Source organism: Oryx dammah, unplaced genomic scaffold, assembly GCF_014754425.2.
Source record: "Oryx dammah isolate SB20612 unplaced genomic scaffold, SCBI_Odam_1.1 HiC_scaffold_29, whole genome shotgun sequence".
In the NCBI taxonomy this organism is placed as follows: domain Eukaryota; kingdom Metazoa; phylum Chordata; class Mammalia; order Artiodactyla; family Bovidae; genus Oryx; species Oryx dammah.
This window is the reverse complement of record NW_024070213.1, coordinates 13,507,414-13,644,177: the sequence shown is the minus strand read 5'-3', so window position 1 is coordinate 13,644,177 and position 136,764 is coordinate 13,507,414. Positions and strand designations below refer to the sequence as shown.

At 51.7% G+C, this 136,764-nt stretch overlaps 2 protein-coding genes across 3 annotated transcripts in view; one reads left to right on the top strand and one right to left on the bottom strand.

The window, feature by feature from the left end:
• The window catches only part of CRACR2A (calcium release activated channel regulator 2A), a 119,166-nt gene extending 112,264 nt beyond the window's left edge, over positions 1 to 6,902 (top strand). The window contains exon 18 of the mRNA XM_040233744.1: positions 845 to 6,902. Coding sequence (XP_040089678.1) covers positions 845 to 929 — 85 coding nt within the window. The 3' untranslated portion in view covers positions 930 to 6,902. The remainder of the gene's footprint in view (positions 1 to 844) is intronic.
• A 14,292-nt stretch (positions 6,903 to 21,194) lies between these two features.
• PRMT8 (protein arginine methyltransferase 8) lies at positions 21,195 to 91,207 on the bottom strand. 2 transcript variants are annotated; one of them, XM_040233742.1, is made up of 10 exons: positions 90,880 to 91,207; positions 61,520 to 61,705; positions 53,311 to 53,466; positions 50,709 to 50,772; positions 44,559 to 44,701; positions 43,913 to 44,000; positions 35,345 to 35,460; positions 29,254 to 29,404; positions 22,804 to 22,925; positions 21,195 to 22,037 (listed from the first exon to the last, which is right to left on the bottom strand). In XM_040233742.1, exons 1-10 carry the CDS (start codon positions 91,102 to 91,104, stop codon positions 21,954 to 21,956), a joined length of 1,335 nt encoding a protein of 444 aa, XP_040089676.1. In that variant the 5' UTR covers positions 91,105 to 91,207; the 3' UTR covers positions 21,195 to 21,953. The 2 variants fall into 2 exon arrangements, with proteins under 2 accessions (XP_040089676.1, XP_040089677.1); XM_040233743.1 differs by having other exon boundaries at positions 29,254 to 29,341.
• Between the last annotated feature and the right edge of the window lie 45,557 nt (positions 91,208 to 136,764).

Genomic DNA, 136,764 nt, shown 5'->3' with positions numbered 1-136,764 from the left:
CCATCTGTCCCTCCCTCCATCCATCCATCCATCCATTTGTCCATCCATCCATCTCCATCCATCAACCCACCCAGCAGATATTGATTAGTGCTTATGTCATGCTGAGCATTCATTCTGCAGCATCTAAAAGATATATTTTTAAAAAATAATTAAGAACACAGAACAACTTATTTGGTGCACTGGAGACATTGTGGAGTTATGGAAGACCTAGGGATTTATGGGGAACACTCTAGACTTTTCTCTGCCACTGATTCCCAGGGCAAGTTGCCCTGCCTCCCAGGGTTTTGCCTCCAACATGGGAACATCCATCCTACCTTCTCTGCTTTTATGTGAAAATTGGTAGAGATGCTTCTGGTGAAAGTTCTTGGAGAATATAAGGCAGGGATAAGATCCCTGACACTGTTTTTGATCCTTCACCTCTTATAGTTAATCTGGAGCTCTGGCCACATGGGAAGCCCCTCCATAAAGTTAATAACCAATAAATATAATATTTGAGCCTCTGCTGGGTGCTGGGTACTATGATAAGCTTCAGAGACAGAGACAAAGATACAATCTCTGTCATCAGAGTCTCACTCTCTGCTGAGAAGCATTCATGGGACTGGAACAGAGGAAGGACCCAAATGCTACCAGGGGCACTTACATTATCCAGAGCATCAGGGGAGGCTGCCTGGAGGAGGTGTTGTGAAGGATCCATACTGATTACAACTCTAGCTTCTCAAATCTCAGTTGTGCACCTGTGCCCGGCCCAGGGGAGACTTGGAACATTGTCTCTGATGCTCTTGGGAGGCTGGGTCCGTCCCAGCGGCTCCTCTGCTGCTCATCCTCCACCTTCCCCCTCCCCCAGGATCCTCAAGGAGCAAGAAGACACAGTGAGGGAAGACACCATTCAGGTTGACCGCCCTGCCAAGAAGAAAGCCTGCTGTGGCTGACATGGGCCTCCTCAGGACACCTGAGGCCATGGGGCCGCCCTGCCTCCTGCACAGGGGCTCCTGCCCGGATGCCCACCAAGTCCCGCTGGACCTTAGTCTCCATCGGCAGTGGGCCCCCCACCACTGTGGAAGGAAGGTGCAACCCCGAGGAGAGCTGCTCTCTGGACGTCTCGGGGTCTTTCCCTCTCTTTTCTGTCTGAACCCAGGTGTCACTTCCATTCTTCTTTCTCCCCCAGCTTGGTTTCCTGGGGAAACAGACAGATGGGCTTTTCCAGAAAAGCCACCCTGTGCCTTCTCCACCACCCTTCTCCCCACCCTGCCCTTAGGAGCCTGGCACTGAGGTTGCCATGGCAACTGTGCAGGGCAGACTGGCAGCTTCCTGTAGGTCAAAGACATGGGACTGGGCAATGCTGGGCGATCAGTCCAGCCTCGGAGCCTGTTCTCTGGATGCCAGTGGACACCCTTGGCATGTGCTTCATTGGTCTTGAGGTGCCCATGGGTGCTGAGTCCATCAAACTGAGATACCTGCTTCCTGTTCCACCCTCACCCTGGGGGGACCTGCACCTTCCCCAACTTCAGGGCCCCTCCTTTCTCAGCAGCTGCCTGGCCTCTGTGTTTATCCCTGTGGGTTCTTTGGAGCTGCGCCTTACAAAAGCCACAGCCTTCCTCCCCACCGCCCACCTGCTCCCCCGACTCCACAGGGTGGACAGTGGGTGATAAATGTACGCTGGGGTCAGGGAGTGGGCTGACCAACTGCTTAACTTTGGCGAGGAGATGAAAAGAAAACCTGGGCAACAAGACCAGCTGCTGCTAAACAGAGCGACCATGTCCGAGGGTATCAGTAAGGTACATAGAGCCGTGTAAAGCCAGTTTCTGAGTGTTTCTCAAAATAGCTCTTCAAGAATTGTACCTGATGATTACTGGGGTAGATTGACAGGCAGGCAGGGAGACCCAACTCGGGTCTGTAGTTACTGACTTCATTTTATTTTACTTTTCTAGAAAGCTATATTTTTTCAAGTGTGGCTGTGATGTTGACATTTGGGGGGTTCTGAGCAGTGAGCAAAGGGTAGCTGCCGGCTTCGGCACCCCTGTGACAGCCCCTGGACAGGACACTTGGACGAAGGACACTGATCTGGGCTGGCGTGTGGTCCGGTCCTCTGGGTTCTGAAGTCCCAGCCCTTGGCAGCGCTCCAGCATCACTGACTAGCATCTGAGGCTGGCAAGGGCACTCTCGCCCTGACTGGAAGCTTGGAAGCAAAGATCATAAACATCACTGCCGCTGACCATTCTAGGGCTAGACCCTGGCCCCACGTAGGAAAGTGGGTGATGTCCACATGTCCACATGCAGGAAGGGAGGGGACAGAAAGAGTCTGCAAGCCACCAAGAAGATGATTCAAGAAAGCTGCACACAGCCAGCTGGGCAGGGTAGGGGGCAGTCACTGGCCAAGAGCTCCCAAGGGTGTGCCTATGGCCTCCTGCCCAGATCGGCCAGAGGGTCAGAGACCACAAGCCACAGGCAAGTGCCAGCTTCCTTTGTTCAGGCTTTCTCCCTTATCCGCCCCCCCTCCCCCGGAGGGTGGGTGACAAGGGCCAGCACTGAGTGCCAGGAGGCACCCAGGATCTTGGGCAGTCCAGCTCCCTCCTGGGCCCCCGTGGCATCAGTAATGTACGGGTTTTGGGGGGCTCTTCCTGCTCAGAGGGCTTGTGTTCCTCATCTGATGGGCTCTGGCCCCCAGCCCCAGTGTGGAGGGACTCACAGGAGGTCCTTGCCTTAGAGAGGGGGCTGCCAGTGTCTCACTAGTGAGATGCTCACCAGCAGTGTCTGCATGTGTGTGTGTCTGTGTGTCTGTGTGTGCGCATTTATCCACAGCCCCTCATCCCTAGCTTGGGTTTCGAGTAGGATGGGATGACCCTAGTGCCTGGCCTTTCAGCTCGTGGAGTGAATCCTCACCAGTCCTCAAGGATCCAGGCAGAGAGAGGGGCAGGAAGGTGGTCAGGCCTCTGCGGCTCCCTTCTCCACGCCCACCTGAGAAAACATGATGTACGGGGACTTTGTAGAGACTCTGGGAACGTCCGTGCCCCCGGATCTCAGTTGCCCCTTCCCTGCTATTCCTTTAAAGCCACACTGTTGGACACCAGCCCGGCCCAGAGCCGAGCACAGGGCATCAGCAAAGCCTCCCAGCTCTAGCCCCTTGCGGCAGGAATAACCCTGAGCAAGTCACTTAAGCAGGTTTCCTGTGTCTGTGGACAGGAGGTTTCCACGTGGACCTCTGGGAACACTTTGGGTACCCTGGGAGGCAGTGCATGTGAAGTGACTGGAACACTTAGGTGCTGACAAGTAGGGGCTATTGTCATTCTCAGGGCTGAGCTTCTGCCCAGAACACTTGCCTCGCTTCGGTTTCAGATTCAGCACCAGCCAACACTACTAAGCATCTTCCCGTCACTGGACGCCTCCCAGACACCACCTTGTCTTTGTTTCTGCTTGTCCGGCTCTTTGCTCGACTCTGAGCTTGTGTCTGGTGTGACCTCCCGGCCCTGCCCGTCTTTGTCCTGTGGGCTTCCTGGTTTTCCACTCAGACGGCGTCCCGCCACCTTCCCTCTCTGCCATGGTGCTCCCAGTGCTTACCCAGGGATGCCCTGTGCTTGTCACCATCCCTGGCCCCGCGCTGGCCGCTCCCATTCTGACTGCTTGGGCCTCTCCCGGGTCTGCTGCTGCCTCTGGCCACGAACTCTGGCACCAAACCAACACCCTGGTGGCTTTGCTCCTTGTCCAGCACTCATTTCCCCTTTGGGGTCTCTTCAGTTCCTCCTGGCTCTCTCCCACCTCTCCTCTGCCCTGTACGGCTCTTTCCCCAGTGTTCATACCTCTGCCCGATCTTGGACGCCCCTCCACCCTCCCCTCGCCCAGGTCTGCTCCAGGCCACACCTCCATCATAGACGGCTCAACCCTTTGTTTCTGTCACTAGCAGGCCCTACTCCAAAGGATCTTAAACCAGTTTCAGCTAAGGTGTTCATGCCAGTGGTGTTCAGGGCCATATTTGTATTTTAACAGAGAACTCTAAGAAAGGCATACTTTAACCCGAAGGAGTAAATCCCTAGTGGTAGACTATTAAGCCCCATAATGGGTTATGGGGTCAAATATTTAAGACAGAGCTGCTTCTCCTATACTCCTCCTAAAGATCACAGTTCTTCATGTACTTTCGGGCTCTAAGTTCCTGAATGCTTATAGTTGTTTTGTCTTCCTGACGGTTTGACCTGCTATCATCATAAAACGTGCTTCTTTGTCTTTGATCACAGTTTTTGCCTTAGAGACTGTTTTGTCTGATGTTAGTGTGGCCACTCCGGCCCTTTTGGTTGATACATCTCCTGAATGGCATATCTTCTCTGTCCTTTTACCTTCAACCTATTTGTGTCCTTGAATCTAAAGTGGGTCTCTCGTAGACAGCATGTAGATGGAGTCCTGTTTTCTTTTCTTCCAATCTCTGCCTTTTAATTGGAGTGTTTAATCTGTTTATATTTAATGTGATGGGTAAAGTATGATTTATGTCAGCCACTTTGCTATTTCTGTATTTCACGTGTCTTTTTTGTTCCTATATTTCTCCACTACGGCCTTCTTTTGTGTTAGTTATTTTCTAGTGTACCACTGTAATTCTCTCGTAATTTTATTGACAAAGTGTAATTTATTTGTTTTCTTGGTGGTTGCCCCGACGGTCACCATTAATATCTCAGTTTGTTACAGTTTGGATTAATAATGACTTAATCCCAATCGTATAAAACATTTATTCCTATATAATTCCATTCCACCCTCCTTTTTGTTGTTATTATTATAAATTACATCTTTATACATTGTATGCCCGTCAACATGGATTTTTATTTATTGTTTTATGCAGTTGCCTTTTAAGTCCGAAAAAAGGAGTTACAAATGAAAAGTGTGTTTATATCGTCTTTACTGCTGTCATTCCTTTCACCAGTGCTTGTTATTTCTTCATGTTGATTGAAGTTGCTATTTAGTGCCCTTTATTTCTGCGGTAGTTCTTGTAGGGCAAGTGTGCTAGAGACATATTCTCAATTTTGTTTATCCAGAAATGTCTGATTTATCCTTCACTTTTAAAAGATGGTTTGGCCAGATATAGAACCTTTGCTCGGCTGGCGGGGTTTCTTCCCCACCAGAACTTTGACAGTACCATCCCGCTGTCCCTGGCCACCATGTTTCTGATGAGAGGCCAGCTGTTCATCTTATTAAGGATCATTTGCATGTGATGAGTTGCTTCTTCCTTGCTGCTTTCAAAGCTCTTTGTCTTTCAATAGTTTGATTCTTATGGGTCTAGCAATAGACCCCTTTGAGTTTATCCTACTTGCAGTTGGGCTGGGTTTCTTGAATGTAGAAATCAATGGCTTTCAGCAAATTTGGGGAGTTTGGGGTTATTATTTCTTTAAGTAGTCTTTCTGCCCCTCTACCCCTCTGCCTTCCTTCTAGGACCCTGTTATACATATATTGGCATGCTTAATGGTATCTCACAGGTTTCTGAGGCTCTGTTCATTTTTCTTTATTTTTTTAAAGTTGTGTTCCTAGGACTGGATAATCTCAATTGCCTTTTCTTCAAGCCCACTAATTCTTTCTTCTGCCTGTTCAGATATGCTATCAGGACCCTCTAGTGAATTTTTCACTGTACTTTTAGTGAATTTTATTATTGTCCTCATCAACTTCACTTCTGTTTGCTTCTTCTTTTATAATTTATGTCTCTTTATTGATACTCTCTATTTGGTGAGGTATTATTCTCATGCTTCCCTTTAGTTATTTAGACATGGTTTCCTGTAGGTCTTTGAACATATTTTAGATAGCTGGTTTACAGTTTCAAAGACATCACAGTGGTAGCCATCTGCCCTGTGCACAGATCGAGCTCTGCTTGCCATCTCCTGCTGCCTTCCTTGCACTTCACCCAACATAACCAGGACTCTGGTCTCATTCCTTAGCCCCACCCTGAACCTCCTGCACAGGGTCTTTTTTCTCTTCTGGATTGGAGGAGGACCTTAACATCAGAAGTTGTTTGGATCTGAGAAGCCCTCCCCTCCACCTGGAGCTTCTGGCCACCCTGCTGGACATGAGCTGCTCAAGGACGTGTCCAGTTCCTTGGGGAAGTGAAGAGAGACCAGGGATTCTCAGATAGTTGTCCCCTTCCTGCCAGGAATCCAGACATTCCACAAAGCTTCACTCACAAGGGACAGGTGTGGGAAGACTGCAAATCAGAAGCTTATTTAAAAAGTAGTTTAATAACTTCAAAATTGTGAAATCATAGTACATAAGCATACAAAACCCAAGACGTAAGCGGCCTGTTGCTGACAGTCCCCAGGTGTCCTGCCATCTTGCCTTCCCATAGTCTGGGGAACAGAAAGTGGTTCTTCAAATTCCAACCAACTCAGCCAAAATGCATAGTTATGAGCTATTCCCTCTCTCCTCATCCTGGGGTGTGTGTTGGGGAGGAAATGGTGATGTTGGCAGGATATGGGAGCTTTCTAAACCTCCCCACTTCCTATTAATGTTTCTATTAATAGACATACTGATCCTCAGCCGTGGCAATAACAAAGAACATCATAACTCCACCCTTCACACAATGCAGGGCAGCCACTTAATCTAAGTGTCCTACATAGGAAGAACCTCCTGGAAGTGATGGGGTTTGGGAAGCCATATGGTGCTCGGCAGAGGACCTAAAGTCAAGGTGGAAACTGAGCAGTGTTGGAATAGGCTGGGCTGCTTACCATCCCTGGGCAGGACTGTGTCAGGGTCAAGGACTGGCCCCCTCAGGGGGCTGGACTTCATCAGGGCTTTGGCACTGATTCAGAAGTGGTCCTTGCAGGTTCTTGTCACAGCACCAGGAAAGTCCACTGCCCAAAGTATAAGGACTCCTAGGACCAGTGAGGCCTGTGCAGTTATAATGAATTATGACTGGATCCATCTGACCTATAACAATAAATGATATATGTAAAAACAGTGCACTGCTAATCACAAATGCCCAAAGAACATGGACAGAGAGAATGGAATCTCTTTTGACTCAAAAAGAATTAAAACGTGGTACTCAAGGGGACTCATAATGAGTTTGGATCATGTGACTGTGGAACTGGGTACATGGAGCATGAGGTCAAGGGCAGAAGATGGAGGTGCTGGTGCAACATTTGGCCAAGGGTTGCCAGGCTGCTCTGTAAAATTACTGAGTGGTGTTTATTTATACAGAGTAAGGGCACAAACATCCATCTCTGTGGCCTCATGTTGGGTACACTGGCCAGCAGCTTTTGCCTAAAGACCCAGCTGAGAGCACAGCATCACGAGCACCTGGTGGGCACTCGGCTGGTCACCTAGACCCTTGTGGCCTGGAAGACCCATGGGGTGTGCCTGCTGGTTCCAATGAGGAGCTGCTTCCAGCTTTAAAACAAAGTGTCCAGGAGCGTTCCAGCTGCCGAGGTCTGATTGCCTTTCAGACTCTGTGCGGCCCATCAGAGCGTCCCTCTCATTGCCCTGAGCTGCCCCGGCTCCCGCTGGTAGTCATCCATGACCCACAGGCAGCTTGACAGCTCAATTTGACTTGGGCTTCGTGCCTCTGAGCATTAAAAGATGCTTCCCTGCTGGCTCTCTTCTTTCCTTGTGTGGAACCAGCCACCTTCACCCAAGTGGTCCCCTCCCAAATACTTTCTCTAAAGACCTGTGTAGAGTGCGGACCTGCAGATGTGTGTGTGGCCATGGGCAGAATCTGGACCCACTTGCTGCCCTGAGCCCCAGCTTCCCAGGCTGTAAAAGAGTTCTCTCTGCCCAGCTACACTCACTGGGCATGGATGGGGCAAAAGAGAACTCTTGGGGACAGTGCTTAGTCAACCAAAAAGTTCCAGGCAAATGTTATTAATTATTACCTCTGTTTATCGTGAAGAGATCAGAACAAAACAAAATAGGAAAGAGAGAAATCTCACATGCCTGGGTAACTGGGAGAAGCTGGGGTCTCGGGTAAGAGCATTTCCTGTGTCTCTGGGCAAATAGAAAAAGGAAACCCTGCGTTTCTCCAAGCTGGAGATTCTGTCTAAGACCAGAATGCTCTGTGTCTTCCGGCCCTCCGTGGAAGGTGGACGGGAGGCGGAATCCAGACTCCAGGCTCCGCCCACCATACTGTCTGCAGGGCTCAGCCTCAGTCCCTTTTGTATTTACTAGAAACTGGCATGCAACAGACACTGGTTGGGTGGATGGGTGGATTTAAGATTTTAGATATTAATACCACACTCCAGATAGAACCATCTGCACCGGCATGGTTTATACAACACTTGCACTCTGTGATGAGGCCCAAGTTCTGGCCTTGGAGGGTAGGGAAGGATGGCCGCATGTACTGCTGTGGATGTGCTGATCAATGCTTCAGGATTGTACATTTGAAGAGGGTTAAAATTGTAAATGTACACTATGTATATTTTCCTGCGACACATTTTTTGAACAACCTCTTTCACAAACGCTTATGTTCCATGAATGGGTGAAATCTTGGTTCTCTCCAGTGCCAACCACCACGGCTCTAAGACACACGATGTTTGTCTCAGGCTGTGTCGGGAGATGGGGGATTGGGAGAGGGAAGAAGCTTGCCGACAGCCCTTGAGTGTCAGGGCCCCAAGGGGAAGAAAGACCTAGAAACGCTGGATGTATATTAGCATGTTGTAAAAACACCATGACAACAATCCCAGCTCCCCTCCCCCAAGGACCTGGAGCCAGTCCCACCCCAGCCCACTCTGCCAGCCTTGTTGCCCTTGCCCACCCGTGCACACCCTTCTTTTTAGGAGTAGACTTCTCCCCCTGGAGATAGCTCCTGGGATAAGGGGACTTCCATACCCCAAATCCCAACGGTAGGCATAGCCTGGCCACAAAATAGGGGCCAGAGTTTGTTGAATGACAGGAAAAATGAATGGCAAGGTCTTTTTTGTCTTTCCTGGAATTTCATCACATCAGGAACTATGCATTCTTACAGCAGGAAATATGTTCATTTAGCACCAAGAAATATTTTGGCTTTGCAGAGATTTATAGGGTAAATTTTGAGATTCCTTGATGGTGGCTCAGATGGTAAAGAATCCGCCTGCAATGCAGGAGACCTGGGTTCAATCCCTGGATTGGGAAGATTCCCTGGAGAAGAGAATGAGTACCCACTCCAGTATTCTTGCCTGGAGAATCCCATGGACAGAGGAGCCTGGTGGGCTACAGTCTATGCATTCTCAAAGAGTCAGACATGACTGAGTGACTAACGCTTTCACTTTCATGGGGTACTTTTTTGGTAGGGAAACTAGGAACTGGCACAGAAGGACTGGAGGGGGGTAGGGAGCTGAGAACTGTGTTCAGAGGTGAGGGGCTGACTTCGGCATCATACACAGAGAACCAGGTTAGAACCAGTCAGCACAGAGCATGGAGCTGTGACTCATCCCAGGGAAGTTTATCCCAGTGACTGCTGTCCAGCAGAGGAACAGGCTGCCTCATGAGGTAGTGAACCCTCCAACATGAGAGGCATTCAAGATATGTTGAGGTCTGCTCTTAGGAGTGCAGGTGAGAAACTAGATACCCTGAATTACTAGGCTCCTACCTCCACCCCCATCAACCCCAAGGGTCTGGGATTCTTTTGAGCTGAGATTGAAGTGAAAGTTTGTAGGATAAGGTGTAACAAGGGCTTCCCTGATAGCTCAGTTGGTAAAGAATCCACCTGCAATGCAGGAGACCCTGGTTCGATTCCTGGGTTGGGAAGATCTGCTAGAGAAGGGATAGGCTACCCACCCTAGTATTTTGGGGCTTCCCTTGTGGCTCAGCTGGTAAAGAATCCACCTGCAATGTGGGAGACCTGGGTTCGATCCCTGGGTTGGGAAGATCCCCTGGAGAAGGGAAAGTCTACCCACTCCAGTATTCTGGCCTTGAGAATTCCTTGGACTGTACAGTCCATGAGGTTGCAAAGAGTCACACAAGACTGAGCGACTCACTTTAAGGTGCAACAGGGGTCAGGATGGGTTAAGCCAGGAGGCTTCCCTGGACCAGAAGAGTGTAGGTCCAAATTATGTCTCTATTTCTGTTTCCTGCCAACCTTCCCCTCGCCCTCGGTGCATGTCCCCCTCCCTCAGTCCGCGGGGAGAGCACCTGCCTAAAAGCGCCACCGATTCATGTTCCTACAGCTTCCTCGGCAGCACAGGGAGAGGCTCTGGGCCCTCGCCAGCATCCTGCCAGCCCCTCCACTGTGGCAAATGAAATCACCAGCTTCACACTGCAGATCTATTTAAACCAGCCTTTCATGTCTGATGGATTTAAAAATATGCTAGAAGTCAGCATCTTGAACACAAGAAACACAAACAGGCAGATGAGGCTGCATTTTCCTTCCTCGGTGCCCACCCCATCCTCTTTCTTTCCTTTCCCCCTCTCCTGCCCCCTCCCAGAGCAGTTTTCATTCATGAGGCCCATCTCCCCTCCCTCCGCTTCGCTCAGTGGCTCTGAAGTCTGCAGCCTGAGAGTGGCTGAGTGCCCTAGGAGTCTGGGTTTCCTCCTCAGTGCATAGGTGGTAAGAGAGAGCACCCCACAGGTGGGCTGCCCTCACTCCCAGCTCACTCCCTGCCTGGCCGGGCAGACCCCAGAGCAGGACTCACCAAGGCCCTGCCTGTCACAGACAAGGAGCCTGCAGCCCACTGCCCTGGTGATCACAGCCAGCCTTACTGTCTGGTGCCTTCAAAGCCCCCAAGCTCCCAGTAAGGGCCCCATGAGCCCCTCACAGGATGCTGTCACAGCAGGGGCCCCAGTCATTCCCCAGATAATTCTGGGGCTTCAGCCCACTGTGGTTGAGCTAACCCAATTTTCTCCTGCCGTAATTTAAGCCATATTCTGTCTAATCCCTGAACATCATTTCTTTGAGGCTTGATAAGAGGCCCTGCAGCAGGTCCTCCACCTGCAGGCAGGCTGCCAGGATTGCAGGGATTGCAGAGGTCAAATCTGGAGAGACACTTTTCCGGAAATGGCCCACCCACCGCTCCGCCCCGGCTGCACCAGGAAGGCCAGGCTTCCAACTCCACATTCTCAGTCTCGGAGGCCCATGGAATCTCCTGGGGGATTTGTCTTTATTTTTACTATTTATTTTTGTTTATTCTTCTTTTAATTGGCTTATTTGGCTTGCCATTAAAAAAAATAATTTAAAAATAATATTTAAAACAGTATCATCGTGTTTCTTTGGCCAGGGCAGGCTATTGTTTGGTATCTGTCTAGTATTTTAAAGTTCTTGTTTCATTTTGTTACTTTACCTGTCATAACTGGTGGATTATTTCTTTCAGCATACTTGGTTGGTAAGTACTAAGAAGAAAATAATACCAGTGCTTGTCCCAGTCCCCTCACGAAAAGTTCTAATTTAATTAGAAGTTAAAAGTTCTTTTGTTTTTTAATGTGTTTAATATTACCATTATCAGCAACAGTAACAGTGGTGTGGAGTAATAGAAAGTGAAAAACCCACCTGTGTGTGACCTAGTCTTAGATCTGCCTCTCTGTCTCCATCTTCCACGCTCTTTCTTGCCTCCACCTCCGTCTGGATTCCTCCAGAGAATTTCAAAGCTTTCCTCTGTCCACACAGCAGGTCGTGAGTGAAGCAGCTGCCTGACAGTGTTCTGAGACCTCCCCAGAAATGCAGAGCCTCTAATCACCGGACCTGGACGGTCAGTGTGGGTGAGCCCTACGCCTGGGGGCGTGGAGGGAGGGGCTCAAGTGCTACAGTCCTTCATCCTGTGCCTGTGGGTCTACAGCACACGCGGACACACTCACACTCACACACACACACACACACACACTCACATACACACAGTCTCTTTTTCACACACACATACTCACACATATACACATAAACACATACTCATATACACTCTCATACACATACACACACACACACATAGACACACACACTCACACAGTCTCACACACACACTCATATACACACATACACACACTCGCACACACATAGACACACACACACATATAGTCACACACACATTCTCATACATATACACACATACACACACATTCACACACAAACACACTGGCACACACATAGGCACACAGGCACACACATACACACTCACACACACACACGAATCCACACATTCCACCCATTCTGATTTCATCCCTGGCTCCCTTCCCAACTATCCTACCCCGATGGTGGGGACAAAGAACGTTCCGGCCCTTTCTGCGAACACAGACGTTGCAGCCATAAAGCCATCAGCCGCTGCTGCTGCTCTCAGCTGAGGGGATTCAGGATGGAGAAAAACAGGATCCTGGCCCCAGGTAGCTGAGGTGCAGAAAACCCCCAGCCACCTGGTGCCTTGGAGTTCACGGGTCTCTCCTGTGACACCCTCTGTGAACCACTTCCTTTCTGTTGAAGTGTGAGGACCTCCTCCAGAGTGCGGCTGGGGCTCATCCAAACCAGGACCTTACGTCTGGGCCAGATTGCTGTGTGGACGTGAGCACGTCTATGGTCGTCTCTCCCAGGCCTCCCCTGATCCCGGACCCCTGTCCAGCCCTGCTGCCCTCTGGGCTGCCCTCGCCTTCTGCAGAAGCCCGACACTCCAAAGGCCACTCATTAGGAAGTGTGGGAGTGATGCCTGAATAGGAATCTGATTGGAGAGAATAAGTATGGGATGGCGTCATCAATTCACTGGATGTGAGTTTGAGCACTCTGGGAGATGGTGAAGGACAGGGATGCCTGGCGTGCTGCAGTCCAAAGGGACATGACTGAGCGATTGAACAACGACAACAACAACAAAAGCAGAGCTAACACCCTGCTGGATGCGAGTGGCCCAGCCCTGGCCAGCCAGCAGCCGAATCCTTAATTCCATTTCCTCTCGGTTATTAAAATGATTTTCCATGAGATAGTCCCAGCTAAGCAGAATTGCAGACTAATAATGGAGCTGAGCGCCTGGAGGAACCTGGCAACCTGGCTATCCCTTCCCCATCTGCTGTGCGCTGGCAAAGTCGTGGGATGTTGTTGTGCTATAATCCTGGTGGGAACTTCTTTCCTCCCCAAGCCTTTATTTCTCACCCTGACCCCTGATCTCCCAGCAGCCAATCTACTCTCCCCTCTAAAAAGTCTGGAGCAGAACCTCCTTGGATAGCTCTGGGCCCGGAATTTTCCTGGTGGTCCAGTGGTTTTAAGACTTCGCCTTCCAATGCAAGGGGTGCAGGTTTGATCCCTTGTCGGGGACTTAAGATCCCACATGTCTCCTGGCCAAAAAAAAAACGAAACAAAACAAAACAGAAGCAATACTGCAGCAAATTCAAAAATGACTTAAAACAAAAAAATCTCTGAGCCCAGGGCCACAAAGTAAGAGGCATAGAGCTGCAGAATCAGCTATCACAGCTTCTCCAGCTGGGTGGATGCCTGGAGACTGTTCTAGGCCGACACCTTCATTCATAAGTGAGAACCCAGAAGCCTAGGGGGATGGTGCTGACCTCAAGGCCATGTGTCAGGCAGCTGCCAAGAGCAGGAAGAGGGGCTTGCTCCTGACAGGAGCATCGCAGTCATAAGTCTTCATCAGTTCATTTGGCAAATATTCCTGAACACCTGGAAGACTTTGGTGGGCGTGGTCTATACCTGGCACTGAACATAAACACGGATGAGAGGCAGAACCTGTCCTCCAGGAGACCACCGTTGAAGGAGACACGAGACCAGACACTGAAAATACAGCAGGTCCCACACCTGGGCACGTGGAGACACGGGGAGCCAGACGGGCTCAGCCAGGCCGTGTGTCCCAGCCCTGGAGGGGCTCAAGTGGACCCAGGGGTCAGAGCCACAGTCGTAACCACAGTCATGACAGTAAACCCATGCCTACCCACCGCATCCCCGTCACGGCTCCCACTTACCTCCATCAACGTCCCTGCGGAAGGGGAAAGGTTATAGCCAGTTTGTGAGTAGAGGAAATTGAGGCAGGGAAGCTGCAGGTCACGCAGCCAGGAGGTTGTGGGGAAACTGGGGGTTGAACCTGGAGCTCCAGCCCAGAGCCCACACTCCACTGTGCTCCAGGCTCCTCCCCTCTCAGGGGACCTTGGGTCCTCTGTGATGACCCCCCGGGAGCCTCCCACCACCACGGGCTCCAGGTCTGCAGGTGGCCCCAGTCCTGAGTCCTATTGAACAGCCTGGGGTCCTCCAAGCCCTGGCCCTGCTCTGACCTCCTACTCGTCTCTAATATGTGCATCTCCAGGCCAGCTGTCAGAGTCACTTCCAGGCAACAGAGGATGGTGGGCCTTGGCCACTTGGCCCCTAGAAGCAGCACTCTGACCCACTGTGTGCAGAGGCTCAGCTTGGAGGGGCTTCTCCCTCCCAGGGGCTCCTGCACGCTCTTGTCCGGGGCCCTCATTTCTGAGAACGGAGAGCTACCGTCTCACCATGTGGGATGTGTTCCTGGGCCAGCTCACAACAGTCTGGGACAGAGGTGTGATCATCATGGCATTTCACAGAGGAAGGGTCCACCCTGGAGACAGCAGTTCTGGTAACTCACTGCAGCGCTCAACATTGGCCGGAGACGCTGGGCTGCAGCGCCAGTTCTGTTTACTCCAAGGCTGGCTGGAGTTCATCCATGACTGCGAAGCTGAGCGGGAGCCTGAGAAGCCTGTGTCTTTGGCTTCAAGCTCCATCCAGCTGAGCTAACCAACCATGGCCAGAAAGCAATCGTCATAATGTCAGAAAGCCATTACGACCTACAGAGCCGCTGAAAGAAGCTTCGAGAGTCCTTTCTGTGAGTGGAAAGTGATGCTGGGTGTCATGGTCCCCTGGAAACAGCTGCAGAACAATCCCAGAGCACACATCAGCCTGGCTCAGACCCTTCACACCCTCCCGCCTCCCAGACAATTACATCCTCCGAGCTGTCTGTGTGGGGAGAACAGTGCGACGTGACACCAGAAAGCAGGATGCAGACAATTTCAGAGCTGCACAGGTCGCCCCTCTGAGGTTCCCTGCTGGGGAGCGGGCAGTCCTGTGAGGCAGCCGTCTGTCCCCCTGCCACTTCCCACCACAGCATCCAGAGAAGCCTCCCCTCCACCCCCTGCCCGGGGCTCCTAGGGGTGCTTCTGCCAGGCGTACTCACGGGTACCTTTTCTGTAGCTGATTTTCCGAACTAGGCAATAAGTGAAGTCTATTGCCATTTTGCAGGGAAAGCAGCTGCCAAATTGAGCTCATTAGCTTCAGAGCACGTGTGGCCTGCAAACCTTATCCTGTCACTTTCCTGACTAAAGTCCCAGTGCTTTCTCACTGACTGAGGAAAACATCTCTCTGACCTGGACATGGGCTCTGGACCGTGGACTCTGGCTGCATCCCAGGCCTCCCTTCTCCCTGCTCCCCCAGTCTCAGCTTTTCCCTTGTCTCTCCTTTTCAAACGAGCCTCCTTCTCTGGACGCCTTTGGGTGGGGCCTCAGCAAGTGTCACTTCTGCCACCCACATCCTCTACCTTATCATCCCCTCCTCATCTGCTTTTTCTAGTTTCCATTTCAAGTCGTGTCTTCAGAGAGGCTCTTGATCTCTTAAAACTCTCTACTCCCTCGTAGCATGTATCACTCTTGTGGAGAGTCTCCTCCTGGCGTCTGCTCCACAGGAGGGACCGACAAAAGTTGATGGAACGAGAACGTTGGAAGAGACTCCTCGCATAGCTCTCCTGGGTCCAACTGAGATGGACTGGAGCCACTGTGTTTAGAATGGCCCAGCACCCTTGCCTGACCTGGAAGCCACGGCCAGCCTTCCAAGGTCACAGGCACGAGTGTATCTCCCTCCCCACCCCACCCCTCAGGCAGGACTTCCGCATTTGGAGATCACACAGGACTCATTGGAAAAGACCCTGCTGCTGGGAAGGATTGAGGGCAGGAGGGGAAGGGGGCGACAGAGGATGAGATGGTTGGATGGCATCACCGACAAGTTTGAGGAAACTTCGGGAGATAGCGAAGGACAGAGGAGACTGGTGTGCTGCAGTCCACAGGGTTGCAAAGAGTCAGACACAACTGAGTGACTGAACAACCACAAAAGGATTCCTAGGTCATGCCTTCCCCCTGCACGGGTGTTCTCCTGGAAAGCTCCCTCCAGCCCTGGGCACAGGGAAGGACCCTCCTGTTGTGTACGCCTGACTCACCACGTCATAGTGGCAAGTGCTTCTGTCACAGTAATGATGATTTAAGACAGTGGGGGACTGGGCTGGTTATTTCCTGTTCAGTGTAGCCAGACAGCTCTGGAGCGTTTCTCTGGCTGTTATGCCGTCAAGAAAGGGTGGTCGGGTCTCACTAGTCCCCACCTCCTCCCTTTTGCTGGTCCCCAGAAAGTTAGAGGCACTTTTGAGCCTCTAACTCTGGCCATCAAAGAGAGTGGTACCCCATTACACCAACTTGATGTATTCTTTGTTGTTATTGTTCAGTCGCTAAGTTGTGTCCGATTCTGCCACCCCATGAACTGCAGCACACCAGGCCTTCCCTGTCCTTAACTGTCTCTCCTGCAGTTTGCTCAAACTCATGTCCATTGAGTCTGTGATGCCCCCCAACCATCTAACCCTCTGTCGCCCCCTTCTCCTCCTGCCCTCAATCTGTCCCAGCATCAGGGTCTTTTCCAATGAGTCAGCTCTTTGCATCAGGTGGCCAAAGTATTGAAGCTTCAGCATCAGCCCTTCCAATGAATATTCAGGACCAATTTCCTTTAGAATTGACTGATTTGATCTCCTCACCATCCAAAGGACTCTCAAGTGTCTTCTCTAGCACCACAGTTCGAAAGCATCACTTCTTTGTCTCTCAGCCTTCTTTATGGTCCAACTCTCACATCCGTACAATGACTCTCAAACTGTACAATGACGCTTTGCCTAGACGGACCTTTATTGGCAAAGTAATGTCTCTGCTTTTTAATACGTTGTCTAGGTTTATCATAGCTTTTACTCCAAGGAGCAAGTGTCTTAATTTCATGGCTACTGTCACTGTCTCCAGTGATTTTGGAGCCCTCCCATAGAATCTTATATTATTAACCCAAACCAAATATGACTTTTCCTGGGGGAAGCAGTGTGTGTTGAATTCCAAGGTGAAATGGACGCTGCAGGTTTCCACCGCTCTTCTCCATGCAAACCAAGCCCTAGGCCAGGTGGGTCTCCAGGAGGTTCTTGGAAATGCAGGTAGAGAGCCAGAAGCGGGGGCCTGCAAACAGCACCCCAGGCAGGGCTGTGACACCTCAGGGGCAGAGTAGCATTTAGCTCTAATGGAAGGCCATGCATGTCTTGATGCCAGGTAGTCACTACCTACTGGGGAGCTGGGAGATGAACATCAAGATAAGATTGCAGCAAGACACATGTGAAGCCTTTAACGAGCTAATGAGCACAGTCACCATGCAGGCCACTCCCGCCCAGGGCTTCTGGCAAGAGTCTACGTGTGTGTCGCCTGCAGGGCTGTCCTGCTCCTTGGGCCTAAGCCCATAGCCCCGGGATCTGGCCAGCTGCTGACCATGGATGGCAGTGCCTACTGCTCCCCGGGGACCTTCAGAGGCCCACAGGCTTCAGGCGCTGGCACCCAGCCATGCTTCTCAGTCTCAGGGCTGGAATGCAGGCAAAAATGTTATTACTATAGCAACCATAACTGGAATGTCCATCGTACTTTCAGTTTCCAGATGTGTTTTCCAGTTCTTTCAGTTGATTTCCTTGGAGTCTCGGGGAGGTGCAGTGCCTGGCCCAGACACATACTTAGCAAGCAGCAGCGCCAGGGTTTGACTGGGTGGTTTGGCTCCAAACCTCTGTCACGTGGAAAAGTTGTCCAAGGATGGATGCTTGCCTTCGGAGCAGGGGTCCGCAGGGGCCTGGGTCCTTGACCCGGCATCCTAGGGGCCTCTTCTGCCCCGTGGACTCTGGCTGCCCTTGAAGCCAAGATGTTGGTTGCAGCCTAGAGATTGGTAAATATCCTTTTCACTTCCGTGGTGAGACATGATCTCTTGATAGAATACAAGAGGAGCCCAGGCCTCCTCTGAACGTGACAGCCTGGGCTCCCATTGGGGTTTGCAGAAGCAGGCAAATTCAGCGTGATCTCTTTCTGGACCAGCTCAGGAGGCAGCCTGCCTCAAAGCAACCTGGACACAGCTCGCATCACCTGCTGAGGGGTCAAGACTGTGGGAGTCACGGAGAGGGGCTGTGCTTAGGGAGAGTGGCTGAGGGACCCTGTCTCTTTTCAGAAAGGAGCACCTAGAGACTGACCAGCAGGTGGTGTGGACTGGAAGCCCTGAGGGCAGGGATGGGGTTGTGGACTCTGCTCTGTTGCCAGCATCTGGCTGAGCCTGGAGCCCGTGCCTTTTCCAATACATGTTTCTTTCAGCTAAATTTCAGATCACTCAACAAGTTGTGTCTGGGTCTCACCTGAACGTAGGCTGGTTGCTTCCAATGGGACGGGGGCACAGCAGCCTGGGTGCCTCTGGATAGGGGGCCGGCATGTCCACTGTGGTCAGACCGCCCAGCCTCAGGAAGCCAGGCTTATCCCAGTGGTCTCAGGACCACAGGTGAGGGGTCTGGGCCCAACACACCCGAGAGTCTAAGGTGAGGTAGGAGGCTTCACAGGTGGGGCTGCACTCAGAAACCAAGGCATGTGGGCAGGTGCTATTCAAGATGCCAGGTAGGGAGCAGGGATTCAGAAAAAAACAGTCTTTAGGAAGGGAATTCAAGAAACCAGGCTGGGGACCCTCCATGCCGTAGAGAAGTTGGAGAGAACAAGATAGAGCCCAACCCTGTGTGGGACCTGAGATTTAATAATAGGAGATAGGGCTTCCCTGGTGGTGCAGTGGTTAAGAATCTGCCTGCCAATGCAAGGGACACAGGTTCCATCCTTGGTCCAGGAAGATCCCACATGCTGAGGGGCAATTAAACCCATGAGCCTCTACTACTGAGCCTGTGTGACTGCAGCAAGAGGAACCACTGCAATGAGAAGCCCGTGCACCGTGACTAGAGTAGTCCTGACTCCCCAGCTAGAGGAAGCCCACGCGGGGCCATGAAGACCCAGCGCAGTCAACAGGAAATGAATAATAAATAGTTTTTTTAAAAGATAGGAGATAAAGCAGAGCAGAAACCCAAGGATCTGAATTGGTCAGAAGGCTAGGGACAGACTCATGACCGGGGGACTGCCAGGAGGCACGGCGATGGGCTGGAGTCAGCTATCGGTTGGTTGGGTACTAAGTGTGGTGCCCAGAGGAGAGGAAGGCTGCAGAGACAGGACGAAGGGGAGATGGGCATCTCCTGAGGGGCACAGATAGAAGGGACAGGAGCCTGGAGCCCTTGAGTCGCGCTGGGGCACATACTGAGAGTCAAGCCGATTTGCAGTCACCGTGTGGACTCCACCTGCAACCCCACTCTGTCCAGGGTACATATGGGCAGAAAGAGAAAGGTCTCTGCCCTTGGAGCTTGTGGTCCAGCGGGGAACCCGGACCTCAGTGGACCTCAGAGCAAGCAGCGAGGGGCCCGTGTACAAGCAAGCCCAAATCAGACCAGAAAAGGGGCATCGCAGCTGCAGGCCTGGGGAGAAGTGGGGTGGGGATGGAATGGGGAAGTTCCCCAGAGAGGGAGGAGAGAGACACGGAGAAAGTCACTACTGGGTTTTGTAGTCTCAAAAGAATGGAAGAAAAAAGGAAGGTAGGAATGAAGGAAGGGAAGGTGGGAGAGAGAGAAGAAGGAAGGAAAACAAGGAAGAAGGAAAGAGAGAGGGAGGCACAGTTGGGGAAAACAGGTTTGACAAGTGAAGCGGTCTCCGCACAATCCCCAAGGTCAAGCTGAGACTTCATCCCCTACAGAATGTACTCAGAACGGACATTGCTTGTTTCCCACTGAGTCAGGGGAGATGGCAGTCCCACTGCAGCGCTCCCGCGGGCAGGAGGGAGGGGGCTGCTGTGGACGTGCTCCTCCATGTCCCCCAGGCTTCTCTCTTGGAGCCCCAAGAGCTGAGGCAGCAGGCGCTGAAGACCCAGGGCCCAGGGAGGCCTCTGGGGTGCCCACTTCTCGGCTGGTGCCTGGAGAGGCCGGAAAGACCGCCGGTTCTTTGCTCAGCGTGGGCCTCCTTTCCAGGCCTCCAGGGATGTCAGGGATGCCTGCAGCCCCCAGAGGCCTGGAGCTCCTGGAAGTGCATCCTCCTTGCTGGCTCTCGGCGGCCATGGAGGATTTGACCCCATGGACCATGGATGGAATTCTCCAAAGCTGGATGGACAGGATTGCCTACTCCCATACTCCCACCACAGTGGGTTCCCCTCGAGTACCCCCTGGGGGACCCCATCCCTGGTCCCTCCTTGACCCCCTTCCTTCTTCTAACACTCTTACTGTTGTCCTCGAGTTAAGTTTCTCTATTTTTCTTGTCCAAAACAGATGATGAAAACATTCCATGACTTGCATGCATGGTATTTGCCTCTAGTTATAAGGAGAGGCCTCCCCAGCTGGAAGGGCAGAGGACTGAGCACAGGGTGGGTGTGGGGGGGGGCCGGGGGGTGCAGAGGGCACCTGAGCAGGCCTGGAGATGGGGTGGCTCCTCCATGACCCCTCTCCTCTCCAATCCCCTGCCCTGGAGCCCAGAGGCTCAGCTACCAAAGTGGAGGGGTGAGGGGGGCCCTGTGCTCAACCCCCAGGGCTTTGGGGAAGACAACATGTACGCAGAAGCTCTAGTGGTAAAGAACCTGCCTATCAATGCAGGAGACATAAGAGACACGGGTTCGGTCCCTGGGTCGGGAAGATCCCCAAAATAGGAAATGGCAACTCTCTCCAGTGTTCTTGCCTGGAGAATCCCATGGACAGAGGAGCCTGGCGGGCTACAGTCCATGGAGTCACAAAGAGTCAGACACGACTGAGCAACTTAGCACACACACAGTGGAAGGGCAGGCCCACTGCCTCTGGAATCAGTGGTCATTTTCCTGGGCACTGCCATCCAGAAACCCCAGCCCAGAATCAAGAGCTCAGCTGGCACCTCCTGACTCCTCTGGACCCTCCCAACCTTTCTTGCCACTGACCTTGGTCCCTCTCCAGGCTACATCTGGCCTCCCATTCGAGAGCGCTCGATATTAGCCCATGTCCCCTTACCCCCACTCCAGAAACCTCCTCCCATCCCCGAGGGTCACAGGGGAGATGCCCTCAGACAGGTCCTAGCTTCATGGCTCCCTCACCAAGCAGCCGCCTTCCTTTTGAGAGCAGCACCATTGGATCTTCTGTCCCACTGTGGCCTCTGACCTCCTCCCGCACCAACCCCCACGCCCCCAGAGCACGAGGAATGCAGCCGCCCCATCCCTTCACTCTCATGTGCATTTATTGAGCGCCCACGGAGTGCGTGGTCCTATGCCCAGGGTTCGGAGCCACAGTCTAGTCAAAAGGAGACCGGAGCTAATACAGAGAACGTTTCATAGCTGGGAAGGGCTATGGGACGGGAGAGAACTAATCACAAAACAAATTTCTATTGGAAAGCAACAGAATCTCCTCTGAGAGTAATATATATTCTATGCACGCACACACACACACACGCACACACACTCCTGTGATGAACACGGACGTCACCCGCTTGACTGTATCTGCACACACATACAGGTGCGCGGGGTTAAGAAACTAACCGGGATGCTGTCCGCGCACGCGCACCGCCGCACGCACGTAGAGTCTGGCTTATGCTATCAAAGACACTAGTCTCCAGGTTCTAGAGAAGCAATCTGACCTAGATGCCTGCAGCATGCAAAACTTGAGGATCCGAGAGTCACGGTTAAGGAGGACGATGGGGACACGCGTGGACTCCTCCATTGGGGCCCGGCTGCCGCGCTGGCCGTGCTCAAGGTCGGGAAAATAGAGCCTCTGAGAAGGGCCCCCCGGAGCAGAGCCGAGGGGCTGGGGGCCCTTGGTCCAGGGGCAGGGCCCTCGGGAGGCCGGCAGAGTTCACCAGTCTCGAGGGCACTCCAGGATGATCGTGTCGTCCTGCAAACAGGGTCCCTGGTGGCCGAGCTGCAGATGGAGGCGAGTTTCCGGGCTGGCTCGCTCGCTCTCTGCAGCCTCCCACGTGTGCTAACGCATTTTGTAGTAATTAGATACAGATGTTTCGCACAGCTGTCCCTTAAAATCCAAGTCTACTGTGAAATCGAGGTCTCGCTGCAAAGGAGGAGGAGTCGGGGCGTCAGCACCAAGGAGCCCTGGGACCACGCCCCTCCCCTCAGGCGGAGGGCCGCGCGCATCTGAGCCGCTAAGGGTTTCCAGCTCAGGATAACCCCACAGACAGCCCTCACGAGCCTCTTCCGGAGCCTCATTATCCTCTTGGGAAAGTCGTTGGTTTCTAACCTAAATCCTTCCTGTGAGAATAGAGAGATGTCCCCTCCGGTTTCAACTCGGAAGCAGTGGAGCAGTTGCTTCTCAGAGGAAGAGGCCCCAGACGCCCCCACCCCACCCCCAACCTTGGCGTTTGCAGGGGCCGGTGCCCACACTCGGGGAATGAGGGGGCAGGCCCAGAGAAAACCACACCATCCAGCCCACCAGGCCAGCTGGAGGAATGCGAACTTGTCTTCCAGGCCACCAGACACGGTGGTTTCCTGGCTCAGCTCATCCCAAACGAGATGAAACCCATGGCCACAGTTTCTGCTCACCGAACCCCTCTCATCAAGGGCTGGAAGCTGCCTTCATGGCTGGGAGGGTCCCAGGGGCCCTGCAGGAGGGCTCCAGTTCTCCAGTTTTAAGGTCCAGGTTGGGGTGTTTCTAGGGTGCCATCACGGCCACACCTGCCTTTCTGCCACCTCCCCTGTAACTTTCCTGACTGTGCACAAGGCGCCCAGGTCCCTGCCCGCCAGTAGGGGAAACCCCCTCCATGTCCCTCCTCCTCTCTGCGCCACCTCCCCCTCCACCCCCCCGCACCCCCAGCACTCACCACGTTTTTGGCATTTGGCTTCATGGATATAGTCCCGTAAATCTCCTCCCCTCTCCGGACAGTGAGGTAATCTTCCAGGTAGAAGACGGTCTGCTTCCAGTGGGTGTAGGGGGCATCAGGGGCTGAGGGAGAGAAGGGAGAGTCACAGGAGATGCCTCCAGGGACTTTCCTGGTGGTCCATTGGCTAAGACCTCTGCACTCCCAGGGCAGGGGAAAGTGAAAGTCGCTCAGCTGGGTCCGACTCTTGGCGACCCCATGGACTATACAGTCCATGGAATTCTCCAGGCTAGAATACTGGAGTTGGTAGCCTATCCTTTCTCCAGCAGATCCTCCCCACCCAGAAATCGAAATGGGGTCTCCTGTATTGCAGGTGGACTCTTTACTAGCTGGGCTCCCAAGGAAAGCCCCCAGTGCAGGGGGCCAGGGTTCAATTCCTAGTCAGGGAACTAGATCCTCCATGCTGCAACTAAAGATCCCACGTGCAGTCAAATAAATAAGTATTTTTTAAAAAGAGAGAGAGAGATGTCTCCAGAAGGGCTGGGACCCCACCCGGAAGCTGCTGGGTTTCTTCTGGGACATGCTGAACACCCTGCCCAGCCCTCTCGCTGGGTCAGGCGCCCAAGTTGTGGCAGGCCTCCCCACTCAGCCCAGGGGCTCAACTTGACATCAACTTCCCACGCCCTCCAGACTGAAGATCTTAGTGGAGAACCAGGGGAGAAACAAACTGACTTGGTCAGTTTGTTTCAAGGTCATACCAAGGGTGATATTAACACAAATGAATCTCAAAATGCTGCTGTTTCATTGGTTCAACAGAGTGAAGACTTGCAGACAAGTGTAGAGGAGAGATACGGAGGGCAGTCCACCCATTCTCCTGTTAAATGACCCCAACTCCACGGCTAACCCAGTTTCCCCAATTTCATGGATATCCCAGCCCTACAAATAGTTTTCTCTGCCTGCCTCTCTGTCCTAGATCAGTGGTTCCTAACCTTTTTGGCATCAGGGACCGGTTTTGTAAAGGTAATTTGTCCACAAACCGGGGGTGGGGGTGGCTTCAGGGATGATTCCAGTGTACCACATTCATTAGGCACTTTATTTCTATTATTATTACATCGGCTCACCTCAGATCATCAGGCATTATATCCCAGAGGTTGCGGACCCCTGCTATAACCCATCCTGCTACCCTTGGCTCAGGCCTGCCGTGGGGTTTGGCTGAGCCTTCCTACCTAGATAGGGTAAAAATTCAGAATGATTCTCCTTCTATGGACCCAATGCTGGTCCACAGCTCACACCTCATGCATGAACCAAAGTCACACTGACTCTCGCACCTCCCATGAAATCCCATCCATCCTCTGGGCTCATGACAAATTCTACGACTAGATGAGGGGTCCTGTCCCAGCAGCTGCCGTCCCTCGGACACTCTTCCCTCCTTAACCACCAGCCTCTCCCTTCCTCATCCTCCAAGGTCAATTCTCGGGAGAGCCTCACCTGACCACCCAGCTGGATTAAGGGCGTCCTGAGCCTGTGTGGTTACTGTAGCAGTCACACCACTGCATAACCATCTCTGTCTCTTTTTACTTTCTGTAGTCTCCACAAGACTGCAACCTCCATCAGGACAGGGGTCTGATGGACTATTACTATTACACCCTTGGAGCCCATCACCACACTTGCTAGGTCTGTGAGCACCGAATACATGACCGATAGTAAAAAGCCAGAGGGGGTCTGGTGTGAGGCTTCAAGGTACCCAGATATGTTCAGCAACATTGAGACTTTGGAATCAAAGGATTGTAGAAGAATACATCTTACAGCCAGTTCCTCTTGCCCTGCAGGCTCTTACCTTCCTCCACCAGGAGGCGTGACTCATGAACACTGATTCACTCTCTTTGCTTACAACCAGAGCTGAAGGTGGGAAGCCTTGGGGAGGACTTTCAAATACTTCAAAGGCTGTTGCATGAAGAGTCTGTGGCCTTATGGATGGCTTTGGAGGCAGAACAAAGGCTAGGCCCTGGACATCATCAGAAGGCAGAGTTTTAATTCGCAGGAAGAACTGGGGCTGTCCTTCAGTCGTACTGGCCACTGGTGGTCCAGCCTGAAGGAATTCACACACAAGCCTGCCTGGAGATTTATTGAAACCCCAGTGGGACCAAGATCATTCAACCCTCAGGATCTATTTTAATGGTGGTGAAGAGTCTGTCTGTGTCCTTCGTAATAGACTAGCTTGATCAAATGTCAGTGCTTTGAATACAGATTTGAGTAGCCTTCAATGTGTGTGTTTGGGAAATCGATGCAAAGTTAAGGTCATGGGGAGGGGAAGCAGCCTGAGCATTTGGAAGGGCTTGAAGGAGGATCATGAACATGGAGTTTGTACTGCTCAGATTGTGAATCTCCAAACATGTCCAGCCTTCCTGGCCTCCAAGGCATACTGCTGTCCATGGGCAAAGTCCAGCTGTTCCCAGTACCTTCTCTGTCAAGGGCACCTAAACGAACTGTCAAAAGATAGTTTCCGGGGTGTGCAGAGAATGGCAGTGAGTGACTGATAGCACTCTCGCCCCCACCGCCACCCACATCAGCCCAGACAGGTGCCTCTCCTGTTCTTAAAGACCTTCAGGCAAGGAGATTCCAGCAGCTTCCTTCTGTCTCCTAATCAGATGCCCTGGGAGACTCCCAGAGACTTCACTGACTCAGATCTGCCAGCCAGCGAGCCCAGACCATCCGCCTCTGATGCTGGCCCCCCAAAACGTGCCAGCCTTGAGTTGGAGGAAAGGGATTTTTTTCCCCTCAACATCAACATCAAAGAGTTAACAACTTCCCCAAACATCTCATTTCTGTGATGGGTCCACGGACTCATTGTCTACAGCAGTTTTTTCAATCTAGGGTCTTTATCGGGGTCTCCAGGAGAAGCTGATTGCAATGTAGATGTTTTGACTCTGGTCCTAGGAATTTGAAATCAGTAATTCCAGGGTGTGAGAAGAGGGCAGGTTTGCCAAGACATAAAAATCTTGTGTAGATACACAACCAAGGCTGCAATGGCTGTGCAGACCCAGTCCTTCACACCCTATACATCTTTTGGGTGGGTATCAGTGGAAAGGCCATTTAATGAGGCAACAAGAAGCCCAGTGTCCAGCCTCCTCCTCCACTGTGACTCTGGAACTCATGTTCTACATCTGCAGAAGGTTTATCTCCCGAGGGACTGTGAGGATTAGATGAAGGGAAGGGGAGGAGGACACACCGAGCATGACCATCTCCTGTTGCGCCCAGGTCCACGTTTCCAGCGTAATTATCAAGAGCTCTCCTCTTTACTCTAAAACTGTCCTCAATTGAAAGAAGAATTGCATGGTCACCTTATATATAGATACATAACATATCAGGCCCAGATCAGGGTATTGTTAAGCCATTGCATTAGGTGGCTATTGACTCTTCGTGGAAAGCGGTATGTCATGTCATTTATCCATCAACTACGGCTCTGGTTTGTAAAGCAGGGCTGCCACACTGTCTTGGTCTGGAATGTTCTAGGATTCATCCCCCAGAGAGTTGCTCTGCACAAACGTGAGCCCTCAGCATCACTGTGGACCACGACATCTGGAGATGTGGTCAGTGAATGGGCCTTTCCCTCCCTCCCAGCCCCAGCTACAACTGTCAAGGTCGTATGAGTGGCTTTTAAATTTCCATTATGAAGATACTGTCATTCACTCCCTCATCCATGCATGCATTCGCTCCCTCATTCATGCATTCGCTCCCTCATTCATGCATTCGCTCATTCATTCAGCAGATATCCACTCAGGATGCCTATCATATACTTGACATGGTCCTAAAAGTGCGGAACAGCAGCCAGTACAGCCTTGCCCCACAAGATCTGACAGCCTAAGTGAGAAGACACTCGGGTAGCTGGCCATAACGTCCAGTGGGAGTTGTGACTGGTTGTGACAGAGGCTGGGAGTGGGGCACACAGGGGCCGGTGGGTACGAACAGAGGGCCCTCTCACAGGAAGATTTTTCCTGGTGCTTTTGGAGACAGAGTGGAATACTGCCTTCTAGTCTCTTCCCAGTGATTAAGGGGATGGTAGTTCTTTCTGGAATTTAATACTTCTTCAGCTGTAAATTTGTAATTCTATTCCCTAGGGTTTTCACAAGCTTTTCAGAGAATTCAAGACTATGCATGAAGAAGCTTCTTTGATCTGAGAAGCTGTCTCAGTGTCACAGGGTAGCCAAGCTGGGAAAGGGGCTGCTAGGCCACTGAAGACCATCCGTGTAATTTCACTCATAATGAGCCCAAGGCCCAGAAAGGGACCCACTCAGATTTATCTCCACTGCCTGCCGCCCTCCCTTGCTGATTCCTGGAAAAACTACTACTTAACCCCAGGCCTGCTTCTACTCAGCACCGCCCGTCCACCCACACAGTCTCCCCAAGGGGCCCAGTTCACCTTCCCTACCCCACCCACAGAGGATATGTCCAAGGGGCGGGGCCACTGGGCCCGCCGGCTGGTTGGCACAGCCCAGAGCCCTGCGTGGCTGTGCCCATTTGCAACAGCTTCTGCCCAGAGCTTCGGGGGAAGACACGGGCAGAGCCATTAGCAGGGATGGTTTCCAAGCTGCACAATGTGAGGTGCTTTCCAGCGTGTCTCCTGGAGCAGCTCCAGCCCCTGGGGGCCCATGGGGAGGAACCACTTAGAACAACCTGCATTTCAACTCAAGTTCAAAGCTAGCTGAGACCAAACAATACCTTATTTAGGCCTATACATACACGTGAAACAACTTTTTTAAAATAGCAGGGGATAATTAACCCAAAATTCAGGATAATGTTCATCTGGAGGCGATGTGGGGAATGGGATAAGGGGACCATCCAGGTATACGCAAAGATGTTGGTAGCACTGACGTCCTTGAGTTAGGTAGTAAACTGCAGGGATTTATTTTGTGACTCTGAATTAATTTAATCTCCTGTGTTATCAGTCATGTCTGACTCTGTGACCTCGTGGACTGTAGCCCACCAGGTTCCTCTGTCCATGAAATTTTCCAGGCAAGAATACTGGGGCAGGTCACTTCCTACTCCAGGGGCTCTTCTCGACCCAAGGAGTGAACCCATGTCTCCTGCTTGGCAGGCAGATTCTTTACCACTGAGCCACCTGGGAAGCCCCCTGAATTAATTGACTTACATTTATTCATTATAAACCTTACTGTATTATGCTTGTTAATAATGTATTTCAGTTTAATATTTATATTCTAATTAACAATAGTTATCTCTTGATATTAACTAATACATTTACATTCTACTACTAATAAACTTATTTCTAGTCACTATTTCATTCGAATTAATAATACTTTATTTACAATCTAGTTACTGAGCTAGGTGGCAAGTTCACGAGTGTTTGTTGTATTAATTAAAATATAAGCAAAAAGTGAATGGTGCGTGGCAGTATATCATGAGCCATGAGTCAAGATTAATCTATTTCTGCGCATCTGGGGTCCTTAAACACAAAGAGGAAATACTCTTTCCTTGGTGGTCAGAGTGCAGAGGGTCTGAATAAACCCGACCACCAAACCCATGCCAGCTGGTAAAGATGGTAAGAAACATCTGTTACATGCTGGACCAAAGCCCTATGCTGACATCCACCAGAAACAGACCATCTCAGGGAGAGAAAGACCCCAGCTGGGAGCTAGCTACAAGGCTGGAGCCCTGGCATTAGAGATACAGAACTCTTTCCAGAGAACCCTTGCCTCCTGACTTTCTCATTTCCAGTAGCAGGGTGGGTGGGCCCTGCGGGAGGCACATCCCAGGGATGGAAGAGGGAGAAACAGCCATATGGCTCCACCCTTGGCCTCCAGTCACAGCCGTGATCCTCCAGCGGGCTCCTCCTCAGCCCCACTGCCCCACCCCTCACCACTGAAAGGCTGAGTCTCACCCATCTTTCAAGGTCCAGGTGAAATAGCCCACTCCCTGCGGGCTGAAGCAAGGGGAGCGGCTGACAATGACCGGGACCAGGGTCCTCTGGTTTTCACCAGGGCTGGCCTGGCTGATGGAGACCAGAGGACTCTGGTCTTGGCGGTCGGGAGACATCACCTCTGGAAGAAGCCCTCCTGTGAGGAATTAAGGTAAGTCTCTTGCCTGCTCTTTGCCACAAGAAAGCCTCACACCCCTCCATACCCTCTCCCGCACACAGGAGGTGCTCAGGAAACACTAAATGAATACGCGTGCATTCAGAAAGGCAGCCCCAGCACCTGCCCCTGCCCACCGACGCTGGCTCTCAGCGCTGGCCACGGCTGCTACAGCTTTTTACCTTCTCCTCTAGCAGCCAGAACTGTGGCATTCCTCCAGGACTGGAGAGGCTTGCGAGGTGCCAAGTGAGGATCCCTGGCTGGTGCCCCCCGGCCCTTGCCCCATGTCCAGGCCGGGGAGGTCACGTCCTACAGAGCCTGGGCACCAGGCCAGGTGGGTCTGGAAGGCCAGCAGGAGGCTCACCTGTGGAAAACCCCATTTTCTTGTGGCACTTGGTAAACTCGATATTGAAATAGGTGACCAGGGCGTGGACGTAGTCGTTGCGCTGTACCTGCAGGCAGAAGGCAGACGTGAAGGACAGCTCCTCCGTCTTCACCGTGTAAATGTCCACCTCCTGCAGTCCAGAGGAGAGAGAGCGCGGGTCAGCACCTCCGCCGGGTCCCACCTGAGGCTTCCTCCTCCAGGGATACTATAGACCGCAGACTCCCCTGGGTATCACAGTTCTTGGGACCACGTCCCAGGCGTGCCTGCCACCCTCCCACAAGCTCCCCCGCCCTTTCTAGGGTGGAGTCTACTCAGTGTGTGCACGTGTGCACGCTCGGTCGCTCAGTCCTCTCCGACTCCTTGCAATTGCATGGACTGTCGCCCACCAGGCTCTTCTGTCTATGGTTCTCCAGGCAAGAATACTGGAGTGAGTTGCCATTTCCTTCTCCAGAGCAAGCTTGCCAACCCAAGGATCCAACTCATGTCTCATGTCTTCTGCACTGCCAGGCGGGTTCTTAACCACTAGCGCCACCTGGGAAGCCTCGTACCAGGGGGCAAATTCCAAGGAGTGGGGTAGGGAGATGGGGCGCCCCAGACCCACTGCATTAAAGCAGCCACCTGCTCCATCAAGCCCTCCCGGATTCTAGCAGAGCTGACTGCTCATTTCCCGTCAACAGGAGGCACTGAGAACTGAGCCCACACAATCACAGGCTGAGCCAAGGGAAGTCTGCTGACCATTTATCACCAGCCGGACACTTAAATACATAAAAAGGGGAAATAAGAGGCGAGGATTTTTCAGTTCTAGCTGGGAATGGAGAACACAAGGAACTCATAACTCTAACAGTTTCAGGCAGGAAGTGACTGAAAATCAATCTTGGGTGGCAGCAGGAGTCATGAATGACGGTTTGCAGTGTGGTGTTCTCTCTGTGCAGAGGATGCTGACCTGACGTGGGCCAGCTCCAGTGAGACAGGGCAAAGCTCCCCAGGCATCCAGACCACTTTCAGTGAGGTCTAACTGCTGGGTTGCACAGTGGGGACCTCTGTCCTGAAAGCTCTGTGCGAACCAGACAGACACCTGTGTGCCTGGAAATGGTTCCCAAGAGTGTGCCTGAGACCCGGATGATGGAAGATGCTGGGAAAGTAGGAGAGAGGGGTCTCAGGGTATGGGGGAGGAAAGACAAAGAGGCTTTTATCTCTACAGGTTTCTAGGATGAAGAACGGAGTCCCAGGACCTTCAAAACCGAGTCCTGCCTCCACAGAGTGGACAGAGGCAGGGGCGAGGCCAAGTCAGTGGCGGTGCAGGGTGGCAGCTACAATACCCGATGACCTGTTGGTTGGGAAGAAGGAGTGACTGCAGGTGTCGGGGACTGTGGGAACCCTTGATGTCGGTGACATCACTTCAGATAAGCCAGGCTATGCTTCTAGAGCCCAAGGAAGGGAACAAGGACTAAAGGCCCTTGTGAGGCCAGGTCAGGCATCCAGAATCCAGCGGAGTCAGAAAGCTGGTCCCCTGTTACCCGGGGAATGCATGAGCCTTAAGGGCATCCCCAGGAAGTTAGTGGCCCTGGACACCTGACCACCCCCAGGCAAGATCCGCTCACTGCCTACCAGGCGACCAGTCCTCCCCGACGACTCCAGTTAGTAGGTCCTGCTTCAAAACCAGCCTCTGTAACTTCCACCCACAGAACAAGCCAATGCCTGCTCCTGCTCACGTGGATCCCCCAACTTTCTCTTCTCTGGTGGAAACGGCCTCTCCTAAGTCATGATTTCATCTCCTTCTCCCTCCTCGCTGGGGCTTCCCAGGTGGAGCTAGTGGGAAAGAACCCGCCTGCCAGTGCAGGAGATGTAAGGGACATGGGTGCGACCCCTGGGTCGGGAAGATCTCCTGGAGGAGGAAGAGGCAACCCGCTCCAGTATTCTTGCCTGGGAGTGTCCCTGGACAGAGGAGCCTGGTGGGCTACAGTCCACGGGGCTGGAAAGAGCTGGATACAACCGGGGACACACTTCTAGCAGCTGTGTGCTGTGTGTGCGCTCATTTGCCTCCTGACCCAGGGATCGAGCGGGCATCTCCTACACTGGCAGGCGGACTTTTTCACCATTGTGATGCCTGGGAAGCCCCACTTCTAGCAGCCTCTGACCTCCAGGACCACCCTGCTGGTTCCTACTGCCTTTAGGCAGGCAAGCCTCTCCCCCACCGAGTCCCTCTCAGGATCTTTGTCCTTTCCACCTGGAACCAGAGTGCAGGGGCTGGGGGCGTGGTGGTGGGGGGTGTCCTTCATCCTATGTCACCCTGTTAGCTTGGGCCATTGCCCCATCGGGGAAGCCTGTCTAGCTCCAGCACCTGTCAGCTCATTGGTTATCCCTCCTGTGCACGTGTCTGGAGGTCCCTTCAACCTCCAACAACTCTCAGAACACTGGAGCTTAACTGAGTTTTCGTTGGGGGCTTCAGCTCAGTCTCCAGGGCTGGGCTCATGGTGTCTACACTCACTGCCTTCTCCATCTCTTTCTCCGTTGGGGCCAGCCCACCTGTTTCCAGGCTCCTCCCACGGTCCCTGTCCCTGTCCCTGTGCCCTTAGCCGCCAGCCCAGCCTGGTCTTTGTACACTGCTTCTGGCTCAGCTCAGCGGTCGCACTGCTTCTGCCCCCGTCCCCACCATTAGACCAGAGCTTGTTAGACACGGGGACTGGCCGTGATGGTCTGTCCACCCTCGGTGTGTGACCTGGCCCCTAAAACTCATCATTTTCCTCCTAACACTGTCTTCCCACCTGATGACTCTCCCTCCCATCCACCCCAGGCCTCCCCTTCAGTGTGCATTTGTGTGAGGTCAGTTGTGCCCGACTCTGTGTGACCCCACGGACTGTAGCCCGCCGCTCCTCTGTCCACGAGATGCTCCAGGCAAGAATACTGAAGTGGGTTCAGACCAACCCACCAACCTCTCTAAGATGAATTCAGACTATGCCCTCCCTGGATCTAAAGCCTTCCAGAACTTTCTAGGACTGACCTATAAATATCCCAAGCTCTGGGCCTGGACACAGAGAGCAACCTGGGAAGGACGCCGTGTGACTCACCTGGGCTTGGTTCCTTCCTCCTCTGGCCTCCCCTCACTCCCTCACCACTCTCAGCGCGCACGCACACGCACGCACACACACACACCACCCCATCTATCAGGGATTTTGTCTCTATGGGGGTCTCAGATGTCCATCAACAAAATGTCAGCCACCAGTGCTCTGACAGCATTCTCCAGGTCCTCTGGACATTTGCCTCTAAACAGGGGCCTCTGCAGGAACAAAAGCCGTCCAGACTAAAAGTCTGATATACATTAAAATGGGCGAGACAGAGGGGCAGCTGCTTTTTTGGATTGCCTGCCCCCGCCCTGCCATCTGTGCCTCAGAGACACAAGGCCCTCTGGGTCAGATCCCCCTTCCTCTTAGGCTCAAAGTCTCCAGAGTCAGACCCATCACCTGCCCCCCAGAGCCCCGATCCCTCTGCCAGAAAGCTTCCTCTTTCTGTAGCAGCAGCAGCAGTAGCTCTGAGACCCTGGGGGGACCCGTGACCAGGCCTCAGGCCACCCCACAAGGCGCAGGGCTCAGCAGGCATCGGTGACTCCGAGGAGCCGGGCCGCTACTGACCCCATTAAGTCATGTTACAAACGGACGTCTCCAAGCAGAAGGCTGGTCAAAACAGAGTCTTAATTATCATCAAGTGTCACAAGCCGCAACGTTAATAGCGATGAAAATAGCAATTAAGTGTGTGAAGAAGGGCAAGTGTTTTCCCAACAGACCCGGGAAGACAGTGCTGAGCACATTAGCAAGAGCTGACGGACGGCTCTCCTGGTGGCGGAAGCAAACACAGCCGACCTTGCCCTTCTCAGAGAGCGCAGGAAGGAAGGTGACTGGCCGGGGAGGGCCCAGAGCTCCAGTTTCTGCCATGCCCCCAGCCCCAGGCTGCACTCAGGAGAGACCCTGGCCTGTTCCTGGCTGGGAGGGGGAGAGGAAGGAGGGGAGACAGAGCAGGCCAGTCCAGGACCAGCAGTGGGTGTGCACAAGGGCTGTGGCCACCCTGCCAGGTAGGTGCAGAGAGTGACCTCGGAAGGAATTTCATCCCCTATGGGAAAATGCTTAATGGCTCCATGCAGCTGCCATATGCCATTTGGGCAAATTCAACAGCACCAGGCGATTTCCGCTCATACTACAATATTTGCAGGAATGGTTAGCACCATGGGTGAATTATTTGGGGTGTATTTTGCTGGACCTGGGCTTCCCTGGTGGCGCAGATGGTGAAGAATCCGCCTGCAATGCAGGAGACCCAGGTCCAGTCCCTGGGTCGGGAAGGCTCTCTGGAGAAGGGAACGCTTACCCACTCCAGTATTCTTGCTGGAGGATCCCGTGGACAGAGGAGCCTGGCCTGTAGAGCCCCATGGCTACACAGCTCATGGGGTCGCAAAAAGTCAGACAGGACAGAGCGACTAAGCACATGACCGTTTGCTGGACCTTGTTTGGAGCGCCAGAAGGAAGGAGCTTCATGGACAGAGGGGCTGGTGGGAAGAAATAAAAGGACGTTTGCTCATCATCAGTCCTGCCTGGACTCGGAACTGGCCGAGGTAACAGGTGGCAAAACCCTCCAGCATGAGACCAAGGCTCTCAGGCAGGATAAGAGGGAAGCATCCTTCTTCTGATGGGACTTGTATGAGGTTTGCCTAGTGTTATTTGTCCTCCAGGGACCCTTCTAAATCCAAGAGGACAAGGGTTCCTTATCGAGAACACAGTGACCAGGGACCGAGGACTGACTGCTCTCGCCTGGACAAAGCAGCGGTTTGCATTCATCCTGCAGGAACCTCGCCTTCCCCCAGTGGCCCTGGGCTCTTCCCTGTCCCGTCCACCAGAGCTCCTGGAACTGCAGTGATGCTCACTGGACCGGAGCGGGCAGGTGTGTTTCAGCACAATGAGGGCTGGGGGGAGAGCTGAAGACAACCGACACAATGAACCGGGATACACCATGAACCCAGATTCTTTGATTAAAAAGTGAACTTGAACCCTGTGAAATGGATGGCTTTCTGGACTTTAAGAAAGCAGTCAAGTACCAGGAGTTTTCCTTGGGTCAGGAGGATAGGTCAGCATATGTAAATACAGATACTTAGACAAAGGGCTGGAAAGGTTAACCCGTTGTGTGGACAGTGGTTACCTCCCAGGGGAACGTGGGGCTGGAAGGGTGGGGAGGTCGAGGGGGGGGGGGCTTTTATCTGTACTCCAGCAAAAGGGGCTTCCCAGGTGGCACTAGTGGTAAAGAATCCACCTGCCAATGTAGGAGACACAAGAGATGCCGGTTCGATCCCTGGGTCCGGAAGATCCCCTGGAGGAGGCAATGGCAACGCACTCCAGTGTTCTTGCCTGGAGAATCCCGTGGACAAGGGAGCCTGGTGGGTTACAGTCTATGGGTCACAGAGTCGGACAGGACTGAGCGCACAGGCACACAGCAAAGTTGGTGTGTTTGGAAATTTAGTAATAGGAATGCCCTGGGGGAGGACCCTGGTAAGCAGTTCTCCATCTGCACTGAAGATAGAAAGCCGTGGAGAACAAGACGTGAAGCTGTGTACAAACCAGGGAGCCCAGGACGCGGTGAGCCCTGCCCGGCCACTCACAGGTACGCTTGGAAGCAGGGGAGTGTGACCCTGACTGCATACCTGATTGAGGTTAGGGATTTCTTCTCTAAGCTGCTGTCTTGCTCCGAATGGAGGGGCTTCCCCTGACCTGAGCCTCCAGGACTTCTCTCTCTGATCCTCCCATTCCCCCAACACACACCCCAACTCACATCACCAGCAGACATGCACCGACCACCCCCCAGCTGTGCCACCGTGGAGTCCACTGGCCCTCTTTCGACAGCTCTTCTAAGGGCCAGCGCCTGTTCTCACTGGTCACCCTGGGCTGCCGGAGGCTCTGGCCGGCCGAGGTGGCCTTGCCTCACAGCCGGGGGCCCTGCAGGAGCCTGGGTGGCCTTGAGCACAGACCCAAGCATCCAGGTGGCACAGTCAGCTTCCCACACCCCCAGGCCCACACAGGATGCATCCACAGACCTTTATTAAACAGGCGTTGGTCACCACTTGCTTTGGATCCACGATGTCCACCAGGGGCTCCTTCATGGCAACGTCCCGAATACAAGTCATGTCAAAGCCATAGACGTTCTCCCACCCTGTGGGGACAGAGCAAAACATGAGGGCCAGCAGCGGGACCCCCAGAAGTCCCTGGGTCCCCCTGAGTCCTAGAGAGTGGGCGGCAGCTCGTGTTCCCTGGTCTGACGACAGGAGAGGTGCTTGCCTGGTGGAGAGTTTCACAAGGTACCAAATGTTCCTTCACACCATCTAATGTGCACAGGTCCCAATTTAGGGATAGGAAAAGTAAAGCTCAGAGAGGGTAAGAAACTTCTCTGAAGTCACACAGCTAGACTCCTGTCGGGCCAGGACTAGAACCCAGATTCCTGACTCTTCTGTATCTGCTCTCCTCCCTTCTCTCTGAGCCTCAGCATCTCCTAAGAACTCTCTCCTCCACCGAACCCATTTCTACCCCACTGCCTCAGCTCCATCCCACCCCACAGCTATAAAGCTGTCTTTCTCCCTCCTCCCTTTCCTACCTACTGAAGCTCTCATGAAGCAGAAAGAAACATGGGATTTCCTGGTTCATGAAACAGGCTGCCATCAGAATCCCAGTGCCACCTTTTACTAGCCAGCTGCCGCTGCTGCTGCTAAATTGCTTCAGTTGTGTCTGACTCTGTGCGACCCCATAGGCAGCCCACCAGGCTCCCCTGTCCCTGGGATGCTCCAGGCAAGAACACTGGAGTGGGTTGCCATTTCCTTCTGCATGCCCTCATGCAAATCTCCTAGCCTCTCTGATCCTCTGTTTTCTCAACAGCAAAATGTGAGGTGGAGAGCTGGGGTGTCCAGCAGAGGCCTTGCTTTTCTCACACACCACAGTGTCCTCATTAGGACCCATCCCATGAGACATATCCCCCAGGTGGGGCACAGAGCACCCCAGCAGTGCCCCTTTGCCCCCGGGGGCTGTTCATAAGATGCATTAATCAGGGAACGGATTCAGGGTGCAGGGTTGGAAGTCAATGAATGCAAGTCTGATGGTCCAACTGTTGGTCGCTCAGTCACATCAGACTCTTTGCAACCCCATGGACTATAGCCCACCAGGCTCCTCTGTCCATGGGATTCTCTAGGCAAGAATACTGGAGTGGGTAGCTATGCCCTTCTCCAGGGGTTCTTCCTGACCCAGGGACTGAACCTGGGTCTTATGCATTGCAGGTAGGCTCTCTACCATCTCAGCCACCAGGAATTCCATGATGGTGCCAGATCACCGATAAATGATGGTCATCACTGCTACCACTGATTGATCACCCAGTCCTGGCCAGACCCATCACTGACTCTCACCAGCAACCCCATGAGGATGCCTCGATACAGCAGATGAGAAAATGGGGCTGGCAGCAGCTGGCGCTCGTATCCCACAGCAGCTTGTATCCCACAGCAGGGAAACCGTGGCGCTGGGGCACAAACCCTGTATCCTAACCTTTCAGCTGCACCGACACAGTCGTGACAGCAAGCAGGAATGCCATTTGCTCTCCCCACAGTGCAGAGCCATCCCCAATCTTTTTGGCACCAGGGACCAGTTTAGTAGCTCAGCTGGTAAAGAATACACCTGCCGTGCAGGAGACCTGGGTTCGATCCCTGGGTTGGGAAGATTCCCTGGAGAAGGGAACAGCTACCCACTCCAATATTCTGGCCTGGAGAATACCACAGACTGTGTAGTCCATAAGGTTGCAAAGAATCAGACATGACTGAGTGACTTTCACTGGTTTCATGTAAGACAATCTTTCCCCAGACAAGGTTGGGGAGGTGGTTTCAGGACGATTCAAGTGCATTACGTGTGTTGGGTGCTCCCTTTTTGGTATTTTACGTGAGCCCCACCTCAGATCGTCAGCATTAGATCTGGAGGTTGAGGACCCCTGCTTTAGCGGAGTCTAGTTACTGGGTGGCTGAATCTCACTTGTTCGTTTACTCAGAGGAGTTTAGAAATACATTGAAATAGACTTGCTTTTCTCTTAAATCTTACAGGATTAAATTATTTTTAAATGTTCACCAAACAAATGGAACCATAGGAAACTTATGTCCCTCTGCGTGTTTAGGAGATGGGGGTGAAAGGAGGGAGGCGCGAACAGTCAGGGGATGCTGTGTTCCTTTCACTCAGGATCTTTTCAAGGGCACACAAAGACTTTCCTCGGAGAGAAGAGGCTGAGAAAATAATCATCTCCTAGAGGGCAAGCACTTGTGCAATTCTGGCTTGAGGATTAGATGCCACTCATATCCCATTCTGTGCCTGAGGCTGGAGCCAAACTCCCAACTGAGCCTACCTGTGTTTGCGGCTTCCCTGCTGGCTCAGATAGTAAAGAATCTGCCTGAAATGTGAGAGATCTGGGTTCGATTCTGGGTCAGGAAGATCCCCCAGAGAAGGGAATGGCAACCCACTCCAGTATTCTTGCCTGGAGAATGCCATGGACAGAGGACCCTGGTGGGCTAGAGTCAATGGGTTGCAAAGAGTCAGACACAATTGAGCAACTAACACTTAATGTTTGGGGAAGCGTGGCGACAGCTCCAGAGAAGATCCCCTTCTAGAGTCTATAAAGAGCTGTCCATGCTTACCCAGGTAGAACATGCACCCCCACACACACTGTCTGTTTTTAAAACCCTTTCTCAAGACACCTACCGCTACACTTCTGCTCTTGCCCTCCGCCCTCCTTTAAGTTAAGGCTCTGTGAAAGTGTATCTGAGAGTCCATGTTAAATGGTTAAAATCCTGGGTTTGGACTTCAAACCTTGGCTCTGTTTATTTGCTGTGTGACTTTAAGGCAAGAATTTAACCTCTCAAAGAGCTGGTTTCTTCTTTAAAATAGAGACAATGAATTTATAGTTACCAGGGGGTTGGGCGGGGGCGGGGGGGGCGGATTGGGAGAAGCGATAGTTAAGGGATTTGGGGATGGACATATATGCATTGCTATATTTAAAACGGATCACCAATACAGCATTCAGTGATATGTGGCCGCCTGGATGGGATGGGGGGTTGGGGAGAATGGATACATGTGTATGTACGGCTGAGTGCCCCTACTGTGCACCTGGAACTATCATCACATTGTTATGCTCCAATATAAAATAACAAGTTTTTAAAAATGGAGATGATGATAATGATGATGATAGTTGCTCTATAGGGTTTGTTATGAGGATCAAATGTGATGATATATATAAAGTTCACAACAGGGTGTGGCACATAGAAAGCCCTTGAGATGTGATAGTTACTGTGGTTACGTGGTTGAGCTCTGGCTTTGCCATCATCCAAGCTTGTGACCCTGGCAGCTTGTCCCCCTTCTTTCCGAATTGTTTGTGAAGTGAGGAGTTTGGTCCACTGGTTCTGTGTTCCAGAATCATCTGGGATACTTCTTAAAATACAGATTCCTGGACCATAACCAGACCTACTGAATCAGAATCTCCAGATTTGAGCCCCAGGGAGATGGGATTTCCAAGTCAACATAAGCAGTTCCAGCCAGTTGGTAATGCTTGGGCTCCATGGTCTTTGAGGTCCCTTCCAGTCCAATTTTCAAATGGACTTAAAGTCTCAAGTGACCACTGTGACATCTCCAACCACTCCCACCTGTGGAACCCCTCTCCTTCTGTATCCTCAGCACCCGCAACAGAGCATCTGGCACAGTACAGGTCCACCAATAATGCTGGGTTTTTTAGTGAATTTATTAAATTTAATTCATTCATTAAATTTAATGAATTTATTCCCAAATATTTAATGCCTGCACTGCTTCACAACACCTGGTTAATTAATGTCTGACCTTCCCGGCCAGATGGCCCTACCTCCAGTTATTCAGTGACAGATTATCTAGGACATTAGGGTTTTTTCCTCTCCTTTCCACTGACCATGCAGTTCCCACTAGCTTCTCAACCATACGTGCAGCAGGGATGGGCAAGGATACACATCAAGCATATTAATGTTTTGTTGCAATTGTCTTATCTATTAAACGAGTGAATATGGAGTGAGGGTCATCAACTACCAGGAAAGTGTTAGCTAACTTTCTAGGGATTCAAAAATAATAACAAAAGACCTGTGAAATTTAGTTTATGGATTGAAACAAACTCTTGAAAAGGACCACAGCATGGTGCACTGAATGTAACTAAAACACCAATGAAGTCCAGACCTGCCAGCTAGTCCAGACTAGGTGGACTAAATCCCCACTTGAACGGACTGGCAGAGGAAGAGGCATGCTCTTCTCTGGGCATAAATTATTCATCTGTCTCCACTGTCCAGCACTACTCACAATGTCCAGCATTAATAAAAAAATTACAAGACACATGGAAAAGAAAGAAAAATATGACCCATTACCAAAAGAAAAAATAGTCAATAGAACCAGACTCAGAGCTCAAGTAGTGGGAATATGTAACAAGGAGATTCAAGTACTTTAATAAATATTTTATAGAATCTAATGCAGAAAAAACATGCATGAACAGATGCAGAATTTCATCAGTGACATAGAAATGCTGGAAATGAAAAAAGTCACAGTATCAGAGATGTAGAATTCTTCCAATGAGCTTATGGGCAGAATGGATATATATTAGAGGAAATAATAACCTGAAAACAAAGACAGGAATATGAAGTACTGGAAAACAAGCTTCACTTTTCAGTGGAGAGATCGGTAGCTACATTCCCCATCCCTGTCCTGGCCCCAGTAATTTGGGTTTCTCCGCTAGAACTAGTGGAGGAGCCTCAGGGGAAAATAGAGCAGGTGGCGCCAGGCGCCACTGACAACTCCTCCTCTAGATAGAAAGGAAGGTGTGTATAATAGTTTAATACATTTAGGCTCTCAGATCAAAGTCAACTCCTTGTGTAAAATAGGCTAGAGCCAGGAAATACAGCTCTGGATGTCAGGGTGGTGGAGAAACTCACGGAGAGCACCTGAACCCTCCAAGAGGTCCTGCCCACCAAGCCCCCAGCTACAGGCACCACCATCTCTACACAAGAGGTCCCTTGTCATCTTCTCATCAGCCAGGAAGCCGGTGCCCATCCTCTGACCCTCAGCAGGTTCTAGAGTCAACTACTGAGTAAGAAAATCACGTGGAATATCTACCCAATTTCCTTCCAATTTTGAGATTCTAGAAATCTTCAGAGTAAAAAAAAAAAAAAATTAATGATTGCACCTCTGTCTGGGAATCCTCAAGAATCTTCCTGCAATGCAGGAGACCCTGGTTTAATCCCTGGGTCGGAAAGATCCCCTGGAGGAGGAAATGGCAACCCACTCCAGTATTCTTGCTGGGAAATCCCACGGACAGAGGAGCCTGGTGGGCTACAGTCCATGGGGTCACAAGAGTCAAACGTGACTTAGCGACTAAATCACTGTCGACCACATATTGGCACTTGCCATGGGTGCTTGCCTTCTACCTCTACAAGGATTAAATCATGCGCTGCTGCAGCGGCTGCTCTCAAACACCCCCTGAAGAAGTCCAGGGTGGAGAGCAGAAACAAGGCACTCTGTGCTCCAGACAGCTGGCAGGACAGGTCTTCAGACAGATGTTCTCAGGAGTTGATTTTAAGAGCCCAATTCTAGTACCTCTTATATCTAGAAAAACACTAAAGCCCTTCATTGTGACGACCGTTTCTCGTGACTAGCGGAAGCTTCACAAGACCAGGAGAAACTTTCTAAAAAAATAAACACACCTGACCACATGTACTTCCCCTTTACCAAAATCACATATATACTGTTCTTCCCTCTACGTCTTTGGAGCAGTTTCTCAGAGCCGTCTGAGGTGCTGTCTCCCAGGCTGCAGTCCTCATACTGCCCCCAATAAAACTTAACTCATAGCTCTCCCATTATGCTTTTTTTCTAAGTCGACAACACCGCCGCCGCCGCTCTCACCACCATCACTTTGTACATTCCTTTGCTGGTTTACTTCTGTTCCTTCATTCATTTTCTCATTCATTCACCCAACAAACTGTGCGTTGTGAGCCTGGTACATGCCAATCATCTGTGTGTGTGTGTGTGTGTGTGTGTGCGTGTGTGTTTGTTCTCTAGCAGTTGGTGAGCAAACTGAGGGCAATTTCTGAGTTTCACTCATGCTTGTGTTCCCATGTTGCGTGTGGTTGAGAAAAGAGGGGAGGAGAAGGGCAAGGAGGGGGCAGGGAGGGAACAAACTGTTTTCCTAACAATTTTCTTTCTGAAAGGGATTGGGCACAACTTCTCCTGCCCTGTTTAAGATTTTTCTTTTTTAGCCTGTTCTTGAGCCATCAGAAATTTGCTTACAATTGTTCCCTTAGCAACCAGCAACCTTTATGCTTTCACTTTGGATTTAGAACTCTGTGTAACCAAAATCTCTGTTTATTTAAAACAGATTTCTAAATGCGCTTGCTTCCTTTCCTAAAAACAGAAACAGGTCATTTTTTAAAAGAAATGTTTAAATAGAAAACTTGGAAACTATGTTAAATAAAATGTAAAGGTGCATTTGATTCTGAGTTTGTGGGGAATGCTGTTGACAGACTCCAGAGATTCCACAAGAAAAAAACGGGGTTACCTTTTAGTCTTTTTTTTTGTTTGTTTTCTTTTTCAGGTGATATGAAAACTGCAATAAGCAGGAGGAGACTTCAATCCCATGGTCTCCGGGCCTGGGCTGGCACCTGAGTAGCAGCCAGTGCCCCAGGGCCTGTCAGGGATGATCCAGTTCTCATGGCAAGGTGCATGAGGTCAAGGTCCCAGACAGGATCCAGCAAGGAGGAGGGTGAGATCTGTTTGCCTTTAAACCATGAGGAAATTCCTTAAAGCGCCGAGCCGAGGGTCGGAGTTCAATCAGTTTAGAGCACATGAGAACAAAGAATGTGCCTGTAGGTTCTCCTCCAAACACAATTTACACAGTTACAGCAAGAATTCCAAAGGCAGCACAAGCACACAGCTCCAGGGCAAAATATGTCCTATTTATTCATGCATTTGATCAACATTCGCCGTTGAGCTGTTTCTGAACCCTATCACGAGAGCGCATCTGGCCTAGATTCCGAGCCTCTGGAGGCCAGCAAGCTCAGCAGTCAGGCTCAGGGCCAGGCCCACAGGCAGGAAGGGGCTTAATGACACAATTGGGGACCAGATCCAGGCTGCCATGTGCGGCATCAACAACTGTCACGCCCCTTATATACATCGTCTCACTTCATCCTCCCAACAAGTCTATAGGTTGGGGGAGTTTTATTTCAGACCAAGGCTCAGAGGTGTTAGGTGACTCGTTCACAGTCACCCAGAGGATGTGAAGCCAGAGCTGGCCACATTCAAAGCACCATCACCTAACCTCCTACCTCTCATTGCTCATTGAACATTAGAAATGATGCCAGATGGGCGGGAGGGCTCAGACAATTGTCCCATTTCCGTCTTGTCCTGACCTGGCTCTGAACATGCTCTGAGTTTATATTTTCAGAAAGGTGAGGACGCAGGTGGACGCACACACTCCGTGGCACGGCCCAGCAGCACAGACAACGACTAGACGTTGTTGGACTCTGGAGTCCTAGCCTCTGGGGGCCAGGAGCCAGTCTGTTTGATCTGGGAACCCCTCCGTCACAGGGAGTCTAGACGAGAGGTGTTTAGCACTGTGCTGGCAGGAACCCAAATCTGCGGAGACTGTTGGACTGTTTGGAGTTTCTGCTCATGCTTGGGGTTGGATCGTGTGCATACTCACTTGTAAGTGTGTGTGGAGGAGGGGAGGTGGTCTTTGCACTTTGTCGCTTTAGTTAGTTCTGGCTAAGGACCCAAGTCTGTCTAAACCTTGTGTGTGTGTTCAGATGTTAAGTCATGTCTGACTCTTTGTGACCACTTGGACTGCAGCACGCTAGGCTTCCCTGTCCTTCTAAACCTTATGGAAGCATAATCCGTTTAATCACATGGAGGACCAGGCTTGTATCCCTTGAGAACGGTCACTCTTTAAATGAAACAGAATCAAACGACCCTTTGGGGACCAGATCAAATGTTGGAGAGTTGTGCGGGGGTGGGGGGCGTTTTTTCTAAGAGAGCACCTTTTCAACCGATTAAGCACAAGGAGCACAGATTGGCATGAGCCTCCACCCCCACCCCATTGCTCCCCCACCCACATGCTCAGCCTCCATCTCCCTCTGTATCTTACTTATATGAAGGAGAATCAAGGTTATGCTGACAAATTTCAGGCATACAAAGGCAGAGATCAAATGACTGGCCTGACTGGAGACCCTCCCTGCCCTTATGTGGCTGTTAGGGAGAAATGACCTTTAGTAGCTTTCAGCCACCTGCCGGCTCTGCAAAAAAACCTCAGCTTCTGCTGCTTCATTCATTTTCCATCCACACGGCGCTCATTCTCTCCTCGCTTTACCTCCCACCAGCCACATTCTTATTTCCTCTCTGTAGAACCCCCACCCTTGGAACCAGTGGAAAACATCCAGAGAGAAGAATCCGGAAAAGGTCACAGGTATAAACTCCCCAGAGGCACAGCAGCTGTGTCCGTGAGACTGACCACTCATGCCCAGCCCTCTGAAGTGCTTCCTGCCCCCCAAAGCCCCCCTAAAAGCCCAGCAGACAATGCCAAGGTGACTTACAGTGGATTTTGAAGTCCTTGTACTGTCTGTCCTCAATTGCTACCACGTACAAAGCTGCCCGGTCTGGAAACATAAGCCCTCCAGGTTTCTGTTGATGAATTGTGGGGAAATGGGTCTCGTAATCTATTCACCTGACAAAGACATACATTTTTGAACTGCACATAGAGTCACCAGACAGGCACCCCCTCGCCAGCATGCCTCATGCAGCAGACCGTCACCTGGGCTGGGGGCGGGGCACCAGGAAAAACCCAAGGGGCCGAGGTGGGGCCCATAGGACAAATGTGGACGGGCAGAGATGTGTCCAGTGAGGGCGGTGGAAGATGTGTTGACTTCTCAGTCTGGAGAAGCTAAGGTCAAAAGCACACTGGCTTACTGGCAGCCATGCAAACCCTTGGTACTTCTTGACCAGCATAGACTTTGGACAGCAAACAATGGGTCTATTATAGCAAAAAAGGCCAAGGTTAGACCCACGAATGCTCATTCTGTCCCCCAGGGGCAGATCTAGTCTAAAGAGAGGGGTCTGGGGGCGGTAACGCTGTAGCCCAGGTCCTCTCTGAAGTCCTCGTAGTCTCCCTCGGCTACAGGCAGGGGCTGAACAGCCAGGCAGCCGGCGGGGCAACCGGGGGACAGCATGCAGCATGCTCACCAGCCACTTGTCCCTGGCGAAGATGACAGTGGCGAGCATCGACTCGTAGAACAGGCAGTAGCCCATCCACTCGCTGATGATGATGTCCACCTTCTCCACAGGCAGCTCCACCTCCTCCACCTTCCCCTTGAATATGGTGATGACTGCAAAATAAGAACCCCACGGCCGCACTTTGCAGGGACCCAGGCCGGGAAGCACCCCGCATCAGGACGTGATCAATCTGCAGGGGTCAGCGCGGTTCTGATTCTTCTCTCCCTTCACCATGCCAGTTTATACTAAGGGCTGAAGACTCCTTGTGTGATTCCTCCTGAAGTGTATTGGGCAGTTAAGATCAAACCAGTCCACCCTAAAGGAAATCAACCCTGAAAAGTCACTGGAAGGACTGATGCTGAAGCTGAAGCTATAATACTTTGGCTACCTGATATGAAGAGCCAACTCATTGGAAAAGACCCCAATGCTGGGAAAGATTGAGGGCAGGAGGAGAAGGGGGCAACAGAGGATGAGATGGTTGGATGGCATCACTGACTCAATGGACGTGGGTTTCATCAAGCTCCTGGAGATGGTGAAGGACAGGGAAGTGTGGCGTGCAGCAGTCCATAGGGTCGCAAAGACACGACTGAGCAACTGAACAACCAAGGGCCTGTGCTGTGCTAAGCCCAGGATGGACCCTATGTCCCAACAAGTCCTTGAAGCAGACATAGCATTCTTATTCTCATTTTTAAGGAAAGTGAGGCTTAGAGGGGTTCAATGATCACCATGGAAACAGAGCCCAGCTCTGATAACCAATGACCCATACCCTTGCCAGAGCCCCACATCAGGCTACTGTGACAACTCAAATCCACGGGAGACTGAGAGACTGCCGCCACTGCATCTGTTCACAGCCCGGGCTCAGCCCCAAGGATGCCTGGCTAGTGTTGGAGAGGAGGGGACTTGGTGTTTTGACAAGAGTATGGGCTTTGCAACTCAAAAGAACTGGCTTTGAGTGCTGGGTCTTCTCATGATTAGCTGTACGACTTTCCACAAGTTACTTGACTGAACTCCAATTATCCAGAGAACAATCAGAAGTGACATCTACTTGGCGAGAGGCTATACTGATGAAATGAAATGACACAGGTGAAGGGCAAGCTCGCAACAAACACTGACATTGTTTCCTTGGTGACCGGATGACTGAGATGTAAGGTGCATAGGATTTAGGCAAAACTCCTGCTCTAAACATCCTCTGCCCCTGAGTCCCTTCCCAGACCTGTCCCTCCCTCTACAGCAGGAGAAACTTCTCAGTTGAGTTTTTGATCATTCAAGACAGACGTACACCTCATTTGGGGGCTCGTTTTGCATTCATTGCTGTAAAGATCCCAGCAAAAGCTATCCTAGATGCTGCTGTGCAATTGACAGGGTGATGTATGAGTTGGCTGGTTCCATCAGAACCTTTCCTCTAGAAGGAAACTCATCCTTCACCATCCTCTGAAAGACCACCCGGTGCCTGAGCTTTTCTGGGGAAACTAAACAATGACCTGCGGGTGTTCAGTTGTGTTCAGACTCTGCAACCCCTGGACTGTAGCCCACCAGGCTAATCCTAATCTGTCCCTGGGATTCTCCAGGCAAGAGCACTGGAGCAGGTTGCCATTTCCTTCTCCAGGGCATCTTCTTGGCTCAGGGATCGAACCTGCATCTTCTGCACTGGCAGGCAGATTCTTTACCACTCTTCCACCAGGAATTCCCCCAGGATGTCAAAAGAGGGTGCCAGAATCTAGGCCTGAGGCCGGATGGGATGGGAGTTCGGGGGAGAACGTATATGTACAGCTGAGTCACTCTGCTGAAACTATCACAACATTGTCAATTTGATTCCCTGGTGGCTCAGTTGGTAAAAAATGTGCCCGAAATGTGGGAGACCCAGGTTCGATGCCTGGGTTGGGAAGATCCCCTGGAGAAGGAAATGGCAACCCACTCCAGTTTTCTTGCCTGGAGAATTCATGGACGGAGGAGCCTAGTGGGCTACAGTCCATGTGGTCGCAAAGAGACAGACATGACTGAGCACACACACACTAATAGAAAACAAAAAGTTGAAGAAAAATCCAGGCCTGCTGTTCAACCTGGTAAAAGCCACTTGAGGCCCCCGTCCTGCATCTGCACACAGACAGGATTATGACCTGACCACTCACTGCTGTTTGTGGTATAAACACTCCCACCCTTGCCCTGTTCTGGCTCAGCCATGATGTCACGGGCAGCAGGGCTGGGAGTGAGGCCCTCACCCATGGTACGAGCAGAGTCAGACACGCCTGGGCGGCCACCCCATCCAAAGCGGACCCCAGCTTTCTCAACTGCTCCATCCTGTCCTCCAGAGCGCTGCACCATTTGTGATTCTATTGGGATGCTGTGTGTCCACTTGCTTTTGTGTCTGTGCCCTCCCTGAGACTCTAAGCATCATGAGAGCACAGACCTCATCTGTGCTCTTCTCCCCAGCTCCCCTGCATTTGGCCCGGGGCCCAAACTGTGGGTGACATCCCTCCCCCAGGGGTGGGTGCATGAACCCAGTCCTGGGATTATTCATGGGCTGCCTCTGAGGGAAGCAGCCATTGCCAAGAGCCACTACAGGTTCATTAACAGCCATTATATCTGATTGACCTCATCCCTTCTTTGGACCAGCCTATTAATCAAGTTAATGAATGAAATAATCATAACAATAGCTAACATGTATTGGCTGCTAACGGCACATGTACACTGTTGTGCTTCACACAGAGCTGTGCTGGGAGACACTTAACAGGGGGTTCTCCAGGAAGGAAGGATACCCTGACTTGCAGCATCTGCCTGTTTCTCCACATAAATACTCCCACTGAGGCCAATTTCAAGCCACCAAATGCCCGGCATCCATTCTGCAAATTCACTGAAAATATGGTAAGCTCTGTGAAACCCTCTGTGGTCTGTCTCACTGACGTTCCCATTTCCCAGAGCAGGAAACGGAGGCACAGAAGGTCAGGTGCCCAAGATTACAAGCTGATCTTTTGGAACTGAGTGCGAACCTTCCAGAGTTCTCAACTACCATGCCAGGCTCCACGTGCGGATCTGGCAAGGCACCTTCTCCACGGCCTCTCTGGAGTGGAAGCTGACCGATTATTGTGCAAATTCACAGCTGTTCCCTGACTGTATTCAAAGGTGCTGGCTCAGAGCTGAACTGGATTAGACCAGCCTACAGGGGCCACCCCACTGCCTCCACCCCAGCTCCTCGTTATGTAGATGGCACCTCACAGAGAACAGTGATCCCCAAAGAGCAAGGCTCTGGGGACTCCTGCGTGCATTCTCAGTCCTGTTGGACTCTTTGCAACCCCAGGGACTGTAGCTTGTCAGGCTACCCTGTCCATGGGATTTCCCAGGCAAGAATGCTGGAGTGGGTTGCCATTTCCTCCTCCAAGGGATCTTCCCTATCCAGGGATTGAACCCACATCTCTTGCGTCTCCTGCATTGGCAAGCAGGTTCTTTACCACTGAGCCACCAGGGAAGCCCCCGTCTCTGCCTAGGGACTCCGAGTAGATTATAATGAAAGTGCCAAAGTGAAAGTCGCTTAGTTGTGTCTGACTCTTTGTGACCTCATGGCCTATACAGTCCATGGAATTCTCCAGGCCAGAATACTAGAGTGGGTAGCCTTTCCCTTCTCCAAAGGATCTTCCCAACCCAGGGATCGAACCCAGGTCACCTGCATTGCAGGCAGATTCTTTACCAGCTGAGCCACAAGGGAAGCCCAGTAGATTGTAAGGAAGAACCAAACCTAACAACATGAGGCTTGATGCGTAGATAAGGTGTGATTCTCAGTTTGGATTCAAAGTATCCACAGACTGGACAGAGGTGAGGAGTTGCTGCTAGGCAGACACATGTGGGTAGATTGCATATCATGGCTGATGCCAGCTGAGCGCCAGTGTGGCCTGAGGTCCCCACAGTTGCTAAGGGAGCCAGAGCATCCTCTGCCAGGGTGAGAGGGATGCTGGCACATGACCAGAGGGGAAGGGGACTGAAACCAAAGCCACGGGTGAAGGAACTGGGGCTGTGTCCCTGCATCTGTGGGAGTAGGGCTGCCAGGTGAAGGGGAGCCCCCTTACTCTGTGTGGTCCCAAAGTAATGACCCAGAGCATTGTGGTCAGGCTGCAGAGAGGTAGACTCCAGCGGAAAGCAGTTCTTCAAACCGTCACAGCCCCAGGTGGCTGCTGGTGGGACCCTCATCAGGGGAATCGTCCCAGGACTGGATGGCTGCAAGCATGGAGGGATGCTACAGGGCAGAGAATTCAAGTATCGTCTACAAAAGGCTTGGGATGCGTGACCAGGAATGAGCAAAGTGCAGAACATAAAGCTGGAAAGATCTACAGTTAAGACTTGCTGTACAGGCCCCTCGGATGTATTCTCTCTAATCCTCCAGTAATCCTGTGAGTTGAGTGTGGCGGCGTCTCCTGCACCAGGAGCCAGGGCTTAGAAGGGGAGCCACATGATGAAGCCCTTCCTGCTGCGTCTCTGTGCCTCACACTCTGCTCAGGCTTCTGCATTCGTGACCTTCATGCTCCAGGGCAGAAGAAGAGAAAGGAGGGCCTGACTATTCCCTTTAGTGTTCTGAAAAGTCAACGGATTAGCATTTGTCTTCTAGAACTATGGGTCTCCTGGGTGGGCAAAGAGAGGAAGTGGCACTGGGTGGGCAAAGAGAGGAAGTGGCAGCTGTCAGCCCTGATGTCCAACATGACACCCTGATCTGAGCACGTGTGTGGGCCACGCGGGTGGCAGGAGCCACGTGAAGGCCACACGCACGCCTGCAGGTGGCTGTGTGGAGGTGCGCGTCTGCCTGGAAACAAACCCATCCGGGGAGCCGTACGGAGGTGGAGAGGGAGGGAGATTGATTGATTCTGGGTAGCAGGTATTTTATGTCCTGGGTTGTTATTTATGTCTCTACACCTACGCTCCTGAGACCCACACAATTGGCTGTTGCCACGTTTCAGAAGCATTTCCATGGAAGCCAAGCTGTCCTCTTTCTAGTATACATGCCAAGGCAGAACACGCTTTGCCTTGAAAAGACCCCCCCGGACCTGTGTGAAGAGGACAAGCATGGGCCATGGGGGTGGCCATCCACCTGGGGTCAACTGTTTGTCCCTCCCGGGTCTTTGCCTCCATAGCACAGAATCAAATGTGAGCCATCGAAACACAGAGCAGGGAATGATTCTCTCCTGGAGCCACGAGGTGGGCTGAGAAGATGCCACCAGCAAAAGGCAGGCCAGATGGGGTCTGAGGCCACATGATGAGCAGGGGCTCACCCTTGGAGGGGCGTGGTCAGCAGGGGCAGCCAGGTTCTGCCCACCTGAGCCTGAGCCCAGAGATCGGTATTCCATGCAGGGGCCTGCCCAGCCAGGGGTGGGAGCCCAGCCCTGCATGGCAGGTGGGAGAGCAGGAGGTGGTGACCACACACAGGAAACCGACCCAGTGTGTGCACGCACACTAAGTCGCTCCAGTCGTGTCTGACTCTTTGCAACTTCAAGGACTGTAGCCCACCAGGCTCCTCTGTTCTCGGAGATTCTCCAGGCAAGAATACTTGGTGATGGGAGATACAGGAATTATTCTGATTAGGGGCCCTCATAAGGGTGAGTATGTTCAAGATGAGTCCCAGAGGGAGGGGCCGAGGAGATCACAAATGCCTGGGAAAGGAATGAGGAGAAGAAGGGAAGGAAACACAGACTAGCTGTAAGAGGATCTGACTTCCAGGGGCAAGCTACTTGCCAAGACAGTCCATCAGCAGCGGGGCCTATGGGCATGAGAAGATGACCTTTCTCCAAATACAGAGCCTGGGACCTGCTGGGTTGTTGCTTAGTGGACATAGGGCTGGAGGCGTTGAGAGGGAATGGGAGGAGGAGGGACAGCTGGGGCCAAGCAGAGGGCTTGGAAATGAAGGTTTTAGCCTCAAGCTGGGCTCAGCGCAGGCTGAGCTGGGACAGATGCGTCCTTGGCGGGCCTGGCAGGGACTGGGAAACTCTGAGCCCTGTGGGCACAGTCCTGCTAATAAGGCAGTGGCTGGCCTCCACCTTTTCAAGGCCAAGTGGTCTTACATCAGTCTCTGCCACCCGAACAAGGAAGTACAAACCCCCCGCCCCCTCCCTCCATGGGAAAGCAGGCGGAGGTGAGTCTTACTGTTGTCCAAGTGGTTGGCCTTAATGATCTTCTCTGAGTAGTCAGAAATACTGGAGCATTCAATCTGGAGGGGATACAGAGCAAAGGAGCCAGGCATTAAAAGAATCACAGCACGCAGTTTAGGGCCAGTAGAACAGACGGAGGTGCTGAGGCCTGGGGGTGCCATGACCTACCCAAGGCCACATGGCTACTTCGGGGCAGATGAAAACCTAACCCGCAACCCTTCCGAAGCACAGGCCAGTGGCTCTCCCACTAAACTGGCTGCTTTTGCCCCGCAATGGAGGGCTTGGCTTCTGAGTTGGGAGATCTGGTAGGAGCAACCAGGCCTCACTCCCCTGGCATGGCCACTGTCTTGGGGGTGGTGGGGTGAAGGAGGTGGGAAAGCAGAGCCCCCAGAGCGACTATGAGCCTCCCTGCTGTCATTCTCCTTCCCCTGCCCCTCCCTGGCTAAACGGGTACCGTCCACAAGAAAGACCATCGGAAAAGGGCAGATCAGGGACTCAGGATGTCTTGAGACCCTTCCCCGCCCCATGGGCAGACTTGTGTTAACTCTAACTCCTTCTACAATCTCCACCTTTGAAAGAATTGATTCTTCTTAATTTAGAAGTCTTGCCAGGCTCTCCACATCTCCTAAGTAAAGTGCGAGAGTGTTAGTTGCTCAGTCGCTTCTAACTCTTTGTGACCCCACAGACTGTAGCCTGCCAGGCTTCTCTGTCCATGGAACTTCCTAGGCAAGAATGCTGGAGTGGGTTGCCATTTCCTCCTCCAGGGGATCTTCCCAACCTGGGGATTGAACCCCAGTCCCCTGCATTGCAGGCAAATTCTTTACCGTCTGAGTCACCAGGGAAGCCCCTCCTAAGCAAAGGGCTAAGGTGCTTAAGAAATTCATTGACTTTCAGCTGAGAGTAAGACTTTGTGGGAACAGCAAGAGGACAAGCCCCATTCTGGCGGTAGAAAACCTGTTTCCCGGGTGCTGGAAACAGGGGCAGCCGTCAAACCCTGCAGCTGAAGCCCCCTGACTTGGAAGCGAACGATGGCTGCCCTTCCTTGCTTGGCTCTGCCCTGGGCTCCTGTGTGACTCTGGAGCTGAGCTGGGACCTCAGAGAGCCCCTGAAGGGAGGACGAAGGGAGTCACAGGGGGTGTACATCAAGCCCTGAGGCTCTGTGAGCACCTTGGAAGGGAAATCAGTTCCTTGACCAGAAGCCCCCATCCTGAGGAAGAGGCCTCATGAAGGAAGGAAGGTTAGAGGGTGGGGAAAGGCAGTGCCGTGGATACAGCAGGACTTGGCCGTGTGCAGCCGGGCTGGCTCTGCACCCTCTACATGGACCTCGGCAAGTACATCACGGCTCTGCTGGTCAAGGCTACACCAGAGGGGCCTTGAGACTGCCCTGAGACCCCTTCCAACCAGGACCTGGGTATCTTTCAAGTCAGGCATGTAAAGTGAAAGTGTTAGTTGCTCAGTCGTGTCTGACTCTTTGCAACCCCATGGACTGTAGCTGGCCAGGCTCCTCTGTCCATTGAGTTCTCCAGGCAAGAATACTGGAATGGGTTGCCATTTCCTTCTCCAGGGTATCTTCCCAACCCAGGGATCGAACCCCAGTCTCCTGAATTGTAGGCAGTTTCTTTACCATCTGAGCCATTAAGGAAGGCATGGAGGGGGATGTTGTTCAGGCAGGGGGTTGTGGGGTGCAGGGGAGTTTGAGGGGCTCTAGTCAACCAGGAGCCTGGCAGGGGGCGGGGTCTTGAGACAAGCTGCAGGATGATTCAGCTAATGAAGCCCCACCAAAAGCTTCCCGCCGGCCTCTGCATTGGGCCGTCCTGTGCACACGCTGTGTGTTTAACTGCAGCGTGCCTTGTATTTTGATCAAGACGAATTCCCGTTTTCCAGCCCTAGACCCACTAAGTCAGCCAGCAGCTCAGAGCTCTGCTTTCTCAGTTTCTCCCCAGTTCCGGACCCTCCCAGCCCCCCGTCCTGGGGCTGCGCCCAGCGGCATTGCAGGAGCTCTCCCAGTGGGTCCCCCATCACCACCTCTAGCTGGAGAGGCTGCAGGAGGCAGAAGAGCAGGATGAAATCTATCAGCTTGCCTTTAAAGAACAGAGGAAGGAGACTGTCTTGTTAGCGCTGAGGCCCCCTCCCAACTCTACTAATAAAGACTGGGCATTTGACTTGCACCAAGCACTGTGCTAAGCACTTGATTTGTGTATTAAACTCATCCCCTCCTTGTAGTCACCCTGAGGTACAGAAGAGAAGTGAATAGTCCGGGTCATACCTATTGGGAGTGGAAGAGCGGAGATTCCAACCAGAGCTCACAGGTGTAGCCACCCTGCCCTGCCTCTCAAGCCCACATAGGACTAAGGACTCTGAGGCAATGATGAGCCCAAAATGGTTTCACAAAAGTCAAAATCGTCTATACACGTCAGCAGCTCCAGGGCAGGGCCAGGAGCAATGTCCAGGTGACAGGGAGCTAAGGAGCTTGCCTGCCTCCCGAGAGCCATGCCTGACTGCCTTCTGCAGGGTGTGTGTGACCCCAGCAAGGACGGGAACTGGGAAGGGCCAGAAGGACCGGGAAGGGCCAGTGTCCCTGCAGAGGCCATGCTCACCCCGAACACCTTCTTGGCCCCTGCCTTGGCAGCAAACATGGAGAGGATCCCGGTGCCGCTCCCCACGTCCAGCACCACCTTGTCCTTGAACACGTGTTTGTTGTGGTACATGGAGTTCCGGTAAGTGAGCGTCCGCACCTCATCCTTCAGCATCTCCTGTGTGGAAGGAAAGGCAGAGTCAATGTGTTTAGGGCACCTGGCCACACACCTACAGGGTCACACGGCCCCGGGGCTGTCCCGCCAAATTCTTCAGGGACCTCAGCTCTGTCATGAGGATGAGCCACGGAAAAGCATGGCTAGGCCAGGGCACCCGCATAGGACACACAGTGCCCTAAAAGTCTGCCCCGGGAAGGTCGCTTTGTACCCTCGAAAGAGGTTAAACTCCCGTCCAGACCTGCGAAGGCTCCGATTTCTTAAAAACCAAAATAAGGGGGCAGTATGAGCACAGCGTGAGGGATTTAAGTTAGACCCGAAGCAGAACTTTCTGTTGTGGTGAGAGAACTGTCATTCTTGCTCCTTTCCTGATTACGGGCCCTGGATTTCAACTCCACCATGAGACATGGAGACAATGACCTTACACAATTGCCTGAGGTACCAAGAATAGCTCCTAAGGAACAGAGCTTAAGGATGGGTTCTCTGAATAAGTTCTGAGTTTTCTGGAATTGGTTCTCTGATCTGATTAGATTTAAAGGCATTAATGAATCTGTTGCCATTGGTGAAGAGGGCTCTGGTGAAATGGCAAAAGAGTTACTCAGATTTTAGCCTTAGATATCTGTGATAAAGTTCCTACAAAAGACAGGACTCCGAGTGACCAAGTCTTTGCAACCTTAGAGCATTTTAATGGGGTGGATTGATTGGTTGGTCGGTCATTGCTAATTGTACTAAAAAACTTAAAGGAAGAAGATGATGAGCTCAGGGACTTAAATTCCCAGCTCATTTAGCACCTGAAAACTTCTATGACTTCTAGGAGGAAAAAAAAAAAGGAAGAAAAGAATAAAAGCGGGGCGTGAAACTCTTATTTTCTTGCAAGGTCAAGATTTCTGAAAAGCAAAGCCAAAGTCTAATCTTGTCTGAATGACAACACGGACTGAATCCCCTATCCCCTCTCTTTGTTAAAGTTGAGTCATCGACTGGGAAAGAATGAGGTCCTGAGAACTGGAATGGGAACATACAGGTAGATTCGGGTGAAGCTGGGACCTCACGTTCCTAAATTGCACAGTCTTGTCTGCCAGCAAAAGCACCTTCTACCCTTGCCCAAGAAAGCTTGTTTTCCTTTTCCTGAAGAGTCTTACCCGTATGTACTGTGCTGTGCTAAGTCGCCTTATTCGCGTCGGACTCTTCGCAACCCCATGGAATGCAGCCTATTCTCCAGGCAAGAATACTGGAGTGGGTTGCCATTTCCTCCTCCAGGGGATCTTCCTGACCTGGGGGTCGAACTCGTGTTTCTTACGTCTCCTGCGTCGGCAGGTGGGTTGTTTTTACCTCTAGTGCCACCTGGGATAGGGTTGGTGAGGGTGGTCCTGAGGAGTATTTGTGTTACTTTGCAAGCAACTGTACCAGTATGGGGCTTCCCAGGTGGCGCTAGAGACAAAGAACCATCCTCACCCCCACCGATACAGGAGACGCAAGAGACATGGGTTTGAGCCCTGGGTCAGAAAAATCCCCTGGAGGAGAGCATGGCAACCCACTCCAGTATTCTTGCCTGGAGAATCCCATGGACAAAAGAGTGTGGCAAGCTACAGTCCATGGGATCATGAAGAGTCAGACACAACTTAGTGACTAAACAACAACAAAACAGCAAGGCACAAACAGTGACGCAGGAGGAGGTGTGACGCACACCAAAATAACTACACGGAACTTCTAACTTACACAGGTGGGAATCTGGGGAATAGCTGTGGGGGGGGGGTTGTATAAGAAGAGTGAGGGAACAGTTTGAAGGGAACATAAAGTTGGGCTGAGCCCAGTCTATTGACATGGGTCTGTGAGCAAAGATTGTGGCTTCACTGTTTTACCTCCAGGGGCTTGGAGTGCCTCTAATGGTTGTGGTTGGTCGAAGGAAACATGGTCAAAGTCAGTTGACACTGAGTGAATTGGAAGTGCCAGCACATCCCTGATAAGCAGAAAAGGAAGGTATCCAAAAAGAGTCAGGGAGATTGGAAAGTTAAAATGCATCTGTCATGCAAGACCCCCACACCAATGCCAGAGAACAGACCCACCACTTGAGGCAGAAGTTTATGAGGGAAGTCTAGCATCCTTGACCAGCTCTGTGTGCCCTTCTCTCTAGGTCAGAAATTACGCTGGGAACTGAGATCCAAGTTACCATGGGATCAACATCCAGCTGGGATCCTGGGGTAGCAGGGGCCAATTTGTAGCATGTAATTGCCAAAGATGAGGAGAGGGTGAAGGACAGGAGAGCCAGAGCAGTATTTGTAAGAGCTTGGCTCACCAAACCCTGGGGGCGACCGGTTAATTAAAATACTTCTAGAAAATAAGTTGTGAGAAGCATACTAAATTCTTACTTGTTCTGTTTCAGCAGAAAAACTATAGGTCTTATAAATGGAAGTCTGGCTTGAATCACCAAAACAGGGTCATCGCTCCTCAATGGATTCCCAGACCTAAGCCAGTTTACAGACTCAGAATTCCTCGAATGAAAGGAAGTCCACGTTATAGGAGAAGAAAGCTTGTCATGCTGCCAAAAGTGTGTATGGTTCATCATTCTCCAAGTCTTCCTCCTAGAAAACCTGCAGGCATTTAGTAGTGTGTCTTCCTTGGAAAAGCAAAATAAACAGGTTTTTGAGGATTATTGGGCACTGGCTCTGAACTATTGGATCACTAGTTTCATGAGATCCATGAGACCACGAGACTATTTCCAGGAAACCCACATCTGCATTAAATTTGTCCATTTGGCCTGTGCAGAAGAGAGGTGGAACTTCGAGAGTAACCATGGATCCTCATAGTCAGGTGAGGACTGCGATTGCAGGGCTGTCTCTGATGTGGTTTCATTGTTTGAGAAAATCAATCCAGAAGGTTACTGGCCTTTCTTAAAATCAATTTTAGATATTTATCCATCCATATTTTTTCAAACATTTTTTTTTCTGTCCCATTCTTTCTCTTCTCCTCTTGAACTCCAATTACTCGCATGCTTTACCCCTTAATTCTGTCTTACAGTTCATCGAGCCTCTGTTTCACTTGTCAATTTTTTTCTCTCTGTTCTTCAGTTTCAATGATTTCTTTCTTTCCTGTCCTCATATTCATACATATTTTCTTCTATGTATCTTATTTGTTATTAATTCCACCCAGCAAATATTTGGTTTAGATACTGTATTTTTCAGTTGGAAGATTTCAGTTTCACCTATTACATCCATTACCTCTCCCTAGAAATTTTTAAGAATCATTTTTGTTATACTGATAGCTATTTACAAATCTTTATCTAATCAGCCCAACACCTGGGCTGCTTGTAGATCTGTTTCTATTGACTGTTTTTTCTCTTGACTATGAACAAAATTCTCTTGTTTCTTCTCAAGTCTTGCCACTCATTCTTTATGCCACGGATGGTGTCTAAGGAACAATAGAAGCTGAAGTCAGTTGTTTCTCTAAGTGGGAATGGCCTTTCTTTCTAGGCTGCTAGAATGGTGAGTTGGTCAGTTCAGTCCAATCAGGGGTTGAGCAGGTTACGAGTCGAGTAGGATTCATTCAGATGGGGGAATTTAATTCATCTATCGGGGCCTTGGAATTCAACTACAGGAGCTAAAAGTATTTGTGCTTGCTTTTCAGTCCAGACACTACCTCCTGTGCTGCTCCAAGGCTCACATCTTTGGCTATCTTAGAAGCTGAATAAGGTGATGGTTTGGTGAGACTGAACTCATGTCTCAGTCTAAATACTTTGAAAGTGAGTTTGTGCCTCTCCTTCCAGAAGCTCTCTGGGACCAAACACTGCAAGATCGCTTGACATCAAAAAAAAAAAAACAAAACAAGGCCTCAAAACTGAGAGCCTACAAGACTGCAAGATGGCATCCCCGGAACCAGGCACGGGGCACAGTGTGTAATCCCTGCTCTATAAGGAAGGGGCCAGGGCACCTGCACGCAAATCGTAGCTCCAGTGAGCTCTCCGGCAGGCCCAGAGTATCATTTATCCTTCTGCGTCTTAGTCTCACTTGAAAAACGGGATAATGAGAGCAGCTATTCCATGGGATTGCTGTCATGACCAAATAAGTGAAGGAAGTATTACAAAAGTGCTTAGCTCTGGGTCTTTGTGAAAACGAGGACCCTTTCCACCTCTGGGAGGAGATTGTTGAGGGTGAGTAGGGAATGGAAGCAAAAATATGACAAAGATTCAGACTTCTCCCAGTCATACTCATAATTCAAACTCCTCATTGCCTTTCCCAATGGAATTAGATTGGCCCAGCATCTCTGCAGATCCTGCTATTGCTAAAAGGGATCTCCCCAGGGTCCCCTTCAATTCATCACCTTTTGTCATTTCTTTGGCCCCCTTTGCCCTTCCTTAAGGTTCCAAGCCACAGGAGTTCAGTCCAAAGGCACTAGTTCTGGGGGAAGAGAAGTTGTGACATAGCAAGGCTATCTCCCTGTCTCCCCAGCCCTCCCTACACGCCCTTGCTTAATCCCTCCTGAAAGAGAACAGCCCAGAGACATCTCCAGACACTCAGACAGGAGCATGCCACTCTTCGGTGGCAGCAGTTCCCACCCCCAGCTGTGGGTGACTTTGTCTCCTGCCCACTGAACACATGGCAGGACATTGACTAATGGCTGGGAAATGCAGCCCTGAGGAATCTATTTCAAAAAGAACCTGCAGCAAGACTGTCAAAAGAAGAGCTGGCTGGGAGCGGGTGGGGCGCCCAGGGCTGGGGGGGAGCTGGGAACACGGCCCTGCTGGGCTTGATTCTTCTGGCAGTGGAGGCGGGATCTCAGAGGTCGTGGGGCCAGGTCGTGGGGCCGGGCCCCTCCCCTCTGCACACGAGGACGTCTGTCGCTTCCGCTCCTTTCTTCTCGCAGAGGCCGTGGGACAGGATTCACGGTCCTCCTCTCCCTGTCTCTTGCCTTCCCAAGGCCAAGCGTGGAGTCAGCTCTGGGGGAACCATAGGATGCAAGACCAGGAGTGTTCAGAATCACCTCCCACTGTGCCCTCCAACCTCCGATGGTGCCGCCCCAACCCAACACACACCACACTGAGCACTTGTCGTTTGTATCTGCAGACTAATCAAACCCAATCCTGTCCACACCGTGTTTCCTAGACACTTGCTGGTCACTATGAATCAGCGAGCTGGCGGTACCACTGCTGGCCCACGTGAGGGGCTTGTTGATGATGGGAGAAGCCTGCTAAGTGGCCAGCTCGGTTCCAGGTGGGCTGTGAGATGTGGGTCTTGTACAGACTGAGGAAGTAAAGGCATCCCCATGAGCCATCTGGCATAGAGAGGGGATCTCTGGTGTCTGATAACAGAGAAATGAACAGGTGCTCTCTGCAAAGGATCACGCGAGGAGGCCATCCACATGCCTCGACCTCCTTTCACAGCGGACAACCACAGAGATGAAAGGGCTGGAGGGGAGTTTAGGGGTGAAGGGAAGCTAGTGAGCCCCCACCACTATTAAAGACCCCTGCGTTTCCCCAGGGGCCAGGATCTAGGGATGGCCCCCCGTGATGACCCGAAGGATTTTAGCTGGGTCATCAGAAGTACTTCCTGATGCAAAGGTCTGGTAAACTGTTCTAGGACAGGTTACTAAGGAGAGATGTGAACTGCATGGCCTGAATGTAGATCCTCTGTCTACTCCAGGTTCACAGGCTCACTCAGTCCGCACTCCGCTCATATGTGCTCCTGAGCAGGTGTGAGTTTTCCAGTGACACATGAAATGGAGGGAACCTGGTCATACTGTAGGAGGTGAGCCTGGGTGGCTCCCCCCAGGGAACATCAGACGCTCCAGATGCCTGGCCACGGAGGGACCAGCAGTGCCCAAGTGAGGAGACGACCCTCTAGTTCAACAAACCTGTACGAGTCAGACAGTGTGCTGAGTGCCTGAGTCAAAGGCGGGAACCCTGACCTGAAGGAATCGTAGAGGTGTAACAGCTCAGAGAGAGCATCCTGCCCACATGTGTTGTGGTGGGTGGAGGGGTCAAAGGGAGTGGGGCAGCCAGGGGGGGCACACCACAGTCAGCTGGTCCCTAACAGGGGGCCCAGGGGGGCATTTGGGGACCCCTAGAACTATTGGCCCAGTGGTTCAGGCAGTAAAGAATCTGCCTTCAATGCAGAAGGAAATGGCAACCCACTCCAGTATTCTTGCCTGGAGAATCCCATGGACAGAGGAGCCTGGTGGGCGACAGTCCATGGGGTCACTAAGAGTCGGACATGACTGAAGACTGACTCAGAACTGCTGCCTCTTCCTAGGATCCTGCTCTAAGACAGGTACCCACAGTCCCAGGCCTGTCCTTTAATTAGAGGCAGGGTCCTGAGGAGGGAAGCTCTTGAGAGCACCCTTCCTGCCTCCCTAGGACAGGGCTCCATCCACCATCCCCACCCAGATAGAAGAGAAAGAAGAAAACGTTAGTCGCTCAGTTGTGTTCAACTCTTTGCGACCCCATGGACGGTAGCCTGCCAGGCTCCTCTGTCCATGGGATTCTCCAGGCAAGAATCCTGGAACAGGTTGCCATTCCCTCCTCCAGAGGATCTTCCTGACCCAGGGATCAAACCCAGGTCTCCTCATTGCGGGCAGATTCTTTACCGTCTGAGCCACCAGAGAATGCAAGCTTCCCAACCCCAATGGGAACTGCCAAACGTTGCAGACTCAGCTGCCCAGGGCTCCCTTGGCCCAGCCCCTTCCCTGCAGGCCCCATGCTCTGATGTGGAGAGCCATCTTCAGGGAGTCAAACCCCTTCACCCTCTACCTCCATGGGAAACTGCAAAGGGACCAGCAGGAATAAAGCCAAAGTTTCCAGAAAGAAAGAAAGAAAGACCCATTTAGAACGTTATACAGCCTAGAAGTTAGGAGTGAAGCCCCTGGGGCCACAAACGTGAAGGTTTCCTTTCTAGCTCTGCCAAGTATCAGCCTGAGCACCAAGGAACCAGCAAAGATGAATGGAGGTTGATGAGATTCTTCAGGTCGTATAGCCTCATCTGTGAAATGGGGACAAATAATAATACCAACCTCGTAGGGTTGGCCTGAGGAATAAATGAGTCAGTAACATAAAACTCCCCATGAGCAACACCCAGTGTGGATGGAGTAGGCACTCAGGAAAAGAAAAAGCTGCCTATGACTTATTAAACACGCTTTTGGCAATACAGCGTCACTGTTTGGATACAGGAAGGGTTTACAGAAGCATCTAATTGAAAGGGGAGCTTGGAGACTTCTTTTGAAAAAGCATTTGCATAGCAAGCGAGCCTTTGTTCCTTTTTCAAAACGTTTTCATTCTGTAGGGGGATCATAGAAACACTTCCCTCATAGAGTGCTTGGGGCTTCGATGCAACGACTCGGATAGCTTGCTGAGAAGAGCGGCCAGCCCTGAGTACGCACTTGGCTCATCTCATGTCCGTTGTTTGTTTGGAGTGAGGAGGTGCTGGAGGTGGTGGGGGAGGGAGGTAAGAAATACTGCCTGTGCCCCCCACTGCAGCCAGGAAGCACTCATTAGGAGGCTCTGTTCTGTTCCGCAGCTATCATCAATCTCCCCTGCTATGGAAGAAGACAGCCTTTAGACATAAGAACTTCCTGAGAATCAATCAGGGTGTCAAACAGGCCCAGGTTCCCAAGGAAGCCTGCTGACCCTCCCTGGAGATGCTCACTGGTCCAGGGAGAACTTGCGGACCCTTCAATGCCTGAAGCCAGCACATCAAGATGCCAGAAGGACCCCAGCTGCAAAGCATCTGGTAGCAAGGACCAAGGATGTCTGGTCTTCTTGGACCTTCAGGCTCAGGCTCAGAAAGAGGCGAGGATGCTGGACCATAAAACAAGGACCCCAGAAGCATCTCTTCCTCTCCGACTGAGAAACACCCAGACACATGCTTTCCCTTGCTCACAGGCTCCAGGCCTGGCCCTGATCTCTTACCTGGAGAGCCCCCAGGATGGAGACAGGCCCTTGGCCTTGAGCCTCGGGGAGATCTCCCTTAACGACAGCAGAGAACTGCATGCAGGATGCTGCCCTAGGAAAACGTGCGGTCGCCGCAGGACCCAGCTCGCCTCGCTTGGCCACCAGCGCAGGACGCCGTACCTCATGGATCCCAAAGTGGGCGTAGGAGTCAAAGTAGTAATCCCTCGAGGTCATCTCCTCCGGGTTCAGCAGCTTGGACATCTTGCCCCGTCCCGGGCAGCTGGGCTGAGTGGACACGTGGTGGACACACTGCACAGGCTTGGCTGGGACGACCGGCTGTGGGGGCTGAGATGGGGGGCTGCTCACCTGCGGGAAAGAGAAGGGGCAGGCATGAACAGCGGCCACCTTCTGCCCTCTGAGACTCTGCCCTCCCTCTTCCTCTCCCTCCCCTCCCCTAGTCCAGCTTCCATCAGCCCCACCAGCCAAGGTGACAAAGGGATGGTGTCCCCAAGCTGATGGTCATGCTGTGTGGGTGGCAGTGTGCTTACCTAGGAGCCAAACCTACCTGTTGTTTAGTCGCTAAGTTGTATATGACTCTTTGCAACCCCATGGGCTAATAGCTACCAGGCTCCTCTATCCATGGGATTCTCCAGGCAAGAATACTGGAGTGGGTTGCCATTTCCTTCTCCAGAAGATCTTCCCAACCCAGGGATCAAACCTGTGTCTCCTGTACTGGCCACTGAGCCCTCAGGGAAGCTCCCTGAATTTAACCCAATTCTGTCTCCTACTAGTTGGTGACCTGGGCCCATGTGTGCCTCAGTTTGCATATCTGTCAAATGGGGACAATAACGTTTCCTTAGAGGAGAATAAAGGGAAAGAGGTAATAGCATCACATAGCACTCCATAGCAGAATGGCTGGAGTATGGATCCCAAGGGCCAGCTCCCTTAAACACGAATCCCTGCCACTCACCAGCTGCACAACCTTGGCCAGAGTTATTCACCTCTTGGCGCCTCAGTTTCCCCAACTCTAAAATGGGAATATAAAGGTCCCCACTTCGTAGAGCTGTCCTGAAGACTAGGGACAATGGTACCTGGAAAGGGCTCAGAGAAGGGCCCAGGGCACCATGAATGTGTTTGATGAAAACAAACCCCACCTGTGCTCTTAGGCAGTTCAAGCCCCTGGACTTCTCTCCAGCACACAGGCAGCCCCCAGCCCCTGAAATGAAGGTCTCTTGGATTCTGGTTTCTCACGCCTGTTGTCTGCCCTCCCCAGGCTTCTGGGTTCACTGTTTGACTCTGAACTTCAGCAGAAGTTGCTCTGAGCTGCGAGTGCCCTCACTGATAGACAACCTCCTGTGAGCTCATGGCCCATCCCTGGTTCCCTGACCCGACAGCCAGCTCAGTTCCACCCCGCTCAGCTGCTGCACAGCACTGACCAGTCCCTCCTCCTCCACCGGCTAAGGGGAGGGCAGAGGAGGAGACAGAAGCCCAGAAGTTCAGATTTCGCTTCAGAAGCATGGTTCTGCCAGGAGAAGATTGCCTTTCCCAAAGTGTAGGAAATCCAGGCGTCCCGAATTTATAAAAGTCTACTTTAAGGGATGAGTTAATACGTGTAAAGAGTTTAGAACACTTTCTGCATATAGTAAGTGCTTTATTATATGAACTATCATTGGTTAATTAATGCTGAAACTGAAGCTCCAATATTTTGGCTACCTGATACGAAGGGCCGACTCATTGGAAAAGACCCTGATGCTGGGAAAGATTGCAGGCAGGAGGAGAAGGGGATGACAGAGGATGAGATGGTGGGATGGCATCACCGGCTCAATGGACATGAGTTTGAGCAAACTCTAGGAGATGATGAAGGACAGAGAAGCCTGACGTGATGCAGTCCATGGGGTCGCTAAAAGTCAGATATGACTTAGCCACTGAATAACAACTACAATCATTAGTGGTAGTAACAATATTCCGAGTACTCTAACATCTCCTTATTTATGCCTCAGTTTTCTCATCTGTGTGCTGGGTCAACACAGACTTACTCCTCTCCAGCAAAGGAAATAGGGAGGTCCTAGGACAGAGCAAGGTCAAAAAATCCGAGTCCATCCCCTCGGTTGTCCTGCACGCATAGCCCCAAGACTTCCCAGAGCCCTGGGTTAGAGGGGAGCGAGCTCGGTGGGTGGTGATGGTCCCGTTTTCCTGGTGTATCTAGGCTACAGCCTCTGGGAAATAAGCAGACTTCCCAGTTTAGCAACATCAGATTCCAGGCCGGTGCTATCCCGGGCTGTCTGGCAGGGGAGGCCATGGGCTGCCTCATTAGAATGCAGCAGGTGCTCCCACCCTCCGCTTGGGATGTTGGTCACGGTCTCTGGGAGGCTAAAAATAGACTGTGTCAATTGCACACTCCCGTGCTGGCTACAGAGTCACCTCTAACGCTGGAGAGGGCTCTGTGCATGAAGCTGACCCCAATCTTGACTCCGTTTAAATATATTAAGGAGATAGAAAGTCCCAGCTGGACTGGGCTCTCCCACAGTCAAGGTCACAGGGGCCTCCTGCACCCCTGAGCTCCAGGCAGCTCTGAGTCCAAGGTCCTTGCCACAGGCTCCATGAGATTCTTTCCCTGGTGCCAACTCACAAAGTGCCACATGTGCCTCCCATCGCACCGCGAGGCAAACGATGGATGGATTCAGAGCCGCTCATCTCAGTAATCACAGGCCCAGGGGATAAGGAGTTGACCGTGACCCAAGCCTTGGTGCCAAGGCTGTCAGCCTAGCTCAGCCTCCTCCAGAGAGAGGGGACTTGCGATCTGCCTATTGGAGGCCAGGGTGCCCTGTCCCAGGGGGCTGGGGTGGGGAACAGCAGCGGTATGATACCTCTAGGCTTCGCTGCCTGTTTCATTCCACAAACACCCGCTGAACTTGGCAGCCGTGAGCACTGTGCGTCCCATGGAAGAAACGGACATGCAAGTGCTGCGCCCTCAAAGGACTCGATCTAGTGGGAGCCGGAGACCCCTGACGCTCCACTGGATGGTGGAGGAAGATTTGTTTTACAGGAGAAACTCAAGCAAACTGCTCTGGGCCGGGGCAGGGGAGTGGGGGAGGGTGGGAGTGGGGGGGGGTGTAGGTTCAAAGTACAGAGAAGTCACTTCAACTTGAATATTCAGAGAGACCTGAAATGGTGGGGATTTCTCCATGGATTTTGGTGGCTGAGGATGATGGGAGGGAGTTTTAGAAGGATATGAGAGTTCTAGGAAGGCATGGCTTCAGCAAATAGGAAAAGGGTGGAGAAGCAGTGGAGCTTCTTTGGGGAACATGGCCGGGATACTGGGAGATCGGACTGGAAGAAATTACAGTCAGGCTAAGAGGCTGTAAATAAATACAAGATTGAGAGGGAGCTGTTGGTGGTTTGCAATAGGGGAGCTCTAGGTCTGAGCTCTACTTGAGGAAGAGTGATGTGCTGGCAGCCTGCGGGGGACGGGCGGGGCGGGGGTGTGCGGAGAGCTGGGCAAGGAGGAAGGATATTGGGGAAAGTGGGGCCAGGAGGCAAAGTACGAGCCTCCGAGCCCGGTTCCAAAGTCCAGATAATGCGCCTCTGAGCCATTGTGGTGTCAGAGGGGCTGCCTGCCAGAGAAATCACAGAAATAGGATCCACAGGAGCTGGCAACTGTCAGAAGGCAGGGGAGAAGAGAGATGCTGCAATCAAAGATGACTCCAACATTTCAAGCCTGGCTGACTAGGAAAGAGAAATAAGCAAGTCAGCAGGAAGGGGCTGCCGGGGCTGGGGGAAGAGTAAACTTCGATTTGCCTGCGAGAAGTTGGACACGTCTCTGCACTGTACGAGGAAAGATGTCCGGCAGGCAGGCGGTGACGTCGTCCCAGCTGGGAAATGCCATAAACACAGCCGAAAGGTCAATGGGGAAGTGAGAAGCACGCCTCTGACACACGTGGCAGCAAAGGTCAATATCCTTCACACGGCGGAAGTGTCAGCTGCTCAGTCATGCCTGGTTCTTGGCGATCGCATGGACTGTAGCCCACCAGGCTCCTCTGTCCGTGTTATTCTCCAGGCAAGAACCCTGGAAGGGGTAGCCTCTCCCTTCTCCAGGGGAATCTTCTCGACGAATTTAGGGATCGAACTTGGGTCTCCTGCATTGCAGACAGGTTCTTTACTCCTTCAAATGGAGGGAGCCCTTACAAACCAGCCAGAACAAGAGGAACCTCTCCAATTTAACACTGAACAAAGGATCTGATGGTCAGCTCCCATGAGGATCACCACAAATGGCAAATTAACATGCTGCCAGGATATTCAGTCTCTCTGGAAAGCAGATAACTTCCAGTGAACACGAAAAAGTTATAACTTTTAAATTCCAAATAAGCACAACTCTCTCCCTACCCACTCCAAAAAAAAAAAAAAAAAAAACTAAAACTGCATTTGTAATGATTGCAGAAAAATAAGTGATTTTGGATACTTCCAGTGCTAGTGAGACTTTCTGGGAAAATAGTTTGACAAAATGCATTAAAAGTGGTAAAAAGCACAAATCCTTTAGTACAGCCATTCCTTTTTTTTTGGAATATATCCTAAGGAAAGAATCGTGGATAATCTTAAGCACGTTGCTGTAAGAATTTGGTGATGACTCTATTCATCACAGCAGGAAATGAGTCAGGGGCTTCCTTGGTGGTCCAGCGGTTAAGACTTTGCCTTCCAGTACAAGGGGTACAGGTTTGATCCCTGGTCAGAGAGCTAAGATCCCACATGCCTTTTGGCCAAAAACACCAAACGTAACACAGAAGCAATATTGCAACAAAATTCAATAAAGACAAAAAAGGAAGAAAGAATATGAGCCAACCTGGGGTTTTCACAAAACAGAAGTGATTGTACAAACCACGGAGCATCTACACAGCCGTTTCAAACGTGGCGGAAGAGTGTTTAATGACAGAAATGTGATCGTGACGAACTGTGGGTTGAGGAGCGCCAGTGGGAGAAGAGAGAGCATTTTTAGAACTGAAGCCTCTTCATGCCTGTGAGTGCGGAGGGGAGGCCTGGGGAAGGTCCTAGAGTCGGCGGCAACTGTCACAGCGTGTTGGGTTGTGGACAGTTCATTCTTTCCATCCTTGTGCTGGTTCATGTATTTTTAAATGTACACCACGAACCAGTACAAGTTTTGTGAAGAGCCGAAAGTAGAAACACTGGAACCGTGATCCCAGACCTCAGATGGAAGCTTAGGCTGGCTCTCTGGATTTGGAGGCCATCTGCAGAGGAGGAGGTCTGAGGGGTTCACTTGGGAGAGACCTCAGGGAAGAGGGTAGAGGGGGTGAGGATGGGGCAGCGAGAGAAGCACCCTCCTCTGAGGACCACGGAGGCACCAGGGGACACGGAGGAGCAGCTCAGGAGGACGTGTCCTCACGCCTTTGGTTCTGTGACAGCCCCTGCTCTGAGGACATGCAACCCAAGTGCTGCACTCCAGCAACCAGACAGGGCACCAGAACAAAGCCATCCTCATTCAGCTTCTCGTGTCCAGAGGATGCTGTGCTCAGGAAGCTGCGTAGTCAACTCTAATGCAGGAGAGGGCTCCATGCATGAAGCTGCCCCAATCTTGACTCCACTTAAATACATTAAGAGAAAAAAAGTTCCAGCTGAACCAGGCTGCTGCACGGTCAAGGTCACAGGGGCCTCCTGCACTCCTGAGCTCCATTCTACTCTGAGTCGAAGGTCCCTTCCACGGGGCTCCCTGAGGCTCTGTCTGGTTCTGGTAACCGTTTCCACGTGGCTGTCTCCGGTCGTGCCCTGCCCTGCCCTGCCCTCCCTGCTCCTCCACAGGGCCTGGGCTCAGGGCACTGCTCTTGTGGAAAATCTCCCACTGCTGCCTGCTCCCCAGTCTGCTCAGGGTCACCTTCTACTGAGAGGATTTGTGACTTTGTCTTCTATTTTTAGTGCCCACTGCGGATCAGGACTCCTCAGATGCTGTGACCTGCCCCCAGGTCTGGCCTCTCCCAGGGCGTCTTCAGCACAGCTTCTTACCAGTACTTCTCACCTGTCGTCTCCCTGGCCCACCGCATTCCACTGCAGTCAACAGGCCCAGGCTCCTAAATGCTGAGATATTAGATAAAGGGCTGTGGAAACAACGAAGCTGGAGACTGGAGAAGGGCTCCCTGCAAAAGTGGTGTCCAGCTGGTCCTCAAAGGGTGGGTGGGAATTCCATGGGCAGGGCTGGGGGTTCAGAGACAGAATTTTTTACCTAGCCCCACTTCCACCTGAAAATGAGGGTAGATGATAATGGTGTTGCTGACGGTGATGATGGTGATGGTGGTGATGATGATGGTAATGACGGTGGTGATGGTGCTGGTGATGGTGGTGGTGGTCGTGATGGTGGTGATGGCAGTGACGGTGATGATCCTTAACAGTGACTGAGAGCCCACTGTGTGCCAGGCACTATGCTAAGCACCTCACAAATATCCCACAAACGCCTCGTAGTAACTCAGTGAGGTAATGAAATTTACAGGTGAGGAAGCTGAAGCTCAAAAAATTCAGTCACTTCCTAAGCCCAGAGTTAGTGAGTAACGGCGCCAACACATGAACCAGTTATTGTCTGTCTGACAGCAAAGCCGTGCTCTTGACCCTGATACTGTGGTTGGGCCAGTTCTGTCCCACCAAGCTTGACAGCTTCTGCTGGGAGCCAGACTCTGCACTCAGAAGTAGGTAGCAAAGCCAGCCCAGGCAGGAAGCCCAACCTGGGGTTTAGTGGGGAGGGTCAAAGGCCATGTGGAAGCAGAGGACAAGCCCTTGGTGGAGGCTGGCACAGGTAGGCACCTCGCCGAGGTGACTAAGTTCCAAAGCGAGTAGACAGCAAACTCCAGGAGAAGTTGGGGTCTAGTGAGGAAAGGGATGTGTCTAGGGTCAACGTGGGCAAATCTAGAACTGGGACCTCTAGGAAACAGGGGAGGGGCAGAGAGAGGAGGGAGAGGATAAGGAGGGTGAAGAGCAGGGAGGCCGAGAGCCTGCAGGCAGTGCGGGGGCAGGGGGCAGCCAGCCTTTCTGCACCAGGCAGCTGAAGCCACCTAAGCCCGCTGGGCTATAAATGGCTGTCACTGGCGCTGGCCCAAGCCGAACGAACGATTTTCCTGAGAACAAAAGGCGCCACTGGAGGTGCCAAATCCTGTTCTGTCTCTAAATGTCAGGAGAGCTTTTTCTAACCTGAGCCTGTCCTCCGCAGCCGCCTGCCCAGCCTGAGGCCCCGCAGAGGGACAGAAAGGGACCTGCAGGGGTGGGGCACCGGAGGGGGAGCAGAGGACGGCGTGGGAGGAGGAGGGCTCCCGGCCCAGGTCTCACAGCCTCTTCCTTCCCAGCTGTCTTCATCTTCTCCCTAACCAGCCTTGGGTCACCCCCCTCTCCCCCTCATCCATATTGACTCCCAAGACTGCGATCCTGACTGTGGTCCATGCAGCTGGTAGTGACCCAGAGCAAGATCTTCTAGCACCATCTGTCTGCCTCTAGGAAGGGGATCAGAGCTCCGCTGCAGGGGGACCATCCTAAGGGTGTGTGTCGGGCAGCACCCAGGCAGGCATGGCTGTGTCGGAAACCGGGGACTCCCCTGTCACCCACCACTGCCATGACCACACCACAGATATACAGATTTCTTGCCTGCCTTGGGTCAAAGATGGGCCTGGTTCCACTGCTGCACCCGTGGTTCCTATCATCTGGGCTGAAAGAGGAGGTATCAGCAGAGGAATATTGACGTCAGCCCCCATCACTCTGGAAGGAAGCACGTGCAGTGGAAGCCAGGACCCAGCTCCCTGCTCCTCACCCTGCGATGAGAAGCCTGACAACCCAGGGATGAGTGGGGAGAGGGGTCCAGAAGCTGCTGGTCCCACAAGGCAGAGTTGTCTCCCCAGGCATGGCCCCTGTGCTCATTCATTTGTCAACAGTCACTTTCACGCACCTCCCTTGAGTTGGCTTTTTAAAGGCACAGAGACCCCCGGGCAAGGCCAGACTCTGATCCTGTCACAAACTGGTATCTCTCCAGTGCATGGTGTGAAAGTGTTAGTCACTCAGTCGTGTCTGACTCTGCTATCCCGTGGACTGTAGCTCACCAGGCTCCTCTGTCCATGGAATTTTCCAGGCGCGAATACTGGAGTGGGTTGTCATTTCCTTCTCCAGGGGATCTTTCAGACCCAGGGATTAAACCCAGGTCTCCTGCATTGCAGGCAGATTCTTTACCATCTGAGCCCCCAGGGAAGCCCATTGTATGCTGTCCCTGACTGCAACTCTGGCGTCTCAGCAAAGCCCACCCCCACATGCTTTTCTCTAACTTCAGACTCACGCCCCTTGCAAGGCTATGCTCCCAAGAATGCCCTACCCCCGGGGCTTGCTGTCCACCCTTCTCAGTTCCCACCCTCCCTCTCTCCCAGGGGCTCACAGAGGGGCCTCAGGGTGGCTCTCGCTGGGTGTTCCCCAGACCACCAGCAGCAGCAGCCGCCACTTGGAGGGTTGTAAGAAACACAAGTACCCGGACCTCACCGGAAACACTGAGTCTCTGGGGTGGGTGGGGCCCTGCAATCTATCCCAGCAAACCCCCTACCTCCACCCCGGACTCTACCGCATCCAGAGACTGAGAACCGTTTGTTTGCAGCTGAATTATTTTTACTTTGTTTCCCACAGGAGATATACTCCTGGAATCAAGGGTTCTGTGGTTGAGTGTGGGCAAAAAAAAAAAAAAAAAAGCCAAAGAAATTTCTTTTCTTTCCCAGCTTTCTTGAGATCAAATTGACATATATCATTGCGGAAGTTGAAGGCATATACAATGTAACAATTTGCTGTATGTATAGTCTACAAAGTATAAAGAGATTTCTTAATTGCAATCCTCTTAAGCCTTTAATTTGCTAAAACCAATGCTGAATCTCTAAGAGGCAACAACGGTGTCTGCATGCATGTGTGTGTGTGTGTGTGCTCAACCATGTCCAACTCTTTGAGACCCCATAGACTTGTAGCCAGGAGAAGGAAATGGCAACTCATTCCAGTACTCATGCCTAGGAAATCCCATGGACAGAGAAGGGTGTCTAGTGCTATCAGTTTAATAGCTGGGGCATCCCTTTTTCCTGAGAGAGCTATAGTTGTCTCTAGAAAGCAGCGTTCTGAGGGAAATCACCTGGGGACTGACTGAGGACCATCTACATCAGTCAGCTTAGGGTGGGGCTCAGGCCCCTCCCCAGACTGAGAATCTGATCCTCGAGGGTCAGGACGGCCAGCGTGCACTCTAACCAACTCCTCCAGGGCTACCCACAAAGCCTGGTCCAGGCAGGACAGGGGCAGCTGCCCACCTTCTCCATCCCTCGGTGACCCCCTGCTGCAGCCTTTGGAGGCCAGCCCGGCCCGGTCTCAGGGCCACTGCGATCCCCAGACAATGCCAGAGCCAGCCAAGGTCATCTGAAGGAGAGGCAGCCACGGCTTACAGAAAGCACGTTGGCTCTCACAGCCAAAGGCCTGGGGTTGGGTGAGGGTTAAGCCACCTGCAGGCTGGGTGACCTGGGCTGGCCCCTAACTTATGGCCACGGCCAGGGTCACAGTGCAGCTCAACTCCAAGGGCGTGCATGGCATCCTGCCGCTTCCTGGCGGCACCAGGCCATCTTTTTGTGGCACAATAGCTGCACCTGCCTCATGTCAGGGCAGGCATTGCCCCCGTGCGGTACCCACTCCATCTCCCAGATCTGGAACTGCTGGGAAGGAATCTTTTGGAGCTGTTGGGTCTGACCTATTTTTTTTTTTTTTTTAATAAACTAGGGCTGTTTTCCAGCTATTAGTCACTTTTCTCCCAAGCCTCCACATATTAAATTTTCTTCTTATATCCTCAGATATTTTGGCTGCAAGAAATGTCAGGTTAATTGGATGCTTGGCTCCTGGTTCTTCCTCCTTCATGGGCTTAAACAGCAGACCTGCCATGTGCCCCAACCCCTCCCTCCCTTTCCCCTCCCCCCCTCCCCTCCCCAAGCCGATAGGGGCCTGACTCTCCTTTGACTGGAAGGACACCACCAAGCTCCTCTCTGCTTCCTTTACGGATAGATGTGCAGAAAGACCATCTCCTCCCCTGACCCTCATCTTGCCCAGAGTTGAATTAAGCCCTCATCCCGGATTTGGATCACAGCATCCACGTGGGATCTGAGCCGGGCAGGTGACTCTATGCTCAGCCAGGGTCGCCATGGAGACAGAGGGTAGCAGGCACAAGACACACGCACACGGGGCACCTGTGGGTTCTGGTCTTCATCCTATCTTTCCCTATTCAGGTTACAATGCAAACTCCATTTAACCTTTCTGACCTCGAGCTTCCTTCCCTGTCAAATGGCAATAATTATGTGTCCAGACTTTTACAGGGTTTCAGTGATGACTGAAGACATCTTATGTATAAACATTCAGAGGAAATTCTGAAGCGTGGCGCAGGAGGACAAGGCGTCCATCTCCGGCCATCTGACTCTCTGCCCTGGTGCTATTTTGGGATGCTCCCTGGGCTCTTCTCTGGCACTGGACATGGTGGCTTTGGCTGCTCTTAGAGCTCTGTTCCTCTGCCTACTGGACTCCGGTCCTCACCCTTCACGCTGTCTGTTCCCTGGCCTCCGTTCTGCCCCTCCTCCCCAGAGCTTTCTGAGAACTATGCAGTTGCTGTCTTCAGGAACGTGCCCATCACGGAAAGTCCGTCATTTTCTCCAGCCTCGACACCTGGTCTCTCCTGCTGCTTCTCAATTCCCATGGCATCTGCTGGTCCGAAGCTACTGGTTACGTATTGTTCTGTTTTGTTGGCAAAGGGTCTCATGCAAACTGTCTCACAACTGTGGGCACTGGGAGTTTCCCTGGCGGCTCAGTGGTGAGGAATTTGCCTGCAATATAGGGGACGCGGGACATGCGGTTCAATCGCTGGGATGGGAAGATCCCCCTGGAGGAAGGCATGGCAACCCACTCCAGTATCCTTGTCAGGAAAATCCTGCGGACAGAGGAGCCTGGGGGGCTTTAGTCTGTGGGGTCGCAAAGAGTCAGGCATGACTGAGCATGCACGCATGTAGGTATTGAGTCTACAACCAAGAAGCAGATTCCTTCAGACCAGTAAGCAGACCTTCCATGTTGCTGTTTCTCTCTTCATACTTGGCACAGTGCTGGGGCTCAGTAAAGACGTGTTGATTACAGCATCCTTACATTCATCTGGGTCAATGCTGCCCTTCATAAATATATTATGCAAGGTTCCTTCCCACCGTGCAATCAGAGACCTTTCTTTCCCCTTGACAGGGCAGAGAGGTGGCAGGAAGAAAGACAAAACCAAGACAACTAATCACCAGAATCTGAATAATATTCAACATTCTTTGGAGGGTTCGGTAGTGCTCTAAATATCTTTACTGAGAAGTGTCCTATCTCCTGGGATTTCTAGAAGGAAATATCTTGCAAATACAGAATGCATATACTAAGCCCCATCGTTTCATCTGTAGAGTCTACAAGTGGCTTCAAGTACAGATTCAAGTGTGTTCGTAGATGCTTTTCCAACAATCTCTTCACACCCAAGTGGTGCAAAGAGAGAGCTGCAGATAACAGTGCTAAGGTTCAGAGAAGCTGACTCTTCCCCCATGGCAGGACAGGTCAGGATCCCAGAGCTGGTCCCTCACAGAGACTCTGGCCCCATGATCTGTCTGATACACCAATGGCTGGAGAAAAACAAGCTACAGAGTCTTAAGTCACAAAGAAAATCACAAGTTGCTGTTATTGCTGTTCAGTTGCTAAGCCATGTTCGACTGTTTGAGACCCCAGGGACTGCAGCATGCCAGGCTCCCCTGTCCTTCACCATCTCCCGGAGTTTGCTCAAACTCATGTCCATGGAGTTGGTAATGCCATCCAACCATCTTGTCCTCATCCACGAGTTGTTGGCCAAAACCAAAGCCACATCTGCTTAATCCAGATTTTCATCTGGTTTCCATGGACTCCTCCAAACACTTTCCACCCAGTTCCCGGAAACTCATTTGCTTTAAATATTAATCAATATCTCTCCACTCAGATTCTTAGCAGAAGTGACTGACTCCTTTAATCAGAGGTTCCCAGTGTGAGTATTGACTGAAAGTACAGAAGCTCCAGCTAGAAAGGGAACACTGTTAGCCACCCAATAACATCCAGATCTGCTCCAAAGTGGCCTCAAATTAGCCAATGGCAGATCCCAGGAATCTGGGTTTTTCAAAGCACTCCCAGGCAATTCCGAAGATCAATTTAAAAGCTGGAGAAAACATACGAAATAACAGTTTTCAAGACACTGAACACCAGGCAGTGAAAAACTAGATCTCTGAAAGATGACAAACAAGGCGGGCCTATGATGACCCAGCCTACTGCCCGGTGTGTCTGAGCTGTGCTGTGGGGAACGGGAAAACTCAGAGGCAGAGTGACACATCTCTCCTTGGTGGAAGAGACAAAGATGCAAGTCAGGACAGTGAGGCAGCTAGCGTCTGCAAGGCAGAGTGCTGGAGGGCAGAAGGCTCTCCAGTGAGGGGGCTTTGGAGAACTGGAGAGAGAGTCCCTCCAGTCTTCAGCCAAGCCTGACCAAATTGTGCCTGTTAGGACACTAGGTGAGATCAAGAAAATACCTGCAAACAAGATAAAGGGACTGCTGGGACTTCCCTCACAGTCCAGTGGGTGAGAGTCTGCCTTTCAATGCAAGGCTCGCAGGTTCAATCCCCGGTCAGGGAACTAAGACCACACATGCTTTGGGGCAACTGAGCCAGGGCACTTCAACTAGGACGCAACATAGCCACAATTAATTAATTATTTTAAAACTTTAAAAAAAAGGAAAAAGATAAAGGGACTACTTTATGGTACTCACATAGAGCCAGGAAGAATTCTCGTCCCCTCTGGACCAGAGTGGAAAACCTCATAAATCCTGAATACTCTGAAGAGTTGTTTTTTTTTTTTTCTTTTTTTCCCCTTCAGTGATAAAAAGTTAGCCCTGGATTAAAGACTGCTTGAGAGTCCCTTGGACAACAAGGAGATCAAATCAATCAATCTTGAAGAAAATCAACCCTGAATACTCATTGTAAGGGCTGATGATGAAGCTGAAACTTCAATACTTTGGCCACCTGGTGAGAAGAGCTGACTCATTAGAAAAAACCCTGACACTGGGAGAGACTGAGGGCAGGAGGAGAAGGGGTAACAGAGGATGAGATGGTTGGATGGCATCACCAACTTGATGAACATGAGTCTGAGCAAGCTCCAGGAGATGGTGAAGGACAGGGAAGCCTCAAGTGCTGCAGTCCATGGGGTCTCAAAGAGTCGGACACGACTTCAGTACAGCTCAGTCGCTCAGTCATGTCCGACTGTTTGCGACCCCATGAACTGTAGCACACCAGGCTTCCCTGTCCATCATTAACTCCTGGAGCTTGCTCAAACTCATGTCCATCGAGTCAGTGATGGCATCCAACCATTTCATCCTCTGTTGTCCCCTTCTTCCCTGGTGTCATCCATCAGGGAATCCCAAGAATACTGGAGTGGGTAGCCTATCCCTTCTCCAGTGGATCTTCCCAACCTAAGAACTGAACTGTGGTCTCCTGCATTGCAGGCGGACTCTTTACCAGTCGAGCCACCGGGGAAGCCCAGACACAACTTAGTGACTAAACAATAACAACAGTCTCCACCAAAGCCAGATGAGAATGGTGAGCCCTGATGTTAACTCACAACGTCCAGCAGTTGCTGAACGAGCACCCTCGTTGCTCCTCTGAGCCAGCATCTCCACCCAGAGCTCATGCATTCATCCCCCCAGCATCCACAGTTATCTTCTGGAGCACAGGCATCCGGCTGCCCTGATGAGGGTGGCCTGGCCAGGGCAGGGGCAGAAGCAGGGCAGCAGGCCCAGACAGAGGACAGCGAGGGTCTGACCAGAGGCAGCAAGAGAAGGAGGAGATGCAAGCCAGCGATGCGAACAGGGCAGACTCGGCAGGACTCTGTGACAGATTCTCTCGGGTTGGGGCCGGGGAGGTGAGTGTAGGGAGGCTGCTAGTGTGACTCCTGACTTCTGGCCTGAGTGGAGGGGAGAGGCACTTGGGGGTAGGAACAGATGTGCAAGCTCAGAGGTAAACGTAGGGAGCACAGTTTGGGTTGTGTAGGACTTGAAGGGCCTGCCGAACACTGAGGAAGAGGAACATAGCCAGGAGTGCAGGTCTGGACGTCATAAGACATGGAGGAAGAAAAAGTCACCCAGGGATGGGGAGCCGGGGTCAGCGTCACTCATGGGGGAAGCAAGAAGGATCCAGGAAGTCAGAGTTGTGGGAGAGGTGGGAGGAAGGACACGGGAGCCCGAAGAGCAGAGAACATCAGGGAAAACAGAACACCAGCAGCGTCTGATGCCATTGCCATTGATTGATCAGGCGAGACTAGAGGCCGTGGCAGTTGGTAACAAAGGGGTCTCCAAGGCCCGTGGTAAGATGTCAGAGGAGGATGATGGCAGGGCTGGCTGTGGCATTCTACCTCCTCCAGGCCCCCGGCCTGGCACTCGGCCGCTGGCACCAGCCAAGGTACCAAAGAAACACAACATCCTGGCTCAGCCTGGATCCTGGGAGATAAGCCAGGTCCCAGCACTTCAGAAATAATGGTCCAGCAGTGCACACTGGGGAAGATAAAGAAGCACGGCGCTAACGGACTTGAGACTCAAACCTTCTCTTTCTTCTCCTCCATCCCATACTCGTTCACAACAGGCTAGACCTATGGCACATCAAGTGTCTGGGGGTTAAGGCGCAGCTGCTCGAGACTGGAATCGCTCCAAAATGCAGGCCTGCAGAGTCCAGAGCCAAGAAGCTGAGGCTGCCTCCCCCAGAGCCACCTGAACTGTGAGCCCTCCATCTCTCTCAGACTTTATTTTCTTGGGCTCCAAAATCACTGTGGACAGTGACTGCAGCCATGAAGTTAAAGACAGTTGTTCCTTGGAAGAAAAGCTATGACAAACCTAGACAGTGTATTCAAAAGCAGAGACATCACGTTGCTGACAAAGGTCTGTATTGTCAAAGCTATGGTTTTTCCAGTAGTCATGTATGGATGTGAGAGTTGGACCATAAAGAAGGCTGAACTCCTAAGAACTGATGCTTTTGAACTGTGGTGCTGGAGAAGACTCTTGAGAGTCCCTTGGACTCTCAATCCTAAAGAAAATTAACCAGTCAATCCTAAAGAAAATTAACCCTGAATATTCACTGGAAGGACTGATGCTGAAGCTCCAATACTTTCGCCACCTAATGCAAAGAGCTGACTCATTGGAAAAGACCTCAATGCTAGGAAACATTGAGGGCAGGAGGAGAAGGGGGCAACAGAGGATGAGATGGTTGGATGGCACCCCTGACTCAATGGATATGAGTTTGAGAAAACTCTGTGCTGCAGTCTATTGGGTCACAAAGAATTGGACATGACTGAGCTACTGAACAACAACAACGACAAATCTCTCCTGCCTGAAAAAGAAAGAGCCCTGGCTCTCAGCAGCGCAGAAGCCCCAGCCTGGGGAAAGGAGGCGGCTAAGCCAGCAGGCGGGGAGCAGAAGAGGAGGCGGAGGTTTCCAGAAGGTTTGCTCCCCAGCCTGAGTAAACACCTCCCTATCACCCTTTGTTCAAGGCAGGACCCTAGGAGAGGTCAACTCCCCACCAAGCCCAGATCGGTGGCTCCTTTTCCCCTCCTCCCAAACCTCCACTTTCTGCGCCACCTGCCACCGAGAGGGGAAAACATCTCTCGTGTTCAGCAGCACGAGTCCAGCACACGTGGGCATGTCTGGAAGGGGAGCCACGTGGAGCATGGCGATGAGCTGTCTCCATCTCCTCTGACAACCTAGTAAAGGGGAAACAAACAGAAAGTTGCCTGGGATGGCTCCTGGGACAGCTGGGGAACCACAGCAGGGTTTACAACTTGCATTAAACACCCCTCTTTCCAAAGGTGCTCAAGATCTGATCTCCATCTAGTTCAGGGTTTCCCCGAAACCCACGGACAGAGGAGCCTGGTGGGCTACAGTCCACAGGGTCACAGAGAGTCGGACACGACTGAAGCAACCTCGCACGCACACATCAGGTGGGATAGACGAGGACCAACTCAGGCATTTTTCACACGGGTGACTGAGAGGCAGAGGGCAGACGGCACCAGAGTCAGGGCCTCGGGCTTCTGGGCTCTTTCCATGCTACCTGGTAACCACCTAGGGCCCGAGGAAACAGAGCAAAAAATACAGGAAGGCCAGGGCCGACACTCCTTGGGGCTTAGGATGGAGCCTGACTGCCTGGACTAGGGCACACGTAGTACCTTCCAAAGGCGGGGGCAGGGCCAGAGCTCTGGGTTCTGATGCGGAAGCAGAGCCCCAAGAAGCAAGGGGGGATGAGCACAGGCTTGGCCGAGCATCAGGGAAGCCTCCAGTAAAACCACCAGAGCTGCCCTTGTGGACAGAGCCCCAGGGCCCAGCTGTATCGGCAGCCCAGTCTGCTGGTTTGCCTTTCTTTCCCCCCTGGAGTCGGGAGCATCTTATCGTTAACTTTATAAATAGAAGAGGGAATGACAGTGCCGCCTAAGACAACCGTGAATAAAGGAGGCTCAGGAGAAGCTGGGCGAGAAGTCACATCCCCCTGCAGAGCGCTGGCCCCTGAGCCGAAGCCTGGGGCTCCCGAGAGCCTGGGGCTGAGAGCCAGAGCCTCAGGTGGTTCAGATCGCTGGTCTGGGCACAACCACACCCACCCCTGCCCAGCTCCTGCTCACATCAGCCAACGATGAGCATCAGGCCCAGTGGGGAAAAAATATACTAGCTGACTCAAACCAACATCTGATGCAAACTGTGGTGCTGGAGAAGACTCTTGAGAGTCCCTTGGACTGCAAGGAGATCCATCCAGTCCATCCTAAAGGAAATCAGTTCTGAATTTTCATTGGAAGGACTGAGCTGAAACTCCAATACTTTGACTACCTGATGCTAAAGCTGAAACTCCAATATTTTGGCCACCTGATGCGAAGAACTGACTCATTTGAAAAGACCCCGGTGCTGGGAAAGATTGAAGGCAGGAGAAGGGGCTGATAGAGGATGAGATGGCTCAATGGCATCACCGACTCAATGGACATGAGTTTGAGTAAACTCCGGGAGTTGGCGATGGATAGGGAAGTTCATGGGTTTGCAAAGAGTCAGACATGACCGAGCAAATGAACTGAACCAAATTGAACTGATGCAAACCTCCAACTCTTGTGCTTCAAGTGAGGTTTTTCAGGGGAGACTTCACGGTTTCTCTGCCTCCTCCTCCCACCGCAGAAGTGCATGGAATTCCCACAGCCCAGGCACAGCCCTGACCTCCCCCAGCCCTTTCTGAAACTTAAGGCTTGCCTGTTCAGAAGGGTATTAAATGTATGCCCTCCCAGGTGGCTCAATGGTAAAGAATCCACCTGCAATGCAGGATAGGCATAAGATGCAGGTTCGATCCCTGGGTCAGGAAGATCCCCTGGAGAAGGGGCATGGCAACCAACTCCAGTACTCTTGCAGAGAATTCCACAGACAGAGGAGTCCGACGGGTTACAGTCCATGGGGTTGCAAAGAATCAGACAAGACAAGCGACTGAGTATGCACACACTTGTTTATCTGAAAATTGCTTCCCCAGTTTGCACAACTGTCCCTGTCTCTGCAGTCCTGCCTTTGCTGCTTGGTGGTGAATATCTTTCTGGGGCAGCTTACCTGCAACCTTTCTTTGGGTTGGGGGATGATGACTATGGCCTCAGAGACTTCCTTTTTAGGGGATGCTGTGTGACTGACAGTCCCAACCAGTGTAAAAGGAAGGGTGCCATAATGATTTAACACCAACATCCATAGAACTGGCTTCCCTGGTGACTTAGTCAGTATAGAATCTGCCTGCAATGCAGGAGATCTGAGTTTGATCCCTGGGTCTGGAAGATCTCCTGGAGAAGAAAATGGCAACCCACTCCAGTATTCTTGCCTGGAGAATCCCATGGACAGAGGAGCCTGGAAGTCTGCAGTCCATAGTGTTGTAAGAGCCAGACGCAACTTATCAATTGAACCACTACCACCATCCATATAACACTGTCCATGCAGGAAAAGTACATGTCACAGTGATCATTCATAGGACAAAAGGTTTCTGACCTCTAACAGGTATCAGCTCCTATGCTAGGTGCTGGGATCCAATGGTGAACAGCACAGATGGAGCCCCTGCCTTCACAAAGTTTATAGTGGACTTGTCAACGAGGAAGTCAGCCAGTGAGTACAGAGTGCTACACACTGTGACTGGTGTAGGATCTGCGACATGGGTAGGATCACATGGTGGAGAGTGGGGAGAGCTAAGTCTGACTTAAGTGAGGGAGTGGAGTCAGGGAAGGCTTCCTGGAAGAAGTGGCATCTAAGGTGAGATCTGAAGGAAGAGTGTTGAAGGAAGGTGATGAGGGGAGGGAGGCAGGTGAGTGTAGCTAGAGTGGAGGGGAAGGACATCAGAGAACAGCGCTCTGGGGTGTGAGCTTGCAGAGCCCTCTAAGTCCTGGCAAGGAGGTGGGACCTTCTGCAGTGATAATGGAAAAGCCATTGAAGGCATTTGAGGAGGGGAGTAGCACAGTCAGGCCGCCACTTCAGAATGCGGGTTCATGCTGCTGTGAGGACAGATCAAAGCCAGGGGCGGCTGGTGGGGGGAGGAGGGGTGGGGTGCACATCTGGAGCAGATGCAGAGAGTCAGGCAAGAGATGGGCAATGTGCCCAGGATGGCCAAAGGGAGACCCGAAAGAGGAGGACAAAGTCAGGGCAGAGGACAAGCCAAGGAGACGGGACTGGGACTTGCTCCTTGGGTGACCTCACAACCCAAGATGAGGACCAAGAAGAGGGGGCCGACGTAGGAGGAGGTAATGCTCCCGAGGTACCCTGTGATTCTGAGGTCCCTGAGAGGCCCCGAGTGGTTGTGTCCAGGGGGCAGCCAGACAGAACGGTCCAAGCTTGGGGCCCAGCTTGGGGTGCAGCTGAGAAGCACCAGCATATTGGAGAGAGGGCGTGAGAGGGTCTGGACATGGCGTGTAGAGCAAGATGGGAAGGCCACCCACCCCCCACCCGAGGAAAGCAGCATCTGGGCTCCGTAACAAAGGTCGTGCATCGGCTGCGAAGCTGGGGCTCCGGACCCCCTGACCCTGACATCCAGCCCAGTCTCTACAATGTCTCCTCCCTGGAATCTTGTGCCCCACACACAACACTCCCCACCACGCTGAGTCACCATTCCCTGACTCCATCTCAGAGCTCCAGGCCAGCAGGGACGTGTGTACCTCGTGTGTGCTACCTGCAATGAACTACAAACCACGAGTGATAAGTTCATAAGCATGGGAACACGTGCTTCTACAGATGCCTGTCCACACCCCCTCGCATAAACACGCCTGCCACCCTGCTACCTGGATGAGGTGGTTCACACCCACTCTGCACTGGAATCTGAAAAGACGCTTCATGCTTTGAACTGTAAACTATCCCCTAAAAGCAAAACAAAAGCTGAGCAAATAAACTCAGAGCTACAACAGGGGGGAAGAAGGAGAAAACATGCGGGTTTCTTTTTCTCTGTCTTCTATCGCAATCGTATTTAATCCTTGTTTGTGGACCGTGAAGTGGGTTTTAATCCCACAGGGATGAAGATGAGATGATCAAACTCAAGGCTGCCTCCAAAATCTTCCCCACCTGCATCCTGGGACCATAGCTTTCATTCTGGAAAGCAGGAGCAGAGAGACTTTCCAGGAGAAGGAAGTTGGCTGGTACACGCGATATGCAGGTTTATCTCCTTTATTCACTCAATAAATATTCATCAGTTCCCCACTCGGTACCTGAAGGCGAGAGTTGAACTAATGTGCATTAATAGAGAACATCCCTTAATTAGGAGCCAATTTACGCTGGCGATGGGCTGCAATCATTTTCTGGGGATCCTCCGATTGCACGTCCTCGGAGAGCGGCTGTCATAACTGCCTGTCAGGGAGCGATGAAGCCCTTGGATGTCACGTGCCTGTGGGAATTGCAGCCTTTCATTTCCTGGCAGCCCCAGCCATGAAGGGCCACCCCTTTCCCTCCCTCCAGCTAACAAAAGAGGATCCTTCACAACAGAGCTGCAGGTCAGGCTCTGATGGAGGTGTTTGCTAATCGCTGCTTCCTTTAGAGTGGTCTGCTCTCTACAGTACAACCCTCCGGTCAAGCCTCACCCGTGGTGAATACACTCTCCTGGGTCCATGGCCGAGAGGGCAGTGTGTTTAACTTGGTATTTAACACCTGACGTGCGGAGGGAGACTGGGCCACATCTCTGTCCTCCCTCCTCTTCCGCCAGGCCTCAGTTTCCCTCTCAGGAATGTGGGGAGGGGAGCTCGATCCAGCCACTGACCAGTAGTAGTCACTCTCATCCCAGGAGCAGGGCTTGAGGGGGGCCCAGAGGAGGCTGAGAGGTCTGCAGTGGGTGCTCATCGCTCCCAGCTTCTCTCCATCTCTAGGGGCTCCATGACATTTTGTTTTCATGCTCTGGGTCTTGCAGATACCAGAACCCTGGACCCAGCATTGAATGTGCATGTGGAATGGGGTAGGTAGGGCAGCCCGCGGGGCTTGGAGGACCCCATCCCTCCTGAGAATGTTTGAATCGGTGAGTCCATCACATAAGCAGGGGACACCTTTTATTCATCTGTGTGCCGCCCTGCTCCTTTGAGACATTTCCAGAGAAGCCCAGATGATAAATCAGAGCTTGTCTTGAGCATCTCCCTGTGTGACAATGTGAGCTTTATGTGAAGTCACTTGTTTAATCCTAGTAACAGCTTCATGGGAAAAAAGTGCTACCACCACATTATAGATGATTAAACTGGGACAGGTGATCATGTAACATGTGCACGCCTGAGGCCCAACTGGGCTGAGGTCTGTACCTGGGCATGAGCCCCAGGGCCTGTGCCCCGAACCTTTGCACAAAACTGCCTTGGGCCCAGAAGCCAGTGACCCATGTGGCTTAATTGTTTGGAAGGTGCCCATAAAGTCTTCACCCCTCCAGTCCTCCAGAACAGCCCTTCATGGAAGCTGGCAGTGGGCTCACGATGCTACCACCACAATAAGTCTCTGGCTACAGGAGAAGAGGATGACAGAGAATGAGATGGTTGGATGGCATTACCAACTCTATGGACATGAGTTTGAGCAGGCTCCAGAAACTGGTGATGGACAGGGAAGCCTGGTGTGCTGCAGTTCATGGGGTTGCAAAGAGTCAGACATGACTGAGTGACTGAACCACTGCCAAGCTAGTCTCCTCAGAGGACCAGTGGATTGAACACATGGAGCCAGGTACAGGCTGGCAGGCTCCACCCTCTTCCACCCATGGATGTCTATCAGTTCCTTCCAGCCCTCCGGCGGTGAGAGCTAGTGTGGAGCAAAAGTGAGGACAAGCTTCCTGCTGGGAAGGGGATAAAAGAGCGGAGAGAGGCCCCCATCAGTAGCAGAGCCCCCAGCTCCGGAGCACCTCCATTCTGCTACTTGGGGGCCTACAAGGTTTGTCAAGATACCCAACCACTGTGTTTCCATTTCTTCAATTACAACACAGGAATAAGAAGAGTTGCTTTGCAATTTGTGTAAACTAAACAAGGCAATACATATGAAGCACTGAACACCGTGTCCAGCACAAAATAAAGACGTGAACACGGCAGCTCTTGCTATAATTCTGCTGCTACTCAAGGAAAGTGGACCCAGCCAACGTGCTGGGGAGGTGGTGGGGGAGGTGGACAGTGGGTGGACAGGAGAAGAGAGACTACCTCCACTGATTTTGCAAGTATTTTGAGCCCTGTTCATTGTCATCTGCAAGTCACTCTCTTCTCAGGCCTATGATGTGTTGGCTGAAGTCATGGGTTGAGTCGTCCCCCCAAAAGATGTATTGAAGCCCTAGCCACTGTTAGTGCTTCCCAGGTGGCCCAGTGGTAAAGAGGCGTGCAGGAGACTCGGGTTTGATCCCTGGGTCAGGAAGATGGACAATCCGCAGGAGAAGGAAATGACAACCCACTCCAGTGGGAAATCCCATGGACAGAGGAGCCTGGTTACAGTCCACAGGATCACAGAGAGTGGGACATGACTGAGTGACGAAAGAGCAACCCCTGTGACCTGTGAATTTGACCTCATTTATAAACAAGATCTCGCCAGTGCACACGGGGGGCGGCGGGCAGGTGGAGATGGAGGCAGAGAGGTAGTGCTGCACCTACGAACCACAGCACAGCTGACAACCACCAGAAGTGAAGAAGAAGTCAGCGAACACAATCCCCTAAGAATCTCCGGCAGGAACCCCACCCTGCTGACGCCTGGATTTCAGAACATCTGGCCTCTGGAGCCGGGAGACAACAAATTCCTGTTGCTGAAGCCACCAGTTTGTGGTGTTTTGTTGCGACAGCCCGAACAATGAAATAAAACTACAAAGATAAATTAAAAAACAAAGTTCCTGTCCTGAAGTCTCTGCTATTTACTTCATCCCAAGAAAGAAGCTGGATGAACGTTCAGATTTAACAATGATCAGACAATGGCCTTGGGTCCAACTTTCAAAAACATATACTTTGTTACTCAAGAGTTTTTCCTGGCCCACTGATGAGGATTTTGGGCTCAGGGGCATCGTGGAACAAGGACTGTCCTGGCCATAGGTCCCCGCCACCCTGGGGCACAGCAGTGATGGAAGCAGGAGAGGAAAGCCAGGGCTGGTGTCTTTTCTTCGACTTTTTCCCAATCCACCATTTGTGGTTTCTCCAGTTAATTTCTGCATCTGCATTCTTTCTCTTCGTATTTATTTTGAATATCTACTCTGGTCCTCCTGCTGCCTTCACAGCCCCATAGAGTGGAGAAGCCACAGGTCTCAGTGGCTAGAAAACCAGAGCTTGGGTTCCGTCACTCACTCTCTGTGGGATCTTGGGCAAGTCACACTAAGTTCCTGCGCTTTGGTTTCTTCATCTGTCCCATGAGAATAGGATGTAACTGGTGTTGTGCATGGTGTACAGGATGGAGCCGATGTATGCAATGTAGGACGGCATCTCTTACGCGAGACAATAGATGCCAAAACATTTGAAGTGTCATATGAAAGGGAGAGATATCTTGTTATGCACAATTCCCAGATCTTATATAGGGTAACAACTAGTTTTTAGTATTCTGTATCAGCATACACCAGAAAATTAGTGCCAAATATCAAAAGCAATCAATTAGAGTCTAAAGAAGGTAGAAATGGCATTGACTTAGGAGGAAACATGGTATTAACACCAACATTGAGGAACTCTGGTGTTGGAAAAATTTTCCTGCCTCTTAAATAACTTAAAGTTCCCATCCGGCTCTAAGAGTCTATGACCTTATGAAAATGTATACATTGAGCTATTTGCTTGCATAAAATTACATTTTAACAAGAGATCCTTACAGACTTCCCTGGCAGTCCAGTGGTTAAGAACCCACCTGCCAGCACAATGGACATGGGTTCAATCCCTGGTCCGAGAAAATTCCATATGCTGCGGGGCCACTAAGCCCCTGCTCCACAACTACTGAGCCCAGGAGCCACAGCTACTGCAGCCTGCCTGCTCTAGAGCCCGTGCACACATCTGCCACTGCAATGGGAAGCCCGCACACCGCAAAGAGTAGCCCTCTCCCCCTGCAACCAGAGAAAGCCCTCGTGGAGCAACAAAGACCCAGTGCAGTCAAGAATAAAAATGAGTTTTTTAAAAAAATTGTTACTTATGGGTCATCCAATACAGATCTGGGCAAAGTTGGGATGCTTGAGGGACTTCTAATAACAAAATAAAAAAGCCTTTTGGTGTGTGAAACATCCAACCGTCTGGGTACCCCTGGAGGGGTATATCTTCTCAACCCCACCTCTCCTGGCTAGTCAAGAATTTCAGAGGAAGGGGTTGGCATCACTCAGAACAGAGTTTAGTAGAGAGGGTGACAGCCCTCGTACAGTCCCCAACGCAAAAGCAACCAGGCAGTCTTTAATCTCCTTTTAGAACAGAACAAACCAAATTGACTCCCATGGCAATGAAGAGGTGGAGCTCAGACCCAAGAACTTCCTGACTGAAAATGCATGAGGAATTTGGTGAAGCTGCCTTCTCTGAAGCTCTGTAACTAACAACCAGGGGACCAACTGCATCGTGGGTGCAGGAAGTGGGCTCGGGATGGTCCTTGCTGCCCGAGCTTCCTCTCCTCTGGCCAAGCCCGTGCACGACTGACAGCAATGCCTGCCCATCACACAACACCACCGTCTGCTTTCAGTTACCTTGGCAGCTCACATGTCGCCACGCTGCCCATCCTTCCCCCGCTGGCACAGGAGACGCCAAGGTGTAAATGCTGTTTTTACAGATTGTTCGCATGTTCCACGCTGGAATGTGATAATCACTTCACATCGCAGTTAGCACAGAGGAAATGAAAACCACTCCGAATCAGAGACAGGAGTGCGGTTTCACCCTCTCTGACAGCCAAAAGCCAATGGAGGACTTTCCCAAGAGCCAAATTTTCCAGGAGGAAAACAAAACAAAACAAAACAAAACAAACGTGGGTATCTTCTTAATTCTCCTGAGCTCAGCTCAGGATGGAAATCCGCGTTTGCTGAGGGAGAAGAAATGCATGCAGACCATGGTTTTGGGGACCGATTCAGCTGGAGAAACAGGGCAGGGTGAGTCCATCCTGTTGGCACTTTCCCAGCGAGGCTCCTAAAAGCTGATGGCTTGATGGTGATCGCAAAGGCCTCTGGAGCTCACAAGGCTCTAAACCTTTTACACGAATTAATTCATTTAATCATCACAACAGCTTTATGAGGCCCAGAGAGGTTAGGGGTGCCTTGTTCATCATAACAACACATCTACTGAGTTCAGAGTAAAAGCCAGGCGGTCTGGCTCCAGAGCTCCACGCTTGTTAGAAAGAGACACAATGTGGACCCCAGAGAAGTGGGCCTGGGTCTTGCCAACTCTTGTCCTCTTCCTCCTCCTCGTCCTCTCTCACTTTTGTGCTATAGGACCACACACTTAAGTGAGAAACCCTGAGAAGAGGGATCTATCAGCCAAAACCACCAACAGGCACCAAGTCAGAATTCAGCCCCAGTCTCCCCATAACTCATAGCAGCAGTGCCCGTTGGCGCCCCAACCCCAATATCCTATTGTAGTTTTCCCAACCCATAAATATTCTCTCTCTCCTTGGACCAGTAAGTCAAGATGACATTCAAAAGCCAGTCTCCAAAATGACTCCTTTGCTAAAACTGTTTTCACACCCATGGAGGCTTCCCTTTGACGTGCTGAAACCCCCGTCAGGGAAGTCGGCACCATAAATAAAGCATCAGGCTCTCACTGAGTGCCCATAAAGCAAGCAGCAGCTCCAAAGCCCACCATCACCCACGGCTCCTAATTGGGCATTGTGATTAATCCATTTATTTGCTATTCAGACGAACACCCCATAGGAAGAATGTCATTACCAACTATTAAATAGGAACATGGATAACCAAAATGTACCCGGGCTTGGAGCTTTGCAGCACCGAATTCCCAGAATCTCCTCTCATTTTGTATTTTCTAGGTCCACAAGAACCTAAGCACAAAAGTGAGAGATAGGAGGCCCAGTTTGCAGAAAGTGATTAAGACCCAGAAGGCTCACGAATTTGTTCATAATCCTATGAATCAGTCAACATTTGTCAACGATTTTAATTTACTCTGCATCAGGCCCGGTGTCAGAACAGGGTAGACCTGCTCCCCCCTACCTCGAAAGTTCTTTATCCAACCGGAGAAACAGACATATAAAAATGCAATTATCTTGTAACAGGGAAAGTGAGAGATAGGTGTCAGGAGCACAGAAGAAGGAGAGGAACACTCCATCTCCATAGGGATGCAGGATACACGGCAGAGCTATTTAAATGGAAGGCTGCTCAGAGGAAGTGACCTTTGTATTGAGTCCTGCAGGTTGAGGAAGATTCCCCTCTCCCCACACACACCCCCAGCCAAGAGAAAGAGGGTGAAAGAGCAGCCCAGGTAGAGGAATCAGGATGTGCAAAGGCATTCAGGCATGAAGTCAGTGTTTGCAGAGAACTGCATGGGGCAGATACGGAAGGGTTAAGGACATCAAGTTTTATCCTGTGTCCTAAAGGGAACAGGGCGACATGGTAAGTTTTGACAGCAACGTCTGCTCTTGAGCAGGTCTGTGCTTCTGAAAGCCCATTGAGCAGTGATGACGAAGCTAGACTAGAGAAGAGGACAACGGGAAAGCGCCTGCTGCCTGAGTAAGGGTGGCAGCCTCGCAAGCGTGGGGGGCTGAGAAAGAGACTCTGATGGACCCACTAGGAGGTTCTGAAGGCACGCGTGGAGCAGAGGAGAGGGAGAAGAGGGTGCCAGGAGGGGAGGCATGGGGGTTGATGCCCTCAGCTGAGGAGGAGAAATGCACCTGAGGAAGGGAGCTGGAGAAAGTGGCAAGAACGTTGACAAACCCCCCCCTCCCGCCAAGCTGCACCCAGGATGCCCTCGGCCCCAGCTCCAAACCTGTCTGGTCAAGGGAGGCTCTGCTCACAGATAGTTTTATTCCCTGCTCTCCTTCCTGCATAGCGATTAGAATCTCTCTCCCTACCTTTACTTTGTGAGTGATCGCTTGCTCCCTGTTCTCCTTGCCTGTCCCAACACAGCATCTCTTCCTTCCCAAACATCCTCTCTCCCCATCCTCTTGCCTGCTCCCATCCACACATGGCATCATTTTAGAAGTAGCCATGTAGGGACTTCCCTGGTGGTCCAGTGGTTAAGACTCTGCACTTCCACTGCGGGGGTTGGGGGGCCGCGGGGTGGGTGCAGGTTCAATCCCTGGTTGGGGAACTAAGATCCATATGCTGCATGGTGCAGTAGAAAAAAGAATCAAGGAAGCAGTATAGGGCAAAGGGCAATGAGTCAGAAGTGGGGGCAGTCTGCGCTCCGAGGCTGTCCTAGCCGGTCAGGTAACATTTAGAACTTGCTGGACCTCTCTGCCTCAACATCCTCATCTGTAAAATGGGGCTATGCAATGAATTCTAACCTCTTTTCTCACAGGATTATGGTGAGGATAAAGTGAGATAAAGTGCTTGCAAACCACGCCAACAAAAGTCGGGAAAAGGTGCTACTGAATGATCTGGATCAGCCAGCACTCCTGTCCACCAAACTGTGAATTCCTTGAGGGAGCAGCCTAGTGTCTTTATCTTTGGATCTCGGGAACCTAATTATTCCTGGCACAGAATCAGTATTTGATAAAGATATGCTGAATTGAGAACAAGGAGAGCTACCACCATAGATACACACACATACACCCCGAGGCATCCTTGCTTCTCTCTCACCATAAATGCAGACAAACCCACAGCACCCCACTTTTGGAAGTACTGCTCTAGTCCTGGCTCATTCCAAAAACAGGCAGTTACTGGAAGAAAACCAAGCGATTGTCACGCTGCCTGGATGCCTCCACCGGGGCACGCTGGCCCAAGTCTGAATTCCTCCCTTTCTCGGGGAAGCTGCGAGGAACTGAACCCCAGATTCACTCCCCGCCCCGGGAGCCCCAGCTGGCTCTGCCCCTCCCCCTGTGTGCCAGGCGTGCGACGTGGGTTGTTTTTTTTTTTCCCTCCCAGGAGCTCGGCCGCCTCTACTGCTGTTTTCATTGATGCCTTGAGCAGAGCTGGCATGTGCAACCGCCGAGAAGGGGGAGCGTTGGAGCTGCGGGGGACGCAAGTAAAAATAGCCTGGCGCACGCACACGCGGCGCTCTGCCTGCTCCGGACGCCTTGAACCTTGGCGGAGGTGTGGAGCTCACCACAACAAGCTCACTGCGGACGCTGGCCCGGGGTCTGCGCCCGCACCCCGCGGGCAACAAGAAGAGTGCAGTGCGGGGGCCAGAGACCCGTGAAAACTTTTTTTTTTTTTTTTTTGGCGGTGGGTCGGGAGAAGCTGTTCTTTGCTGCCCGCGCTCCAGCCACATGGCTGCAGGGACTGCTACGTGCCGCTAGGCCAACGGATTACAGAAGTGTGGCCTTGACTCTGAGCTATTTTTAGAAACCACTTCTGCGGGTGGGCGATCGCAGCGAGGAGGGCGAGGGGTTCCGTACAGACGTGCTCTCTGCCTCGCGCTACACAGCTTCCTAAATGCCCTCTCGCCGGTGGGCGATCGGGAGGGGCCCCGCACGCGCTGGCTTTGCCCTAACTCAAGGAGACACAGTAGCTCCTGGACGCCCCGCTGCTCTCCCCCGGAGCATTTTTTGTTTCGAAATCGACAGGATGTGTGCTGCTTCTAGTTCCTCGGAGAACGGGGATTTTGAAAAGCTTTGCCGCCTCCGCGGTGGGGCAGAGGGTTAGCTGCAGTTCCGACCTGGAGGGAAGACGGTTGGGAAGGGTCTCTGCCGCTTTGGGCATCCCACGGACGGAGGGACAATCCCCGCGCGCCACACCTCCGTCCCCGCCCCACGCTGCATATGGGCAACCATCTGTGAAAGGCACGGCAGCCCCACCAGACACCAGGCTATTAATAGAGTCCGGGAGTTTGTTCTCTGTCTTTTTCCTGCCACCGAGTAAGGGATGATCTTCACACACACACATACACACACACACACCCCACTCCGCCCCCGCCCCGGCGCACCGTTCCTCCAGGAAGGTAAGGGGGCTGCCCACGCGGATCCCCTGCGTGACTACAGGTGCCCGGAGCCTACGGGCTGAGCCGGGGTCATGTCAGCAGAGTCAGAGCGAGGACAGGAAATCCAGCCTCTGGTCGGTCTCGGGACGCTGGGCTCTTGGCGGCTCCGAGCCAACTCGAGAGTCGAGAAAGGGCAGCTGCCGGGCTGCCGGAGGCGGGGGGCGGGAGCGCAATTTGCGGAGCTCCCACTACCTCCTTCTCCAAGCTGCTGCGGCGCGGCGCGCAGCCCCCACAGCGCGCACGGGCTCGGTTGCGGCAGGCGCGGGCGCTGTCCGCGGTCCTGAAGGTGGCCGCGGCCCGAGCTCCCTCCCCGGGTTAGCACCCCCGAGGCGGCTCGTAGGTCCCGGGTTGCGGACCTCTCCCCTGCCCCGGTCTGGGCACCAGGGTCTGTCGGCGGTGCCCCTGCCCCACCCTGGCGCGGCTCGGCACCCCCGAGGCCCGAAGCTCTCCGCGGTGCGGCGGGGACCGAGAGCGCGAGCTTGAAGGGTGACGGCCCGGAGGAACGGTCCAGGCCCTGCAGGGAAACGACCTGGCCCCTGGGTCGCCCATCCAGGCTCGGCACAGTCCGCCACTCTGGAGCCCTAATGGATCCCAGAGGAGAGGGCAGGGGAGCGCGGCCGCCCAGGGCTTGGGACTCGGGGTTGGGGAGGAGGGCGCAGCGGGCGCGAGCGAGCAGCGGGTGGAAGGAGAGGAAGCTGGGGTAAGAGCGACTCTTTTGCATTTTTCAAGAGGGAGGGGTCCTGAGACAGGCACAGTCTTTCCCCCACCCAGCACACACACACACCACGCACACACACACAGACGCGCAAGCGGCCGGCTGGAGCAAGCGGGATGGAGCTGAGAAAGTTTGGCACCGGGAGCGGCGCGGCGCGCGCGGGGGTCCGCGCGGCCGCGGGGTAGCCCGGCGGCTGCCGGGTGGCCGGGCCGGTCTCTGGCCTCCTTACCTCGGTGCTCTCGGCCGCGTTCTCCGCCATCTTCCTCCTTAGGAGCAAGCAGCGGGAGGAATGTTTCATGCCCATAAGAGCCAGCGAGGGTTTGGTGGCACAGTGATGGGAGAAAGAGAGAGCGGGTGTCGCTTTAAAAGAGAGAGAGAAAGAGAGAGAATGGGAGGGAAAAAAAAAAAAAAAAGCCCAACCCAGCCCCTCTGCCGGAGCGTCGGCCGGTACCATCAACGGCGGTAGGGTCTTCCCTGCCGAGTCCACTTTGTTTTATTCTCCTCGGAGTCCAGTCCTTCGCACAGATCCGAGCGGCTCAGGCGCCCGCGACCCTCTCCCCGCCCCTCTCTGGCCGCGCTGCGGGCCCGGCAGGCGGGAGGCAGCCCCCGAAGGCTCCGCGGCGGCAGCGGGGGCGCCTCGCCGGCTGCTCTGCTCGCAAAGTCCGGCCGGCCGAGGCAGCCGGCAACTCCTCTCAACTTCTGCCGATCGGCGGGCGAAGCCACACGCTCCCTGCGCGTCCCTCCCGGGGGCTGAGCCGGTGAGTGGGGGCGGGGAGGAGGCTGGGCCGGGCGGGCGGTGGCTGGGCGCAGACCGAGGGCTCCCGCGCCCCGGGGCCGCCCCCTCGGCCGGGACCCGGGGGTCTCTGGGCCGCCTCCGCTGCCCGTAGCCGTAGACAACTTGCAGCGGGGTGGGGTGGAGGGGAGCGAGGGCTGCGCGGACGCGGCTGGGCCGCGCTCGAGGCTCGGAGAAGGCAGGCGCGCCAGAGCTGGGCGCTGGCAGGTCCTCAGCCCCGGTGTGCGTCCTCCCCGCCCCCCAGGACCGGCGCTGGGCAAGGCTGGGCCACTGTCACCTCGCCCCCACCCCACCCCATCCCACCCCCTCTCCTGCTCCGCTGCCAATTCCTGGATGCTTCCTTGGCGTTTGGGGTTTGGGGAGCAAAAGGGTGGCCGTCTGGATGAGGGAGGGTCCTTAACTCCTTCAGCTCTAGGGCCAAGTGTGGCATCACCATCCTTTTTTTTTCTCCCACTCTGCCTCTCCTAGGGCTTGGGGCTCCCAGCATCGCTGGGAAGGTGGGGCGAAGGTTCAGTCAGAAGTGGCTTGGAAAAGAGGGTGGGAGGAAGTCAAGTGGGTGACCTGCAGCCGACCTCCCCCTCCCCCAACCCCAGTCTTCCCTGGCAGTCCCCTGCCCACACATCTCTCTTCTCCCTCCTCACCCCTCCCCCAGCATCACCAGATTTTGAAGTCCCTTTTATGGGAGAGAAGGAGGATGTCACGTACCCATTAGGATTCTCTTGGTCCTTTTTTAAGGGAGTTTGGGCGGTAGCAGGGGGTGTGAATTTTTATACAATGCATTCCTGTCTTCACTTTGAGAGCTTCTTTTTCTCTTAGTGGCCATCTGTCAGGCTGGTGGGAAACAAAGCCGGGCTGGGTGAGGGGGGTGGGGGCATTCTGTGTCTCCCATTACAACAGGCCAGCTTGGGTCTGACTCCTTCAAAGACAGCTGCACTTTTAAAGCTTTCACTTCACGAGTCAAAGGCAGGGACCCAAAAGGGGCTCCTTGGCCCTCCTGGAGCTCTGCACTTCACCCCCATGCTGACCCAGGGAGAGCAGTCCTGCATGCATGCCCTGGTTGTTTTTTAACATCACCTTTGACAGCCGGGAGACATGAGCCTGATTGTCCTCAACTAACCCCAGCATCCATTGAAGAAATGGGCCAGAAACCGAAGAGGTTTCCATCACCTGGTCCTGCGGGAAAAGAGGATGCCTTGCAGTAAGTGCAGGAGGGAGAGGATGGAGAGTGAGCAAGAGGTTTGAGTTCCCAGTGACTGTGTGTGTGTGTTTACTTGAGGAAGGAGTAAATTTAAACGGATGACCTTAACCTCCTTAACCCTGTCCTTTCTCAGCCCACAGACCTGGGTGAGTGACCAGAATCTTTGGTGACACCTGGTCATTCTCCTCCCTTTTCACATCCTGCCAATGTGCCAAAGGTTGGGGGTGGGGGTGGGGTAAATGATCTGAATTTAAAGAATGACCTTTACCCTCTGGAACCCTGTTTTCTCTAAGCATCTTTCTCAGAGACAAAAGATCTCGAGACATATGATCTTCCACTGGGAGAGGCTCAGCACTTGTAAGATCAACGGAAACCAGAAAGGACCTTCCCACTTCTTCAGTCCCATCCTGTCATTTTTTTCGGGCAAGGACCCTGTGATCCTTCAGTTGGCTGACGGAGCATCTGAGCTGAGCTCCCCGGCCATTGGCTTCCAGTCCAGCATTCTCCCCTCACCCCACCCCATGCCACCCCACACTGCTGCAGCCTGTGCAGGGCATCCATTCTGTGACTAACCGGGGCGGGGAGGGAGGTTCAGACAAGCTCCCACCAAAATAGGCTGCTGCCTGTGCGTGATTATGTTGCTATGAGAACCTCAGTGGGTGTGTTTCCTCTGTTCTCTGTTGAAATCTCTCACTTGGCTTCTCCCCAGGCACGGCTCCCCTCAGAATGGGGAGCAGAGAGGCTGAGATGGGAGAGCTGTATTCTCATGGCAAAGAGTGTCCTAGTCCAACACATCCAACCCTGAGCCAGCCTGGGGTGGTACCTCAGTTGCCAAGGCCCCCAGGGTGGCTCCAGAGTGGTTGGAGGACCACACTGGGCTGTCTGAAAGCGGCTGCTCTTTTCCTCTGCGGAGCCACCTTGGAGCAGAGAGCAGTGGCCCCTTCTACGCTCCCACTTTATTAATCACTACTTTAAAAGACCAAGTTTGGGGGTAAATTGCTACACAGCAAAAGATGACCTGAAAACTCATCTCCTGGAGTTGTGGAAAGTCATAATGTATTTAAAGTGCCCAGCACACAGTAGGCATTTTGTGGTACCATTTTGCTCACCATCCCCACTGTTCACAAGGATTTCGGTCTTTCTCCGTATCTTTTGCACAAGTATGTCGGCATACTCCTTTGCAGGGTTAATGTAGTCATTCCATCAAGAACTTACTGGGCAGCACTTTTATACCTAGCTCATGAGTAGGCACTGGGCTTTAGCAATAGGCAAAGACGCTGGAATGACCACTGAGGAGGTCTAATCACCTTGGATGCGCGTACATGAGTTCAGTGGCTAAGTTGTATCTGACTCTTTGCAACTCCAACGACTGTAGCCCTAAAGGATCCTCTGTCCTTGGGGTTTCCCAGGCAAGAATACTGAATGGGTTGCCATTTCCTCTTCCAGAGGATCTTCTGAACCCAGGGATCAAACCTGCATCTCCTGCGGATTCTTTACCCCTGAGCCAACTGAGAAGCCCTTGATCACCTTGGATGTTTGGAAATATACAGAACTTTTGTAGAAGAGCTTTCTTTGGAAAGAACCCTGGTGGGAGGCAAGAGGGCCTATGACCAGGGGTCCCGGGGAGCTCTCCAGGGTGTGAGTTAAATGGGTGGTCTGTACAGTAAGTCCTACCTGGTAAAGAAATCCCGAAGACTAATTTTGCTGTTGTCATTTTTCTTACACCAGGTCTTCAGTGCAACAAAATGGATTGAATAGTATAAGTAAAATGCTTAGAACATGCCTGGCTCATGGTAGTACACAGACACTGCACTCACGTTTTCAAGGCCCTGTGCTGGGGCGCTCTGAGTTCGACTCAATCAAGCCTTTCTTACGTGCTGGAGACTCTCCCAGGCGTAACGTGTCCTCGTGAAGCTCTTTCGACAACTCTCTGAAGCTGATACCCTGTCGCTGTCTCCACATCATAACAGATGACACAGAAACACAGAGAACTGCCCACACGGTGGAGTGGGCCAGCATGATCTTCCAGAGGTCACCTGGGGTTCCAGGGACAGGGGAGTGGGTCCCAACCTTGCTGACAATCATCCAAAGTTTTAGAAACACCATGCTCTGGTTCTACCCCCAGAAACTAAGACTTAGTGAGAAAGAAGCTAGTACCTGGATCTTTTTTTTAAGCCACCGGATGAGTCTAACAGGTAAGTCATGGTTGAGGACAGTTGGCTATTTAGAGGTGAAAAGACCCATTTGAGGAAAAATCCCTAAGTCACAGAGAAGACCCATCCAAAACTGTAAGAAGCCTCACATTATCCAAAGGTCCATCCCTAACAGAGGTCCTTGAGAGAGTAAAGCTGTGCTGTGGGTTGACTGAGTATGCAGAGGTTTTTGCAAGACCCTTGGGAAAGACAATGCTGTAATTGGACAAGTTATCCTGCCTAACCCCTTCATGGATCACTGCCTTGTCGTGGCAAAGGGGCTTGCATATCTCAATGAAGCTATGAGCTAGGCCAAGCAGGGCCACCCCAGATAGATGGGTTGGGGTGGTTATATCTCCAGGAGATAGTGGGGGACAGGAAGTTCTGGCATGCTGCAGTCCATGTGGTCCTAAAGAGACAGACATGACTTAGCAACTGAACAACCACAATCCTTCTTTCTGAGATGCCACAGAAAAACCAAGTCGCCTGTCACTGGAAGGGTTCAGTTGGACTCATTATTTGGCATAGATGTAGTAGCAGAGCTGAAAACTCTGGATGGCTGAGCAATGCCTCTTGATGTTCCATCCACCCCATCATCGTCTCCTCCAAGCCCCACCCCCGGAAGATGAAGACTGCGTGTAGTAGATATTCTTCAGAAGCCAGCCAACCCTTTCTCTGCTGCCTCCCAAAATCCAGCACCTGGGCTCTGGGTGCAGTTTCTCTGGCCTGCACACATACTGTTTAGGGAAACCCAGATGCCAGCTTGTTCAAATGTGGTTGCTGCAGTAAGAGGGGATGTATAAGACGTGTCACGTGGCTCCCTGCCCCCCCCCGACTCCACCTCCTCGGGGGAGCTCACACGTGGCCAGGGCTCACATATGGCTGAGACACGCTGCAGTGAATCCATGGCGCCTCAAGAATCAGGCCACAATCGCTATCCATCACCACCTCCCAGCAGCAAACCCAGCAGTGTTCTTAGTGTCTTCTGGGAGGTGGGAGCCAAGCCAAGGCTGCAGCAGCCAGCTACCTGGCTGCCCCTTCAGACAGCCCCTCACCTGGGGAGTTCTCCTGCACGAAGCCTCCACAGTCCTAATTCTCCCCAGTCCAAGCCAAATTATTTCTTAAACTATGTTCCCCAAAACAACTTGAAGAGTGCCTTTGCACCAATGCCTGCAAAGTAATTTGAGTTTCTTCCCTTTTTTTTCCCTTGCCATAAAACGGAATGTTATTTCTTCTTTGCTCTGATAATGTCTGATTAAATCAATTCATTGTAGTCTTCTGCTGGATATGATCCTGTTTGACTGGACTATTTATTCTAACTGTATTTGGGAGGTGTCTTCTTGTTAGTTCTTCAGAGCTTACTCCTTGGTGTTTTAAGCCCCTAAGGTGAAAAGTGGAAGTGAAAGTCACTCAGCCATGTCCAACTCTTTGCAACCCCATGGACTATACAGTCCATGGAATTCTGCAGGCCAGAATACCAGTATGGATAGCCTTTCCCTTCTCCAGGGGATCTTCCCAACCCAGGAATTGAACCCAGGTCTCCCACACTGCAGGCGGATTCTTTACCAGCTGAGCCACAAGGGAAGCCCAAGAATACTGGAGTGGGTAGCCTATCTCTTCTCCAGTGGATCTTCCTGACCCAGGAACTGAACCAGGGTTTCCTGCATTGCAGGCAGATTTTTAACCAACTGAGCTCTCAGGGGAGCCCTCCCAAGGTGAGAGGGACTCAAAAGACATCCATACATTTTCTCAGTGGTCTACAATGGAACCCAAACTTCTCTGGAGGAGGCAGAAGAGGAATACGGTAGTGGAGCCCTTAGAGATACTATTTTAGTCTTTCTAAAACGCTGTCACAACAAAAATCAGCTTCTTCTCCTTGGTGGAAGCTGGACACTCCATTCCTTTCCTCTTAAGTCATTAAGGTTCACCTTCTTCTGGAAAATCTCTCCTGGGTCCCCCAAAGCCTGCTAGAAGTCAATTCCATTTATCTGGTACCAGAACTCAGCACACGTTTTCTTCCATTAGGCCTTCTATAGCAGATATGCTAAGCCAAGCACTGTGCTGGGTGTTCTGGACCAGACAATGAAAAGACACAGCCCTACCCTGATGACCTCTCAGGAGGAGATGGTTATGGATTCAGAGGTACTGTCAGAGGTCATATGGATTGGGTCTTATAGGTTCAATACAGCTATAACCAATGGCTTATTGTCAGGGAGGCCCTGCAAGAACTAACCACTGATATAGACAGGAGACCCAGGAGGCTTTAGGACCTGGACTAGAAGCATAGTAGCCTCCATTCAGGTAAGGCTGGGGACACATTCTTTATCAAGATACTAAAGTTCCTGTGTGCTTCCAAAACTTTTATGGATGGGAAGTTTTGCAGCCTTGCCTCCCTCCCCAAAACATCAAGCACTGATATCTCTTGGGATATAACACACTGTGACCTGCCCCAGGGAAGAGCTCATCTTGAGTTTTAGGGATGGTCCTGCTTGGGGGTACACAGTAAGCTGAGGTGGCAAAGAAAGCTGTGCTTGGTCCCACCTCTTTTCTTTCTGGACCAGTTAACTGCCTTGATCTATCTCTTCCCTTCCTAAAGCATTTCTTTCTTTAATATAAAAACTTAAAATGTTACCCCTCTCTGGTGATACTAGCATGTTTCTGTATATCCTGCCTTTGTTTCTCATGCAAATGTATGAACAGATCTTCCTTGACTTATAGTAGCGATTGTCTCCTGAGGAGCCCATCCCAGATGGAAAATATCATGGGTCAAAAATGCACTTACCCTCCTGAGCATCACAGGCAGGTTAGCCCTGCCTGCCTTAAACATGCTCAGAACACTTACATCAGCCGACAGCTGAGCAGGATCATCTCACACAGAGTCCATTTGGTAACACCCCCCCTCCCCACATGTAATATACTGAAAGCAGAAAAACAGAATGGCTATCTGAGTACAGAATGGTTCTAAGTGCATCGGTTGTTTACCACAGTTGGAGGGCCGACCAGGAGATGTGGTCACTGCCACTGCCCAGCATTACAAGATTGTATTGGACTGCATGTCACTAGGCCAGGAAAAGATCGAAATTCAATCTTTAGGGTATGGTTCCTGCTGAACACGCATCACTTTCATACCATGGTTAAGTTGTAAAATCATAAATCAAAACTCTGCTAAGTCAGGGACCATCAATGTGTTGTACAGAAGTGGAATAACATACATCACTCAGCAACTTGATCTCTTTAAACAGTATATTATTACCTTAGAGACTCCTTTCCAGGTTATTACATGTAAATCCAAGTTATTATTTTTAAAACATGCAAAATGTCTCACTATGTGGGTAAACCATGCTTTTGTCAACCAGCACCCTACTGATGGATTTTCAAGTCATTCTGATTTTTCTTGTCACTCTAAGCCATTTTGCAATAAATAGTCTTTTACACACACCCCTATGAACAGGAATTTCATTTCCACAGGATAGTTTCTCAAAAGTGGCAGCATTTTAATGTACGTTGCCAGATCCTTTCAAAAATTTGATTCCTTGGGGTGTAGCCTGAACCCTTGGAAGGTGAAAATCCAGCCTTCCTTCCCCTCCACTCTTCCAATGTTAAGTACAAAAATATTTACTTACTGCATTAAAAGCCCTGGATTGGGTACTTGAGGGGGAGGATCCATGAAATAAAAGACACAGTCCTTGTTTTAAAAGCATTCCTACACCAAGAGCTCGACAGCCTGGCAGAGTGTTCATGAGACCAGCTGAGGCATGGGGCAATTTTCCTGAGAGGAAACCAGGTTGATTCCAGGTCTAGGCAGCCAAGCATGGATTGGATGCTACCAAGAGGTTCTATGGTCTGAAAAATAATAAAAACCAAAAAATGGCATCAATTACCTGTCACTTGGGTGCATTGTGCACAGGGGACACTCAGGCCTGTGGGGCACGTCTCCTTTCCCGCTCCTTCTGGAAAGTTATGCCAGGAGAACCTGGCTTGGAGGCCAGATGCCCCTGCTTCTTGTCAAGGGGACCTGATAGAAAACCACCACCTGCAAAACCACACCCTCACTTCCCAGTAAGTCTTGCTTAGTCCCTTTGAAACATCTGTTGTGTCCAGACTTGCTGATAAGATGCAGTCCACTCATGACTCACCTGTAACCCAAGGAAACCTTATACTGCTTAAAACCTCCCATGTTAGGCCGTTAGAGCCTGCTTCAGAGTATGTGAGAGGCTGAGGGAGGAAGAAGCGAAAGGAAGGAGAGACCTTTGGCCAGAGCCTGGGAGAAGACCAGTCAGTTAACCTCTCATTCCTGTATCAGTGGCTTCATGGAGACGGCACTCTGGCAGATGCACTGTGACAATAAAATGAGCCAAGGTAGACCAAGCATCTAAGACAATTCCTAGGAAATAGTGTTCTCATAAAAGTGGGTTTCTTTCCCAGCATCTTCATAGAAGATCATGTCCGTCCACATAAGATAGAGACAGTTGTGTGTGGGGGAAGAGGGTCACTGCAAGGGTCAGCAGATCTGGGCTCTTGTCCCAGCTCTGTCAGTTCAGCGGCTGGGTGGCTTGAAGAAGTCCCTTTCCCTCTTCAAGCCCCTTTCTCTTTCTTTAAAAAAAGGGGTTCACATGAGATAAGCCCCATGTCCCCTTTCTGCTTTGTTCTTTTATGCATTATATGAATTATGAATCCAATCACACCCAAATGACAACCAAGACTGGTCACATCTCAGACCAAAATTCAACTCTGATGGCCAAAACAAAGACTGAAAAGTGAGACGTGTCAGAGGGATCAAATGGAAAATCCAGTCCTGGCCAGTCAGACATTTACAAAGAAGGCCTGCAGCTAATGCTCATTGCCATGGTCACTCCAGCACTGGGCTAGGAGGTCGCACTCCATTTTTTTTTAATCAGTCCTCTTTGGCTTTAGCAGCCTCAAAGTCAATAAGCAGACAATCATTACAAATAGTCATCACTTCATTTTTGAGATGCTTACCAGGGGCAGAGTTCTGTGGAGGAGCCAGCGAGCTTCCCGACAGCCCAGGCTGCATGGTTGTGGCCAGTTACACCCCCATGAGGTCTCAGTGATCTTTTTTGACACATGAATCATTCAAAGCAGCAGATGATCCCCAGATTGCTTCTCTGACTCATGTATGTATCCAGGTACATGCAGACAGAACTTCTACGTGTCTCACGACTCTTGGCTTCAAAATATATTCACGTTAATGTCTTGTCCGAAATACTCAATGTCCGCCCTGGGTGATAGTCCAGGCAGCAGCCTGCTTGGGTGCTGGCAAGGCCAGCCAGAGTCTTCATCTCATCAGAAGTGTTCCCCCTGGAGCTGATTCTCCTGCAGGAAAACAAAAATCAGTTGTCATCATTACACACCTCCCAGGGTTATTCTATGGGAAGAACTGCGTAAAGCTTGGGTGATGTTTAAAAATCATACAACAAGAAAAGAGTGGCTTCAGTTTCATGGACCATCCAGGTATCTATTTAATTCAAATGCAGCTGTGGCTTCCAGAGGGCAGGGCTTCCCTCTCTTGGGCTGGACCAGCCCTGGCAGGGTTCAGGGCCTCTCCTGAGCCTCTCTCCAGGGCCTGGAAGGAAGGGAGGGAGCACGGTGACCTCAGAGCAGTGACTACAGGCCAAGTGCCTGTTCCAGGCCAGGCACCAAGCCCACACTGACCCCAGAGCAGCAACTGCAGGCCAAGTGCCTGCTCCAGGCCAGGCGCTGAGTCCACTCTGACCCCAGAGGTGAGCTGCGTTATACCCCTGTTTTGTACATCAGGGAGGGATGGCTCAGGAAGGTTTCAGAGCTTTCTCAGGTCATGCTCCTAATGGGGGACTAAACACAGCCCTGTCTCCCCAGCTCCACCAGCAGAAGGAGCACAGACCCGGTTTAAAATCCAGATTCTGATACTTTCTGTTATGGCTCTGGGCACATCACTCTGTTTCTCTGAGCCCCGAGAACCCCATTTGCAAAAAGAGGTGGGCCAAATGGGCACATAAAAAGATGCTCAACATCACTAGTTACTAGAGAAATGCAAACAAAACTACTTAATACAATGAGATATCACCTCATACCGGTTACAATGGCCACCATTAAAATGTCTACAAATAAATGCTGGAGACGGTGTGGAGAAAAGGGAACCCTTCTACACTGTTGGTGGGAATATAAGTTGGTGCAGCCACTATGGAGAACAGATGGAGGTTCCTCAAAAAACTCTAGAGAGTTTCCATATGATCCGGCAATCCCACTCCTCCTGGGCATATACCCAGACAAAACTGTAACTCAAAAAGATACATGCACACCTAGTTTATGACACTGTTCACAATACCCAAGACATAGACATAACAAAGTGTCCATTGACAGAGGAATGGGTAAAGAAGATGCGGGACATATACACAGTGGAATACTACTCAGCCGTAAAAAGAATGAAATAATGCCACCTGCAGCAACTCGGATGGACCTAGAGATTATCATACTTTGTGAAGTTACGTGTGGAATCTAAAATATGACACAATGAACATACCTATGAAACCGAAACAGAATCACAGACAGAGAGAAAACAGACCTGTGGTTGCCAACGGGGACAAGTGGGGGAGGGATGGACCTGGAGGTTGGGGTTAGCAGATGCAAGCTATTATATAGAGGGTGGATAAGCAACAAGGTCCTACTGTATAGCACAGGGGACTATATTCAATATGATAAACCATAATGGAAAAGAACAAAAATATAAAGAATAAAATATAATGTAAAGGATAGAAAAATAGAAATATATATATATATGAGTCACTGTGCTGCACAGCAGAAATTAACACAACATTGTAAATCAACTATACTTCAATTAAAAAAACAAAAGAGGCAGGCAGCATTGTTGCAACGTACCTGACCCAGAGCCAGGCTCCCTGCAGAGCTCAGTAAACGGGGGGCGCAATGGTGTGACCGACAGACTTCACTCAGCCAAATTGCATCTCTGCTTCTGTTTGACCCTCTGGGGGAAGAGCACACCCCATCTCCCCCGAGGCCGCAGCATCCGTCAGCCGGGCAATGGCTTGAGACAGGGCCACTCCATCTAAATGGCGTCTATCAAGCCGTATCCCTGCTGCAGCTCCTTCTGTCACATCTGCTTAGTACCTGCTCTGAGTGGTGTCACCTGGGTCACATACCATATTTGCAGGCGTGGAGGACCTTGCCCTTTTAATTTCTGGAAAACTCGGCTTATGCGAGGGGCCAGATCTGCCCCTCCACGGGCTGGGGACTTAATGAATGCGTCCTGAACCAGCATGGGGTCAATCATAGGCGGGAAGGAGAGCGCGGGCGCAGGGGCAATGGCAGCAGAACGACTCTGCTTATCCGCGCTGCCTTCTCTCCAGCCTGCAGAGACGGCCTTCTCTTTCTAAACAAATCTGTCTGTCCCCGTTCCCCGCTGGCCCGTAATCTAGGCCCCAGGAGGTGCATTCAGGTCATGGTTTCCAGCCCGGAGCCTCTGAGCACAGCTTGTCTTCCTCCTTCAGCCTCATTTTACCCTCAAGTTAATAAATAAGACAAGGTGGGTTAGGTTTCCCCCTTCCTTCTCCAGGTTGGATAATGAGGTCCCTGAAAACTCCGCCCTTTTCCGGACTGAGTTTGGGACAAATTCCAGTCCTGTAGAATCATGGCCTAGACATAGATGGGAAGAGGAGGCTGCACCCATGAGCTCCGGCACTTTCTCCAAGCAGGGCCGCGGTCTCTATCCCAGGTCCTAGGATCAGAGGCTGGTTTTTCAAGCAGCATCTCAGGCAGGGTTCAGATGGTATAGAGAAACTCCAGTTATAACCAGGCCAACTCCACCCTTTGTCCCAACCAAGTAACAGAGGCCCAGAGTTCTGCTTTTTAAAATGTCACGTGACAGAGGATCCCTTATAACCCCCTCCCCCACCAAAGCCCCTCCTATGAGTTTCCAGGAGACCCTGCAGGACCACCCCATAGGCACTTACACAGAGTCTCCTTCTTCGTCTCTGCTCCCCTTCGTCAATGTCCGGTAATCTTGAACTTGCTTCCAGGAGCCTTGCCTGTGCCCACGTCGACCATGTCCCTTGGAAGGAGGCTGATGGCTGTGCAGGGCTATCGTCTCCCTGCCCACCTGGCAGTTCTGGATGCTGTGCAGAAGCTGGGGGCAAAACCTGACACGCCCCCAGGCCCCTCCTCATGTTCTGAGTCCCTCTGAGCCTCCTGGGGAACCGGCCCTTTCTGTTTCTGGCCGGAACCCTCCCACTCTGTGTCTGCAAGAACACAAAGCCCTGTGTCAGGGTAGCAAGCACACCATCCCCTTGGCCTCCGGGGCCCCTCCTCTGCCTTCCAGTCACAAAACAACAGCTCAAGCACTGCTGTTCCCTCAACGGGGGACCAATGCACCATGTGGCTCAGTCCACTCAGACGAAGCTCTGGTCGTGTTCTGTTGTGTGTGCTGGGCAGATGGGTGGTAGCCTGTAAGGAACGTCTGCAACAAGGAGACCTGTCCTCACGACACCCCCAGCTCGTGGTCCTTCTGCATCATCGTGCTTGCTCAGTCACGTCCAACTCTATGCGACCCCATGGACTGTAGGCTGCCACAGCTCCTCTGTCCGTGGGATTCTCCAGGCAAGAATACTGGAGTGGGTTGCCATGCTCTCCTCCAGGGGATCTTCCCGACCCAGGGATTGAACCCGCGTCTCTTCTGTCTCCCGCATTGGCAGGCAGGTTCTTTACCACTAGCACCATCTGGGAAGCTGTCCTCCTGCTTCAGCGAGTTTCAGATCTCTCTGTCCTGGCTTCTCCTCCACCCCTACCACCATCAGATGCCGACTGTCCTGCAGGAACAGCCCAAGCAGGTTATTAGCTATCAGCCATGGGTGGCCTTTCCAGAGTTATGGGCTGGCCTCACTTCCAAGTGACAAAGGAATGAATCTCTAATGGTGGAAGGTCAAGCATCAGCTACCTGCCAGGGGGAGCGTCTTTCTGGGGTGGAAGCGCACCCTGAACTCTTTAAGATCCTGTTTCATTTTCCTGCCTGTGGGTGGGTTATGCCCTGGCTTGCAGGCTGCAGAGAAAGCACAGAGCACTGGGAGGGTGGGGGAGTGGAGAAAAGCACTCAGCTAGAATCAAGAGGCTCAAATTCGAACTCCAGCGGGGTCACAGGCTGCTCAAGACCCTGGAGAGGGAGGTATCAGATAGAGGGAGTGGTGGAGCGCGGATGGCTAGGGTCTGTCCCTGTCCTTAGAGTCCCTGATGCTCCTTGTCATCACTCTTCCTCTGTTGAGTTGGGACTAGCTGAGCCAGGAGGTCACTGTCAACTCTCCATTCTGTCATTGGAAAGCCCACAGTGGTGTCCAGAGGCAAGATGCTGTCCCCCAGCATGGCAAACAAGGAAAAGAACAAAAAGTGCTGGGGAGCCTTGTGCTCCATCCAAGGGTTCAGGCACATGGGCCACACCAATACCCAGCCCTACTCATCTTCAAAGTGGTTTTTCTGTTAAAAAAAAAAAAAGAAAAAAAAAGAGAAAGCTGTAGATGCCACCTCCTGCCCCCAAGGATCTCAGATACTCATGGTCTCCTGGGAGGAATCATCTGCTCTCAAATACACCATCCAAGTGCAGCTTGCAGAGTTGGGGAAGGGGGTGTCCCTCTAGCTGGGAATTTATGGAGAAATATACCCAATAGCTCAGTTGGTAAAGAATCCGCCTGCAGTGCAGAAGACCCTGGTTCAATGCCTGGGTTGGGAAGATCCTCTGGAGAGGGGAACGGCTACCCACTCCAGTATTCTGGCCTGGAGAATTCCACAGACTGTGTAGTCCATGGGGTCGCAAAGAGTCAGACACAACTGAGCGACTTTCACTTTCATGCCAGCCAGTGTTCCGCTTTCTCTGCACCCACTCGAGGGGCGTGCTGGCCCTAGGCACCCATGGACTCGAACTCCTGGGAATCTGTTTGCAAGGCAGCCACGAATAACTTCCTGTTTCTCTCCAATCTCCCTGTTTACTCTCTGCTCCCACTTCCACTGCATCGTCCACTTGTGCTCAGATGCCTTTAAATGAGTGGATAGAGCCTAAAGCGTGAATAACGAAATCTGGAGAGTCAAATCAGCCACTAACCGAAGACGTGTAAAAACATGTAATGTACACGGCAGCTTCAAGAACCAAGGGGCCTCCTCGTTCCAGGGCCAAGATGGAATAAGGCCACTGGTGCCCAGTGCTCCTCAGGGGTGGGGAGAGTCCTCAGGCCAGCCCTTCCTCTGAGCCCAGTGGGCCTGCATACAGCAGTGTAACCTCTCTTGGCCAACAGCAAGCAAAGTGCAGGAAAGCCTTTTTAAGAGATGCAGAAGGACCTGCATCTTCAGAGTTTTTTTTTTTTTTAAGTGAAGAAGGCAGTTATCTAAAGAAAACAGACTAGAGCCAAGGGAGCTGGATAAAGGGTCTCAAGGTCCCCTACTAGATTGCACATTCTAGGATTATAATAAAAGCATGGGCCGAGTCCCTGGGGCCCTTCCAAAGACAGCCAACTGGGCATAGCTGGTTCCCAAATTCAGCCCCACCTGGAGAACCAGGCAGAACCCAGGCCAAGGCCCACGAGTGTGAAGGAGGCTCGGGGCCAGCTCTGGCCCCCAGGGAACCAGGCAGGGCCACGGAGAGCAGCCACCAGGGAGGCACAGACTCCTGCAGGGAACATGAATCCGGCACGGTTTTCTCAGACACGGTTATACGGAGGAGAGAAACTGGGGATCCAGACCATTCCCAGCTCTGCCGGCTCAGTTCACTGAGACCCCGGGGCAGCCCTGTAACCCCCGCTCTCAGCCACCCAGTGTCCTAGAGCAGCACCTTGGGGCTTTGCCTGGATTTCTGGTACCTGTAGCCTGTGACAGCAGTTTTTATTTCCTTCCTTCAATCCTTCCCAAGGCCATCAGGGCTTCTTCCCAACGGATCGTTCTCCTCCCTCCAGCAGAGCTGGCAGACTCTCAAATTGCCAGGCCACTGGGCAGAGTTCCCAGAGGTCCAGGCCATGACCCTCTGCTCAGCCAGGCATACACCTGATGTTCTGAGCAATCTAAGGCTGTCGTGGCACAGCTTCCTGGAGGCAAAGTTTGCACAAGTGTGTCTACTACAGCCCTGAGCATCAGTCTGGGGGAGAGAGCCTCTCCCAGCCTCATCCCCTCTTTAACGCCTACAGGATGGATTTGAGAATAAAGAGAAGCAAACTCTCCACAGGATGGTGGCCACCCCAGCTAGGTAGCCAGGCCTCTTCAGGCTTCAGATAAAAAAGCAAGTCCTAGGATGAGGGCTGAGAGGAGATGGCCAGTGTCAGGCCCCGCCACACACTTTACCATGGTGACCACACAAGGGCAGGCTGAGACCTTCTAGAGCTGTGGACCGTTGCTTCTGTCCAGCCAGCTGGCCTGGGGAAAGGCTCAGTCCCCTCTTCTCTAACCAGGAGCAAAGTGACCGTCTCTTTCTGAGACAGAAGTGTGGGGAGTCAGCAAAAATAGGAGGTTATTCATTCCCACTTTTCTTCTGCCTTTTTCTGACCCCCCCTTTTTTTTTAAGAGAGAAGATGGTGAACTCTTTGAGACCTAACCGTCCAGAGTAACTCTTTCCCCTGCACACACGAAGGAGAGTGTTACTGGGGACAGGTTCCTGGCTTGCAGTCTTCTCTACCCCAGAGGCTTCCTGTATATGGTTCCACTGCCTTTCTGCATCTAGTGTGGCCAATGAGAAGTCTGTTGTCCCTCTCATCCTTCTTCCATTTTAGATCATCTTTTCCCTCTTTCCCTGGAAGGTTTTGTTTTGGGGTTTTTTTTTTTTTTTGGTAGTTTTCCTCTAACTTTGTTGTTGTGCTGTATCTAGCTGCAGGTGTTTGCCACTCCCCCTTCTTGGCACTTGGTCATCCTGTTTCTGCTTGCAATTCCGTCTTCAAGTGGCTTCTTTTCTGTCTCCTGGTAAGCTTTCTTATTGTGTTTCATCCTTTCCATCCCTCAGAAAAACTTCTTGTGGACAGAATGTGTTGTTATCCAGCTCTCTCTCAAGTGCTTCAGTCTGTATCTCCATCTCACGGTCCTGTAGACCACACGCTGCAGAGAACACCTCCAGTTCACCAGTTAACTCTTCACTCTCGTCCACACAGCCGGTCCAGCCCATTTGTTGATTCGTCTGTGTCCTTGTGCACAGTTTCAGTTTCCAAGGTCTCCTGCTGATCATTTTACAGACCTGATAGCGGTGCTTACTGTTCCAAAGGCTCCAGAGAAGCCCCATTCTGCTTCTACTCTTAGCACCTGCTTTGGTGTGAACTTTTGCCTCCTACAATCCGTACATCTTTTTCACAGTTGGGTTTTCTCCAGCTTTTTGGTGAATCCTGGAGGCGTGCCCCTTTCTGCACTGGAAAGTCAGGTTGGCAGTGGGAAGTGGGGTGTGCTGCAGGGTCGGTTTGGCTCCAGCCTTTCCAGTCTAAGTGAAGGGGAAGTGCCTGCTGTTGGGGGAGTGAGTGAGCAGCGAGGGGAGAAGTGGAATCTTCCTCTTGGGCTTGTGTCAGCCACCCTGGAGTACTGCTCAGCTTCAGTCTCTCTCACCCAAGTATCCAAGCAGTCTCTACTGCTCCCTACCTGCCCTGAAGAGGCTGGATGTGGAGGTGTGGAGGGATTCAGTTGCCTACCCGAGCCTCCTGGTGACCTCAAGCCCTCACCCTGTCACTTACCCCTACCTCCCTCCACCCCATTATCTGCCACTTCTGGGCCCAAAGCACATCTTTTAGTGATCCTTCTGCAGGGACATTGGAGTTGTGGTTTCCCTCATCAGTCTGATCTTGACTGCTCTTCATCCTTAGGGGAGTCCTCAGTTTCTTCTGTACCAAGGACACCTTTTTAAAAAAATTTCTGGCAATGTTTTATGTTCTTTAATGTAATTTTATATAAGTATTCATTCTATTCTTTCATCTCTGGGACCTTGGGATGGAAGGTGAGGTGGCCACTGTTGCTGAATCCCTCATCTTGAACCAAACATGCTATGCTCTCAGTAAAGAGTGGTTGGATGAATGAATGGATCCTAATGCCTCTAAGTTTAACATCTTCCTCCATTTGAAAAACTGGAGAAGGCAATGGCAATGGAGTCCACTCCAGTACTCTTGCCTGGAAAATCCCATGGACAGAGGAGTCTGCAGTCCATGGGGTCGCGAAGAGTCGGACATGACTGAGTGACTTCACTTTCACTTTTCACTTTCATGCATTGGAAAAGGAAATGGCAACCCACTCCAGTGTTCTTGCCTGGAGAATCCCAGGGATGGCGGAGCATGGTGGGCTGCCATCTATGGGGTCTCACAGAGTTGGACACAGTTGAAGCAACTTAGCAGCAGTAGCAGCCATTTGAAAATTAGTTGACTCATTAATAGTGATTGATTTCAAGACACTTTTCACCTTACTCTAAGTGAATACACAACTGGGCATCACATGGAAGGGTATTAGGCCCAGTTGCATGTTGTTGTTTTTTTGTTTTTTGTTTTTTTTCCTTTTCTCTATTGTTCTATATTTCCAAGGAATTCTATAAATTGAAAAAAGAACCTCATGCTTTTTTGCTAATAACAGATACCCACATGAGCTCATACCCATTGGTGGCTCCTGATTTCACGTGCAACTTTGTCATCCTTCTGAAATATTAGGGCAAGTTGGGTTCCAGAGAAGGGGATAAGCCTTTGACAGTGCAACGAGGGGATGAAACCAGCCCTCTTCCTCCTCTGCCTTTGACAGACACATGCAAGCTCCATGATGCCGTCCCATTTTGAGTCATTGGAGTCACAGCTGGTGCACAAGTCTCTGTCCTGTGATTCAGGCCCACAGTCTAGGCAGCACCCACAGCCAGCAAATGCACCCATGAGTGCCTGTGGAACACAGAGGGGCCCAGAATATGCATAATAAATCCCTTCCTGGGCTGTGGATGGAAGACATGGCACTGCATAGAACCTCATGAAGAGTTATGTGTACAGATCACAAAGACCCTCTGATTCCATCACCGAGTTCAGCCTACTCCTTCTTCTTGATAAAGGGGCTGCCTCCCCTCAACTCACCAAGCCCCTTATCCCCATCACCAAGGCCTAGCTAAATTTCTGTTTCATAAAACCTTTCCTGGGGCTTGCCAGCCCCTGGAGAATTTCTTCTTCTTTTTTTCTTTAAACTCTCAAAGTATTATACACCATGTCACTCACTTTGACACTGCATCTTACAGAGTTTTGTCCTACTTTAGCCAGAAGTTGCATCCAGCCACTGTGAGTCTGCAGAACACAGCTTAAGGCAAGGAAAATGCTCAGAAAAGTAAGAGAACAGTCATCACCCTGTCTCTGCAGCACCCTAGCCACCAAGCCAGAGCTCATTACCCTTGGGTTGAACGCAAGGTTCAACTCGCTCATTAAACAGAATCGGTTCTGTCCTTCCTCCAGTCAGTCTTAAATTTGTAAGGGCAATGGCCAATTGTATGGCAGCAGGGGAGCAGGAATAGATTGGGGGACAGTCAAGGGAAGCACGGAAAAGAGATGAGGTTGTGTTCTGTGGATAACACTTCCTAAGGCAGAGGGGCTGTCCTTTTAAAGATCTCCATAAAAAGTGCTCAAATGACATGTTTCCAAACTTGGACGCTGGAAGAATTTCCAACACAGGGAAATCTGGGCACTCAGCACCCCACGTCCAAACCAAGGTGAACAAGGGCAGCCAGCTCCCCGCCTGTGCTAGAGGGGCTCCACCACTTCCTGGCCATGCCTTTCAGGTTCCTCACCGTGAGGTGAGCCCCAAGAGAGCAAAGCCTGACCTTCTGTGTGTCCCCTCACTCCATGCCTGGACCAGGGCCAGGCACACAAAAGGCACTCACAGGCACTAGTTGAATGAATGAATGGGCACAACCCAGTTCTGATGCCTTCCTGTAACTTTTTATTTCTAGGCTCACTGCCTTTCATTATTTGGGGGCAAGATTAGAAAGTGGATTTTTTTTTTCTAAATAACTTTTGTACAACCAGAAAGCCTTGTAAATGGACCCCAGCAGTGCTACAGCTCCGCAGAATTCCCTTCCTTCCACTTCCTCCTCATGTCCAGCACCACCAGAGGAAGACACCTTCCCACCTACGGCCAGTCACACGCCAGGTGGACCCTACAGCTGTGAGTCCCTGCCAATATACATATGCACACGGGATGCCAATATACTTAAAAATGGTGCCTGGTTTCTCTGAGTCCCTGGGCCTTGCCAGCCCAGCTCCTGAGGGGCCATCCCCACCTCCACTGTCCAGTAATGGACAGACTCAATGCCCCATCCCTGTTTGATTCATAGCCCTGCTGCACGTTCGGTTGCTTGTGTCCAGAATCTGTGAACAGCTTCAGGCCTTCTGTCAAGCAGAGAAGAGAATGGGGGCAAGAGGTTGCCATCGGAACTCTAGGGCAAGCATCCTGGTGAACCCAGCCGGGAGGGCTCCTCCAGAAAGGGTTTTTGTTTTTGTTTTTTTCTTGCAGGGACTCTTTTTTCCTGACCTGCCTGCACAGCACAAGCCAGACGCCTGGCCCATGGGAGGGGAGAGGGACAGAAATCTCCTGTGTGCCTGTGTATGGAGGAGCCACCAACGGGGGGCTTCTTGGATGACTCCACGCCTGTAAATACAGATGCCCAATGTGGGCACTCCTCTGTTTAGATACTCCACTGTTTAGATACCTGCCAACAGCAGAACCTTGATGCCAAGAGTCGGACTTGCAAGAAGACGTCTGCCTGGGACCGGCTGCCTCAGTTTCCCTCTTCCCCCTCCCCAACAGGCTCATGTTTCTATCACTGCATGTAGAGGAGGGCTTGTCCCCAAATCCACGGCATCCCTCATGCCCAGACACCCAGCTCCTAAGCAAGGAGGGCTGGGAGCGCCTGGCCTCACTCACCCCCACTGCCAGCTGAAGGATCGCCCCAGAGGGCAGATAAAGAAATTTTTATTCACATCGGTCTTAGGACCAGTGACCCAAATGAGGTCTTCCCTCTACCAAGAGGTGTAGATGTTCATTAGACTGAACATAACTCCTGAAGCTCGGCTGAATACCTGGCCCAACCTCATTTCTCAGCAGATTATCAGAAGACCAACTTTATGAAAGCTCTGATATGGAAAAAGGCGTTCAGAGCTAGGGGCACAAAATTCATGGCCCTCCAGCTCCTGGCCCTCCACATTCATCACGCACCCACAGGACGGGGAAGAGAGAGAGCATACAAACAAGAGTTATCCCTGAGGTGTCAGGGTCCCCTGGATGGATACCAGCACAGCAGTGGGCTTCCCCTCCCTCCCCAAGATCAGCACCCCCAGACCCCAGTGCTGGGCACCCAGCGTGGGGAGGGTGAGGGTGCCCCTCTTCCCAGAGTGACCAGAGGGGACAGCCTGCAGGCTCTTGCAGGGCCGCATTTCGGGGGGCTTGTGCATCCTTCTTGCAGTTCACCTCTGCTTCAAAGCAAAATACCCCAGGAGGGCAACAACTCAGGGGTGGCAGGGGTGTGAAGGGGTTGGTGGAAGGCGGCAGAGAGCCCAGGGCAGCTCTGAGGCAGAGGGCTGGCAGCTCGGCCCGGGTCCTCAGGCAGGAGAAAGCCCCCAGGGATCCATCACATTACAAACAGGCAAGTTCACCCGTTCAACTGATGGGAACTGACATTCGGAGATGCTCTGACCTGGCCTAAAAACTCATTTTAAAACAAACGCTCAAACCAGTTGGGTAAGAAAAGTCAGTCCCTGCCTGACAGTCCCTGGTGCAAATGCCCACCACTCTCCCAGGAAACTGTGTTTCCACCGGGCCTCGGCTCTGCCATCCTGCTCCCAAATGTGCCCTGCCCCTCCACCATTGCTACCTCTCATGACCCGGTACCTCCGGGACAGCCCAGGACCCTCCACGGCCACCGCGTTTGTTCTGCACACAGTGGAACTAGGACCCAGCCACCCCATGGGACAGTTCCCTCTTCTCAGAAGCTGGGCGGTCGACAATACTGATGAGGCTCCCCACCGTGTGCTCGTGCACAGGGCACCCCTCAACCGGAGACCCTGCCCTCAGGGAGGTTACAATCTGATGGGCCACCCAGGCCCCTACTCCCCAGAGGAGCAGAAACAAACAAGAATGAGAGCATTAGACACCGATAAATGCAGTCAGGATCCCAGTATCACCCTGAGAAAATCCCAAGTCTAAATTGATCGGGTGGATTCATGTCAATGTATGGCAAAACCAATACAGAATTGAAAAGTAAAATAAAAAATAAATTAAAAAAAAAATAAATTGATCATTCAACAGAGGTTTATAGACAGCCCAGGGTGCCGTACTCCATACTAGAGATATAAAGATAAGTAAGACATGATCCCTACCCTCTGGGGGGCTGCCATGAGGCTCAGCCAAGAGCCCTCCCGGGAGGCAGGAGGGGAAGGCCTGCAAAGACTCCCCTGGGACATTTGAGAAGTAACTAGTCAAGGTGTGTGCACACAGGAGATGCTTCCGCAGGGGGTCTCTCAGAAGACCCCTCAGGAGTGGAGAGGAGTCGGGCAAGCATGGTAGGAAGGTGCTGGCCTGGGACAGGGGCTGCAGAGAGTGGCAGCTGAGTAGAAACAAGGATCGGGACCGATCCGGGGGTTTCCTGGGAGAACTGTGGACATTCTGGGGAGGATGCAGGGCGGCAGCATTAGGGCAGAGGCTGTCTGCTGTCCGGGGGCATAAGCTGTTGTGGGTGAGAGACAAGAGTGCCGGGTGCAGGCCCTGGGGTGGGAGACAGTGGCTGTGTGCCTGCTTTGAGATAAAGAGAAACAGACCTGGCACCCGAGCGCCCTGGACACACAAGAACACGGAGGCTCATAGAGGTTAAGTAACTTACTCAAAATCACACAGCAGAAGTGCGGCTGAGATTTGAGCTCAAGTCTTCTGGTCCGATGCACTGCTAGACCACGGGACATGGGGTGGGGGTGGGGGGCTTAAACACCCCGCTAAGGAGTTTGGACTTTATCCTGAAGGCATTGGGGAAGCCGTGAAGAAGGTTAAGTGGCCGTTTGCCACGAGCAGAGCTGCACCTGTAGATATTCATCCTGGCAGCTGCATGGAGAATGAACGCAAGGGGACCGCACACGAGGCAGAGACGGCATGCATGGGTGGGGAGGCAGGGGCCCGCTGAACCCCCACGAGAGATGCCAAAGGCGGGAGTCTGCAGGACAGCGTGGCTGCAAAGTGAAGGATGAACTCCACCGACAGTAAGAAGGTAGAGTCGACTGAGCCAGGTGACGCAGAAGGAACCATCGGAGACGAGCAGGAGGCACCAAGCAGACGCCCAGGAGGGACGAGCCAGGGTTGCGTCTCAGGCCATGGTTGAGCCGGCCAGCTGGGTGGCCAGAGGCAGCATCTACCCAGAGGATGAACTAAGAGGAACAGGAGCAAACTGGGGAGTGAGGGGAAAATCTGAAAGAAGTGCCAGAAGGAGATGCCCTGTTCTGCAAAGTACCTGTTCCTCCTGGCATTCCCATCTGTTCACAGGAGATGCCCTCTTGACAGGGGGTGCTCAGGAAAGACCCCTGGTGGGGTGCCCATGCCAGTGTTGGTGAAGGTCGTGGAAGTCATCAGCATCGTAATGGCATTTAAACCCAAGAAGAAGTGGACAATTGGGAATGGCAGGCGGAGAATTCTGTGAGACCCATCTTTCAGCAGGATCAACAGAGAAAGAGAAGCGTGGAGGAGAAGGTTGAGAAAGACCGGCTCAAGAGACAGAATTAAAACCAGGAGACAGGACAGTCAGGGCTGGAGGAGGTCTCAGAGAAGCCTCAGAGGTGCGTCTGCTGGGCTTTGCAGTCGGAGGCCGGCAGTGGTCTCAGCCGAGTTGTCGCACAGAATCTTCTGAGAACAGGCTGGGTGGCGGTGGGGGGAGGGGCCGCCTATGAAAGCTGGTTCGTGAGATGAATGGGTGGGCGGGAGGGAAGTGCCAGGAGGAACAGGTACTTTCCAGAACGATTTTCAGGAGCTGCAGTGACAGGGCCCTGGAGTCTGGGGGACCTGGGGTTGAAAGAGTTTTGCCAGTAAATTGCATTGAATGAGCCAGGAGTGTGTTAAAATGCTAACAGAGAGGAGGGGCTGGCTGGTGAAGAAAAGGTTCAGATGGGGAGAAAACCACCAGACCCAGAATAAGAACCCCAGGCCACAGGGAGGGGGCTGGACCAGAGAGTCCTGCCGCTACTGAGCTTCAAGACCTTTACCTTCAAGTACAAGGTGAGGTGGCAGGGGGCTGGGTGGGAGAGGGCCAAGTCATCAGGAAACAAGAGCTTCGGGAGACAGGTGAGGGTTAGGACAGGGACTGGGGGTGGGGGGCCAGCATGGGAGGTTGTGGGGGGAGCTCGGGGCCACACTGGGGACTGAGCACAGCTGGGAAGTCCTTGAGGCCGGGAGAGGGGTGGCCCTCAAGCTCCCAAGGCCGGGAACTGAAGGAAGAGAAGGTGGGCTGGGAGAGGCCCCGGGCGGGAGGACCGTGATGGAGGAGCCTCGCTGGGTGGCGGGGTAGGGGGGAGTGGGGAGGAGGAGGAGTCATGAGGGCAGTCGGCCCCACCCGCGCATGTGTTCACAGCAGTGGCCACGGTCAGTGAGGGGCCCCTGCTGGAGATCCTCTGGACACCTGGTGCCCCTTCCCTCCCCACCTGCCGTCTGCACCCCATCAGAGACTCGGACTTCAAGAGCCTGCTTGGCCTTAAGCTGGGCGGACGGAGGACTCCGAGGACAGACAAAGAGGAGGCGCTCTCTACCCTCTTAGGTCACACTCACACCCCAGGCAGCCAAGGCGCCCCCAGCCCCAGCCCCGGGGCTTTCCCTGTTCTCTGATCCTGCTGGCTCTTTGCCTGCGGCTCTGCCCTCCCCTTCTCCACTGACCGCAGACTTGGTCTCTGACTCTAAGCCTCCGTGGACCCCACGTGGATTTTTGGCCCTGCCAGGGCTGTCCCCCCTCTCTGGGGTCCTGCTCTTCCCAACAGCCCAGCTGGGACGTGCCTCCCATCCCCCTTTCCCCCCGACCACCACACGTTTAGCACAGGCCTGGTTGGAACTGGACCGCACTCCCTGAGCCCAGTGGGCCCCTCTCTCACTCTCTGGGCATAAAGAGGATTCAAGCAACTTGGGGCTGGCCCTGGCCTCCGCCCTCCTCCTGACACACACACAGGCGAGTGACTCTTTCCCCAGTGGGCTCATGCCCCCGTGCCCACACGTGGTGGGTGTGCAGTCCCCACCCGCCAGCCCCCTGGAGCCAGCCTGGGTCATTACAGCTCTCAGAACCCCAGTGCCTGGTGTCAGGTCCTGTGCTGAGAACCTTCAGCTCACGGGAAGCCCCACAACCACTTAGCACTGGACATTAACATCACCTTACAGTTGAGGAGAGGGAGGCTCTGAAATGTTAAGTAACTTGTTCTGATGTCACACAGCTTGCAGGGGGCAGAGCCAGGACTCAAAGCGAGGCCTTGCTCCTACCAGAGCCCAGGCACCTCGTCCTCTCCCAGCCGGCTCCAAGTGCCGATGGCTTTCACTCATTCATCTGTTCATTCATTTGCCAAACACTGACTCACTCACTGGGCTCCGAATACTACTTTGAAACTAAGGAACGTTAAGTCTGGCATCCAAAGGAATAGGTTCTGATGGGCCAGAGGGTCAGGTGAACAGGGCCAGAGTGCAGCCCATTCCTTAGGACTGAAAATCTGAGAGTTAGTTCCTGCAACCAGAGAAAGCCCTACAAACACTTAGGGTCACCTCTTCTTGTTCGCACTCACAGGACCCAGAAAAGGAAAGCGGGGCGGGGTGGGGGCGGGTAATGAGAGAGCCCTTCCCAGTCTCACTTGGGGAGACAAGACTCAAGAGACAGCAGCACCCAGGCAGGGCTGCATCCCATTGACCTGGCTTCATATATGCACACTATTTTTTTTGTTTTTCTTTTTGCAGGGGAAAAAGTTAAGACCAAATCTTAGGAGACCTGCTATTCGCTCATTCAACACAACCTGAGCACACTGGCCCCACCACCAACACAGTCTCCATCCACCTAGGACACCCAACTGTCAGCTGCCACCATTCTGCTGTGCAAGCCAGAAGGAGCGTCTGGTTTCAGGCGAGCGTCTGACTTCAGGACAGCCATGTATACGGGAGGTGGCTTCGTGTGACAGTGGCCGTGGTAACAGTGGTCTAATTGAACTCCTTCCAGAAGTTGAAGGTGAAAGAAAAGGCGCTGGGAGTGTGACTAAAAGCTAAAAGACACAGAGAGAGGTGTGCCCGTGAGCTGGGGCAGGTGCTCTTGTGGCCAAGCAATAGGGCTGGCTGGTATAGAGTTGGGGGCGGCATGCTCTAGGAGTTCCATCTCACCAGAGGATCCGAGAGAAGCTCGTGCCCAGAGCTGCTGGGATCCAGAATCCTGTTCCAAAGCCCTGGAAGCCAATCTGTCCTCAGTGTTTAGGGAAACCGTCCAGTTTCCAGAGATATCCTTACAATACATCCCTGTTACTGAAGCGAAAACACCTCTGTGCCCCTGAGAGAGTCTGACCGACAGACACCCTTGGATCCTCAAACCTGAGGGGGTCGTGGGAGGGGCCAGAGGAGGAGGGCTGGGGACAAGGGTGGGTCTCCACACTGGCTGCCTTTCACTTCATCTTGTCCCCCGACTCCTGTCCAGAGCCCAGCAGGTGACAGGAGCCCAGGAGAAGCCCCAGGCCTCCATGCAATCTCTGATGGGCCATCACTGAGACCAGCCCCCCCGACCCCCACTCAGGCGTCATCATCACCCCCACTTGTTTACCCGTGAAGAAGTCGCCATTTCCTCTGCCCACCTCCCCCCACCCCCCGCCACCCTGCTCCCACTCAGCTTGGCTCTAGTCTTCCCAAGACATGGGTCCCCATTTCCTGGTGTTCAGCCTCTGGATCCCACCGAGCGTGGCCCCGGTAGAAAGAGGCAGGGTAAGGGGCAGGGAGCCGGGTCTGCTCTTTATACATATCATTTCCAGGAGTGGGTCTGAACCTGTGCCTTTCAAATCTCCCAAATGTTTCTTTGAAAAGCCCTGTGTCCCAAAGCCTGTGGCAAAGTCAGAACCTAGGGTCGCTGGTGGCGGCCTGAGTACTGAAATGGACATTCTGAACTAAGGACTCACGTGCCCAGGGCTCAAAAGAGGCCTCAGCTCTCCTCTCGCGCACGCCTAAGGCCCCCTCTTAAGCTGCCGCAGACACAGCTGTCCACTGAGGCTGTGATCTAGAGCGGTACATGGTTCTTCCTTTCGAGAGACACCAGTCCCGGGGTGGGGAGCAGGGGCTCATGTGGCCCCTGCCCCACCTGCTCCCTCCAGGACACCCTGCACATGAAGGCATACATAGTCCTCTGCTCGCTGAGGAGCACCGAGCATGGAGAGCCTAGGGAAGGGGGGCAGGTTTAATCAGTTCCTGCCTCCAGCAACCCCCAACCTCAGCCCCATCTCCCGGAGACTTTCCCTCCATTTCAGCATTTCAGGCTTTCTGTGTCCTCTGCCCTCTCAGGGAGATGCACGTGGAGCCTCTCGGGAAAACAACACGGGTTAGTACCACTGGGGCGGCAGCCCTGAGAACCCAGATGCCCCAGGGGGCTGGAGGAATCGCCCGCTGTCTGGGGTTAGTGAACTGCGTTGGGGACATTCGCCTTTCCGTGAATGTAGCGAGGACCCTGCTTCTCTGGGAAATGAGTCATTCCACATGCATTATCCTTCTAGCTCCCTGACACTAGCCACCGGCAGCTCCCACATTTCTTTAAAAGGTTGGTGGTTTCGGAAGAAAGTTTTTTTTTTTTAAACAAATTTATCACCCATGACTCACTCCTCTACCTTCTTAAACTAAACAGTTTTGGACATCAGTCAGCTGCCTCAAGATGGGGTCACCAGTACGTATGCTGGCACTGCGGTGTAGAGGTGACCTCCCCCACTCCAGGCACCAGGGGCTGTGTCCTAAGTTGTCTTTCTACCCCCTCAGCACCCAGGCCTGCATGTGGCCAGCAGGGATGCCGTGTGCATTCATGGGGTTATGATGACGAAGCCTGCGGAGGCCCCAGGCAGACCTTGAAGCTCTAGATGGGTCTGATTCCCTGAGTAAAGATGTCTACTGTGCTTGGACCCTCTCTAGCCATCAGATTACCAGGTTGCCAGACAGGCTCTCCTTCATTCTAACTTTTTTTAAAATCCAAACATAGATCACCTATCACTAAATGTACCCTTTAAGGTGGTTTTTAGTATATTCTCCAAGTGGCACACCCATCACCACTAATTCCAAATATTTTCATCCACCCCACAGAAGAAATTTGCATCAATTGTCACTCCCCGTCCCTTCCCCCAGCCCTGGAAACCCTTACGGTCCCCCTCCTGTGCCCTGGACCTACTTCTTCTGCACATTTCCTTAGAAACGTGATCTTGGTACCTGGCTTCTTTCATCGCACAGTATCCTCAGGGCCCCCCCGACGTCTGAGTGGTCCTGTCACTTTCCCTTGCGTTTCTAACCTCCAGTGAGCACCCTGACAAAACCAGTTAGAGCGGAAAGTCTTGTGTTAAACCCCAAGATCTTGTAAACACGTGGGGCCTTGGGGGGCTTTTATTTCAGTTGCTCAGAAGTGTGGCCTTCTTGCTTCTAGTCTTTGACTATTTTCTCAGTGGCCAAGGCTTGTGGGTAGGCAACTCCCAGATAAGGAAAGTATCAGGGTAAGAATTATTGATTTCCCTCGTGCTCTTCATTTTTACACATCCTTCCACGGTTCTCCTGCTTGGAGTCTCCCAGTCACACTGAAGAACTGGTCTATGCGAGACAGAGAAATACAGCCCCAGACCCTGAGGAACAGCCCCATTTACCCACATAGCTTGGCCTCCATCTGCCAGGAACGGGCATACAGCCCTGGACCAGGGTGCCCTGGTGGACATCATTTTCCAGGACACCAATGTCAGACGTAACCACTGACCACAGGAGAGAGCAAAAAAAAAAAAAAAAAAAATTACTCCTTCATCATCTGGTCTAAGCAGACACACAAACGTCAGGCGTCTCCCCATCTTAGTGACGCACCCGCCGAACTCGAACCGTCCACCAAGCATCTCACCTTCTAGGTGATTAACTGAGATCTGCAGTCAGAGCCTCCCACCTGCTTATCACTGTTATTCAGAGAGAGACCCCGCCATCCTAAGCTACACTCTCCCCAGAATTGTCCATCACAAGCCCAAGACCCAAGAGTTCCTTCGAACACCCTCTCCACAGGTAAGCATTCTTCCTTTTGGAAACAAGTCGAGGAAAACCCATTTTTGTTCAACTTCAGGCATGATCTGGGTGGGTTTTGGCAGGAGGCACGTGGCAGAAACGGAGGTGAGGGGAGCCACCACCGAGCCCAGCCTCACTTTCCAGACCCTGAAGACAGCATCCAGCTGTGGCCCTCACGTCAAGCCTCCAGGCCTCCCGCTGGGCGGGCCAGTGGCTAGGGATGAAGCTCTGCCCAAAATAATTTCCCAGATCACCTGGAGGGCCCTCAGCTCTGAGCCCCTTCTGTTCTCCTAGGAATGAGATGCTGTGGGACTTGTCAGTTGTCTGGTCAGACTCGGGCTGCTCCCTGGAGAAAGTATTTCCAGCCTTCTAATAGCTGCTCCTGTGTCTGTCTCTGTCTGTTTGTCTGTCTAATGTCTTAAGTGCTGTTTGGGGGAAAGCCAACAGGAAGAGCATAGACACGAAGGTCAAGAAGTCTGTCCTGGCGCTGGTCACCAGGACGCAGTTCAGGAGATCTCTTCAGATCAGTGTGCCTTCGGACCCCACTTGACCCTCAGGTCACTGTTTCAAAGCCTTCAAGACCCCTTCCCCAGTCCCGTCTTTCTGTTGTTCTGGGGAACTGCCTTCCTTAAAAAGTTCCACCTGCCTGGATTCTGGAGGATTTGGGGTCAGCCCCTGACCGCTGATGTCCAGCCATCGGCCTCTGACAGTGGTCCTGAGACACAGGGCCTCCTACAGAGCCTCCTTCCAGATCCTTCTGGTTTGCTCAGGGTCTTTCTTCTTAAACCCAAATGACACTTTGGGGGCATGACACCTACTATTGTCATTGTCTCTGTCACCTTGTCCCCCTGTTTCTCTAATGCCACCGTGAGAGACAAATTGGAATTGCAATGGCCCCTTGAGGGAATTTTGACACAACCAAGACAATTTGAGAGGAAACTGCATGAAGATTGTCTTGTCTAAAACAAGACTATTTAATATATGAGACACAACCCCCACCCCCACCTTGGTTTCCGTACTTTGGGGATAAATAAATGCTGGCTTTTTGCCATGTAGCTTGATACAACTGTCAAGGGTCCGTGCTATTGTCTAAAACACTGTAAGACCATTTGCTTTTGAGTGCATATGTCAAATTCTATTTTTCTATGTCTAACCTTTCTTAGCTCTCTGTGTAGAAGAGACTCCATTAGCCTTCTCATGATAATGTCCTATTATTGGAAGCCAGTTTCCTCCATTTTTAAAATTTCTCTCTATCTTTCCGTCTATTAGAAAACTAAAGGTAACCAATCAAAATATCAATCTGTAGTTGTGTGTGCCTTCCAGGAATAGGCAGAGTGCAGATAAACTGTCAAAAAAGTCTGAAAAGGAGAATGATTCAATTGTGTTTCTTTCAGTAGACACTGAAAAGACACTTACCTAAGTAACAGTCTTCTCATTTTTACTACATTGTTGAGACAATTATAAAAGGCTTTAGCTCTGAGATAAAGGGCCTTGGGTTTGATTCAGCATCTGTAAAAAAATTAATTTACCCTATACAAATAACGTCAGCACAGTATTTTGCTTTGAATGAGGCCCTGGTTCCAATTTTCATTTAACCTTCCTAGGTTTTCTACATTGGTTTCACAATGTAAGTAAGTTCTGCTGTTTTCATAACTTGTTTAAAAAGAAGAATTATATGTATTTGCACACATAATATTCAGCTAAATAAAATAATGATAATGGCTCATGTAGGGGTGTGCAAAGCCCTGTAGGTTCTCGTTCATGTGTATGTCATCTTCTGCTTTCTGCTTATCACTGTGCTTTGCTCTGTTTTTCTCAACATGAGCTCCCATCCCTTCCTCCTCCCACTATTTTACTCCCTATGGTCCTCTTAGGAAAACTCAAAACTCATTTTTTTTCTCAGCCTTAGCCACTGCCCTGAATTTAACTGATTCTTGAGACAAAATTTAATAATGCTTCTTTAAACATCTAAGAAGGTTGATTTCCTTCTGTGGGCCCCTCCTGGTTCTTAAGTTTCTCTCCCATGACTGATTCCAAATTTGAGTCTTTGAAAATTGAAACTTGCTTTTCCACTTCAGCAAGATGTTTCTGCTGTGGCTATTACAATCCTATCAGCAGAACCTAGTCCACCAGGAATGGGAACTAATATTGGGGCTCTTGGAGCTACAAGAGCCAGACTGTTCTTGCTCTGCGAGAATGAATTGAATCCACTCAAGGGATCCGTCCTGATGTGAGAGACAAAAGCTTTGCTCATGTTTATTGTGCTAAACAGTGTTCTCCTAATCCAGTGTGTGTGCCCCACTGATTCTGCAGACATTAGGCTTTCACCCATCTGCCAACACACTGACTTTCTCTCTTCGGGGGAGCTGTTGGGAGACTTTCGGGGCATCCAAAGACCACCCCTCCAGGCTTCCCTGAGGAGTATACTCAGAAACCTCCAAAGAGGCAGTCATGGAACATGGCATCCTCTCTGAGAGCCCCAGTTCCCGCGGTAGCGATTAACACGACTGAGAAAGGTGGTCTGTTTAGTTTTAAGGTGGTCTGTTTTAAGTTTTATCTCTGACCCTAATGGCATCGTAAATGACAGCACCCTCAAACACAGAAGTCCAGCAGGTCAGTTCAAACGTCACTAGCCAGAGTTGGCTCATTGTGAGTAATCACAGACCCCTCAGTCTCTTTGTAGGTAGGGAAAGGGAAACTGACATCACAGCCAACACGTCTTGCTATCCCTGTATGTCCACATTATAGGACACCTAGGACAGCATGTGACCAGGCACAAGAGAGAGCCACCAGGCTCTAAAGCAGGCCTGGACAGATCCTGGGACGTGTTTTCATCATCTGAGTTTCATAATCTAGGCCCCCTGGCATCGAGACCAGTCATAAGAACTAACCAGCCTTTTGTTTTCGGAGGGTGCCTGTGTTGCAGTCGGTCCATATATTCTGCCCAGGGTCTGTGATGCTACCCTGTAGCCATTAGCAACTCACAGGAGCCAACAGCTCACCTTGTAGCAAAGGAACCAGAAGAAGACTGATCCCTAGACCAACTAATCCACTACATTCTCTGAACCACTTTCTTGATCTAGAAGCAAAAATTCAGCAACGGGCAAGATCTGGGTGTCAGAGATGAATGTCCTGCAGCTTGACTCTCTCTTGGTCAAAAGAAGAATGTTTGGCTGGAGGGCATGGCCAATAAGGTTATCCATTTTTTTTAAGAAAGGGAAACAGAGACTCATAGAGGTGAAGTGATTTGCCCAAGTTCACACTACTGACCTATAGCTAGGCCAGAACTTGAACTGGGGTTGTATGACCTGGCTGGGGACCTAGGGGAGAACGTCCCCTGTTGAGCTGTCTTCCTTGGCAGCTGTGAGAGGGAAGAGAAGGCACTTGGGGACCATGTGTCATGCAGGAGGGACCAAGCGACGCTGTGGTCCCACAACCCACAGGATGTCAGACCTCAAAGAAACAATAGAGACCACCCAGTTTCACCCCTCAGTCTATAGAGGAGGACATTTCAGGCCCAGAGGAGAAAAGTGACTTGTTCAGGGTCACACAGAGGATTAGTGACCATGTTCAGACTTGAGCCAGCATCTCTAGAGCTTGGTGCCCTCAGTGTCCTGCCCCCTGCCCCATCAACATGCATTCACCTTGGCCGGAGAGCCCGTTACCATGCCCTGCTTCCACGCGCCCCCCCAGCCGCCTTAGGAAGAGACATCTTCAGGCTGGGGAAGCCACGTCTTCCTATCTAGTATTTTTAGACACATCCTCTAGGTTTCTCAGTCGTCTGAGGCCATCTCAGTCAAAAAGGGAATTCCAAAAGAATCTAACTCTGTACACGTGCATCATTCTCCCTGCCAAATAAAGAGAAGCAGCAAATATGACATTAGCAGAGGGGCAACTCCATGTTGCTGCTCTCTTTCAAACACCCTCAAGTTACTTTACATCCACCTGTGCAATTATTGTCTGCGTTCATTCTCAGAATTAAGATTCCAAATTTCAGGTCTATATAGCCAGACCATCATGCTGCTCCCCTGCTCAAAAACTTCTCTATTACTCTCCACATCTTAAAAATAAAATCATAAATTGTTAACCTGTTATCCAAGGCCATCTGTCACCCTGTTTAATCCGACCTCTAAGGTTAACTCCTACTCTCTCTTCCCATCAGCCACTCAATCTAACTCCTAACAGCTCAGAATATGAAAAATAAAGACTCCTCTTTTTTATTCCAAACCTGTTCCCTTTCCCCACAAGTCAGAGATGCTGGGGTGTATATCTTTTCTTCCCAAAGGACAGGGTCTTTTCAGTTTATTTTTGTTAATCCCCACCTAGAAGACAATTCAAGAGGTGATGAGTCTTAATAAAGAGTAAACAAATAAGTGTGTGCTTAGGGAAAATTCCATTTATCCTCCCCCTGGCACCCCTGGGAAGAACCAGCTACTACTGTAGAGAAAAACAAATAATGTCTTGAGATTTTCTCAACAGAATATAAACATAAAGCTCAAACAAGATAGCAAGTTGGAGAAAATGTGATGCTGCTTTATTTTTAGGAATTTTTTTTCTTTCTTAAAGAGGCACACTCAAGAAAACGCATTGCGTTAGGAGTGCAGGAGATGGTATAAATCTTTGTGGTTTGTGTGCACTTTTTAACCAGCACTGCTGACTGGGGAAACAAAAGAGCCTCTTTGCCTGTGTGATTGTGCTCTCTTCCTTCATTGCTTTAAACAGGCAAGATGTGGTTTGCATTCTTTTCACCGCTAATGTTTGCTTTGTATTCCTGAACAAAAATAACTCACCCATTTCATATGGCTCTCAAAGGTTGATAATTATCCCGTCTCCCTGTGCATTCCACTCATTTGTAACCAGGGTCTCCAGTTTTGCTAACAGAGGCCCCCCCCCAGTCCCACATCCCCTAGGATAAAGCAGTAGGTGGCCGGTCTAGGTGTGTGAAACCCCAGGCAACAGCAGCATCCTTTAACCTGACTGGAGAATCCTCAAGCTGGAAGGATTATCTTGTATATATGATTGCTCTAGACAAGAACGTGCACCAACATCCCAGGGTTTAGTATAAAGCTCCTCTCCATCACCATTGCAGAGTGATGACTGCTCTTTACAGTAAACGTATCTTTTTCCTGGTTCTGTTCCCCCTTGATCTTATGTTCTCCCTTGATCATTAAAGGTCCCCTGTAATATAGGTGTTACTCTCTAGATCACAGTCAAAAATGTTAAATGGCTTGTCCTAGAGCACACAGCTTGGCAGGGCCAAGCTTCAAATTTAAATCCAATGCCGTCTCCTTTATGCTGCTGCAAACCTCCTCTAGAGTTTATGAAAGTCCAACTGCTTGTCAACGTGGAGAAGAAGCAACTATAACCTTCCTTGATATTGTAACCTAGCTAACAATCTTTGGCCTAGAGAGAATCTTTCAGAAGTCCAAGACAGATAGGTAGACCTGTGTCCCTGCAGATGTGTACTTCCACCTGCTGACCACAACTTTTCGTCTCAAGCCAAAAACTAGAAATTCTCAGGGCAACGTTGTCTCAGGCGTGCATCCCACTTTCAAAGCCAGTAGATTCAGGTTTCTCTCTCCATCCTTCCAGATGTCTCTGATTTTACCATAACCAAACCCTGAATCTTAGATTGAGCCTTTCTTCTGCTAATTTTACTTCTTGTACACACATTCCTGTGACCTCCACCATTCCCCAGTAAGTACTGATCCCCACCCACACTTGTGCAGCTATGAAGACTCTCCCTGTCTTTTCCATCCACCTGCATCTACGCTACAAGATCTCGGGGAAAAGGACCAGCTCACTCTTCCTAACAGATGCATTTCTGTGACTTCACGGGCTTTGACCAGTTCAGTCCAAAGGGACCATGCTTTTGGATGTCAGTGGTAATCAGGGGACCACTGACCCCTCCCCGAGCACTTCAATTCCTTGGCACCCCTCTCCTTGGCTTATCTCTGGCCCTGCCAGCAGTTGCTTGTAGGACTAGTCCTGACACCCATATGGGAGCACATTGATGGGTAAGAATAAGTAAAACACCCAGTTCCTTCCTCTGTCTGAAACTTGGACTGCACAGGAGAACACTTCCTGCTCCAAGACAGGAAGGAGGCAATCTCAGAAGAAAGAGAAACTCATGTCTGCTGAAGACACAATTCTGTCCAATGAGGTTAGGGCAGAGCTGTTGGGCAGCTTCCGTTAATTCCGTTGGGGCAAGTGAGTGGCAGCTGGCAGTTAGTTCAGAGGTTGCGCTGAGGATGCTGGGGTGGAGTTTTAAGTAAACAGTTAGTTGGCCCTTATACATCATGAGCAGTTTTAAGTAAACAGTTCAGTTCAGTTCAGTTGCTCATTTGTGTCTGACTCTTTGCGACCCCATACATCATGAGCCCAGCTTAAGTGCCCAAGGAAATACAATAGCAGAATGAAAGGATATTCACAAATAATGCCAAAACCTCTTGTTAGTCTTTGGCTTCCACATCCTTCCCCCAAACTGGAGCTCAAGTGCTAAACAGGCCAGCTTCTCCATCACTTCCACCTTCCTTCATGTAGAGGGTCTAGTTGTAAAGCAATAGCTGAGAAGTGGGAAAGATAAAGGGTTATTTTAAAAAAAAAACTGCTCTGGAGAATCTACAGAAAGTCCTGCTGGAATTAGGTTATGAATTTCTGAATCTGAGCTAGGTTTGTTGGGTCAGTGCCAGTTTATTGGCTCAAAAATTGACAGAACAGGTGGTGTTTAATAAATGCTCTTTGGATGGATAAACAGCTACATGAGTGTTTACCTGAGCCTGAAAAACTGCTTTTATAGGTGCAAACATAAAGCCCCAGCATCCTCAGGCCTGTACCTGCTGGGAAAATTCCTGTCTCTCAGCCCCAGAAAAAAGTGGGAGAGAAGAAATGAGTCCTGAGCATGGGTAATCCAGGGAATGTCTGTTCTCCTTTTCTTGCCCTCACTTCCACTGTGGTCCTAGAAATCCCATCAAGACAGCAGCAACAGGCAGTTAAAAAAGAAACATTCTTTGCTGCCGCCTCTTGGAAGTTTCCTAGATACCTGACTTTCTCCCTGCAGCGTGGCCCCATGAACACGGTGATGACAAGCTTTGGCTCTGAAATCAGGGAGCCCTGAGTCTGAGTCACAGCTGCACTTATTACTTGATGTGAGACTTTGGGCAAATTACTTAATGTCTCTAAACCTCAATTTCCATTTCCTCAGTCTGTAAAATGGGGATAATATTGGGTAAAGCACTAAGCAGAATGCCAGGAATATAGTTAGTGCTCAATAAATGTTTCTCATCCCTCCTGCACCTTATTCTGCCATTCCCTTCTTTCTCTCCCTCTCACTTCTAACTGCATTACTACCTAGGATCAACCAGAGAGTAGAGTGGTTAAGGAAAAGTAGTTCATTTGGGAAAGCCAGGAAATGACTGGCAAGTCTGAAAGCGAGCATAGCAGCTGTACCAACTGCTTGGTCTTTGGAAGAAAGGCATAATGAGAAACTGGTGATGCCCACAGCCCATGTAGATTGCTAAGAATGACAGAGGTGTGTCTTCGTTCATAAACTAACTCAACCCTTAGAAAGAAGACTAGAATTTTTTGCTCCCAGGATATCTCAAATGGCACCTGGGTTGCCAAGAGCCTGCTATTCAATCATTGAAGTCACCCAGCAAGACGGATGTGAGGCAGATTAAGAGTCTAGATCTGTGAGCCGAGGTAGAGCACCTGGGTCTCAGCTCCAAACCCTTATGGATAAAATGAAAGGGGCTGTGCCACATATTCACTGAAGTACCTGCATGTTCTAAGACTTACATTTTCGAAGGTTCTCTGATAGTCAAGAGATTATCCTAGAAAAGTAAAATACACAAAGCTTAACCTCCCAAGGGAGCAGTAGAAATGTTTTCACTGGATGTTAACTAGAAAGTTATAAGTGACTATAGCCTACCAGGCTCCTCTGTCCATGGGATTTCCCAAGCAAGAGTACTGGAGTGAGTTGCCATTGCCTTCTCCAGGAGATCTTCCTGACCCAGGGATTGAACTCAGGTCTCCTGTACTGCAGGTAGACGCTTTACCGTCTGAGCCACCAGCGAAGTTAGAGGTGGATAAGAATTAACCAAAGCTGGTGGTCAGAGGACTTGGACCCTCAAACCCTTTCTCAGCACCAGACATGGCACCTGGAATTTCCCAGGAGACACCTATATGTTTTACTTTCACCTCTGCTCTGAAGATGCCCCCATTAAGTGGAAAGTGACAGGGAACCCCCAGCTGTGTTCACCCCATCACTAGCCATCTTTTTTTCCCGAGTTGCAGCAGAGGAGGAGACCCCAAGGTCTCCCATCGCTGCTGTGGTCCCCAGCCAAGGCCCCCCAAATCCTGTGCCCCTATCCCCCAACAGAGCCCTGCTAGGTGTTAGGTGTAGCTGCACTCCACATGCCAAAGCGCTTCCTTCTTCCATGTTTGTCACCAACACACGCAATGTTGTTTGCACTCATTTGCAGGCAGGGTTCAGGAGACCATGGGTCAGTCCACTTATACAAGAGAACACCCAGTGACCACGTCTGATGTCCAAGAAGGCTTTCAGAAGAGCACAGTTGGTTCTCCATGGGGTGTGAGGTGTGCCTGCCCCTGTGTGAGGCTAGGATGCCCACACAGGATCCCCCACGCCTGCCTTCCCCACACCAGGCCCAGGAAAGGGGCACTCTCTTTGAACATTGTCTTGAAGTCACGCCACTAGGGAAGAAACAAAAGTTTCGCCCAGACATGTGGGCAGATGAGGAGGGGGATGGAGGGCAGCCAAGAGCCCCAGTCCAGAGCTGGTCACCAAGCACTGAACGCTTGGTAACGCGGCCCAAGGTTCTTAGATTTCTAGTCAGTCAAACCTGGCCCTAGTTTCCAAAGTAAATGTCCCCAGAACAGCTGAGGGAGTAAAAGGTTTCTGCCTGAAAGGTGAACGTGGAGTGGCCCCGGCCATCAGGTTCTCGGGCCACCCTGACAAACGCCTGCTACCTCACACCTTCAATCTTTGCACACATCTAGCTGAGGGAAAGAAAAAAAAACCCAACTAGAAAAGCAAGTGGGTGAGGAGCAACTCCATGGGGCCAATCATTTTCGAGTGGACACCCTCCGAGCAAGTTGGCAAATAAATCAGCACTTGACCTTTTCCCGGGAGACTCGGCAAAGTCTCCCATTGATTGCCCATGCAAGGAGAGGGGGTTTGGATGATCACCCCAAGAGGGAGTAACTGGCCACCGACTGCAAGGGCGAGTGGGGTGAGACCCAGAGAATGATAAAAGTCACGGAGGCCACCAAAGCCATCAAATGCAGAGAAGGAGGTCATTACTCACCAAACAAGGGGAGGGCCCCACTGCATTAAGGTCAGGGAGGTGGTCCAAATGGAAGGGCCATGGGACAGATAGAATGTGCACCAGAGGAAGTTTGGTCCCAACTTTGGAGTGGCTCATAAAGCAAATTATAAACTCCGTCTTGGGATACCTTGCTGTTCTGACTTTGTAGCACAGAGGCCTGGGCACAGCTCTGAACAGATCCCAGAGGGATGGACCTGTGGTGCCTGGTCCCAGCTGGAGGATGTGCCTGCTCTCAGGTCGGGGAAGTTTTTCTTTGACACATACTTTTGTGAAGAGTTAGGAGCCCCAAGCTCCTTGGCTCCTGCATAGCTTTGAACGTGCCCATCACTCCAGCTGTCTTTTCCTCACTGCTGACAATGGACAGGCAGGCTTCTCTCCTGGCCAAACAGACGTGATAATCATGGGAAAGTAGCTGGAGAAATTTGTTAGCAAAGCTATGTTTTCCAAACAGGAAAACTAAGGTCCAGAGCCCCAGCCCCGGAAGGTGGGGGGAATAATACATGATTTCAACACCGCTGAATTGGGGTGGGGTGAGGCCAGCTGGAATGATCTCATCAGAGGTCAACAAGCACTCAAATATGGGCGGTGGGATTACAGGTGATTTTTATTTTCTTCTTTTCTGGATCGGTTTTCTATATTATTCTTTCCCATTCTGGGGTTCTAGATTCTCCGAATTTTTCCACTAGCTGTGGTTTTGAAGTCACATTTTTGAAAAAAAAATGTTGATACAGCAAGGATGAACTCAAGGTCAAGGTGGCTGTGGAGTTGAGGGTGGGGGGTGCTTCCCCTGCCTTCACCCCCAATTCCACCCAGGAGTTGAGAATTCAGAGCCTGCTGCTGAGTCTGGCACTCCCCACCCCATGCTGACCAGAGCCCCCCAGGGGTCCATCTAAGCCACAGGGGCCTGTTTGTGCTCCCCGCCCCAAGAGAGGGTGGCCATGCGGGTCCAGGATCCAGACACTGGGTCTTGCAAAGCTCACTCGGAATCCAGGTGGAGCAGAAACTGCAATGAGCATCTGGCCCTTAGGAGATACCTCCTCTGCAAGATGGACAGAGAGTGCCTGGTGCTCTCCCCAGGTCCCTGGGTCCCCAGGATGCTACTTCTCCGGCCTTAGTGTTTTCATGACAGGGATGGTCAGCAGGCCAGGCTGCCAGGGTCCCGCCCTGGTGGGTCCAGCCCTGGTGTATCCAGGGTAATTCGAAGGGGAAATGGAATTGGCGTCCTAGGAAAAAACTTAATTTAATTACAGCTATAAAGAGGGATTAGAAAAGAATAGTGTAATAGGAAAATTAGTGGAGAAAAAGATGCTGAATAACTTGGTTTATGTGGAATGCCAATAAAACTCCAAGACATTATTTGCACCACCTATGTAGGCCACAGGCGTCTTTCTGTTTTCCCAAAGGAGAGGAGGCACTGAGGCCTCCCCGGTCAGATCTTAGAAGCCCAGGCAAAATTAGCAGGTTTGGTGAGTACCCACGCTCCAGATGGGAATTCAGCCAGAAAAACGGAGAACAAGAAAGAAACGACACAGGGGAATCACTCTTTCCAGAAACTGATCCATTTTCTTTATTTTCATGTTTGCTTATATACCTTTTTGTTATACATAGGGATGAATACAGAGTCACGCGGGGTCAGCAGACCTGACCCTTGTCAAAATCAGGTGCTTCATATAAAATTATACAAAGGTCTTAAGGGTTTTACATCATCTTCTGGCCATGAGGCCTGCTGACATTTTATGGCCCTTTCTGATAACGGTCAGTCAACCAGAAAACTTATTTTTTCCAGGGGTGATTTTTTCTTAAACCAGGCACCACTCTCCGAAGGTACCAGATAAAGTTGCATTCCTATAGGGTGAGGGTGTAGGGGGTTATAATCAAGAAAAGGAATTTACTTAGCCTAAGGTTTAAATGATTAATATCAAAGGTTAAAACTTATTTCTCCCATATGCTAGTTATATTCATTATAAGGGCAGGGAATATGGAGGTTTAGCAGCAAATATTGGCTCAACAAATGAAAAACCCTTCACCAATATAATTTCTAATTAACCCACTATACTAATAATTTTCTAACTTCTCAAAAGAGTCTATATTTAGAAAGTTTTAAAGCATCTCGTGCCTCTCACGGTTGGGAGGCTGTAAACAATAACATGTGGCTGGATGAACCTGCTCAGGCAGGCTAGAGAAACTTCAGAGGAGTTTGTAAGTTGAAACATTCTTGTCACGCCCAGGAATTTTTACTGACTGGAGCTGCAAGTTAACTCCTTCTCCAAGAGAGGTGGTGGGGGACGGTCAGCCCCCCGTAAAGTCAGAGGTGTAGGTGAGAGCATAAAACAGTAAAGTAGGCAGACTCTGGTTTTGGATCTTCTGAGGCTCTATCCCGCCTTTGCGTAATGTTGAGCCTCCTTCCTCATGACCTTTGCCACGGGCGGAGTTCCTCACGCTGCCTCCCAGCACCAGGCCCCCAGCCCCAGCCACCCAAGAGAAAGCCTCTGAGCTGAGAGAGCCCACACCTTCTGTTCTGTTGTTCACCTACTATTTCCCTGCGGGAGGGTTTCAATTGTCTGTCTGGTAAAACTCCCTTCCCCACACCCACCCACCCCTGGCCTTCTTCCCTCTCTGGTTCAATCTTTAGTCAATAGGGAGGGAGAGGGTGGACACCGCCAGTGTCTCCATCCCTCGGCATCTGATCTTCACTGTGGTGTGTCCTTCAGGCTCAGATGACTCAACTCTGGAAATGGGGTGGGGACCTTCCCCACCACCCACCTCCAGTCCTCCATGTGTGCGTTCCTTCCGCATTGGGTGGATTCGGAAGCACCGCCCTGGCCCTCTCACAAGGGAAAGACCGGGGAACAACTGGCCAACACAGCAAGTCACTCAGTGTCAACACTTATGCTCATGCGTCCTGGCTTTCCATCTGGCAAAAGAGTTTTGCAAGTGGCTTTGGAGACTCTGGGAGTTCCCCTGAAGTGCTATTGAAAATGGTATAGGGTGGATGTGTTGGCATTGGGCTTTTTTTTTTTTTTTTAACTTGGCAGAGGGATCCATGGTTTTTGTTAGTTTCTAAAAGAAGTCTGTCAACCAGAAGAGCATGGAGAATGCTTCATCTAATGGCTCCGTCCCCCAGCTTAGACAGGGCCAGCAGCCTTAGGTTGTGGTGGGTATGAGGTGGCCACCTCTTAGGGGGTGGAGTGGACAAGACTGCCATAAAAGACTCTGAGTTGGCCACAGAGCCTTGTGGTTCCACAAAAGGAGGCAGGTGCCCTTTAGGGGCTTTTGTGCTTATTGGCTGGGAGCCCAGCTCCACAGCTCCGGGGTTCAGTCCTTGCTCGAGCCTCACTTTTCCTCAGCCATGTAGGACTTATTATCCTCATTTTACAGATGAGGAAACAGGCTCAGAGAAGTTAAGGAACTCCCCTTATGTTACACAGCTGGCAAGAGACAGAACCAGACCTGGAACAGGGACTACGCGAGGGCTCAGGATCCGCGCCGGCTTCACGGCCTTCCTCAGCCTGGCCCCCACTCCTGGGGTCTCTGCTGGGGTGGTGGAGGCCAGAGACACGTCACCTGACCTCCTGGGCATCCAGGTCTCCTTACCTGCAGAATGACCTTCCATCCCTCCACCCCCGGCTCCCAGCTGCCTGGCTGTTTGCGGAAGGGAGGCAGAAGGACCTAGCCAGCCATCTTCAGTTTAGCGGGTTCAGCTCCACCGCCTCTCCTCCCCCAACCTCTGCCAACCAGGAGCTGGGCAGGAGGTCAAGGCCACCAGCCGGGGATGCCCTCGGCCTGGGCAGAGCCCAAGACCCGGGCCCTCACCGCCTCCTCTCCGTCACCTGGGTGGTGGTTCAGATAGGAGTGGGGCGAGAATCCCTGGGTGCCAGGTGGGAGCTGCTGCCCTAAAGCCCACAGCGGGCAGCTCCCACCTGGCATGCTCGGAAGTACCCTAAGTGTATGGCACGTTGTTCACGGGAGAGGGGTCAATTTCAATTTAGCGAGGGGCACAGTCCCCCAGCTCCCCTCACGCCCCTCGCCCTGTCTGAGGGTCCTAGTCCTCGCGCTGTGCCTCCTCCCCCAGGGTCGGAGGCCCCTGCCCTACCTGCAGCCTCCCTCCCCCGAAAAAAAACCCACAAAGAGCTGGTACATCATCGTGGCTAGGTTTTGGAGAGCCACTGGGAGCCAGCGTCCTCGGCCCAGCCTTCCCATCCCCGCACCCATGCTCCGCCAGGAACAACTTCCCCTGCGGTCCTGCCCTTCCACTCCAGCCCCCATCACCCCCTCCTCTAAAGAGCTCTCACATAATGTGGTCTTGTCATCAGGATAGGTGATTCACTTCCCATCCAACTTTAAACACTGCCCCCCCTCCGCAATGAGTAATCCTGACTCCAAAGGGAGCCTTGCAGTCGTCGGCCGCAAGGTTCTCTGGTTCCTGCCGCTCCTGTCTTTCCCATATAAGGCCCTGAGAGGTGGGGGGGGGGGGCTTGGTGATTGAGTGGGCGCCCAGCCCAGGTAGGGGAGGTGCTGATGCGGGTGGGGGTCCAGCGGACTCAGCACATGGACGAGAGATGGGAGTCCGAGGCTCTAGCCATCCCGATAGTCCTTTCCAGCCCCACCCTTGAAGGGTCTGTGAAGGGCCATTGTGGGCACATATGAGGACCTCAAATAACATGGGGAGGTGTCCCTGAGGCTCTTTCCCAGCTCTCTGATCACCCCCAACCCCCGGGCTCCCCTCAAGCACATGCCCAGATCTCAAGAGGGCAGCCACTGGGCACCCCTCGCCCGCAGGTCACCATGCTTTGTACCTTGTGACACCACCAACCACCCTGGCCACAGGTGCTGGATGTGGGGTTAGTGCATGAGCCCACAGAGGCCCCCTTGGGGCCAACCAGCAGCCCAGGAGGTATGCTTGCTGGGGCCCCAGTCCCCCCAAGCCCAATGTGTCCCCCCTCCACCTCATAAGGACTGGGAGGGAACTTAAGGAGATGCTCACAGAAGGACAGAGAAGCCAGAGCCTCCCTGGGGGCAGGCAGGGACCACGGGACATGAGACAGATGGCAAGTGACATGCCAGAAGCAGGTAGCTCGCTGGGAGCAAGGAGGGGGCAAGGGCAGAAGGTGCTGGACCTGCTGCGACTGTCTGGTGCTGCCCTCGGCTGAGAGCTGGACGTGGCCCAGCCTGGCCTTTCCCCCGTATATCCTTACGATACACCCCCTTCACCTGAGGTGACCTGAGCCTATCACTATTGCTCATACTTTCCAGGGCCCGTCGTAGACTTTCCACGAGAAACCCAGGTGACCATGTAGTCTCAACCCTGAGGCCCATGCTCCACCAGAAGCCAGAAGGCCTTCTCCCCGCTGGGAGGCCAGGCTGAGGGAGGGGGCTTCCGTGAATAAGAGCATCAGGGTACCACGTGCTGGGCCACCTAGGAACCTGATCACAGGGGGGCTGATGCGAGCCACCCAGGGCCAGGAGGCCTGGAGCAGTCAGGACCTGGGCACCCCAGGAGGAGAGGCTGGTAGGGCAGGGAGGTCTGTGAAACAAGGGGCTTCTGGGCCACACAGTCACCCTTCCGGGTACATCCTCAGATATGGGTCCTCAGTCACTGCCATTGGGAACCACAGGAAGGAACCAGAGAGGCCACCTAGCCCAGCCTCTGGCTCTGGACAGGGGACTCCAGCCTGGGACAGCTTCCAAGGAGATCACTTGGGATACTAGCTCTTGGAGCTCCCTGGTGGGGAAAAGGCACAGAAGACAGGGTTGGAAATAATTTTCAAGTTCCATGTCAGATTTCTAAACTTTCCTGTGCTCTGCAGTTGGCCAGTAAATTATCTTTCTGCAATGCTTAAGTGAAACCAAGGGGGAAGGGGGGCCCTATTTTCTCAGCTCAGCTGCCACCAAAGGCAGGCCCTGCACTTCCTGTCTAAAGAACATTGCAAGAAGAGGTCCTTGTCCTCACTGGCATTAATAACTGTGACTCCGTGCCAGCAGCCTGTTTATGGGGAGAAGCCGTGTCTGTCTTCCATGTCCCATCCCCCAACCCTAACCCTCGGGACAGAGAAAAATGGCTGCAGTTTTCCTGTGGAACACCATTGCAAGGCACAGGAGGTCATAGTGATGGCTGAAGACAAGGTAGCTCCCTGTAAAACCTTCCAGAAGCTTCTTTTAAGTTTGTCAAAGTACAAGGTCAGTTCAGTTCAGTTCAGTCATTCAGTCATGTCCGACTCTTTGCAACCCCATGAACCGCAGCATGCCAGCCTCCTTGTCCATCACCAACTCCCGGAGTCCACCCAAACCCATGTCCATTGAGTTGGTGATGCCATCCAACCATCTCATCCTCTGTCATCCCCTTCTCTTGCCCTCAATCTTTCCCAGCATCAGGGTCTTTTCCAATGAGTCAGATCTTCTTATAAGGTGGCCAAAGTATTGGAGTTTCAGCTTCAACATCAGTCCTACCAATGAACACCCAAGACTGATCTCCTTTAGGATGGACTGGTTGGATCTCCTTGTAATCCAAGGGACTCTCAAGAGTCTTCTCCAACACTGCAGGTCAAAAGCATCAATTCTTCGGTGCTCAGCTTTCTTCACAGTCCAATTCTCACATCCATACATGACCACTGGAAAAACCATAGCCTTGACTAGACAGACCTTTGTTGGCAAAGTAATCTCTTTGCTTTTTAATATGCTATCTAGGTTAGTCATAAGTTTCCTTCCAAGGAGTAAGCGTCTTTTAATTTCATGGCTGCAGTCACCATATGCAGTGATTTTGGAGCTACAAAAAATAAAGTCTGACACTGTTTCCACTGTTTCCCCATCTATTTCCCATGATGTGATGGGACCAGATGTCATAATCTTAGTTTTCTGAATGTTGAGCTTTAAGCCAACTTTTTCACTCTCTTCTTTCACTTTCATCAAGAGGCTCTTTAGTTCTTCACTTTCTGCCATAAGGATGGTGTCATCTGCATATCTGAGGTTATTGATATTTCTCCTGGCAATCTTGACTCCAGCTTGTGCTTCATCCAGTCCAGCATTTCTCATGATGTACTCTGCATATAAGTTAAATAAGCAGGGTGACAATATACAGCCTTGACGTACTCCTTTTCCTATCTGAAACCAGTCTGTTGTTCCATGTCCAGTTCTAACTGTTGCTTCCTGACCTGCATACAGATTTCTCAAGAGGCAGCTCAAGTGGTCTGGTATTCCCATCTCTTTCAGAATTTTCCACATTTTATTGTGATCCACACAGTCAAAGGCTTTGGCATAGTCAATAAAGCAGAAATAGATGTTTTTCTGGAACTCTCTTGCTTTTTTGATGATCCAGCGGATGTTGGCAATTTGATCTCTGGTTCCTCTGCCTTTTCTAAAACCAGTTTGAACATCTGGAAGTTCACGGTTCACGTATTGCTGAAGCCTGGCTTGGAGAATTTTGAGCATTACTTTACTAGTGTGTGAGATGAGTGCAATTGTGCGGTCGTTTGAGCATTCTTTGGCATTGCCTTTCTTTGGGATTGGAATGAAAACTGACATTTTCCAGTCCTGTGGCCACTGCTGAGTTTTCCAAATTTGCTGGCATACTGAGTGCAGCACTTTCACAGCATCATCTTTCAGGATTTGAAATAGCTCAACTGGAATTCCATCACCTCCACTGGCTTTGTTCAGACGTGGGGTAGCTCTTCCCAGCGGCCGCCCCTGACCTCAGACTTGGTGTAGCTCCTTTGGGCCGCGCTGTGCGCTGTCGCAGCCGCCCGTGATGGCTCTATCCAAGAGATAGACTCTTCTCTGCTCACCCTGCATACTACACCAATAATAAGTGTGTTTTCTGAGAGTTTTGATGATGTGATAGACCCGCACAGTGCCTCAGCATCCAGATGTTGGGAATTTCTGTGGTCTATGATGATGATGTCATGGTGTTTGTCCAGGAAACAGGCGAGGGCAGTCTGAGCCTCCTTGGTAACTGTACACATAAACCTTGCTTTTTCACATGCCCTGCAGAATCCTTTACACTGGTTATCTTCTTTGATAAATACTAAAAGTACCTGGAGTTGATCTGGATGAAATCTCATGGGGCCAAGTTGCGCATCAGCTACTGCTACCTTGTTGCTGCTGCTGCCTCTGCAAGGCTCGGACTCTGTGCAAGGTGGGGAGTCTTTATAAAGTAATCACACTGTGATGTGACCCAGTGAAGCCAAAGAACCACAGAGTTCCCTGGCTCATCAGTTCGAAGGAGGGCCTGACTGTCAGAACACACAGGGGCCACCTGGTGCCTCTGCCCACCTGGGGGTCCCAGCACCTGGAGACAATAGCAGCCAGCCCCCTCCCCCAACCCCCCAGAGCTGCTGGGCCAAAGGAAGCTTGCAGACACACAGTC

Coding starts and splice junctions, on each gene's coding strand:
- PRMT8 (XM_040233742.1), bottom strand. CDS start 91,104: ATGGTACCGGCCGACGCTCCGGCAGAGGGGCTGGGTTGGGCTTTTTTT. Junction 44,001..44,558: donor TCGCCAGGGACAAGTGGCTG/GTGAGCATGCTG, acceptor ATTCATCAACAG/AAACCTGGAGGGCTTATGTT. Junction 22,038..22,803: donor AGCCAAATGCCAAAAACGTG/GTGAGTGCTGGG, acceptor CCTCCTTTGCAG/CGAGACCTCGATTTCACAGT.